This window comes from Biomphalaria glabrata, chromosome 9 (assembly GCF_947242115.1).
Source record: "Biomphalaria glabrata chromosome 9, xgBioGlab47.1, whole genome shotgun sequence".
Classification (NCBI taxonomy): Eukaryota; Metazoa; Mollusca; class Gastropoda; family Planorbidae; genus Biomphalaria; species Biomphalaria glabrata.
In genome coordinates, this window is record NC_074719.1 from 45,505,943 (window position 1) to 45,632,383 (window position 126,441).

Here is a 126,441-nt window from a genome sequence, read left to right on the forward strand (position 1 = left end):
GTGAACTACACACCACTCTGTGATGTGTGTGTAGACGTGTGTTTTTTTTTTCTTCTTAAATGCAATGGCCTGCTATAAATTTAGGTCGTTCACAGGAATGGAATATAGGACATGGGATTACTTAACTTGTATTATTACAAACTTATAATCCTGTTAAATTACAACCACGAGACTCTAAATGAAAAAGTTCCCCTTTCAGACCTTGCGTACTATATAGGTCAGATGATGTCATAGTCGTGTGTTTCTTTGGCCAACTGTTAACGAGGGTCTCATGTGGCCAGCACACTGAGCGACCGTTTTCATTATCCCCAGCTTAAGTCAGGCACCCATTAGAGTTGGATAGACTAAGGAGCGTTCTTCAAATCCAGACATTCAAAATTCTAGTCTTCATTGACATTCGAACCGGAAACCCTCAGCCACATAGATTAAATGTGTTTAAAATAGTTTCTGACATTATTATAATTAGAATTAGCTTCCTATGACATAAAAAATGGTTTGCTGAGCCACCTAGATTAAATGTGTTTAAAATAGTTTCTGACATTATTATAATTAGAATTAGCTTCCTATGACATAAAAAATGGTTTGCTGAGCTAAATTTTGGCGGATATCCGGCTCAAAAGGGGAAAAAAAGTCAGCGTTCAGACAAGTTTCATTATTTTAACACTAGGCCTCACTTTTTTTAAATAAAACTATTATATTTGTTTAAAGTTCTGTAATGTGCTTAAATCTGCCATAGACCATAGACCTCACGTCTCTGCTAACAATAGGGCCGCCCTTAGACTTAGGCAAACTAGACAACCCCGCCTAGGGCGTCCATTTGTTTGGGGCGTGAAACAGGACAAAAATTTTTTTTTAAGCTCCCCTCGAAAGGGGAAAAGACACAGGTTCATATCCAAATTCACGTTCACTTTCACCTATCCATTGGTCTGCTGGCACCACACAAGATCTGTCAACATTCTTTCTCCATTCTTCTCTGTCATTTGTCTTTGATAGAAATGCATTCTGATGTTCATTATGAAAATATTTTTTTCCTGCCTGGGTGGACCACTTCGGGGAACAATTTTGAGTTTGTATTTCATCACAAACTGTCTTTGTAACTTTTTTTTAAATTGCGATTCTTGGATCAGAGCACTATGACTCTATGTTTACTGGTCGAACTCGGTTTCTACTACGGGAATTGCGATATATGAATTTCAGTGATTTGTGGATTAACATATAGACCAGGGGTGGGCAACCTTTTTGTATCAAGGGCCGCATTGAAATAAATTTGGGAATGGGGGGCCGAATATATACAACTTTGAAAAATACGCTAGCTAACTGTGTATCTTTATCTTATATATATATATATATATATATATATATATATATATATATATATATATATATATATATAATATTCGGGGCCATCAAATCGAGACCATTAGTTATAGAAGGCCTGAACTCTGACCTATAACGTCATTAACTGTGGGCAGTTTAGACCAATAGCTTGTTACTACGTCACAGGTCTGTATTTTAGTGAACTATTTTTCTTTATCTAGAACCATTAATATTTTTTTTTTTTAGTGAAGCTAAATTGAACACGGAGGCGCGTTGGCTGGGCGGTAAATCGCTTGGCTTCTGAACTGGGGGCTGGGGGGTCCCGGGTTCGAATCCTGGTGAAGACTGGGATTTTTAATTTCGGGATCCTTGGATCCCCACCCAGATCTAATGCTGACATTAGTTAGGGAAAAGTAAAGGCGGCTGGTCGTTGTGCTGGCCACATGACACCCTCGTTAACCTTTTACATCATCTGCCCTATAGACCACAAGGTCTGAAAGGGGAACTTTACTTTTACTTTTTAAATTGATCCCAGTAAAAAAAATACAGTAAAGCATATATTTATTTTAAAGCAATTACGTAGTGTCGAAAGAATAAAATTTTTATGGTACACTTGACATCATTATGGTGGATAAAGATTTAAAAAAACCAGATGAATATTGTCATGAACTAAAATTGCCTAATATTAAAGTAAAATCTCCCCGTTCATTTATATAGATATATAGGGAGAGAGAGAGACAGACAGACAGACTGACACACACACACAAAGTGAAAGGACACACAAAGATAGATGCACACACAGAGAAAGAAAGAGATACACAAAGAGAGAGAGAGAGAGAGAGAGAGAGAAAGAGAGAGAGAGACAAAGAGAAAGAGATAGATCAGTTATTATACTAGAAGCATATTTCTTGAAAGGTAATTCAGCCAAACATGTTTTAAGTCAGCAAAGGGGAATTACTCGTTGAATGCTTATTTTCATGTGGGCGTTTGATTGGGGAGACCCAGACGGCATTATAGTGCATTCCTCTCTAACGTCATACAACGTAGCTGATCTTGTGTGTGTGTGTGTGTGTAAATGCGCATTTATGGAGGTGTTCCCCAAGGACCACAACTCTTTCATAGTCACTCTCCCCCGATTTGTAGTTATAGAGTTATGACACCTTTAGATTTCTGTTGTAGTTGAACTTTTGTTCCAATGTCTAGGTTTCCTACCATTATTGGCTACTATTATTCGCTAGACTCGCTAGAAATTTGTGCAGAGCAGTGGTCTGGGGGGCGCTTTCGTGACATTCGAAGGGCGCTCGGAGCTATAAGGGCGGTAGGGGGCGCTGGTACTATTGGGGGGTGGGGGGGGGAGTACGGGAAACTGGGCTAGAGGTGTACTGTAACAAAACAAAAAAATTTCTTCAAAATTAATTCTGGCAAACAAATTGTAGACAAATTATAGCTTACTTCAGAAACAACGTTAGAAATGTAGCTCGTGAATCGCCCTTTTCTATTTTTAAATTCTTACTCTTTTGCTGTAATCGAAGGTTATCTATTGTCTTTATTATATTTTATCTACATATGTTAATATATATTAATATTCAAATGTTAATTTAAAAAAAACGCGAGACAAACTCGCTGGTATGTAAATATAAAGCTCTCTTAGTTTTATTAAATTTCCGTCAGATAAAATCTTGAGACAAATTTTAGCCCACAATTTCGTTCCTATTTGAATTTAACTCTTTCTCTCCTAACTGACGATACCAGCGTTGATTCCACCAGAATGTGGTAAATAATTACGGAGAGAAAGAGTTAATTATATAAAAAAAATTGTAAATAAAATACAAACCCCTACTGAAAATAGGCTCATCTTTCAACATTTGTGTGAAACCAATGATGAGCGACATATTTAACATGTGTTGTAAACTAAGGTTTGCTGGATTTCGAAAAGAAGGGGTGGTGGTGGTGCTCGTTTTGTTACGCTCTTTCATCAATTTCAGAATTTGTTTTGAGAAACAGGTAGATTCATCGGTTGGCAAACGACTTCAAGCAGGCTAAATAAAGATTAGTTTTGCATGGTAACCATCTAAGGCAGTGGCGTAGCTAGGGTGGGGGAGGAGGGGGAGAATTTGAAAATCCCCCCCCCCGGGCCCCCACTTGAAGGGGGCCTCCAAATGAGTGTTTTTTGAAATTGAAAATTTAATATTAAGCAGGGACCCCCATAGAGGTCAAGCCCCCCGTGCCCCCAAACGATGGAAAATTCCTAGCTACGCCCCTGATCTAAGGCTAATGCATGAAACTAACCTCCGACTGCAAAGAAAGAAATTGACTTTAATTGATTAAATCATTTTCTCTTATATCGAGATATTAAATCATTTTCTCTTATATCGAGATATTAAATCATTTTCTCTTATATCGAGATATTAAATCATTTTCTCTTATATCGAGATATTAAATCATTTTCTCTTATATCGAGATATTAAATCATTTTCTCTTATATCGAGATATTAAATCATTTTCTCTTATATCGAGATATTAAATCATTTTCTCTTATATCGAGATATTAAATCATTTTCTCTTATATCGAGATATTAAATCATTTTCTCTTATATCGAGATATTAAATCATTTTCTCTTATATCGAGATATTAAATCATTTTCTCTTATATCGAGATATTAAATCATTTTCTCTTATATCGAGATATTAAATCATTTTCTCTTATATCGAGATATTAAATCATTTTCTCTTATATCGAGATATTAAATCATTTTCTCTTATATCGAGATATTAAATCATTTTCTCTTATATCGAGATATTAAATCATTTTCTCTTATATCGAGATATTAAATCATTTTCTCTTATATCGAGATATTAAATCATTTTCTCTTATATCGAGATATTAAATCATTTTCTCTTATATCGAGATATTAAATCATTTTCTCTTATATCGAGATATTAAATCATTTTCTCTTATATCGAGATATTAAATCATTTTCTCTTATATCGAGATATTAAATCATTTTCTCTTATATCGAGATATTAAATCATTTTCTCTTATATCGAGATATTAAATCATTTTCTCTTATATCGAGATATTAAATCATTTTCTCTTATATCGAGATATTAAATCATTTTCTCTTATATCGAGATATTAAATCATTTTCTCTTATATCGAGATATTAAATCATTTTCTCTTATATCGAGATATTAAATCATTTTCTCTTATATCGAGATATTAAATCTATTTTCAAGTGTTTTACAATCTCGCCTAACTTGTTTGTTGACAAATAGAATTTCTGCCTAAGATCTTCGATGACTATGGAATTCATCTAACAGTGCTCTATGTAGAAATGACGAATCGTTTCTAGGTTGTAGTCTAATACATTTTAAAAAATATTAAATATAAATGACAATCTTTAAACATCTGTTACTGATGTTCACATTGTGTTGCAGAAAAATAAATTTATAGAAATTTAACTGTAATGATATCCCTAGAAATGTGTCAATTTGTGTGTATCTTTGGGAATAAAATTACTAGATAATTGGCCACACAGTGAAAACTCTAGTTTGACCGTTATAATTTTTTAAAAATATAATCATCTTAAGGTTAAATTTTGCAAATGTGTACAGGCTTTCCGTGGGTATTGCCGCACTCAAATGTGTATTCAGTTAAAGCTTGACTAAAATAAATAGACATTTACGGACATGTTGCTCACCTTGTTAAACTTTCCTATTAAAATTCCTCTTTTTAGCTTGCACGCTTTTCATGGGTGGAAAAATATATAACTATATGTGTACACTGCACTGTACTCAATGTTGGCGAACACTCTTAACATAGTTTTGTGATCTAGAAATAATAAATAAGAATATTAACGAAGGGGAAGTATCCACAAAAATTAATCGCCCTTGGTAAATGGAAGGGGGGCAATTCTTGAGTTACTAACTATAGGGAGAAAAACTTTCTCTTAAGTGATAACGTGCAGAAATAATGTCCATTTTTTAAAGTACTAAAGACAGTTTCACGTTCCAAAAACAGTTCTACTTTGCGCAACGCATGTTCCGGAGAATTTCTTCTGCTTTTCAATGGTCCTATGTCAATAAATGCAAAAGACACAAAACCATATTTTGTATCGAAATTTTTTACATCGGGCCGACTACTCCCCCACATTGTTTTCACTCTGGCCTCTCTGCACAACGTTCAAATCCTTCGCCTTTTACTAGGGATTTCCGTGCAGAGGAGCATTATAATGAGTCTAAATCTCAAATTTTTCCAGCCCTACTCTGTGGGGTTATATACTTGTAAATTCATGAATGGCACCAAACTGAACTGAACTTGAAGTTACCTTGCAAGACTATGAGAGACAATAGAGTTAATAACTGAAAGAGACGGAGATAGTGCTGAAGCTGTTGAAAGTTTGTACCGACCACCGGTAGTTCATAATTTATGATATTCTTTCTGGAAAAATTTACACTTGCCTTTTTACCTACCTGAACGGATCATTTCAGGGGCCGATTTTGAGTTTGTGTTTAAACACAAGCTGTCGTTTTAGCCTTTTTGTGCGTGTGTGTGTGTGTCAATTCATATGATAGGCTACATAAGGAATTATATTTTTGCTTAGTTTTAATTTGAATTTCATTAATCCAGCTTAGAAATCAGAAGGGAAAAAACTTATGAAGTTATGAATTTTTAGAAATGTATAGTTAGCTAAATAGGGGGGGGGGTCTACCTAGAAATGTAAAACATGTGTTAGACACCTTATTTATAGTTTAGTTATTTAGCGACGCACCATAGAAGACGCATATTGAACGGGACTAGTGACGCTTGGGATATGTTGGGTTAGAGACTGGAAAATCAGTTAGCGATATAATCCTACAGGGTAACAACGTGTTTAGTTGACAGAGACTTTTACTGTGGCCTTTTCTTAGAATAAATATATGTGAAGTTGTTCATCAGCGTTGACTACATCTCTTTACTTGTTAAAACCGATGTCTTGTTTATTCTGTATTGTTGATCAACTACACTGAATACACCCGAACAATAAAACTCAAACGCTTGCAGAGTAAATAGGGGGGTCTACCTAGAAATGGAAAACATGGCTATAGGTCTACCTAGAAATGGAAAACATGGCAATAGGTCTACCTAGAAATGGAAAACATGGCAATAGGTCTACCGAGAAATGGAAAACATGGCAATAGGTCTACCGAGAAATGGAAAACATGGCAATAGGTCTACCTAGAAATGGAAAACATGGCAATACGTCTACCTAGAAATGGAAAACATGGCAATACGTCTACCGAGAAATGGAAAACATGACAATAGGTCTAGATAGAAATGGAAAACATGGCAATAGGTCTACCTAGAAATGGAAAACATGGCAATAGGTCTACCGAAAAATGGAAAACATGACAATAGGTCTAGATAGAAATGGAAAACATGGCAATAGGTCTACCGAGAAATGGAAAACATGACAATAGGTCTAGATAGAAATGGAAAACATGGCAATAGGTCTACCTAAAAATGGAAAACATGGCAATAGGTCTACCTAGAAATGGTAAACATGGCAATAGGTCTACCGAGAAATGGAAAACATGGCAATAGGTCTATCTAGAAATGGAAAACATGGCAATAGGTCTACCGAGAAATGGAAAACATGGCAATAGGTCTACCTAGAAATGGAAAACATGGCAATAGGTCTACCTAGAAATGGTAAACATGGCAATAGGTCTACCTAGAAATGGTAAACATGGCAATAGGTCTACCGAGAAATGGAAAACATGGCAATAGGTCTATCTAGAAATGGAAAACATGGCAATAGGTCTACCGAGAAATGGAAAACATGGCAATAGGTCTACCTAGAAATGGAAAACATGGCAATAGGTCTACCTAGAAATGGTAAACATGGCAATAGGTCTACCGAGAAATGGAAAACATGGCAATAGGTCTATCTAGAAATGGAAAACATGGCAATAGGTCTACCGAGAAATGGAAAACATGGCAATAGGTCTACCGAGAAATGGAAAACATGGCAATAGGTCTACCTAGAAATGGAAAACATGGCAATAGGTCTACCTAGAAATGGAAAACATGGCAATAGGTCTACCTAGAAATGGAAAACATGGCAATAGGTCTATCTAGAAATGGAAAACATGGCAATAGGTCTACCTAGAAATGGAAAACATGGCAATAGGTCTACCGAGAAATGGAAAACATGGCAATAGGTCTACCTAGAAATGGAAAACATGGCAATAGGTCTACCTAGAAATGGTAAACATGGCAATAGGTCTACCTAGAAATGGTAAACATGGCAATAGGTCTACCGAGAAATGGAAAACATGGCAATAGGTCTATCTAGAAATGGAAAACATGGCAATAGGTCTACCTAGAAATGGAAAACATGGCAATAGGTCTACCTAGAAATGGAAAACATGGCAATAGGTCTATCTAGAAATGGAAAACATGGCAATAGGTCTACCTAGAAATGGAAAACATGGCAATAGGTCTACCGAAAAATGGAAAACATGACAATAGGTCTAGATAGAAATGGAAAACATGGCAATAGGTCTACCTAGAAATGGTAAACATGGCAATAGGTCTACCAAGAAATGGAATACGTGGCATGAGGTCTACAAAACAAAAATGTTTGGGAACCTTTGTTGTCAACTATGAACGCGTAGCACTGCAGAAGTGATAAATAAGCCAAATTTTGAAAAAAACCTATTTCTGTGCATTATAACTCTATATTTAAGTCTGCCTGCGACTAATTATTACTGCAGTGGCTGTACATTTACATTTAAAATAACTTGAAACTCACCCTGATCTGTCAATTGGTAAACACTTCGATATAAACTAAAGACAGTGACTACTTAGTAAATCCCAAGTTCAAGGACGCCATGTGTGTGACGGATGAGAATGTCTGCTTGAACTATGAACTCTCTCTGAACAAACGTTTGACATTACTCTTTGAAAGACCATGAAACTGGTTTTTTGTTTGTCTTGTATGTATTTGGCAATGTCAACTTTTGGAAGTAATTTAATTATGAGAAAAGAATACTTTACGAAACAAGATTACAAAGAGAGTTTGTGTTATCACACAAAACTCAGAGGCGGCCCGCATCAAATTCTCGATCAAGAATCTAGACTAGGCCTAGAAAATGTTTGTAAAATGTTTTACATGTTTCGGATGTTCCTTCAGAGTTAAAGATAGTTTTACTTCCTAGTCCAAACATCCCGCAGGACGACGGGGGATGGGAGCGGGCAGGGTTTGAACCCGGGACCATCGATAAATCCAAACGACAGTCCAGCGCGCTAACCGCTCGAACATGCAGCCATCCTAGACTAGGTTTAGGTCTAGACTAAATAGACTCTAGATAAAGATCCAGAACTAAATCTATAGCCTAATCTAGACTAGATCTAGAAATTTATAAATAGAATCTAGATCTACTAGATGTAGGTCAATATTATGATCAGGATTAGTAGGCCTACTACTGAGTTATAGTGCACTTATGCTGTTCGCATCAGATTTACTTCTTGATGTGATACTACTGCTTACATAATAAATAAATCTGCACCCCTAAGCTGTTAGAAGATAAACTATTTTCCTAATGGATTATAAATGTAAGTTTTTTTTCAAATTGTTTAATAACAATACAATCAAATCTAAATCTAGAACTATGTCTGGCATCTATTTATTGTAATTTAGATTGTCGTCAAGTGTATAGCCTAATGACCAGTGGCGTAGAATCCATGGCGCGAAAGGGGTTCAATGAACCCGGGCCCACCACCATTAGGGGCCCACAGCCTGTGGAGTAGCAACAATGGCGCAAAGGGATTAATTGCACTTGGGCCCATGACTCTTGACTAGTGAGAACCTACGGATGACGCTAAAAGTCCTGCTGTTCACGAATTAACATTTCAACTCAGCTGCTAATTATTCAATTTTCCCAAAGCTCAATTTGTTTCTTTTTTTTTCTGTATTTAAAATGTGAGGTCTTAATTTTCGGTTGTTTATTCCAAATATTAACTGAGTAACAAAACTGTTACAACATTTGTGATTCTATAACTTTTGTATCCGAGCCAATCAAGTAGATACTATGAAAGTGTGATACACTCATGTAGGACGACAGCGTCCTCGGAAGTCTTCATCACATTGTGCTATTGTCTCTTTATAGTGTAAAAACAATGTTAATGTCATCATTACAACAGAATAAAAAAAAAAAAAGGAGATGAAATCTAAATTAAATAACATTAAATATTTAGCAAGGAAACCAAACACCAGAGTAAGTGACATAAGTAGGCCTACCGTTAAAATTGAAATGTTTGTTCTGAATGGCGAAACCAAATTGTGGGAGGAGCAGGTTTATAACAAAAATGTAGAAGATCGACAGATGACCAAATTATCTTATCTTATCTTATATAATACAGACGTTAGATGATTACGTCCTACGCGTCATGCATTTAGTCATGCATATTAACCATTGACTTAAATTCTACCAAGTCACTGGTTTTCCTGGCTAGCTCAGGCAACCCATTCCATGCTCTAATAGCACTAGGGAAGAAGGAGTATTTGTACAAATTTGTCCTAGCATATGGGACGAGGAATGTGCCTTAAATTAATCATGGAATAGTGTCTTTCTCTGACCAATGCTTAGTGTTTGGTTCATAGTTCTTAAAGAAAGTCAACACCATTATATTTTTATAAATACATGATCACGGAATAGTGTCTTTCGGAGATGAATACCTGTGTATTACCTGTGGTAGTAACGATGTCGCCCACACAGCAGTCCCCCCCCCCTCTCCACATAGATGACCTATCCAAAGGTATATACATATATGAATATGGGACTCTGACTAATGCTTAGTATTTGGTTCATAGTTCAGGGAACATGAAATGCACCAAGATGCCTGTGTGTAGTCGCTGAATGAACTCTCTATGTTCTGTCTGTTCTATTTATGTGTTATGTGTCTGTTGTGTTGTCTTTATATGAGAAAAGAGTCCTTGTAATGACAACAAATTTCCGTAAGGATCAATAAAGCAGTCTTAGTCTTAGCCTTAAAGAAAGCTATCACCATTATATTTATTCAAAAATCTCTAACCAGGTTTTATTTTAATTTGTTATGAATATTTGACAGGAAAACAAAGCCCCGCAAGTTTAGGAGAAGACAGCAGACCTGTTGGGCAACGCAGTTCTGCGAGGTCCAATCCGCACAATTTTTCTAAGAGCACTCAAGACATATTAAAAGTTGATCAAATTAGCATTATTTAAAAAAAAAACGGAATACCCCCCCCCTCCCCCCTTTTTTTTTTAAAAAAAAAAAAGCAATTAGAGAGTCATTTCTAGGTTTTCGTATAGACGTCTGCAGAAGTGGCTGAACAAATGCTTCAATAAACTGCGAGGCTAAAGCTATGATGGTACCCCAAATGAAAGTGGATAGTAAGACCACAATGGTCTTCGGGTAGTGCTTCATCAAAAGAAGCCGCTTGCGCATTATGTTCACTGTGCTAACCACAACTTAAACTTGGTGTTTAAATGATTCCGTCAGCTGTGTTCAAGACGTTGCAGATTTCTAGGACTTGGTGTTTTTGTTCACAGCATCTCAAGATGGGCGCGTCTTGAATCCAATAGGAAGAGCATAGCTTATAGTACACTCAAATACTTTTGTCCCACAAGGTGGTCATCAAGGAATGATTCGGATATTTTGATGTACTAAACCTGTTAACACAAATTACTTTGTGTTTCTCATAGGAAAAAAGAACGCCCGGAAGCTGCAGCACTTAGAAGAAAATTAGAAACATCCGATAACATTGACCTGCTAATTGTCGAATACTAAATTGTAAGCGCAGTCAGAGTTGCGTTTGAAATGTTGAGAAATGAGCAGCAAGCTCTACATAAAGCAGAAAGTAATGGAATGTCTTTTGGTGAATATACCCATACATTCAGATGACTCAATTGTTCTGTCGCACGATACATTCGTCTTACTTGGGGGAGGTGGCCCACAAAGATATTCTTGAACCCGGGCCCACGGATACCTTGCTACGCCACTGCTAATGACGATGTGTGAAAACTGAGCGGTATAAAAATAATTTTTTTTTTATTCCATAAACTTATAATTGAAACGAAGTCCGTATTAAAATTCTTTTTTTTAATAACAACATTTGAATCAGTATTCTATTCAATGAGTTAAATAAATAAATAAATGGAATATCTATTTTAAAATGATCTATTGTCCATTGATACTTTTTCAATTGTGACCTTAGATGCAAACTTTTTTTTTTGCGCGAATCTATAAATGAAGCTTGATTTATTAACGAAGAAGCTTGTGAACTTTTTAATAAAACGTACCTCCCCTGAAGTTTTTCATTGAAAAGTGTTGTAATTTTTTTTTAAAAATCTGCTTGCATATATAATTTAAAAAATTAGATGTCACAGGCCTATACGTGGCAACGAGCAATTGGTCTAAAGTGCCCACAGATTGTGACGTTGCTGGTCAGTGTTGAGGCCTTCTGTAACGAATGGTCTGGGGGAGAGGGGGGAGTTGCTGTCTTGTGTGTTCATTTATGCTCCTTTCTTGAAAATGATTTCCGACATATTGAGTTTGAGTTTTGGCACATCGGCACAATCTAGGCCATGTCGTGCCCGTAATCCTTTAAGGATCACTCTCCCTTTATGTCACAAGGGCTAAATTCTATACAGTTAAATCATTAAAAACAAGGTCTATTCACAGTTAAAATAGTAAAGGTAGTAAAAATTTAATAATTTGGTAAAAATCTTATGTAAATATTATAGGGTCACAATTCATAAATCAGATCTTCGAAGACGACCCCACCTCCCGGACAAATCCCAGTATTCCGACATATAAGCTCATTACAAGTAAACGTAATAAAAGTTGATAAAAACAAAAACAGTAAACACACTTCATGTTCAAATACCGTATCACAATTTTTATTTAATAAAATAAAACATCTTAAGTTTATAACATGATAAACAACAGATCCAGGCTTGAGTTGGGGGGTGGGGGTGGTAGTGAGGCTAAAACTGGACTAAGACATAAAAAAAAAAGTAAAGTAGACTTAGCGATTTATAGGGCCGATTTTAGTATCTGTTTATATGACCGTCGGTTTACGAGGGTGTTGTGTGAGAAGCACAACGACCACCGCCTTTATAATTCCTGAGTAAGGTCAGAGTTGAGTTTTAGTGTCCTAAAAAATATCGACATAAAAAATATCCCACAGTCTTCACCGAGATTCAAACACGAGACTCCTTGGTTTGAAAGCCAAGCGAGTTACCACCCAGCCACCAAGACCGCTTTGAAGTGTATGTAATAAAATTTGATTCTGGAGCAAGACCGAAGAAGAAAAAAAAGGGGGAGGTGGGGGTGAGTCAACCAGACGCTACGACCTATTTTGACTTCCAGTTCTCACAGTTGCCCATTAGAATTGGAGTGTGCTTACGTGGTCCTGAAAATCCCAATGTTCACAATCAAAAGGTGACCAAGCCACAGCAAACCATCCATCCATCCCAGTGGCGCTACAGCACGCGAAGGGTTCTGGCCTACCACATCGCATCCCTCTCCATTGGGATCTCTCCTGAGCCTTTCGTCTCTATGCCCGAACCCCAAGCTGTTGGAGATCTGCCTCCACATCATCAACAAACGAAGCACCAAAATCGTCTCTGTGGAGCTCGACTTTTCCTACAAAAGTGACATCTCTGGCCAGGGGGGAAAGTGGATTGAGAGAGATTTTTTAAGGCTCCACGCGAGCGCTGGCGAGAAAAACCACATCGACTGCCAGACTGGACTAACAATTAGATTCAACAAAGTCAACTCTTTCACACACACACTCGATTCACTTCAGTGACTCCCAGACTATGTTATAGTACTTCATTGAATTATATCAAAATCAATAAAACCCAGGAAACTTCCAGATTGCTGATTTTTAAAGTGTCCAGGACATCGCTCTATCCTTAACCCTTCAATTGACCTGTTCCCCGTTTTGCCACAAACGCCATATTTACAAATTAACATTGTAGATTTTTTTTTAAACTCTATAATACGGTAATAGATAAATACAGGATCCGCCCATTAGATCTACATAGGAAAAATAGGCCCCGCCCATTTGATCTACAAATGAAGGATTCGGGAGCTGAACATTTACTTAACAAACAAACAAGTGTATGAAAAGATTTCCAACAAATTAAAATAATATTTAAAGGGGCAACAAGCTGCCATTACAAGTAAACAGTTTTAAATATCAATATATAACATATTGTGACCGTCAGGCAACATAAATAGTTTATAATACTGTTATGTTTTTCTGTGCTGTATAAGGTTTTCATCAATGTGAAATGGAATACATACATTTCTTTCGATAGATTTTTTTAAAAAAATTCATGTTTTAAGAAAGGTATGCATAGGATTTAAATTATCAGATATCTAGCCTCATGCTTCAGCCCACTTCAGTTAGTGGTAACTCCGGCACCGACATAGTGCACGTAGCATTAACTCTTTCTCTCCTAACTGACGATACCAACGTTGATTCCCACCAGAATGTGGTAAATAATTACGGAGAGAAAGAGTTAAAATACGTTTAGACTGGCAGCTTGAGCGAGGTTAAACTTGGCTTCTGGTGTTGCTGGCGGGTCGATTAAGCGAGTCACCCGTCCTTCTGCTCTCACACAGCTGCGTGTGCTCCGGGAGGGGCATGATCGGTACCGGGTTCAGGTCCGGGTTCTCGGCGTTGAAGAAGAGCTGGGCGATCTGAAACTGCAGGAAGGATTGCGTCCTGGCGGGAAGCTTCTCCAGCCTTAGGGTGCAGCTGTCGAAGAAGATCTGGGTCGCGCTCCTGGCGCTGTAGCATTCCGAGACTGATGCCTCGCTGATGTAAGGGGCCCGGTCGTTCCCCCTCCACTGGTCCTCGTTTGAGTCGAAGGTCTCCAGGCGCGGCCTCTTCTTTGCACGTAACTTTGTTTCCGTTGCCAGGGGCAACTTGAGGGATAACTCTGTTGGTCTACATGGTGGAAAAAACATTAGTAATTAATAAATTTGATTAGAAAACATTAAGGATCTATATTTTGGTGAATCTATCATGATTACATTTAATTTGGTTAATTACACATTATCTATCAATTATGTGATTCACATTCATGCTTAATTTCAGCAGGGCATGTTGACATTGTGTTTATGCGTAAGTGTTTGTTGTTTGTATGTAGAATTATTCCTCTTGGCAAGAGAGTTCATATTGTATTTCTTGTGTGTTACGTGTGTACAGAGACTGTTACTAATGAGTCTGATGCATCCAGCTTCAAGTGATAGCGCTTATTGAGTTCAATGCTCTTTAGTCTAGTGTTAAGCTTGTACATTGTACCATTTTAAAGCTATCAGGGCACAGGGAAATTCTGGGAAGAATCTGTGTCTGGGCAGAGGGAAAGTCTGGACAAAGGGAGACATCTAGGCAGAATGAAAGTCGGGGCAGAGAAATGCATCTGGACAAGAAACATCTGGGCAGAATGAAAGTCGGGGCAGAGGAAGGCATCTGGACAAGAAACATCTGGGCAGAAGGAAAGTCTAGACAAAGGGAAACATCTGGGCAGAATGAAAGTCGGGGCAGAGGAATGCATCTGGACAGGAAACATCTGGGCAGAGGAAAAGTCTGGACAAAGGGAGACATCTGGGCAGAATGAAAGTCGGGGCAGAGGAAGGCATCTGGACAAGAAACATCTGGGCAGAATGAAAGTCGGGGCAGAGGAAGGCATCTGGGCAGAATGAAAGTCGGGGCAGAGGAAGGCATCTGGACAGGAAACATCTGGGCAGAAGGAAAGTCTGGACAAAGGGAGACATCTGGGCAGAATGAAAGTCGGGGCAGAGGAAGGCATCTGGACAGGAAACATCTGGGCAGAGGGAAAGTCTGGACAAAGGGAGACATCTGGGCAGAATGAAAGTCGGGGCAGAGGAAGGCACCTGGACAGAAAACATCTGGGCAGAAGGAAAGTCTGGACAAAGGGAGACATCTGGGCAGAATGAAAGTCTTGTACATGAACCATTTTAAAGCTATCAGGGCACAGGGAAATTGTGGGAAGAATCTGTGTCTGAGCAGAGGGAAAGTCTGGACAAAAGGAGACATCTAGGCAGAATGAAAGTCGGGGCAGAGGAATGCATCTGGACAAGAAACATCTGGGCAGAATGAAAGTCGGGGCAGAGGAGGGCATCTGGACAAGAAACATCTGGGCAGAAGGAAAGTCTAGACAAAGGGAAACATCTGGGCAGAATGAAAGTCGGGGCAGAGGAATGCATCTGGACAGGAAACATCTGGGCAGAGGGAAAGGATGGACAAAGGAAGACATCTGGGCAGAATGAAAGTCGGGGCAGAGGAATGCATCTGGACAGGAAACATCTGGGCAGAGGGAAAGGATGGACAAAGGAAGACATCTGGGCAGAATGAAAGTCGGGGCAGAGGAATGCATCTGGACAGGAAACATCTGGGCAGAGGAAAAGTCTGGACAAAGGGAGACATCTGGGCAGAATGAAAGTCGGGGCAGAGGAAGGCATCTGGACAGGAAACATCTGGGCAGAAGGAAAGTCTGGACAAAGGGAGACATCTGGGCAGAATGAAAGTCGGGGCAGAGGAAGGCATCTGGACAGGAAACATCTGGGCAGAAGGAAAGTCTGGACAAAGGGAGACATCTGGGCAGAATGAAAGTCGGGGCAGAGGAAGGCATCTGGACAGGAAACATCTGGGCAAAGTAAAGTCTGGACAAAGGGAGACATCTGGGCAGAATGAAAGTCGGGGCAGAGGAAGGCACCTGGACAGAAAACATCTGGGCAGAAGGAAAGTCTGGACAAAGGGAGACATCTGGGCAGAATGAAAGTCGGGGCAGAGGAAGGCATCTGGACAGGAAACATCTGGGCAGAGGGAAAGGATGGAGAAATCCAAAGCTTTATACTTGAGATTGGACTAATGATCTTCTTCTTCGTTCTCATTTTCCTGTTGGTGTGTTCAGGTGACTAGAGACCAATATATGAGATGAACTGTTGGAGCGTTCATATGATTAGACCAATATAGGAGATAAACTGTTGATGCGTTCAGATGACTAGACCAATATATGAGATGAACTGTTGGTGCGTTCAGATGACTAGACCAATATATGAGATGAACTGTTGGTGCGTTCAGATGACTAGACCAATATATGAGATGAACTGTTGGAGCGTTCAGATGACTAGACCATTACATGAGATGAACTGTTGGAGCGTTCAGACGACTAGACCATTACATGAGATGAACTGTTGGAGCGTTCAGACGACTAGACCATTACATGAGATGAACTGTTGGAGCGTTCAGACGACTAGACCATTACATGAGATGAACTGTTGGAGCGTTCAGACGACTAGACCATTACATGAGATGAACTGTTGGAGCGTTCAGAGAACTAGACCATTACATGAGATGAACTGTTGGAGCGTTCAGACGACTAGACCATTACATGAGATGAACTGTTGGAGCGTTCAGATGACTAGACCATTACATGAGATGAACTGCGCAGTGGTTTCCAAATCAGGGAGCTCTCCATATAGTTTTTATTCTATTGGGTTGTTCCGGGGCCAGTGTCTTGTTAGGGCCTCATAGTAAAGAGAACAGTTTTTGAGATTTCACTAGTTACCATTTTTTAGTTTTTGGAACATATATTGTCTCATTCTGTTGTGTCCAGTTCTGAGGTGAAAGATTAGAAGTTGATCTTGTCGGGATAGCTTATATTAGGCGTCGTTTTTTTTGCGATTCGGATGAGAGCTTGTCCATTTCATTGTATTCTATTAGTTCCTTCATTTCTTCTGGATAGATACTAATGATCTGATTATTGTTATATTTTTTTTATAGTTTAAAAAGTGGCGTGCAGACAAAAAAGAAAAGGGACACACTTAAGATATTGCTATTGCGCATTGTCAAAAGATTTAGCAGTGTTTAAAACCTTGTAGTGCACATTGTAAAGAAGCCGTCTTACCCTTCTGGGGGGCTGGCATCCTCCTCTTCTTTGATGGAGGCGGTGTCGCTAATTGTGTCTTCAGACACGAGGGCGTGGCTACTGGTCTCATCACGAAGACTGAGGAATAAACGAAAAAAAAATTGAAATGCATTGTCCTATAGTTCACACTCAATGAACACTCCCGACTCATCCAATGAACACTCCCGACTCATCCAATGAACACTCCCGACTCATCCAATGAACACTCCCGACTCATCCAATGAACACTCCCGACTCATCCAATGAACACTCCCGACTCATCCAATGAACACTCCCGACTCATCCAATGAACACTCCCGACTCATCCAATGAACACTCCCGAATCATCCAATGAACACTCCCGAAACATCCGACGACCAGTTCAGAATTAGAGTGAAAGGAATTAGCGTATCTTCCCATTCAGAAAATTCGTTGCTAGAACATGTTTTTATTAACTGTATCCTTCTTTAGTGGTCTCTGTATTTCTATCTTAAGAACAGCTGCTGACCAGGAAATGTGGAGGGATTACGTTGGGCCAACTGTCACAGCACCCGTACGACGAAAGTCAAATGGACAGATGATGATGATTATAAGATCACGTCAGTCGAGAAGCATGCCTAGGTATTAGCCATGTTCGGCAAGACTAGATATTAGCCATATTCGGCAAGCCTAGATATTAGCCATGTTCGGTAAGCCTAGGTATTAGCCATGTTCGGTAAGCCTAGGCATTAGCCATGTTCGGCAAGCCTAGGTATTAGCCATGTTCGGCAAGCCTAGGTATTAGCCATGTTCAGCAAGCCTAGACATTAGCCATGTTCGCAAGCCTAGACATTAGCCATGTTCGCAAGCCTAGGCATTAGCCATGTTCGCAAGCCTAGGCATTAGCCATGTTCGGCAAGCCTAGGCATTAGCCATGTTCGGCAAGCCTAGGTATTAGCCATGGTCGGCAAGCCTAGGTATTAGCCATGGTCGGCAAGCCTAGGTATTAGCCATGTTCGCAAGCCTAGGTATTAGCCATGTTCGGCAAGCCTAGGTATTAGCCATGTTCGGCAAGACTAGATATTAGCCATGTTCGGCAAGCCTAGGTATTAGCCATGTTTGGCAAGCCTAGGTATTAGCCATGTTTGGCAAGCCTAGGTATTAGCCATGTTTGGCAAGCCTAGGTATTAGCCATGTTTGGCAAGCCTAGGTATTAGCCATGTTCGGCAAGCCTAGACATTAGCCATGTTCGCAAGCCTAGACATTAGCCATGTTCGGCAAGCCTAGGCATTAACTATCATGAATATTAGGCCTATAATTAACAGACAAATATAATGAAGAAATTCAAACTTGTATAATCTGAATTTCTTCCTAAATTGAGGTCAGTTCTCTTATCTATGGGAAAGACATTTTCTTTCAATGCAGGAAGTCGCTTGGATGATGTTTATCCAACCAGAAACTGGAGAGCTTATAAGGCGTTATCTTATCTTATAAACTGGAGAGCTCATAAAGCGTTATCTTATCTTATAAACTGGAGAGCTCATAAGGCGTTATCTTATAAACTGGAGAGCTCAAAAGGCGTTATCTTATAAACTGGAGAGCTCATAAGGCGTTATCTTATAAACTGGAGAGCTCATAAGGCATTATCTTATCTTATAAATTTGAGAGCTCATAAGACGTTATCTTATAAACTGGAGAGCTCATAAGGGGTCTTCTTATATTATAAACTGGAGAGCTCATTATGCGTCTTCTTATCTTATAAACTGGAGAGCTCATAATGCGTTATCTTATCTTATAAACTATAGACGTTCTTTCAAAATAAAAGTAGATGATCACGTCTTTCGTTGTATACGTCTCTATCTTGGCGTGGGTTCGAATCCTATGGTTACTAGTACAATTGTTTTAAAAAACCAAACGAAACTGGACAGACGGAACGACAGGTGAAGTTCACTTAAAACAAGTGTGTAATAAAATAAGACGACGGACACAGCGCTAACACTTACACACCTCGGCGGCGAGTCTTGACACGGGAAGGACACCTCAGGCTCGTCATAGGAGTCCTCCTGAGATTCTCGACTGCATGCCAATAGACTGCTGACAATGTCTCCGTGGGGCGACGCCTTTGAACAGCTAATAGACAGAACCAAAGGCGAACTCTCAGGTATTGGTCACGGCGAGACGGTACTACTACTACAGCGAAGTTCTGAAAACGTGCCACTCTGTGACCGAGACCATTGGTTGTAGAAGGCCTCAACACTGACCTGCATCGTCACAACCTGTGGGCATTTCAGACCAATAGCTCGTTGCCACGTCACAGTGTTCAGGTCTTCTAACAAGATTGGTCTCGCTGTAACCCGGCATATAATCGGATAACTCGACCACACACTGGCAGGGTGAAAAAAAAATTTCTTTTTCTTTATGCAGTTAATTTTTTTACAAAGCTTATATCAACTCATTCTGTTTGACTGTCTGGTCAAAAGTTTGTACACTGGATTTCTCCAACACCCATTCTCAGATCAAGTTGAAACTTAACACAGTTCTTCATTGGCATAGACAAGGCATGAATCAATAAAAAAATGGAAGGGGCTGTTATTGAAAAAGATTATATTCAAGTCAAAATGCAGAAAGGAATGGAGAAAGACGGTCGACGGATCATGTGTGGTGCCCCGGCGGTACAACAGACTACGGTACGGAATGTAAAGGCAGGGGTGCTTAAAACCAATTCCGCTTCCAGAGATAACAACCTTGCAGAACAAGTGTTATGCGCTTCGAACTGACGCGCCCCTTCCCGCTTCTAATCGTAATTCTCCGCCTGCCCGTAGAATTAAAAAACAATTATGAAAACTGTGACGATTCGAAACGAGGATGCTGTGTGGTCAGTGCATCCTTAAACGCATTGAATTTAATGAAAAGAATTAATGAAAACAATTAGACTATTGTTGGCCCTACTTTAGTCGTAGAACGACCATGGTTAATCTCGAACATTTTTTCATGTGACTGTGGAGCCTTATTTTGGAGAGACACTCCGGTCAACATCTATCGCTGGTTAATGTGCCTTTCGATTTGGTGGTAGAGGAGCTAGCCATTATTTGCTTGGCACCCTTTTCTTCCAGAGCTGAGGCCCATACTTTAATATTCACAGATAGGGCTAAATATGTTGGGTTTAGTCTTCTAAATTAATTGTTAACGCTATTTCTCCCTCACGCATTCTCCGTTCAAATTGATACTTTAAACAAATATTTATTACACCTAACAATATATGAATCATTAAACAAAAATACTCAATTAGTCAAATGATTATTGATTATTAATTATTTTCTTTGAGATCGAATGAGGGGAAATAAGTTGCACATTATTGGTTGATATAGTTTTAAGGATGGAGTTCTTCCCCTTCAGATTAGCTTTGTTATTATTGACAGTTTAAAGACAACATAAAAGTTGTACAATTCCTCTTATCAGCTTGCAAACTCTTTATGGATTAAGGGTGAGCGGGCGGGCTCAAGAAAAGTTATGTGACTAAACAAGAACCGCCCCCCCCCACCCCAAAAAAAACAACCCCGCCCCCCTCCACGTGACAAGGAGACTTACATATTGTCTTCCAGGAACGGCTCCAGAAATGACATGTGCTCAAAGAAGCGCCAATTCTTCATGGCGGCCACATTGACGTTCTGACGTATCCCTCGTATCTTCTTCACGTATGTGTCCCGCAAGTTCCGCCATTTCTTCTTCCATTCCATACCTGCAGATATAGCAAGAATCAGTATAAGCAGTGGCGTCACTAGGGTCAATGTCACCCCGTGCGGTCTGCACCGCTCTACTTGCGCCGCTGAATATAAGCAGGAATCCCCCAATTTAAAACAAAACAAAAAATGATTGCATAGTACTTAAACTCGTGAATTTATTTCTAAACCCTTTGAAAAAAAATTACTCAAGCCGTGAGCCTCCTGACGTGGTGATTGGGTCGGGCCTTGTTCTGTTTGAGTTATGAATGAATTCAGCTCAAGAATGCGGGAAATAACTTGTCGGACTGGCGTACGCCGAGGAACCCTGGACCAGCTATCCCAAACCCCTAGCCACAACGGCGTGACTTTAACGAATGCTGTAAATAAAGACTTACACTTAGGCCTCTTTGGAGCAGGCGCCTGGTGGCTGAGTGGTGAAGCACATGGCCTCCGAACCGATCGGTGCCTGTTTAACATATAGATAAAGGCTTATGTAAGGGGAAATAGTCGCTAATTACTTGCCATTTATCTAAAAATTACACGGTTTAGCTCCATTTCTGTTATATAAAAAAAAATAATTAATCAGTACTTAAGAATTAACTAACTAGTTAATTTTTTACATTGATTTATGTATTGTTATCGACTATGAATAATTATGCAAAATTTCAACTTGATCCGATCAAGTGGAAGTGGGGAAAAAACGTGTCAAAACGTAATAAAGGGACTAAATCCATATATATCCACACCTCTCATTAAGTAGCATTTTTTCCCTTATTTCAAAATCAAACAAAATAATCAATCACCAACAATGAATAAACTGCTTTTTTTTTTTTTTATTAATGTCTTGTCAGTTTTAACTCTTTCTCTCCGTAATTATTTACCACATTCTGGTGGAATCAGCGTTGGTATCGTCAGTTAGGAGACAAAGAGTTAATGAATAATGGGCAAAGTTTTTAACTAATACTAGAATGAGAAATGGGATAAAAAGTCTGTTCAAACTTTTTACCAGACAGACAAAGTGAGTTGATAAAAGCTTTGTAAAAATATCATATCTCAAACATCAATAGCTTGGAATCGCGCAATAAAAACCAGGTGAAACTATGTTTCTATTTATGGCATGTTGATGCGTGGCAAAGAACAACGCCAGAACGCCATGGTTCCACTCGATGGTACGCTGCAACACCTGAAGCTGGTCAACATATTGACAAAATAATTGACCTCGTTTCACCGAACTGCGTTGACGTCACGAGGTCACGGCACCTAAAACTAGAGCGTCAACAGAGCCATGCCGGCATTGGCTAGCAGAAGTCAGGACACGCTGTAGAGTTACGTTTCTTTGAATCTATCTAGAATCTGGAGGCTTGCAGCTAGAAATAGATCACGAAAGATTAATAACAGCTCTGGACATTAGGCTGCTAAGCTGATAAAACTATGTTTAATAAGAAAACCAAACCCAAAACCATTTTTAAAACTACTTATGTAGATTTTTATTAACATTTTTATTTCCTCTTTAAATGTGGAAGTAATATAAAATTTAAAAAATTACATAGATATCTATATATATATTTATAAAAAAAAAAAAGGTCTGAGGTCATATTACAACATCTTCGTGGCTCGCAAAGACCTTCAGTCAGGGAACAGCACCAGGAAAAAAAAAGAAGAAGCAGACATAGAAAGCGATGGGAAGACAACATAAAAGAATGGACGGGCCTGCCATTGAAAGAGGTTCTGACTAAGGCAGAAGACAGAAAGGAATGGAGAAAGACGGTCGACGAATCTTGCATGGTGCCCCAACGGTCCAACAGCCTACTAAGGTATAGGTAAAGGGAAAAGCTCTGAGAAAAGGCAACATGAGTTGTTGAAAAAAAAAAAAAAGCTGTATTAGAGATTTGCATACCTGGCGGACCAAACTAACCACAGCCTGAGCATTCAATAACAAGACGACAGTTTATAATTTTAGCTCCATTTTGTTTTTATCTAGCTGGCAATGTTAAGGTTTATTGAGCGTCCTTGACATAATTTAATTTATCTTGAAAATCTCCAGTTTGTTGACCTTACGCATATAGACCCTGTCACGTTTGTGCTAAAAACACTTTGTTTTAAATTTTCATTAATCAGTTTTTATTTTATACAAGTCACGAGACTAGATTAAGAACTTTATTATCAAAGGAGCATTTTGTGTTCAGCCCTACTTCTTATGAATATTTATTTTTTTTAGTTACAGCACTTTTTTTTTTAGCGGCCCCCGAAAGGGGAATAGCCGCTATTAGTTTAGTGTGGCCTGTCTGTCCGTCCGTCTCGTTTAGATCACAGAAACTAAAAAAAAAAATATATTTAAATTCGACATCGTGATATTATAGAGCACTTAAAGTTCGGCTACTTTTTTTTCTTTAAATAAGCGAACAAATGAATTTTTTAAAGTAAACATCCATATATTTTTTTTCATAAAAATGTACCATTTTTACAATTCACTATTTAAAAAAAACAAAACAAAACAAAAAAAAAAAAACAATAACCAACAACACGGTAAACGGTATTACCAGGGGAGGCTATTTCCTTGTATACCTGTTAGACATTTATGCAAAGTTTTTTTTTTTTTTTTGTTATTTTCTAAAAATGGTTTTAAAATAATTGTATTACTAAAGTAAATGTGTTCTGTTACATAATTTATTTGCATTTGAAATCTTGTCTTTACTTTTGTTTTAAAAGTGGGAAAGAATCCATTTTGTATGTATATTAGTCTAACGTAATTTAAAACATTATTTAATAAGCAGTGTTTTATATTATGGAGAAGACAGAAACGGGTTAATGTAGTGCAAAGAAGGAGAGAGAGAGAGAGAGAGAGAGAGAGAAAAGAAACAGAAAGGAAGGAGAGAGAGAGAGAGAAAAAAGAAACAGAAAGGAAGGAGAGAGAGAGAAAAAAGAAACAAAAAGGAAAGAGAGAGAGAAAAGAAACAGAAAGGAAGGAGAGAGAGAAAAAAAAAGAAACAGAAAGGAAAGACAGAGAGAGAGAGAGAGAGAGAGAGAGAGAGAGAAAAGAAACAGAAAGGAAGGAGAGAGAGAGAGAGAGGGAGAAAAGAAACAGAAAGGAAGGAGAGAGAGAGAGAAAGAGAAGAAACAGAAAGGAAGGAGAGAGAGAGAAAAGAAACAGAAAGGAAGGAGAGAGAGAGAGAGAGAGAGAGAGAAAAGAAACAGAAAGGAAGGAGAGAGAGAGAGAAAAGAAACAGAAAGGAAGGAGAGAGAGAGAGAGAAAAGAAACAGAAAGGAAGAAGAGAGAGAGAGAAAAAAGAAACAGAAAGGAAGGAGAGAGACAAAAGAAACAGAAAGGAAAGAGAGAGAGAGAGAGAGAGAGAAAAGAAACAGAAAGGAAGGCGAGAGAGAAAAGAAACAAAAAGGAAGAAGAGAGAGAGAGAGAGAAAAGAAACAGAAAGGAAGGAGAGAGAGAGAGAGAGAGAGAGAAAAGAAACAGAAAGGAAGGAGAGAGAGAGAGAGAGAGAGAGAGAGAGAGAGAGAAAAGAAACAGAAAGGAAGGAGAGAGAGAGAGAGAGAGAGAGAGAGAGAAAAGAAACAGAAAGGAAGGAGAGAGAGAAAAGAAAAAAAAAGGAAGAAGAGAGAGAGAGAGAGAGAGAGAGAGAGAGAAAAGAAACAGAAAGGAAGGAGAGAGAGAGATAGAGAGAAAAGAAACAGAAAGGAAGGAGAGAGAGAGAGAGAGAGAGAGAAAAGAAACAGAAAGAAAGGAGAGAGAGGGAGGGAGAAAAGAAACAGAAAGGAAGGAGAGAAAGAGAGAGAGAAAAGAAACAGAAAAGAAGGAGAGAGAGAGAGAGAGAGAGAGAAAAGAAACAGAAAGGAAGGAGAGAGAGAGAGGAAAAAGAAACAGAAAGGAAGGAGAGAGAGAGAGAGAGACAGAGAGAAAAGAAACAGAAAGGAAGGAGAGAAAAAAAAAAGAAACAGAAAGGAAGGAGAGAGAGAGAGAGAAAAAAAAAAGAAACAGAAAGGAAGGAGAGAGAGAGAGAGAAAAAAAAGAAACAGAAAGGAAGGAGAGAGAGAGAGAGGGAGAAAAGAAACAGAAAGGAAGGAGAGAGAGAGAAAGAGAAGAAACAGAAAGGAAGGAGAGAGAGAGAAAAGAAACAGAAAGGAAGGAGAGAGAGAGAGAGAGAGAAAAGAAACAGAAAGGAAGGAGAGAGAGAGAGAAAAGAAACAGAAAGGAAGGAGAGAGAGAGAGAAAAGAAACAGAAAGGAAGAAGAGAGAGAGAGAAAAAAGAAACAGAAAGGAAGGAGAGAGACAAAAGAAACAGAAAGGAAAGAGAGAGAGAGAGAGAGAGAGAAAAGAAACAGAAAGGAAGGCGAGAGAGAAAAGAAACAAAAAGGAAGAAGAGAGAGAGAGAGAAAAGAAACAGAAAGGAAGGAGAGAGAGAGAGAGAGAGAAAAGAAACAGAAAGGAAGGAGAGAGAGAGAGAGAGAGAAAAGAAACAGAAAGGAAGGAGAGAGAGAGAGAGAGAGAGAAAAAAGAAACAGAAAGGAAGGAGAGAGAGAAAAGAAAAAAAAAGGAAGAAGAGAGAGAGAGAGAGAAAAGAAACAGAAAGGAAGGAGAGAGAGAGAGAGAGAGAAAAGAAACAGAAAGGAAGGAGAGAGAGAGAGAGAGAGAGAGAGAGAAAAGAAACAGAAAGAAAGGAGAGAGAGGGAGGGAGAAAAGAAACAGAAAGGAAGGAGAGAGAGAGAGAGAGAAAAGAAACAGAAAAGAAGGAGAGAGAGAGAGAGAGAAAAGAAACAGAAAGGAAGGAGAGAGAGAGAGGAAAAAGAAACAGAAAGGAAGGAGAGAGAGAGAGAGAGACAGAGAGAAAAGAAACAGAAAGGAAGGAGAGAAAAAAAAAAGAAACAGAAAGGAAGGAGAGAGAGAGAGAGAGAAAAAAAAAAGAAACAGAAAGGAAGGAGAGAGAAAGAGAGAGAAAAAAAGAAACAGAAAGGAAGGAGAGAGAGAAAAGAAAAAGAAAGGAAGGAGAGAGAGAGAGAGAGAAAAAAAAAGAAACAGAAAGGAAGGAGAGAGAGAGAAAAAAAAGAATCAGAAAGGAAAGACAGAGAGAGAAAAAAGAAACAGAAAGGAAGGAGAGAGAGAGAGAGAAAAGAAACACAAAGGAAGGAGAGAGGGAGAGAGAGAGAGAGAGAGAGAGAGAGAGAGAGAGAGAAAAGAAACAGAAAGGAAGGAGAGAGAGAGAGAAAAAAAGAAACAGAAAGGAACGAGAGAGAGAGAGAGAAAAGAAACAGAAAGGAAGGAGAGAGGGAGAGAGAGAGAGAGAGAGAGAGAAAAGAAACAGAAAGGAAGGAGAGAGAGAGAAAAAAGAAACAGAAAGGAAGGAGATAGAGAGAGAGAGAAAAGAAACAGAAAGGAAGGAGAGAGAGAGAGAGAGAGAAAAGAAACAGAAAGGAAGGAGAGAGGGAGAGAGAGAGAGAGAGAAAAAGAAACAGAAAGAAATCAGAGAGAGAGAAAAGAAACAGAAAGGAAGGAGAGAGGGAGAGAGAGAGAGAGAGAGAGAGAGAAAAGAAACAGAAAGGAAGGAGGGAGAGAGAGAAAAAAGAAACAGAAAGGAAGGAGACAGAGAGGGAGAAAAGAAACAGAAAGGAAGGAGATAGAGAGAGAGAGAAAAGAAACAGAAAGGAAGGAGAGAGAGAGAGAAAAAAAAGAAACAGAAAGAAAGGAGAGAGAGAGAGAGAGGAAAAAGAAACAGAAAGGAAAGAGAGAGAGAGAAAAAAAAAGAAACAGAAAGGAAGGAGAGAGAGAATTAAGAAACATAAAGGAAAGAGAGAGAGAGAGAAAAAAGAAACAGAAAGAAAGGAGAGAGAGAGAGAGAGTAAAGAAACAAAAAGGAAGGAGAGAGAGAGAGAGAGAGAGAGGAAAAAGAAACAGAAAGGAAGGAGAGAGAGAGAGAAAAAAAGAAACAGAAAGGAAGGAGAGAGAGAATTAAGAAACAGAAAGGAAAGAGAGAGAGAGAGAGAGAGAGAAAAGAAACAGAAAGGAAAGAGAGAGAGAGATTCGAATAGGGAAACCCTCGGTTCGGAAGCCAATCGCTTTACCAATCGGCCATCACGCCCACCAATCCTGAAAAAGCCTTATCAGTTAATTGGGACCTCCGTGGCCTAAATATATATGTCGAAGGTGTCGTACAGACCTGTGACGTGGCAACGAGCTATTGGTCTAAACTACCCACAGGTTGTGACGTTGCAGGTCAGGGCTTCTATATCGATTGGTCTCGTCTGGACTGAGGACTTATTTATTTTTATTTTTTTACTAAGAAGCGGTCCGTGACTAATATGACGCAAACTTAATGCGGCCCTGGGGTCGAGAACGGTTGTTTCAACTTATTTGTACGAGCCGATCCTAGAACTATGTACGACGGTGTGAATGTACATTTTGGTTTCTTATAGTTATAATGTTTTTTGTTTAGTATAATGCACAAATTGTAAGACAAATTTCCATACGGACAATAAAGATTATTATTATTATTATTATAAGACAACAGTGCACTCACCGTCCATTGCTGGCTTTCCCATGTCCATCGCCACAGTCAACCATATGTTGTGGAGGTGGTTGACATCCTTGTGGTCCTGAAAACTAGGGTCGTACAGGGCCCGATTCTGTCGCACCAGCTCTATCAGCTTCTCGTTTTCTTCGCGGCTTAGAGGGAACTTGCATCGGCCCGCCGAGCCATTGCTTCGCTTTGTCGACTTCATTTAGATCCAGATCTAGATTCTAGTTTTCACAAATAATTTGCGTTCAAAACGGATTCTCTACTAGATCCAACTCACTATTCTAGATCTAATTTACTTATTAAAGTTTTGAAATAAGATCTCCTCTACAGATTTCGGTGTAGGAAAAAGAAACAGACTGTTACTGTAACGCAAGCTGTGTAGTACAACACAAAAACGGATGTGGTTGAGACAACACACTTGAACCCTTACAGCAAGTTGCGGATCCGGCAGACGTAGCCGCGTCGTGTTCAACACCGCTTCAACGCGGCACACACACACACATTGAGAGCGCGAATGTTCCGCTAACGGGATTTGTCAAGCGTTCTCTCTTTTTTTTTTTTCTTCTTCTTCCCTCAAGGCTGTGCAATGTCTGTGCGTACGTGCGTTGAACGTGTGCGCTCCGTATCCGGACCCAGCGTCCGCGCCTGAGGTCAGTCCGGGAGGGGAGGATGAGTGTGAGGATTGTGTGTGTGTGTGTGTGTATTTCCTGCTGGAGCAAAACTGGAGCTAGGACAACCAGTGTGACCTCGTTTGGTCCAGTTAAATTTTGGAGGGAAATAGCGAGCACGTGCAGTTTGCACTGACAGGATGTGACGTTAGAGAATTAAAATGAAACCAAGACATGAAGTAAAAATAATAGTATGACATTGTTTTTGAAGTTTGAGGATGAGTCTACTTGACTACGAGGACCCAGACGCGGCCTGCATATTTTGCCACCATTCAATGCAGATAAAGGAGGCGCGGTGGCTAAGTGGTAAAGCGCTTGGCTTCCAAACCGGAAGTCCTGAGTTCGTATCCTGGGGAAGACTTTCGGGATTTTTAGGGCGCCTCTGAGTCCATCCAGTTCTAATGGGTACCTGACATTAGTTGGAGAAAAGTAAGGGCGGTCGGTCGTTGTGCTGGCCACGTGGCACCCTCGTTAACCCTGTGCCATAGAAACAGATCACCTTTGCATTATCTACAAGGGAACTATAATTTACTTAACTTTTAATGTAGATAAAGCCTCTGTCCGCCGAAATGTATTTGAATTTCCTTTTCGGTGTGAAGTTAAAAATAAAGGATATAAATTTACGCTCCTATTGTTATTGGTACCGCACTGGCTATAAATAAACTTACTTGCGTTAAGGATAAAATGCAATACCGTTATTTTTTTGGTTGGTTTATTTTGAATAATACACGCAGTGCTTCGTTATCTATTTTACAAAGCTTTTATGAATTCTCTCTGATACCTATTTTATACACGTTATTTCTCCTACTTCACATTCTCGGATCAAGTTTAAAGATTGAACACTCCACTGCCGTTCGAGAGGTAAATTAATTAAGAGGAAATAAATCTTATCGAGAGATACGCTTTTAAATATGCAGTTCTTTCCCGTTGTATAAGCTTTGTTTTATAAAAGTAATTTTTTTTTTAAATATCTGAGCACTAATAGGTGTCATGTTCGGGATTTTTAGGGCGCCCCTGTGTTTACCCAACTCTAATGAGTACCATTTGTAAGCCTCCATGCACTAAGGCGCCGTACTGGCATTAATCCCTAAAAGCACGTTCCATGTATCTGACATTAGCTTGGTAATGTAACTCTTTCTCACCTAACTGACGATACCAGCGTTGATTCCACCAGAATTTGGTAAATAATTACGGAGAGAAAGAGTTAAAGGCGGTTGGTCGTTGTGTTGGCCACACGACGAACTCTTAACCGTCTGCAATAGAAACAGATAACCTTTACACTTTACACCATCTGCCCTATAAGATCGCATGGCCTGAGAGGAAATTTTACTTATGTACTTATTGTATATAAAGAAATTTAAAACTACGAAACTCACCTTAAGTAGCCTCAATACGCAAAGAAAGTACAATGTCGCATCACTAGCATCCAAAAAGTAAACTTAACCAAACATCATTGACTAGATTAATCTTTGAAGAATTTGTATATTTTGGTTTCAAAATGACAATAATCTGCAATTTATATATATATATATATATATATATATATATTCTTTATTTATTTATTTATTTATTTATTTTTAGAATCTGTTTTACATTCTTTAAAAAAAAAAAAAAGCCATTTTGAGAAATGTGGGTGTGCCATGATGGTAGCCGACCTAACGGTTTTAAAAAAGCAAGCAAAGTAAAAAAAAAATGCTTTCCAAAAAAAAAGTTTATATTAAGTGTATCAATCAGCAAATATTTTGTAAGAGATCTAACCCAACAATAATAAATCTGTGCGATTAGAAATATTTTTTTACCAATTGTTTTTGTTCAGCACTGTTTCATGCTTTCAGTGTTCTCAATACCCTATAATCCTATCACTTATCTGGACCTTTTGAAAAGGGGTATGTGGAGAAAGAAGGGGAAATCTGGGTGATCACTTTTTTAATGTATTTAAAAAAAATAATGATAGGGAAAGACCTGAATTCGAACTTGTGGGCTGAAGCCTTCTCAGCCAACGCGGTAACCACTCTGCTAGTGGAGAGATTACGAAAAGTGAAGATTGTTTAGTTCTCTATTGTTTCTATTTCATGTTTGTATTGTTCCTATTTATTGTTTGCATTGTTTCTATTTATTGTTTGCATTGTTTCTATTTATTGTTTGCATTGTTTCTATTTATTGTTTGCATTATTTCTAATTCATGTTTGCATTGTTTCTATTTATTGTTTGCATTATTTCTATTTCATGTTTGCATTGTTTCTATTTATTGTTTGCATTGTTTCTATTTATTGTTTGCATTATTTCTAATTCATGTTTGCATTGTTTCTATTTATTGTTTGCATTATTTCTATTTCATGTTTGCATTGTTTCTATTTATTGTTTGCATTATTTCTATTTCATGTTTGCATTGTTTCTATTTATTGTTTGCATTGTTTCTATTTATTGTTTGCATTATTTCTAATTCATGTTTGCATTGTTTCTATTTATTGTTTGCATTATTTCTATTTCATGTTTGTATTGTTTCTATTTCATGTTTGCATTGTTTCTTTTTCATGCTTGTGTTCATTAAGCTTTAGACGGCAGCCTAATATAAAGGGGACTAATTCAGCTTATACCATCACTTCAGTCAAGTACTATTTTTTTCCTTCGAGAATAACGAATTTTGAGAATAAAAAAAAAAAGTAATTTATTACCGTTTGTCAATTAACTAATTGGTTAATTTCTTTTATTGATTCTTGCGTTGTCAGGTAAAACACATAACTGTGCAACATTTCAGCATGATCTGAGATCGGGTGTCGGAGAAATAGCGTGCACAAACTTTTGGCCCGACAGACAGACAGAGTTGATAAAAGCTTTGTAAAATACAAATAAAATGAAAGAGGTAGATTGTGAGTTTTAAAAATACACCAAAACAAGGTCAAGGAAACAATATTAGACGTTCGCTGTTTGCCAACTAAATTGTGTTTAAAAATTGTGCCACCAGTTCAGCCAGAAATTTGATTACGCTCTGCAAAAAACGTTAATAGCTATAGTTTGGCACATCGATCTAAAACGTCATCAATACATGCGTACACTAGGGAAAAAAACAACAACTATTCTTTGCTAACTATGTAAAGTGTGTGTGCGTGTGCGTAAATAGTACTAGATCTACTAGTGGAGTCTATTTTAAACAATGATTGTAAGGTTTTAAAAGCGCAGTACATTGTACCCGCGACCCTACGTCAAAGGCTCGGCTGGGAGTTGCTAAGTAGGCCAAAGCTATTTATATACCTTACCCACGCTATTTTTAGCCTCTTGTTTTCTGTACATTTGTAATACTTCCTGACCCACTTACACGTCACGTCGCGTAACGCAGGAGAAAACAAATATTTCAAATGTCAACTACGAGGAACACACACACACACACACACAAAAGGGGGACGCTCGAGATCAATGATCATTGGCTGACGTGTGAACATGTGTGTGCACATAAATCGCTGCCGTGGCACACCCACAAGTGGACACATTAACACATCTCTTGTGTCTAACGTGTCGGTCCCGAAATCAATGCATAAAATCGCATTTTTGTTTTGTCAACAGCGAAACATTGTTTAGGCACTTGGGTCGATACTAAATGCCAACCTTTTCTAGAATATTTCGATTCGATTGTAGTAATGATGATACCGTTACAAAGTTTTTTTTAAAGTACTTTGAGTATATTGGAGGCGCGGTGGCTGAGCGTTAAAGCGCTTGGCTTCCGTGCCGGAGGTCGAATCCAGGTGAAGACAGGGATTTTCAATTTCGGGATCTTTATGGCGCCTCTGAGTCCACCCAGCTCTAATGGGTACCTGATATTAGTTGGGGAAAAGTAAAGGCGGTTGGTCGTTGTGCTGGCCACATGACACCCTCATTAACCGTAGGTCACAGACACAGATAACCTTTACATTTGCCCTATAGATCACAAGGTCTGAAAGGGGAACTTTTTTACTTTGAATATATGCAAGGTGGATGTGAAGTGCGCTCTGGACTGTTATCTCGACGGTTCAGAGTTATAATACGCCAGCCCCCCCCCCCCCCCCCCCCAGAATGTAAAAGTTTTAAAATTTCATTTCTGAAGAAACATTCTGAAGAAACATTCCCAATTTAAAAAAAAAAAAAAAGCGTTATTCTCATTGTAGGAAAATCTTATATCAGCGGTTCTCAACCTTTTTTACAATTCCTCCCTTTGCCGCGACCCCCCCCCCCCCTCTTACACACACACAGCAATAGAAGAGCACACAATAACAATTCATATTTTCGATGGTCTTTTTTTTTTTTTTTTTTTTTTCTTTTTTTTTTTTTTTTCTTTTCTTTCTCTTTTTTTTTTTTTTTTTTTCTTTTTTTTTTAGGAAACCTCAGCTTTTTAGCTTATGACTTTAGTTGTCGAGCTGTTTACATCCTAGGAATCCTTGGGCCTTTGCCTCTTTTCTTTGCCTCTTTTTTGGGCATTGCCTCTTTTTTGGGCTATTGGCCTCTTTATTGGGCTTTTTTTTTTTTTTTAATTTTAATTTTTATTTTTTTTTTTATAAAAAAAAGGTGCATATTTGATTAGTAAGCGTACAAATTAAGAAGTTACATTTTAAAGTACAATGATTGCAAAACATAGCAATGCATATAGTTACATTTAGGTTGTCATAATATTTTAATGTTTTAAATTGCTTTGTATATGGCGTTATTTTTTTCCAATAGCATATAATGAATATTTTTGAAATTTAAGGTCTTAAAATATATGTGGTGAGAATGTCAACAATAGGTAATTAAATAGAAACAATCAAAGAGTGAAAGTAGAAACTTAAATGATATTAAAACATTTTAAACATCGTAGTCACATTTTTATTCCACTTTGTCTACATTGCTTATGGTTGTTTCCTTTGTGCTTTGCTACATTACCCTAGTTCTTTATATTAACTTCTATCAAACATGCATACACATCTATGTGTGTACACACTTATGCGAACATAGGCATTTAAACTTTTATATTGTTTCTTTTGTTGTCTCCCTTTTAAAGACAATTTTTGATTTCCTCCCTTGAGATTTGGAAAACTACTTCCTCATCATCAAGGTTGAAATCCTGTCTGCTAGAGTCAGTATAACGGGAGTTTCTGTTCAGAAACAATTTCTCTGTGGCTGGTCACAGGGACCAATTAGAGTCGTTCTGAAAGTTATTTTATATGTATCTTTTTATCTCTATATATATGTATATATATATATATACTTTATTTTTTTGAATATTTTCCCCCTTCTTCTTTTTTTTTTCCCCCTTTTTAAATTTTTCCTCTTCCCCTCTTTAATATATTATTTCTCTGTAGACTGCACAAGCATGCGCAATATTGACAATGGTAGTGGAGAATTTTTTATTTTTTTTTTACAACTTTTGACAATGAAACTAAATACTAATTTAGTAACAATTTGATCTAGAAGCTTGTTGAGATATGAAGTTATGTTGATGCTCAAAATTAGAAAAACAGAAGAAAAATAATATATGTACACACTGTAAACGTCTGCAAGGTAGTAAGAAATAATATATTTGTATGTAGACTGCACAGGTATGCACAATACGGATAGTGGTGGTATTTTTTCAATATTCGTAAAGAAGTCACTATGGACATAATTGTTAAAAAGTACAAATTTATACAAAGAATTGTTTGTTTAGATATCATGTGGTCATGCCTGATTCTCAATACAGTAACAACAGAAAAAAAAAAACAAAAAACAATGTTTACATAAAATGTAAAGGTCTGCCCTTGTTCTTGATTTCTTGGAGTTACTCTTTTCTTTCCCTTTTCTTGGGTTTTCACGTGTTCGCTCCTGGTTCCTCATTGTTTTTTCCGTTCCTTGACTTGACGGCCTAATGTTCCATTTCGATATGATTCTCTGTTTTAATCGAATGAGATCTCTCGTTTTCTCCTGCCTAACTAGCTCGTCATTGTAGATCAAAACTTTGGTTAAAGTCTTTACAGTCACAAGGTCAAGGCGTGGCCTTCGTGATTGTGTACTGTCTTGAATTGTCTTAACTCTTGTCAATTTTAAGGGGCGATCACTGTTTTTTTTTTTTATTTGGAGTACTAGCTTTTTTAATGATATGGTTACAGGGTCTTTAAACATATAAAAAGGATCATTTAGGATATATATCTATACACACGCATACACACTCGCATACACATATTCATATATATATTCCCTTTTCTTTAAGTTAATGGACAATCTTGGTATTTTTATGTAGCGCTATATTGTTTCACTTTGCGTTCAATAATTTTCTTAAAAATGTGATCTAATAATACTTTGGCATATTGTTTATTATGGTAGACAATTTGTAAGTAGGTATTCCAGATAAGGTTTCTATATTCTGATAAAATAATTACATTGATGTCTCTTAGTTTTTTATTTATGGCTTTAGGTACTTTGTTAAAGAAAATAGCAGTATTTACATTTGCACAGGTTTGACTGTTTGCGTCAATAATATCTTCTAAAGTTTTTTTTGCTTCCTCAACCAGCTCACATTCACTAAATAAGTGTTTCTCTGGGTTTTGGTTTTCTTTTTTACAAATTGTACAGGTATATTTGGACCCTTTTGTAGTTGAGAGTCTTCCTTTTATTGGGGTCATCCCGAAGAGTAATCTGTAGGCTACTTCTCGTGCTTTGGGTGTTATGTATTTGTTGTGTAAATGCGTGAATGTGTCTGTCCAGTTGGTTGGTTTAACCCCTAACTCCCTGACCCACTTTATTCTAACTTCTAGGTTTTCTTTCAACTTGTCTCTGAGTATAGTGTATATTGTTTTTGAGTCGTGGTGTGTTATGTTTTCATTGCTGGGTAGGTGTCTTGTGAGTGATCTATAGAATGGATGTGTATGGTTACCAAAATGATGGGGTGTGTTGTTTTGAATGGGGAGGAGTTTGTTTAGTCTAAGTCCAAAATAATATAATACTAAGGGGAAGTTATTGGGAGACCTTACTACTTTCCCTACAAATTTTATTCTAAGCGTTTTGATTTTTGTGTGAATGTCTTGTAAGCCTATCCCTCCTTCTTTTTTGTCTTGTATGAGTGTTGTGTGTTTTATGTTCCTTATTGTGTTTTTGAAAATGAAATTTCTGATAGTGGTATTGATGTTGTTTATGAAATTAGGAGGAGGTTCTACTATATTTGCTAAGTAGATTATCTTCGGGATGACCAAGTTGTTTATTAATATAGCTCTCCCAAATATGGTTGTCGCCATGTACTGAAACATTCTAATCACGTTCTTTGTGTGGGCCAGAATCTCCGCCCACTGTTCACGGCAATAGTGTGCTGGGTTGCTAGTCCACACGATGCCACATACTTTTATTTCTTTCTGTATTTTAAGGTTAAAGGGAATGTTGGGGGGGATTTCCCACCTACCTAGTCCCATAATTGAGGATTTGTTAATGTTTATTTTGGACCCGCTCGCCCTCCCAAATAATGTAAATTTCTCTATAATTTTAGCTATGTCTTTTTCTGAGGTGGGGAAAAGGGTGGTATCGTCGGCATAAGCCTTAATTTTGACTACGGGGGTTGTACCGGGGATTTTTATTCCTAAAATTTCTTTGTCTAACCTAATATTCTCTAACAGGGGTTCTAGGCAAAGGGTGTATAAAAAGGGGGATAGGGGACAACCTTGCCTAACAGATCTTCTAATAGAAATCTTGGTGCTTAGTGTTTGATTTATTATTAGTTGACTTGTGGCATCGGTGTAGACTAGCTTTATGTATGTTATCAAAGTCTTGTCTATGTCAGTCTTGTCTAGTATTTTGAATAAGTAGTCATGGTCAATTCTGTCGAAAGCTTTTTCTTGATCAATGGACATGAGGGCTGCTTTGAAGTCTTTGTCTTTACAGTAATATATGATGTCTCGTAGAAAGTGGTTCAGTTCGTCTATATTTTTTTCCGGGTTGCTACAGTACTGGTCTTGTCCTAGTAGGTGGGGTATAAGGGGCCTAACTCTTAAAAAAATCATTTTGGTCAGCAGTTTATAGTCAGCATTTAAAAGGGAAATGGGTCTAAAGTCACTAGGTGTTGTGTTGTTTTCAGGTTTTTTTGGTAATAGTGTGATGTATGCAAGATTAAAGTCTGCAGGCGTCTGTCCTGTTTCTAACATATCATTGTATAGTCTTAGTAGTAGGGGTCCTATTTGGGAGAAAAAGGTTTTATAGAATTCATATGTCAAACCGTCTGGGCCAGGGGATTTGTTATTTTGTGTTGTGTCTAAAGCAGCCCTCAGCTCCTCTAATGTAAAGGGTCTATTTGTCTTTTGTTTTTCTGATGGAGGTAATGTTTTACAGTGTTTTAGAAATATGTTTTGTGCGTCTGTATCTGTTTGTTCTTCATTATACATGTTGACGAAGTGTTTTGTAAAAATTTCTATAATTTTGTCACTCTCCTGTATTTTGTTTCCTTCTTTGTCTGTTATGTTGTTTATTATTCTATTTTGTTGTGTATTTTGTTCTAGCGCCAAGTATAATTTATTAGGCCCTTCCGACATTTGGGTGTTTTTGCATCTGATTTCGGCTCCTCTATATTTGTGTTTGTATAACTCTTCAAGTTGTGTGGTTAGGTCTGTTTTTTCAATTTCATCCTGCGTTTGAGTAAGCAGATTTTTTATTCTGTTTTCTTCATTTACCCTCTTTGTTTGTTTGATTCTTGCTAAAATTTTGAATTGTTGTTTGATGGAATTTTTAATTATTGTCCACGTCTTGGTTAATTTGTATTCGTTTTCTATGTCTTGTGTTGTTGCTAGCAGGAGTTTGTTAATTACTCTTTGGATTAGTGGGTCTTCCAAAAGGTTGTTGTTTAATTTCCAATGGGATTCTTTTGTTTTTTTTCTTTTTATTATTTTTTTTCCAAGTTCCAAAAGTACACCTTTATGGTCGGAGTAATGTAGGGTTTCTCCTAAATGTGTCACACTAAGTATGTTGGTGTCCGTGGGTGCGTAAAAACGGTCAATTCTGGTTTCAACCTGGTAGGATCTGTGTCTTAATGTAGTTTCCTTGCCATTCGGTTCTAATTTCCTATAAGCATCTACCAAGTGGAAATAGTTTACTATTTCTCCCATGTAGTTGTGTGTTTCTGCTACCGGCTGAGAGGGTGGATATTGTGTGTGTGTGTATTGTTTGTCTAACTGTGCCTCTATAAAGTTAAAATCCCCTCCTATTATTAGTTGTTCTCCTATGTTTATGGTTTGTAGTGTGTCATTGAGGTTTTGGAAAAACTCACGTTTTTCTCTCCCTCTCTGAGCGGGTGCGTAGATATTGACTAGTGTGTATTTCTGTTCTTGTGAAACTACTCTAAGTATTACTACCCTCCCATTGTTGTCGTTGTGAGTGTGTGTGATTTTGTATCTATCGGATGTTTGTAAGATGGCTACCCCCTTATAGTCTCTGCCTAAGCTAAAATAACCTCCCATGAATCCCAAGTGTGTTGTAGTTTGTTTTGCTTGATATGTGGTAGAAGTATTTGTTTCTTGAAGGAAAATAAAATCCGGTTTATATTTTCTAGCGAGATGTACTATGTATTTATGTTTATTATTTAAGCTACGGATGTTATGAGTTAAGATTTTAATGTCTGCCATGAATACGTGATGATGGGTTGTGTGTATATGAGTGTGGGTGTGTATGAATGTTTGTGATCATTTTATAAAATGTTTTTCATTAACCTGTTTTGTTGTTTATTTACTGTATGGATGTGGGGCTTCCCCCCTCGTCTATTACTAATTTAGTCGAGGAGTCGGAAGAATTCTCCTCGATCTCCCCCTCTTCTTCCCCTCTCTCTTCCTCCAACCGAGGATCTTCATTCGTCCTCTCTAGCTGTGTGTCCCCGTTAGGGTCGTCTGAGGAGGAGGATAGCGTTCTTTTTCTTGTCAATTTGGTTGGGGAAGTTGGTGTTGAACTGTCCCCCATCGTTTTCATTTTTTTGTGGGTTTTTTTCTTATCGATAGGATTTGTAGGGGAGAGATCCCCACCTCTTGTATCTGTGTCTACTGTGTTGGCCACGGCCCCATCCCTTTTGTGGTTACCCACCAAAATAAAACCATCTCTCTCCAGCCATGTGTCATTTTGTGTTTCATTTTGTTTAGTACTTTTTTCTACTGTTTCCTCCCCCCTCAGGACCGAGGCATAGGTACCTTTAGCATTGTGCTCCTGTTTTTTATCGGGGATTTTTCCCTTCCCTTTCAGGGTGGTCCTATTTGGACACTGATTTGACCAGTGTTGGTCTTGTCCACAGTGCCAACATTGCTGTCTTCTCCCCGGAATGGTGATAAGCACTTTATATACTCTGGGATCATCAACATATTTCAGGTGGATGTAATGAGGGACTTCTGTCCCTTTCTTGATTTTCAACCAAGCGACCCACTTGTCCGAATTGCCTAACTTGACAGGCTCTACTTTGGAACCTTCTTCACTGAAAGATTGGAAAATCTCAATGATTTTGTTTTTTACAATAGTGGGTGCCACCCAATGCAGTGTAATTTTTACTTTTTCATCCTCAATGGTTGAAACTTCAACTTTGAGGGTGCTTTCAGTCCCAAAAGTCTTTCCTAGAATACGGGCTCTCACCCTTGGACTATTGGGAACTAAGAACCAGACGAAAGGGTTCTCGAATCTATAGAGAGAACCCACTTCGTCAGGAGACAGACTTAAAACAGTCATGAGGCTAGCCATTGAAGCCTTAATAGACTCTTGCCCTATCAATTTGAGCAGCAGAGTACCAGAAGGGTGAACCAAACCACCTTCCAAGTCTTTCTTCTCAATTAAGAAAGTTTTTATTGACATGACTGTGTAAATAAATGTAAACTCAAATGAATTAATCAAATAGTAAATCAAATAGAAGTAAAGATGAACGAGTGAACAAAAAAAATTGAAATATCTAGAATAGAGTGTGTAGAGTGAATACACCAGTGAACAAAAAAATAAAATATTTAGAATATAAACACTATGGAGTGTGTAAAGTGAATACCAAAATAAAAGGGCCTCTCACGTCACAATAATAATCCATAGAATAACACAATAATCCAATAATGAATACACAAAAAAATAAACAAAATACTTTTAAGAATTCATAGACAAAGACCGTCAAGATCAACTCAACTCGACAACCAAGATTTCAGTGTCGGGAGCCAAACGGTTGACTGGTTACTCTTTATGTAGTATTGTTCATTTATTTCATCTCATTTCATTTCAAGTTCAATTTATCTATGTATTTTCGATGGTCTTAGGCGACCCCTGGCAAATCGTCCCAAAATTAGAACTATGGGGGCTGATATCCACGTTTTGTTTTTTCTCTCCCACTTTCCACTTCCCATTCTCAGATGAGGTTTTGAAACTTTGCATAATTATTCACTGCCGTAAACAACACATGAATCAATAACAAAATTAATCAATTAGCTAATCAATAAGTGGTAATTAATTAATTTTTTTTTAATATAGAAAGGGGAGTTAAACCGTGCATCATTGAGCGTTTTTTGTGGTTTATCAGCCTTGTTTTAACAAAAAGTGTTTTTAATATCTTTCTTGTAAAATATTATTCTTCATTAGTAAGACCGATTTTTGTCCACCGCCCCTCCCCGTCCAGATAAGCCTATCGCCATCTGGTCAATTACTATCAGTATGTTAAACAACAGCTCAACTAAACCCATTTTCTTCTTCTTCTTCAACTGTCAGTTAGAGTTGAGCCTTCGGCTCGTTGAACCCCACGCCAGCAAAAGTGAACAAGAGCTCCCTCTCACCGGCCTGAATGAGAACAGTGTACACTGTTCTGTCTGACGGGTGGGTCAGACTCGCGGCAAGAGACCGCATACACTAAGACCCCCGCCACTTTCCTTTTTTATACCAGGCTAATTGTGTGGAACACGCCATTTATGTAACGGCCCCTGAAGGAACAGCGCCTGGATTGTGACAAGGTTGTGGGAGCTTTTTTACAACTCCTCACAGTGCATTGAGGATGCTCTCGCACCCCCTTAGGCACCCCCACGGGAGTCTTGTTTTGCTACCCTTTAGCCTAATCGTTTCCTCTTACGATCGTTTCCACCCGGGCGCCACTATGAGGCAGGGGTAGCATGCCGGGCAACTAAACCCATAAAAGAAAAAACTTTCGATATCGTTTAATTAACCCTTATTTCTACATCTTCGCGTTAATGTTACTATAGGTATATATCTAGATCTACCGATATACCCTCACCCATTGAAGATTGCGATTGAGGATTGTGACTCCGAAGTTGAGTCGTGTTAACCTATTAACTTTGACCTACTTTCAATTTCAGGTCAATTTATACATTCTTTTTACTTTTGCTTATAACTTAGGCTACTATCCCGGTTCGTATTACTGAGTATAAAAATACTTTTTTTTTCCGCTAGGCGTTAAGAAACGAAAGGTTTGGTTATAAGAATTCATATTAACGTTAGGTTCGGTTTCATAATCTACATTAACCGTAACACAGCGGAATTAAATCTGAAGGCATTTTTACGCACAAAAAGCCTCTGATTGACTGATTGATTAATTTACCAATCTCTTTAACTATAGAATGGATTATTAAGGCTTAACCATATAAGAAACATAAGTTAAACCGCGTTAAAAGTACTAATTTGACAATTATTTGCAAAACGTTTATTTACCATTAGTAACGGATACCAGTGGGTTTTATGCAAAGGGAGGTAATAACTTGAATATTTTATTTATGTATAAAAAAAGCATTTAAGCTTAAAATAAGAATATTTTTTTTTATGTAAATCAAATTTTAAAAAATTCACTTAAAACAAATTCATTTGCTTTTGTTTTCTTTTTTCAAAACTTAAAAACGCTTTAAGTAAAAACAAGTATTTACTACAGCATTTAAATACATTTGACCGAGAAAGAACTTAATTTTTGCGTATACAGAAGCAATGTAACTTTTACACTCTTAGTAACCAAAAAAAATCGAAAACCGGAAAAAATTTTTAACCGCTTTTTATAAGCGTTCAATAAAATATACTGTTAAATTAGGCTGTTACTTATTATTTTTGTGTAAATCTGTATTGTCAAATCATATTTTTTGTTTTTTTACATAGTCAAATTATTATCCTAAATTGTATAGATTTTTACCCCCAATAGAAGTATTTAAATGTTAAAAGTAATGGAGTAGCTGTGACTGTCCTCAAAATACAGACAATTTTCCATACAGTTGTTTCCTTTGTTTTTGTTTGTTTCTTTATATAATTTGTTCTTTCTCTTTCTTCTGACAAAGCTCTGGATGTTAAGTCATATACATTGAGGAACATATTGAATAAATAAAATTGTTATTGTTAAGATATTTATTAGAGTACTGGTACTTAGGTCAACATTTCATTTTTTTAAAAACTTTTACAGTAAAAATCATATCTTGTATGTAAAGCTGACTTCTATATATATTTCTAAATAACCGATTGATATTTCTAATAAAGTGACATGTCAGAAAGTTGAAAAAAAAAATAAAGAAAAAAAAATATACTGTTAAATTAAAGTGTTATCGTGAGAAAAATTGTTTCTTGTAAAGAAAAATAGGAAATGAGATATTTTATATGTCCCGAGGATGACCTTCCTCATAGTCCTGCCGCCGGACATCCAATAATCGAATGCTGGATAACACAACCACTTGGGAGGACATTTATTTTTGAGGAATCTTGAACTCTTGAGTGAACATTTTGTATGTATTTAATTAATTATGAAAAAGAAAAAAAAAAGGGGGGGGGGGGGTTAACTCAATTATGAAAAGCTTTTAAAAAAATCTTCTTTATATTTTCTAGATTTAAAATAATTATTTTCAAGGCAAAACATACTTAAAATAATGTAATATATATTATCAATTTTTAAGTATACAAGAAACATAAGTTAAACTGCTTTAAAAGTATTCATTTGACAATTACATGCGAATCGTTCATCTACCATGAGTAACGATAACGGCTGGATTATAGAAAGGGAGGTAATAGTTTAAATATTTATTTATGTATTTTAAAAAAAAAGCATTTTAACTTAAAGAAGAAACATTTTCCTTTTAAAAAATACAAAATAAAAAACATATTTTAAAAAGTTTATTTTGCTTTTGTTTTTTTTTTATATAAAGAAATTAAATTGTTTTCACTAAAAACGGAAACATCATATAGCATTTAAATATATTTAACCGAGAAAGAGCTTAATTTTTGGATATACAAAAACATTGAAAATCGAGTTTCCTAATTTTTCAACAAAATCCATTTGGCAGATTTTTTGCGAGCTACATTTAGTGCTCAAATTATGCACTTAATTTCAAAAATATTCATTATATGCAATTGGAAAAAATTAACGCCATAAACAAAGCAATTTAAAACGTCAAAATATTATGACAACCTTAATGTAACTATATGCATTGCTATGTTTTACAATCGTTGTACTTTAAAATGTAACTACTTAATTTGTACGCTTACTAATAAAATATGCATCTTTTTGTTTAAAAAAAACCCAATATAGAGGCCAATAGCCCAAAAAAGAGGCAATGCCCAAAAAAAAGGCAAAGAAAAGAGGCAAAGGCCCAAGGATTCCTAGGATGTAAACAGCTCGACAACTGAAGTCAAAAGCTAAAAAGCTGAGGTATCCTAAAAAATTAATTGTTATGTATAGTAAACTTCTGTAAATATCCAACAATCACCTTTTTAATTTTTTTTTAAATTTTGTATTGCAATATTTTAAATGTATGTCTTGTAATATCTTGTATCATATTTCATTTACCTTTACTGTACCTGTGAATAAATAAATATGAACGTGGTGAGACCTTGTATAGGTCTCGCGCATAAGCCCGCCTTAAAATCCACCCTCCGACAGAATCCTAAACAATTAGACGCACTGTAGTTTCCATTCACCTGTGCACATTAGACGAGTGTATCATTGTTTCGCTAGCCCTTCACTTTTTAATACATAAAAACACGGTTATCCGTTACTCAAGGGAGACGAACGTTTCGCAAATAATTGTCAAATTAGTACTTTTAACGCAGTTTAACGCAAATTTATTTATACTTGAGCCGGACATCTTGAGGCCTTAGTGAGCATTTTTGTATGAATTGTTACAAATGAACAGTGACAGGTAGAGGTCAACGCGTGACCCTAGCGAGATGACAAAGCAGTCAGTGTTCTCTGGAAACATAGAAGGGTGTGACGTGTCCTCACGTGTTGGTCCAGAAGATACTAGAAGTGTTTGTGTAACTTTGGAAGAGCGATTAGGGGCTCTATATAAGCCAGATTTTTAATGTGAAAAGTCAGTCGTAGGAAGTCGTTGGTACAGTCGTCGTTACTGTTGTCTACTGTGCGAGACAGTAGAAGAGAGATGTGTACGACTCGATGCAAGTTAACTAGGGTAGAGTTAACTGGAGTGAACCACAGTGGTTAAAGTCTATAGAGCGAACTACAGTGTACTTGAGCCGTTACAGTCGATACAGTCTATGTAAGACGTGTACGGCTCTGATTTGGTAGAGTTGAGTACGACTACAGTGGACTTGAGCCGTTACAGTCGATACAATCTATGTAAGACGTGTACGGCTCTGATTTGGTAGAGTTGAGTACGACTACAGTGGACTTGAGCCGTTACAGTCGATACAATCTATGTAAGACGTGTACGGCTCTGATTTGGTAGAGTTGAGTACGACTACAGTGGACTTGAGCCGTTACAGTCGATACAGTCTATGTAAGACGTGTACGGCTCTGATTTGGTAGAGTTGAGTACGACTACAGTGGACTTGAGCCGTTACAGTCGATACAGTCTATGTAAGACGTGTACGGCTCTGATTTGGTGGAGTTGAGTACGACTACAGTGGACTTGAGCCGTTACAGTCGATACAGTCTATGTAAGACGTGTACGGCTCTGATTTGGTGGAGTTGAGTACGACTACAGTGGACTTGAGCCGTTACAGTCGATACAGTCTATGTAAGACGTGTACGGCTCTGGTTTGGTTGAGTTGAGTACGACTACAGTGGACTTGAGCCGTTACAGTCGATACAGTCTATGTAAGACGTGTACGGCTCTGATTTGGTAGAGTTGAGTACGACTACAGTGGACTTGAGCCGTTACAGTCGATACAGTCTATGTAAGACGTGTACGGCTCTGATTTGGTAGAGTTGAGTACGACTACAGTGGACTTGAGCCGTTACAGTCGATACAGTCTATGTAAGACGTGTACGGCTCTGGTTTGGTTGAGTTGAGTACGACTACAGTGGACTTGAGCCGTTACAGTCGATACAGTCTATGTAAGACGTGTACGGCTCTGATTTGGTAGAGTTGAGTACGACTACAGTGGACTTGAGCCGTTACAGTCGATACAGTCTATGTAAGACGTGTACGGCTCTGGTTTGGTTGAGTTGAGTACGACTACAGTGGACTTGAGCCGTTACAGTCGATACAGTCTATGTAAGACGTGTACGGCTCTGATTTGGTAGAGTTGACGTGCCCGGCTCTGATTTGGTAGAGTTGAGTACGACTACAGTGGACTTGAGCCGTTACAGTCGATACAGTCTATGTAAGACGTGTACGGCTCTGATTTGGTAGAGTTGAGTACGACTCGGAACAGCTGAGTTGAGCGGAATACGGCTCGATGCAAGTTGAGACAGATTGAAGTCCAGTACGAAGTATAGCACTTGTAACCCAACCAGATTTGTACAGTCTTCTACCCTACTTGTTACAGTGAGTTTTCGTCAACAAAGTGATATGAAGCCGGGAATTGAGTCGTCAAATTCTTTGCAGTGTTTGTATGTGTGTGTCTACCAGTACATGTAGCCAGAGGATTCAGAGATACGTCACAGTATTTAAATAATTATGCTTTGGAGTGGAAAAAGAGGGTGAGGAGACTAGCTCAATTAAGCAAAGCTTTAATAACAAAATCTTCTTTATATCTTCTAGATTTAAAATAATTATTTTCAAGGCAAAACATACTTAAAATAATGTAATATATATTATCAAGGTTTTAAGCATACAAAATTTAAGTCTAACTACGTTAAAAGTACTAATTTGACAATTATTTGTAAATCGTTCATCTACCTACCATGAGTAATGGATAACGGCGGGTTTGTACGAAGGGAGGTAATAACTTAAATATTTTATTTTTGTATTAAAAAAAAACAAAACATTTAGGCTTAAAAAATAAAAATTTTCCTCTTAAAAATACAAAATAAAAAAACACATTAAAAAATATTTTGATTTTGTTTTCTTTTATAAAAAAATGAAAAATACTTTATTTAAAAACAAATATTTACTATTGTATAATAGTAAATATATAATACTATAATAGTAGGCTAAAAGAGATTTCAAACACTTTCTATGCTGCTAACTTCATGTTAAGTAACATATCTTCTTATATCAAAATGAGATTCAAAAAAAGCCAGACCAGTACCGAATGATCCCCATCCCCATCTGTTAATTAGCACATTCTTTCGACACGTAACCAATGTGGGTTACTGGGTTACAATAACATTTACCATCACAACTATAGCATTTAAATATATTTTACCTAGAGAGAGCTTAATTCTTGAATTTACAGAAACATTGATAATTCTAGATTTTTAAGGATCTACAATCTATATAATGATAAACATTTTGCCCGCTTGTTTAGGGGTTCATTTATATATAATAATAAGGCTTATCATCGTGTCCGAAGATTAATGAGGAATACAGTATTTCCCGTGGATGCGCAGCCCCAACTGTGACCTGCATATTTTGCCGGTATCTGGAAATTTAGGCACCGGATATTTAGGCACCGGATAATTAGGCACCCGGAAATTTAGGCACCCGGATATTTAGGCACCCGGAAATTTAGGCACCCGGATAATTAGGCACCCGGAAATTTAGGCACCGGATAATTAGGCACTTTTTGACAAGGCGGAAAATTAGGCACCGGATAATTAGGTACTCTTTAATTAGCGACCTTAATTTTGAAAGTAGTTTTAAAATGTTAACGTATATGTTATCCTTAGGCTATGGGCTATCGGTGACGTTATAAAAAAAATTAACGATTCTTACTGAATTTTCATGATAAGTTTACATCTACCTGCGAGAAATCCTCTCATTTCAGTGAGAGTGTGTGCGCCACCCGCCCCGCCCATCCCATTTTAAGAGTACGACCCTTCCCTTTCCCACAAGCAGAGGGCGATTGCGATTATATTTATCACCAACACTCCCCGACATAATAAAAATATTTTATAATACTTTTTAATCCTAAGTATTTACATTAGTAACTAAATATTTACACGATTTGCATAATCATCAATTAAAAAAACTCACCAGTCAACCTTAGGGGTTGGTGATGGACAGAAGCAATGAGCGGAGAATCATCTCTACCTCCCCTCCCCTGAATGCTATGATGTCTATATTATATAATGACTCGTGAGTCATTTTTTTCCACACATTCTCATGATTGTCATTTTCCCCATTTTGTCAGCTTTTCTTTAGCTAGAATCGTTATAGTTGCTATTTTTTTATAACGTCACCGATAGCCCATAGCCTAAGGATAACATATACGTTAACATTTTAAAACTACTTTCAAAATTAAGGTCGCTAATTAAAGAGTGCCTAATTATCCGGTGCCTAATTTTCCGCCTTGTCAAAAAGTGCCTAATTATCCGGTGCCTAAATTTCCGGGTGCCTAATTATCCGGGTGCCTAAATTTCCGGGTGCCTAAACATCCGGGTGCCTAAATTTCCGGGTGCCTAAATATCCGGTGCCTAAATATCCGTAAATACGCGGTGCCTAAATATCCGGTGCCTAAATTTCCTAAATTCTATTTTGCCACATCCAGGGCAAGCATTACCATTGTCCGCAGGTGGTCGATTTAGATTTTCATTTCGTCGTCTGCGTTTGTCCTCGGCAGCAGATTTTCTTTTAGTCTCAAATGTGTATCCCGCGGCCTTCGCGAGTGACCTCCAGCTGTCTCGTTCCGACGCCGCATGCAATCAGGTGCTCTCTTCTATGTCAGCCAAGGAAAGTTGACGCCTAAGCTGGTCTTTGAAGCGTTTCCGTGGGGCGCCTCTGTTACGTCGAACACCTTTTAGCTCACCAAAAAAAGACTGCCTTTGGTATACGTTCGTCTCCCATAATAATCAATTAAATAATCAACGCTGTACAATCTATATTTCTTTTTGTAAAACATCAGTTACACGTAAGCAAATTTATACCATTTAAACAAGTATGCAAATTAAATACAATTTTTCGTTTGATTAACAGAATAAATATTTAAAGGATTAACTAAGGTGCAAATACCTATTTTATTAGTGTATGAAAGAATTACATTAATGGGATGTGAAAATTAAAGTCACGACTTGCTTAATTGAAATCCGTTATTGTAGACCCCTGTGGGTATCTCATAGACCCCAATTTATTCTTTCACTTTCGTAGACCCCTTGGAAGTCTTCGTAGACCCCTGGGGGTCTATACTATATAGACCACTTTAGGAATCACTGATCTACCATGAATAACGGATAACGGTGGGTTTATACAAAGGGAGGTAATAACTTAAATATTTTATTTATGTATTTATAAAAAAGCATGAACACGGACGCACCGACTCGCGGACTAGAGACGCAGCCGAAGGCCACACCAGCCGGGGCCCCCGTCATTTTTCTCTACCAGTGAATAAAATAATATGAATGTGGTGAGACCTTGTATAGCTTAACTATTAGACGTACTCTGGTTTCCATTCACCTTGTGCACTTTAGACTAAGAATTATTGTTTTGCTAAAAGCATTATTTTCATAAGTTAATTTATGTTCGGTCCAGCAAATTGCCATTCAAACCAATACAATTTTTAAAATACTTGTTGATGTGACAAAGTAATCAATCTCTCGTAAACAGCCTCGACATAAGTCCCTGTCATTATAAACAATCGGGCCGAAAAAGAAAAAAGGAGCGCCCCCCCCCCCCCATTTAGAGGAAGGTTGTCATTGTGGACGGATCTTCGGCAGGTGGCTTTTTTGTGACGCAAGACGCGAGACCTAACTTACACATTCAAGGACCCCTCTCCGGACAATGATCTCAAGGTCAAGACAGACCCAATAACTGCTGAGGAGGTTACCATGGCCATGGCAGTGCTAAAGAATAACAAAGGACCAGGGCTATTCACTTTTAGCTTTTTCATCATAGGAATACTTGGGCCCTAGATTGATTCGTTAATTGTCTTTGACTTTTAGTTTTCCTGCATTACCCATTTCAGCTTTCTCCGAGAATGGGAAGTGGTGAGCGAGAAACGTGTATCAGAATCGCTCCCAGACAAAGTGAATAAATATAAGCTTTGTACAAACAAAAAGCGAGCGACACTACGCCATTAATGGCTTTATGGTAAAAAAGAAGAACAAAAAATTTAAAGCAATTTTCACATTTTCACCTGAAACTGACTCGCTCCCTTCACACCTCCCCCCATCTCGATGTAGACTAAAAGCCAGGCCTAGATCTACTAGGTTATTGTTAAGTACTGGAAGTACTGATTGTTAAGTACTGGAAGCACTGATTGTTAAGTACTGAATGTTAAGTACTGGAAGCACTGAATGTTAAGTACTGGAAATACTCAATGTAAAGTACTGGAAGCACTGATTGTTAAGTACTGGAAGCACTGATTGTTAAGTACTGAATGTTAAGTACTGGAAGCACTGATTGTTAAGTACTGAATGTTAAGTACTGGAAGCACTGAATGTTAAGTACTGAATGTTAAGTACTGGAAGCACTGAATGTTAAGTACTGAATGTTAAGTACTGGAAGCACTGAATGTTAAGTACTGGAAGTACTCAATGTAAAGTACTGGAAGCACTGATTGTTAAGTACTGGAAGCACTGATTGTTAAGTACTGAATGTTAAGTACTGGAAATACTCAATGTAAAGTACTGGAAGCACTGATTGTTAAGTACTGGAAGCACTGAATGTTAAGTACTGGAAGCACTGATTGTTAAGTACTGAATGTTAAGTACTGGAAGCACTGAATGTTAAGTACTGAATGTTAAGTACTGGAAGCACTGAATGTTAAGTACTAGAAATACTCAATGTAAAGTACTGGAAGCACTGATTGTTAAGTACTGGAAGCACTGATTGTTAAGTACTGAATGTTAAGTACTGGAAGCACTGAATGTTAAGTACTGGAAATACTCAATGTAAAGTACTGGAAGCACTGATTGTTAAGTACTGGAAGCACTGAATGTTAAGTACTGAATGTTAAGTACTGGAAGCACTGATTGTTAAGTACTGAATGTTAAGTACTGGAAGCACTGATTGTTAAGTACTGGAAGCACTGATTGTTAAGTACTGGAAGCACTGATTGTTAAGTACTGAATGTTAAGTACTGGAAGCACTGAATGTTAAGTACTGGAAATACTCAATGTAAAGTACTGGAAGCACTGATTGTTAAGTACTGGAAGCACTGAATGTTAAGTACTGAATGTTAAGTACTGGAAGCACTGAATGTTAAGTACTGGAAATACTCAATGTAAAGTACTGGAAGCACTGAATGTTAAGTACTGAATGTTAAGTACTGGAAGCACTGAATGTTAAGTACTGGAAGCACTGAATGTTAAGTACTGGAAATACTCAATGTAAAGTACTGGAAGCACTGATTGTTAAGTACTGGAAGCACTGAATGTTAAGTACTGGAAATACTCAATGTAAAGTACTGGAAGCACTGAATGTTAAGGACTGGAAATACTCAATGGAAGTATTGATTATTAAGTAGCCTACTGGTCACAACAAAACACATAAAACTACAGATTGCGGCATGCTGGGCACGACGGGAGATTCTAGGTCACAATTTACGTAAGTTTAGTGAATGGTAGGTCACTCTAGGTCACTCTGTTAGTAGCCCAGTCTGATTGGCCAGGTTAACTGAGCAATGTGATGTTGGGGTACCGAACTAAAAAAAAAAAAAGATCAATTTAGGTTGCTGACGCTTGCTGTGGTGTAACAGATCTAGTCGCTTAGGTCAAGGACGTGTTGAGTTAAATCAGGTCCTTGTTTCCCAAGATCTGCTAGGAGTACATTTATTAAATAGACAAAGGATGAGCTGGTTACATCGGATCACACAGCATGATTTAAAGAAGACTGGAGGAAGAAAGAGAGAGAGAGAGAGAGAGAGAAAGGGAGAGAATGACACAGAGAAAAAAAGATAGAGAGAATGAAAGAAAAAGAGAGAGAGAGGAATTAAGGAAAGAGAGAGAGAGAAAGAGAGAGAGAGAGGAAATAAAGAAAGAGAGAGAGAGAGAAAGAGAGAGAGAGGAAATAAGGAAGAGAGAGAGAATGAGAGAGAAAGAGAGAGAGAAGAAATAAGGAAAGAGAGAGAGAGAAAGAGAGAGAGAAGAAATACGGAAAGAGAGAGAGAAGGTGAGAGAATGAGAGAGAGAGAAAAAGAGAGAGAATGAGAAAGAATAAGAGAAAAAGAGAGAGAAAGAAAATGAGAGAGTAAGGACAGAGAGAGAGAAAGAGAGAGAGAGAGAAAGAATAAGAGAAAAAGAGAGAGAAAGAAAATGAGAGAGTAAGGACAGAGAGAGAGAAAGAGAGAGAGAGAGGGGAAATAAGGAAAGAGAGAGAGAAAGTGAGAGAATGAGAGAGAGAGAATGAGAGAGAGAGAATGAGTAAGAATGAGAGAGAAAGAGAGATCAAGAGAATGAGAGAGAAAGAGAGAGAGGAAATAAGGACAGAGAGAGAGAGAGAGAGGAAATAAGGACAGAGAGAGAGAGAGAGAGTAAGACAAGAAAGAAAGAAAAGATGCCAGAGAATGAATGAAAGAGACAGAGCTCAACCATTTGGTCAACTAGCTCTCAGGTGTTGACTGTTGACGTAAATGTTCCAGGTATCATCTTCCCACACTCCCCCCCCCACCCCCTTTACCTGTAAGTTTATCCCCCCCCCCCTTCCCTGTCAGCGAAGCCAGTTCATTGACGAACGCGCGTGACGTCAACGCTGACCTGATTTCGCAAGTGTGACAGTTCCAGAGACAGCACGAGCTCTGTGAGTTCTGGTTTTGGTGATCTATCCCTCCCCCCTCCTCCCTTTTCCATTCATGTCTCTCTCTTTTCTCTCTCGGTCTCACGTCTCTTTCTCTCTCTCTCCTCAATCTCTCCTCCCCCTTCTCTCTTCTATTACTTTTATCTTTCTCTTCTCTTTCCATCTACTCTCACTTCTACCTCTCTCTTCTTTTTCTCCCTCTCTTTTTTTCTCCCTCTCTTTTGTTTTCCCTCTCTTTTTTTCTCTCCCTCTCTTTTGTTCTCCCTCTCTTTTTTTCTCCCTCTCTTTTTTTTCTCCCTCTCTTTTTTTCTCCCTCTCTTTTGTTCTCCCTCTCTTTTTTTCTCTCCCTCTCTTTTGTTCTCCCTCTCTTTTTTCTCCCTCTCTTTTTTTCTCCCTCTCTTTTTTCTCCCTCTCTTTTGTTCTCCCTCTCTCTTTTCTCCCTCTCTTCTCTTTATTTTATCTTATCTTGCACCTCTCTTATCCTCATTTCTTCCTCTCTTTCTTCACTCTCTGTCTCTCTCTTTTATTTTTCTTCTGTCTCTGTCAAACTTTAAAAAGATAATTACATTTAAAAATTAAGTTGATTGAAAAAAAAGTAGTAAAAAGAGTTTCAGTGTTTGCGTTTTTTGCAAAGCTTCTATCCAACTCACTCTGTTTGGTACAAAGTTTGAACACGTCATTTCTCCCCATTCTCAGTGTATGATTAAGCTGAAACTTTGCACAATTATTCATTTATTTTTGACAAAACATGAATCAAAAAAAAATTGACAATTTAGTTAATTAAAATTACTTCTTCTTCATTCTCTGTTAATTAAAATAAAGTCTGGTACCGTAATTAATTAATTTTCTTTCATACAGAAAAAGTATCGATATATATATATATACATATGTATTTCAATGTGGAGTTCTTTCCCTTGGATAACCTTTAGTTTATTTCCCCCCTTTTTTTTCGGTATTGTTTTGTAAGCTTAAAAAATGGCGGATGAATGGATCAGACGTTTCAATAAGTTGATCAAAGACTTTGTCCTAATCACATTTCTCCGTTACTTCTTCCATGCAAACACCAATTTTAACGTCCCCGTGACGGCTTAGAACTGTTGCGCTCTTTGCAGCTAAATCGTACCAACAGTAATAGTCCACTAAGTCTTCTTAATAGTCCGTTTGGTCGTCTCCATGGCCCTGGGGTTTGAACCTCCGTCGCTGGTGTCATTTAGGAAGTTTGGGAAAAGAATCGTGTGAATGGAAAAAAAACAGAACGAAACGACGGTATTTGGCGCCTTACTCAGATGCCTTGATTACAGTCACATGCGTTATTGGGCTATGCCAACCGCTAAGGTTTATTAACTGACCCCCCCCCCCCCTGAATAGTCAATCGTTTGACCTTGACATTCATCCCCCCCCCCCCGCCCTCTATCATTATGACGCATTTGTTGTTTTTCAAAGCTCTGGTCTGTTGTGTTACTCTCTCTTTCAATAGGAGGGAAGGTTTGAGATCTATCAAACAAAACAAAGGGTCAATCTCCGCCCAGTGGGCAGTGTCTACACCCACAACCCACACACACACACACACAACCCTTAATCTGCGCTCCCCTTCTTTCGTCTCTCTCTCTCTCTCTCTCTCTTTCCTTTCCCTTTACCCCCCCCCCCCCCGAACAAATCCGTGCGCCTCCCAGCTATCCGCAGCACGCGCAGCGAGAGAACTGTGTGCGACAGAATATAACAATGACATTTGGGGGTGGTGGTGGGGGGAAGGAGGAGAAAAGAAGATAATTGGCGGGGGGGGGGGGGTGCGTTTAAAAAAAAAGTGTACGAGTGAGATCACGACACCCTGGTAGTATGGTGTGTGGGGGCGCGGTGTCAGTGACCTGGGCGCCAGATGGCGACATACTGTGTGACCCTAAGCAGGACACCAAGTCACAGTTCGAATTTCCGAAAACCTATCCACCAGCTATGAGGTTAGGGGTGGGGCTTGCTGGGTGAACCACAGGTGGACGTATCGACACAGGTGAGTGGCCGAAATCAATCTCTATCCCTCAATGGACCTCATTCACCAATCGTAAATAAACACATTTAGCCACGTCATAATATTGATAAAACAATGAAAAAATACGTATCACGTGACAGCCACTATGGATTACATAATTTGTATAGAAGATATACAGGGGCGTAGCTAGGAATTTTAAAACATTTGAGGGCGCGGGGGGGCTCGACCTCTTAGGGGGGCCCTGTATTTTACATAATATTTAATGTAAAAAGCACTCATTTGGGGCTCCACTCTAGTGGGGGCCCGGAGGGATTTTCAAATTCTCCCCCCCCTAGATACGCCACTGAAGATATATAGAATCACGTGGCTAAATGTTGTTTGTTTACGATTGGTGAATGAGGTCCATTAAATGTTACTTTGGTTTAAAAAAAAGACAGGGTGGTGATGTAGCGGATGTTCAAACATCCTCCCTCGGTCATAGCTTAAGAAAACTAGAGTTGGCACTTTTTTTTCAACAGAACTTTTAAAGTCATTGTTTAGACCTGTTGGTCACTGGTCTTTACCACTTGGCAACGAGCTGTTGGTCTAAACTGGCTACAGGTTGTGACGCTGCAAGTCAGTGTTGAAGCCTTCTGTGACGATTGGTCTAGCTGCGAACCCAGTTCGTCGGGCGTTGCAGCCATGCTCTCTAACTTAAAAGCTACCACACCTAAGTCTGAACGATTAGAAAAACTCGAACCAATTAAATCTTTTGGAATTGGTCACGTGGGTGTCCTTCCGGCTACATTGGGAAATTCTTAAAATATGACGCGAACAAAATGGCATCATTTGATTGGATGTTATAAATAAACGAACACAAAACTCACAACACTTTGGCATGACGTCATCGCACTTCACCGTCATGAGTAAGAGAGAGAGAGAGAGAGAGAGAGAGAGAAAATCTGCTCGCTGTGGGGCTAAATATAGACTTAAATTATCAGAAGATTTGCTTCTATATACAATGTGAAAGCAAGAATTATTTTTTTTTAGCTGCACGAGCTTTTTGTGATATAAAAAGAGTTTTCAGTGAGCGAGTTTATTTTTAGAATGTCATAGCTCACGAAAGTGGGCGTTGTGTCTAAGTGGTGAAGCCCTTCGCTTCCGAACCAATTGGTTCGGGGTTCGAATCTTGTGTAAGACTGGAATTTTGAATTTCGGGATTCTAAGAACGCCCCAACTCTAATGGGTATCTGACTTTAGTTGGAGAAAGTAAAGGCGGTTGATTTGTGCTGGCCACATGACACCCACGCTAACCGTCGGCCATAGAATCAAATGATATTTACATCATCTGCCCTATAGATAGCAAGGTCTGGAAGGGAGACTTTTATAGCCTACGTTAGAGTAATAAAGGTGAATTTATTCTCTGAGACCTAAACCAAATGTACTAAGCGAAAATGTTAGATCTAATGGACTCAGAAAAGTATAAGAATCACAACATGAAGAGTGTATTATTAGCGAGAATTCAATAGCTCCAACAAAACATGTATACTTCTTGGAATCTTTGGGCTTCCATAGGAAATAATGACAGATCCTTCCGAAAGAATCCCAATAACTACGTTCGTCTACAATAGATGACAATGGACAACCCAGTGATCGTCAAGTTTGGACAGTTTATGAACAATTTTAACGTGAACTGTTGTGTAAACCGTAAACTTAGGTTAGTGTCTTATGTGTTGTTGGCAATGTCATCTCTTCAGTACTGAATAAAAAAAATAAAATAATTGCAGCCCTCCTGGATAGACACGAACGCGCTTTATCAATCCGCCAATATATTTTTTTTCTTCTTTTTCTAATTAACATTTTTTTAACAAGGAAATAAAAAAGGGATTGATTAAAAACCTACTGTTTTTTTTTTGTAAAAAAAAAATTATATATGTAAAAAATTAAAACTTATATGGAAGGTATATAAATAAATTAGTTGTAGGTAATAATGTATATTGTATAAGACAATCACCGTTACCAGTCGCGCCTCAACAATCTATAAATCTAGACTAATCTAGGATAGGCCTATAGCCCAACTATAGGACATATAAAGCATATCACATGTTGAGACGCAGCGATAATCAGGAGTTCTAGAATTCACGGGCTAGTTCTCTGATATCGCTTCACTTTCGTCATGAGGGGACTTAATTCTGAATCGTAAAATGATTGCGTATGGATTTTTCAGACAAAAGTATTTTGTGATTAATATCCGGGCGTAGCCGGTGGGTAATATAAGTATGAAATAAATATATAAATATAGATACGACTTTTATACATTTTTATTTTAAATCAATCCCATAATTTTTTGTTTGTTTGGTTACCAGTACTTCAGTGACTCTCAACATTTAGTCCAGCACTTGTTTTCCATCAATATACGAGGCTGGTCAATAATGGCCAACTAACGGAGTTAGGTCCGCGGACTCCATATCTGAGAGACATCTGCTGCAGATTTTTCTCCCCCTTGTTTTCCCACACACTAATTAGAACGAAGGACATGTTGTCAACCCGCGCGTGCCAGCTTACTCACCACTAGCGCCGACGCGCATGCGCCCAGTACGATTTTTTGTTTTCTTTCATTGAACGCCATCTGTCTCCTGATTGGTCGCGGAGGCGGATGGATTTTAAGGTGGGAACGAAGAAGAAGAAGAGAGAGGCTAGTGAATGAGGGGTGTGTGTGTGTGTGTGTGTTCGTCCGCTGTCCAAAATGTCCAACTTAACAAGATTTATAGGGAGACAAAACTGAAGCAATGCGTGGGTGGTGGACGAAGACTTTAGCGTCCATGCAGGAAGATGGCCATTACGTGATGTTGTGGAGGTGATATTTGCTAACGGTGTTCAATACGCCATGATTGTGTAGGCGTCCCTTCATGGTCAGGTTTTCTAAAATGGGAATGGTCAATGAGGAACACATAATTTAGCCGCCTTCGACACCCTAATAATGCATTTACAAGTTGTTGTTTTTTAACAAAGCTTATGTCAACTCACTCTGTCTGTCTGTCTGGTAAAAAATTTGTACACGTTATTTCTCCTACATCCAATCTCGGATCAAGCTGAATTTTCGCACAATTATTTCTTTTACCTGACAACACAAGAATCAATTTAAAAACAAGGTTACAAAGGCAGTTTGTGTGGAAACACAAATTCAAAATCGTTTCACATCTAATTTCACATTCACTTTCACCTACCCCTTGGTCTGCTGGACCTTTGGGGCACCACACATGATCTGTCAGCCTTCTTTCTCCATTCTTCTCTATCATTTGCCTTTGATAGAATTTCATTATGATATTCTTTTTGAAAATATTGAAACCTGCCTTTGTTCCTGCCTGGGTGGACCACTTCGGGGGCCGATTTTGAGTTTGTGTTTCCACACAAACATTCTTTGTAACCTTGTTTTTTAAATAAATGCTTTTAAAAACTGAATATTGTAAAATTCACCTAGATATCCCCCCCCCCCAAACTGTTCCCGATAACGGATAGGATTATAGCGTATTGAGGACGCTAAAATCATGAAATAGCGCTAAACACAAACAATTTGGAAACAAATAGTTTCAATCGCACAGATTTATTATTGTTAGTCTAGATCTATTACACATTTAATGACATGATTGATCCAAACTAATGGATACAAGTAGCCTGTACTTAACAAAAAGCTTTTTTTTTTTTTTTTTTTTTTTTTTTTTTAATGTTATCATTTATAAATAATCGCTCTACTTCGATTCTCTTCTCTTGAGTGTGAATTCATCTCGCACTGTGCTAGCTAGCTATGGCCTCCTTCAGTCTCGAAGCGACTATGGAGCATCTCATGGAAATGAAATGAATGCCTGGGCATTAGCTGTGGTCGCCCACACATCAGTTCCATCACTCTCCACGCAGCTGATGTATCCAAAGGAACGACAGTGCCGATACAGTTTGGGGTCAGAGGCGTCGCAAGTTCTGCCAGGGTGTAGCACTGGGTGCTGCAAACTGCTAATGGGTCGCCAGCTCCTGATTTTTCCTCAGGGTTGACTCCCGAAGCCTTTCCCGTGATTTAGTATAGCTGCAAGGCAACAGAGGTTGGAATTCAGAGTTTTCCTTCTCCTAGGTGGGTAGCCAGCCATGGCTAACGAGGCCCTCCTGCCCGAATCTTACTTGTTAAGGCACCAGTGACTCGCCTTTGCCCCTTCTCCTGTTAGTGAGAACAGTTCAGCCGGACTCAATATCTGAGCCACACGTGAAGGCCAGGAGTTGGACTGGTTGTCAGAGGCTATTTGAGACGCATGCCATTAGGAAGCAGTGTATAGGTAGTGGAGTGCTAACATCCATTACCACTTCCAGCAATGACAACCTCGCGGAACTACAGCCTGTGCACATAGTGGCTATACCCTGCGCATATGCCCGTTCGCATTAAACAAAAGAGTTGCCCCTTCAAGCTATGGTATGAGAAAGGGGCTACTTTGGCCGTTACAAAAAAAAAAAAAAAAAGGGAAACCAAAGCAAGACTTTGCCTTTGTGCCTCTAACACGTTATGGGGCGACCTCCATTTTTTGGCAGTCTATCAATATACGAGGCTGGTCACTACTGGCCAACTAACGGAATTTGGTCCGCGGACTCAAAGTTCACAACAAATTAAAAAAAAAATGTAAAAAAAAAAAATTGTTGTATACGCCTCTGCATCTACCATTATCACAGAGGCGGCCATAAGAGTATGCGGGGACATCATTGAGTTGACATCATATCAGGGCTACAAATCTTCATACGATGGGCTGAAGGTGACAAAAAGATTCTATTTATCGCGGCCTCCCCCCCTAAGGTGCAGGGGCCTAGGCGTCCACCTCTGATTATCACATGATATACGTTCCAACATTCACCTCCCTCATACAGCCAAAAAGAAAAGCCGTAGACGCCTCTGCCTTGACCTACATCACAGCCAAAAGACATGTTGTTTAAGTCTCAGCGTTCTCCTCTCTCGATGTCACCGTGACCGGAACACCAGGAAAAGAAGCAAAATAAAAAAAATAAAAAATGCTTATCTAAAACTATATCTACCAATAATGTAGAAGTTATTTCCCTTATTCGATATCAAACAAATCAATTAATTACCAATGATTGGTTGACTGAGTATTTGTGTCTTGATTCATGTTTTGTTAGGTACAATAAATAATTGTTTAAAGTATCAACTTGATTGGAGAATTCGTGAGGGAGAAATAGCGTTAACAATTATATAAGGGGACTAAACCCAACAAATTTAGCCATGTCTGTGAACACTGAAGAATTACTTTCCCTTGTAGCTATTTAACAAAAGAATTAATTACCAGTATTTAATTGTCTCATTGGTTACTTTTTACAAATTGATTCATGTCTTGTTTATGTCAATGAATAATAGGGCGAAGTGTCTGTCAACTTGATCAGAGAATGGGTCTGGGAAGAAAAAAAGTGTACACACCTTTTACCAGACTGACAGACAGACAGACAGACATAGTTGATGTATAAGTAAACAATGAAATACATATATCAATTTAAATATAAATTTAAATTTTTATATCTAAATTTTCTTCTACTATCTTGCTACCCTAAAAACTTGACGATTTTTTTGTTTCGAATAGATCAATGTAAGACAGAGAAGATGTTCCAGCGTTTAAAAAGTATTACGTCAATAAAATATTGTTTTGATAGTTCCATTCTTTGTTTTCTTTCTGCCCCCGCCGTCTCGATAATCAATGGACTGTATTTAGGAGCCGCTTCGTCCCAGGCCCAAAAGCATTTCAAGTTTAAAGTACAGGACACAGACGAGGTCACCTGCACTCTAGCAGACGGCAACAGAATGGCAGGTTTTTCTGTGAATGGCTCCGTGATGATGCTGTAGAGAAGTAGAGTGACTTGCCCCTGGTACTTAATTAGAGTACATCAGATGACCTAGTTGCCATGGAGACGAAAACATTAACTCATTGTAACCTATTTTACAGGGCATGTGCCTCTCACACGAAACAAAACAATCTTCAATATTGGCATAAGCAAATGTAAATCATGTTTTGAGTGTATGTTAATACGCATGGACTATGTGTGTATGATAATGTGTATGTGTGTGTGTAAGGTTAAAAGTGCAAGAGTTCAAGATAGACATTTGTTTAGACGGAAGGGAACACGTCACAGCAGGAATGTACTTGTCTAAAAATAGATGCAGTCTTCTAGCTCCGCCCAAAACAATGACAGTTGGATTGTTTAAAAATAGAAAGGCTTTTTTATTTCATCGTCTGCTTCAGTAGACAACAGGAAACAGAAACACAACAAAACAACAACATCTGGGTTCAAACTACGATCTTCTTAGTTCTAGAGACACGCTCAAACAAGTATTGTAAGTAAGGAAATACATGTTTTTCAACTAGAGTTTAAGACTAGAGAGTTAAAGGCTGAAGAGTTAAAGACAAGAGAGTTAAAGACAAGAAAGTTAAAGACAAGAGAGTTAAAGAGACCACAGATTTAACAGCTATAGATTCAAAGACTTCATTCTTCTTCGTTCTCATTTTACATGTCGGAGGGTTCAGATCGGTAATCCTATATCTGAGATGAACCGCGCAGTGGTTTCCAGATCAGGCTGTTCTCTGGATAGTTTTTGTTCTATAGGAGGGTTTTGGGGCCAGAGACTTGTTCGGGTCTCTTAATGTAGTACTAAATATGACAGAGTTTGAAGATTATAGACCAGAGAGTTTAGGACTTAAGAATTAAAGTCTAGAAAGTCTAAACCAGCAAGCTTCGGTTAGGAGGGGCTCGTTAGCCTAGGCTGACTACCCACTTAGGAGAAGGAAAACTTTGAATTCAAATATCTGCTTCCTTGCAGCTAAACCCAAACACTGAAAAGGCTTCGGAAAAAATCAGGAGCCGGCGACCCTTAGGCAGTTTGCAGCACTCTGCGCTATGCCCTGGCAGAGTCTGCGATGCCACTGATTCTTGCCGTTCCTTTGAATACATCATCTGTAGAGGGGGGACAACTGCTGTGTGGGCGACATCGTTCCGACGATAGCTAATGTCCAGTCATTGATGTTGCTTCTGGACTGAAATAGGCCATATAACATCCATCCCAGTAACCATAGAGGACTCTGGCCTGCTTCAACACATCCCTCCATTCGGATCTATCCTGGGCCTTTCGTCTCCACGCCCTAACCCCAAGCTGTTGGAGATCTGCCTCCACATCATCAATCCATCGCATTCGGGGTCTGCTTTTGGGTTGCCTGTTTAGAATTTTCGCTCCACTGTTCTCTGACATTCTTTCAAGGTGACCTGCCCAACGTAGTCTGTTCTTTTTTTATTTCGGTCACTATCGGTGGGTCTTCATACAATTGATATATCTCATGGTTAGTGCGTGTCCTCCACCCTGTTTCATCCTGTATGGCACCGTAGATTTTCTAAGAATTTTTCGTTCCAAAGTATTTTGCACAGTTTCGGTTGTCTTTGTTGATGCCAAAGTCTCATTTGCATACATAGCTGCTGGTCTTATGCTTTTGTATATTGTTTTGCTCTTACGTATGCGATTGCATTATTTCATATAAAACATTTAGATAAATAATGGACAGATACAAGATATTATTTTGGTTTATGTCATTACGAATATAAGTTGTTTTCAAATGTAAACAAATCTTTTAATTGAACGTAAATGCAAAATTCCAATTTAAAAAAAATAATTCTTCAGAATCTGGCATATATTATGTATCTTGTATGAGGTGAGAAACTCATCTCCCACGGTCCAATTTAAGTAGGTCAAGGTCATATAGGCGCCCACCTCTTGTTTTGTTGTTTGGTTTAGTAGTCAAATGTTTCTCTTCAGGGGCTTCCGGCCACTCAGCCCACCGTGTCCACAAAGCTGGTCAAGAAATGTTCCGCGGTCCACTTTCTCCTGGCATTAGACAAGAGATTGTTGACCCCTGTGACGTCTGTTGCAAGGTCACAGATAGTGTCGGAAAAACAATTTAAACCACGGCGATCCAATGCTGGACCAAAAAATTGTTCCTTGATTTTTGTTTTTCTTTTTAAACTTCGTTGTATAAATTGGTCTATAACCCTCGTTGTATAAATTGGTCTATAACCCTCGTTGTATAAATTGGTCTATAACCCTCGTTGTATAAATTGGTCTATAACCCTCGTTGTATAATTTGGTCTATAACCCTCGTTGTATAAATTGGTCTATAATCCTCGTTGTTTAAATTGGTCTATAACCCTCGTTGTTTAAATTGGTCTATAACCCTCGTTGTATAAATTGGTCTATAACCATCGTTGTATAAATTGGTCTATAACCCTCGTTGTATAACTTGGTCTATAACCCTCGTTGTATAAATTGGTCTATAACCCTCGTTGTATAAATTGGTCTATAACCCTCGTTGCATAAATTGGTCTATAACCCTCGTTGCATAAATTGGTCTATAACCCTCGTTGTATAAATTGGTCTATAAGCCTCGTTGTATAAATTGGTCTATAACCCTCGTTGTATAAATAGGCTCCAAACGATCATATTATAAATAGCCCTCGACCCAAATGAGGTAGTTCCGAATCTCTGACCTACTTGATAAAAAGTCACGTGACTGGCAATATCTTCCTATGATAAGATGCAGATCTAGATTTAGTGCTAGCCTAGATCTAGTAGACTTACCAAATAATCATACAAATTAGTGAATTATTGTAACATACTTTTTATTACTTACAGATGTATAGATCTAGACTATTTTCATGTTTAAATTACAATGAAATCAATGAGGTCATTAATGTAAACAAGACACCCACGTGACTGAGAAGAGATCCGGAACTACCCCATCGAATAAACTGGTCTCTGACCTTCGTCGTATGAAACAGTCATTGACTAGAACTATACTATATAGTTCGTCCATCGTGGGTTCAATGATGACCACTTTATCATCCAGGGGGGCTGAGGGCTTTGCACTGGGGGTTTTATGCCTCCTCATGTGGCTGGTGAGACCTATGTGAGCCCGGAATGTTCGGCCTCACACTGGGCAGGTTATTCCATCTGGAGCTAGTGTCGTTTGCCTTGCTTTTCTTCTCTGGCGTTTTTCATCTGCCAGCGTTGTTCTTTTTTCCTCAGCAACCTGTGCGCCAGTTTTTTTTGATTCATCAGATATAAATAAATGAACATATGTTGCGGACGGTCGTTGACTTGTAGCACCAAACTGCTGGTAGACAACTAAACCCTTGTTAGTGTATTATATATATCTTTACTAATAAAACTTGAAATGACTTTTATTATAAGATAGACAAACTCAATGTAATATGAGATAAAATAAATGTACTAGACTTAAGTAATAATATTTCCTCACAAAATCTAACTCACTACAATAACACAACACTCCGGTCTCACCTTCTGGAGTCGTCTCCCCTAACTAATACCTAATGATGGCAATGCCACCTATGTTGCATCATTCACAACCAATCGCTAACATTTTTTCACACCGTTACCATAGAAACACACACACACACAAGCATATATGGATCGGTCAATTCCAGTGGAACAGCCAGGCCTGCTGTCTGAATCTACAAGTTGTCGATCGCTTAAACCACAATGCTATGACAGAGGACGTGAAGATCTCCTTTGGAGAGGCCTTATGAGATAGACAATTTATTAATCAGCATCAGATAAAACTTTACGATCATAAGGTTGTCTGTCTACTGTCCTCTGTTGAAGACACGTGTTGGAACATGACTGGGGTCTTAATTTTATATTATTTTTTTTAAGGGGTCTTAATTTCGTACGAATAGTGTACTTACAACAGTCATCCCTGACTAAACAACGAAATTTAGTTTGCAGTTTCTTTATAGACAGCAAATTAAGTAAAAAAAATGGTGTATATACAAAAAAATATTGGGTGTGAAAGACTTTAAAAAATATAACGTGGAAAAAAAAAACATCAGCAACACAGTTCAGCGTCCATACATTTACTTCTGGCAGTGACGTAGTCCTGTTTAGTCATATACTGGGCCTAACTCAGATTTCATTAAGACAATAACAGAATCTAAGCATTATATTCAAAGGGAAACAATACAGCAATAATTTACAAACGCTGTATACTGTAAGGTTATGTCCCTTAAATTAAAAACCATAGATTGGGAAATATCTGATGTCAGAACTCCACACTAGTTATATGTGTATGTAGGGTCGGCTTTTGGGTAATTGGAGGCCCTTGGCGAGGCGAATAGGGAGGCCCTAGGCGTGGTGAATAAAGTGGCCCCAAATGAAATAGAAAAACTATAATTAGGGCCGAAAAATACGCAATGAATTATCAACCGTCCTGAGGCGTCTTGTATCTATATAAAAAAATCAACAAACAAGTTAAATTTATATAGATCTTATAGCTTTGATCACCCTAATGTGCTTCATGTGAGATTTATGATCACCAGGCTAGAAATAACGGTTGGAAATGTCACAAAAAGTAAGAAACAATGATCCTCTAACATCTGTAGTCTAACAGGTTCTTTATGCAGTGGGTGCCCTCGCACTGCGTCGTGAGGGGCAATGCCGTGGCTGATGCTCTAGCACGAGAAGGAGAGCTGGCCGTGCCCACTTTCGAAACACCAACATTCCGATGGTCTAGAGGTGGTAATTTGCATACGGGCGAAATGACTCTGGATCAGAAGAATGTTTTTTTTTGGACATTCCGATGGTCTAGAGCAGTGATTCCCAAAGTGGTCTATATAGACCCCCAGGGGTCTACGAAGACTTCCAAGGGGTCTTCGAAAGCGAAAAAACAAATTGAGATGTCCACGGGGGTCTACGATAATAAATTTCATTTAAGCACGTGCGTGACTTTAATCTTTACATCACATTCATGGAAATCTTTCATACACTAATATATGAATAGTATCTTAGTTAATTCTTAAAATATTTATACTGCTATTCAAATGAAAAATTATTGTATTTAATTTCAATAATTATTTAAATAACTTAATTTTGTAAGTAATGTTTTTCAAAAATTATTACAGGGGTCATTTATTACATTATTACATCCATAGCAACGGATCATAAATCTGCAAAATGACATTTCTAGTGTGGTTGGTGATTCCAGCAATACATATTAATTTTTATTTTAATTGGTTTCAATTTGAATTTTATCAATAAAAAAAGATAGATCTCTAGAACTTAGTAGGTAGTTTTAAATTACTATTTCACTTTTTTAACTCACTACGGATAGAAATTAGTTTTAAAAATATATTGTTACGTATTTCTGAATCTTCTGGCTAGATGTACTAGTAGGCACACAAATAAAAACACTGTAAAGAACTTGACGACTAAACTTTCAGTTTCATATAACTTTATTGACTATTAAATCTAACAATTCGTTACTGTAACATGTAGCGTAGAAGACTGTACAATATCTGTCAGTTTACAGTTAGCTATACTTCGTTACAATTCATCTTTCACTTCGTTGCAATTCCTCTCTTCTCAACTTGCATCGAGCCGTATTCCACAGAACAGACCAACGACACACTTCCCAGTGTCGCTCCAGGTCTCCCAAAGCTGAACCAAGTCGTACTCAAGTCTACCGAATCAGAGCCGCACACGTCTTACATCGACTGTATCGACTGTAACGGCTCAAGTCCACTGTAGTTCGCTGTATAGACTTTAACGACAGTAGTCCACTCCAGTTAACTCTACCCTAGTTAACTTGCATCGAGTCGTACACATCTCTCTTCTACTGTCTCGCACAGTAGACAACAGTACCGACGACTCATTCACGACTGACTTTCACATTAACTCTCTGGCTTATATAGAGTCCCTAATCGCTTGTCCAAAGTTGCACAAACACGGCTAGTATCCTCTGGAATAACACGTGAGGAAACGTCACATCCTGTCTTTGTTTATACATGTAGATTCTAGAAAACATTGGCTGCAGTGTCATCTTGCCGGGGTCACAAGTTGTGACCTCTATCTGTCACTGGACATTGCTAGTACCTTCTGGAATAAGACGTAAGGACACGTCACATCCTGTCTTTGTTGATACATGTACATTCCAGAGAACACCCGCTGCTGTGCTATCTCGCCGGGGTCATACGTTGACCTCTACCTATCACTGTCATTTGTAACAATATTGATGAATTTGAAAAATTTGCAAGTTAAACTTGGGGTTTACCGAAAACCAGAAAAACATGGTAAGAGGTCTACGAGACATAAAAGTTTGGGAACCACTGGTCTAGAGGTTAGTTTCGATTGGTGCGTTATCGCTAGGCGGTGGTGTAGAATCCAGAATCACAGGTTCGAGCCTCGGTCGGCGCATGCCCTTATTTTCGTAGCATTTTAATTCACTCCTTTCTCTCTTAAAAACTTGGTCCCTGGTGCTGTTATTCATTTATGTTTAATATATTTATGTATCACATTTGTTTCAGCACCTAGCTTCAACTCTTTATGTTTACGTTGACAGCATTATTGCTCGTACCCACTGAAGCTTCTATATGTAATGTGTTTATGTTGTCCACTTGTCTTTGTGAGAGATATACAATTAGATAGAGCCATTGTTTGTCTAATACATGCCTAACGGCTGTCTGTGTCGGCTCTATCGAAGTTGTTGGTGAATGGATGCTGCGAGGGTAAGGGAGGGGCTAGTTGGGGATTGTGACCTTTGACCACTGGGGGTGGTAATTTGCATACGGGCGAAATGACACTTTTTTTTTGACATTCCGATGGTCTAGACTAGTCTAGAGGTTAGTTCCGCTTGGTGCGTTATCGCTAGGCGCTGGTGTCGAATCCAGAGTCACAGGTTCGAGCCTCGGTGTGTGTGTTTGTCACTACGTGTGTGTGTGTGTGACTACTGCGTTTTTTTTTTTTAATTGTTCATGTGTTTGGCGGTGTGTCAGGGTCGTCCCCATCGTCAATGACTAGAGGTGTAGGAGAGCTAGAGAACTCCTCTAAATCCTCCAACTCCTCCCTTTCCTCTCCCTGTCTTCCCTTTTCCTCTTCCCACCTCAGAACCCTCCCCCCTGGTCGTCAGAGGCGGAGGACAGAGTAAGAGTCCTTTTTCGGCTTGCTTTATTTGGAGAGCTAAGCTCCGATCCAACATGTACGATGGTTTTTAGTTTTTTATGCGTATTGCGTCTCGTGTTACTTTTCTTTTTGCCTGATTTGTTTGGGGGGGAAGGGGATGGTTCTCACACTGTCTTCGCGTGTCTCGGGTGTTGTGTCTTTTTTGTTGCTTTTTACGAGTTCAAACCCGTCTTCATCTACCCCCAGGTAGAGCTTTGATCTGGCCCTTTCCACTATCCCTATTCAGGGCCATCGCATATGTGTTTTTGTTGGCCTCCAGGGGTTTCTCAACGTTTTTTTTTGGGCCCCTTGGGGTGGCCTATTGCAGGGGTCGGCAACCCTTTGAGTCGGAAGAGCCAAAAATTACAATTTACAAATTTCAAAGTTTTTAAAGAGCCACATTTTTTTTTCTTTAAAACATAAATAGTACTCGATGGCGTTGCATGTTTTAGAAAGTTTGGATACATTTGGCTCATAACTTGTTTTTAGTTTCAAACACGGCTCTAAATTTTCATTTTATATTTGGCTTCTTACTTTACTTTTAATTATATTAATGCAAGATAACACTTGCTCGCACGAATATGTCAATCTGATGATAGACAGCTTTCCAAATGCAAACTTCTTTAACTCGCTTTTGCAATATGGAGGACTGTTCCATGCTTCGAATATAAGTGCCTCAACTCGCGGCATTTATTTAAAAGCTGTCCATTTTTTGTTGCGTTACGCACACACATCTCTGGAGTTCTAACTCTTCCAACTTTCAACTCTGTAATTTAACCACTCCACAAACTTTTACTTTTTAAATCAATCAATTGCATGTTTAAAGATCCAGTATCAATTTCAAATGGATCAATGTGGACTTCGTTACTATTTGTGTTGAGAGGATTTACTCTAATGTGTGAATGGTTTCGTCGTTTTTGAATAGTTCAAACTGTCAACAAATTCATCTTTAATTTTATCCAAAACATCGGCTGGGTTTCCCTTTCCTTACAGTTTTAGACTCAACTCATTTAACTTCTCTGTTATATCAACCAAAAAGTAAAATTTTTGCTACCATTTGTCGTTCTCTAATTCAGGGAGATTAATGCCTTTGTCATTTAGAAATGTACTTATTTCATTCAAGCACAAAGCAAAACGTTTCAACACCTTACTTTGGAAAGTCATCGCATTTTATTGTAAATTACAAGGTCGGAATACTGAGTCTCCATTTCGTTAAAGAACTCTTTAAACTGTCGATGGTAAAGTGCTTTTGGCAAGATACTGTTAATTAATCTTGATCATCAAATTCATGACCTCAACTATTTTGGCCGGAAATGTTTGGGCACAAAGCGCTTCTTGGTGCATTTTGCATTGAAACGTAAGAATTTCAAGATTTATTTTGCTTCGATGAATCGTTGTTGCACTTATATTTTATCAGTCATACTTCTGGCTCCATCAGTTGCTAATGAAAAGATTTTATTTAAATCGATCTTATTGTCTTCAAGGTATTTTTGCAAGGCATTCACTCTATTTTCCTCTCTAGTTTGTGACGAGAGCGGTAGCAATCCTAGAAGCTCTTCTTTTAGACCTTGGGAAGACATATATTTGACAAAAAAAAAAGGGCAACTTGTGACTCATTTATAGCCAGTGATAAGACAGAAAAAAAAAACTGAATATCTTTCACCTGCAAATATGTTACATTTCAAGACATGGGGGAGGGATGAGCTGAAAAGCGAGTACGATTGGCTGAGAGATAAAATCGGTGCCTAATCCTCGTTAATCGATTCAGAACGATTTAATTTTTTTAAAGTTTAAAATAAATCCTATTTGCGTATGGAACTAAAGAGCCGCAGCTTAACATCCAAAGAGCCGCATGTGGCTCGCGAGCCGCAGGTTGCCGACCCCTGGCCTATTGGGGCACTGGTTTGACCAATGGTCTTTTTGACAAAACCAGCATTGTTGTCTTCTCCCCGGCGTTGTAGTTAGGACTTTGTAGGTCATGGGGTCCTCTTCATATTTTAGTTGTATGTAGTGGGGTAGCTTGGTGCCTTTGCGGGGCTTAATCCAAGCCACCCACTTGTCACTAGCCCCCAGCCTCAAAGCCTAAATTTTGGAGCCTTCTTCCGCGAGAGTTCCAAAGACCTCAATTTTGTTTTTAGATATGGTGGGTGACACCCAGTGGAGCGTCACCTTGATCTTCACATCCTCCAGGGTGGCAACTTCCACCCTGAAGGTGTCTTCACTTCCGAATGCCCTTCCTATGATCCTGTTCCTCACCACCGGTAAGGAAACACCCAGGAAGCATAGGAAGGGATTCTCAAACCGGTACAGGAAACCCACCTCCTCCGGCCTGAGCCTCAAGGCGGCGAAGATGGACACCATCGAAGCTCTGGCTGCTCCCTGTCAGAACAATGGACCTCATTCACCAATCGTAAACAAACAACATTTTGCCACGTGGTTCTCTATATCTTGTATACAAATTACGCAATCCATAAAGGCTGTCACGTGATACGTAATTTTCATTGTTTTATCAATATTATCATACACAACACTTAAAAAGCTGTTACATGAAAGCCTAGTGAATAGGATTAAGTGGGGGAGAGTTCTTGGGGTGACAGAATTCAAGGACACATTCATAAACCTACACAGCAAACATATCCCACCAAAAGCTAGAGAGATAAGTTATAGACTTATCTTTGGGATGACCCCTATGGTTAGAAGACGAGCAAATGACCGTGAATGTATATTAGGCCATCTTGAAAATGCTGATAATGAGAAACATATGTATTTGGAATGTCCATTATTCCTTCAAGTTAGAAGTACTGTAAGGGACTTATTGGAAGCAAACTGTGGCAATTTTGTAAATGTTAACTTGTCTATTATTTTAAACAAGCTGCCAAAACTAAAAAATAAAATGATACATAACTTTAACTTGATTATTGTTTCCGAATACAGGAATCTTGTTTGGGCTAGTTGGCTCAAATGTCTACATAATAATAAGGTGTTTGATCCTAATCACTTAGAATTGACATTTAGAAAAATAATGGACTTAAGGGTAGAGAATTATCTAGTTTTGATTTTCATATACCTGTACAATGCTCAGGTAGTTTTCCAGAAATTGGGTGTTGAGGGTCAGGGATATCTGATATTGTGTTGATTGTTCTGGAGTAGATGATACTTGTATCATTTTTCAGTCTTTAGGGGGTTCATTGGTTAGGTAGTATGTCTTTGATATTAAATAATATTTCTATTACTATTATTATATTTTTAGGTTAATCACTTTTCAATTGTTTATGATTTAATACTTGTGAATTATGATAACTTACAAATAAAAACATTAAAAAAAAGCCCACAAAAGAGGCAAGATGGCCTATAAAAGAGGCACATAAAGCCCAAAAAAGAGGCAATGAAAAGAGGCCCAAGGATTCCTATGATGATAAAGCTAAAACTAAATAGCGCAAATTCTGAGGTTTCCTTTTTTTTTAAAAAAAAAAAAGCATTCGAAAAAGAGATTGATCCTTTTCAAAACAATTACATCTATTATAAGACTTCGGTTAGGCCAGTAGAGGCGCGGTAGCTGATCGTAAAGCACTTGGCTTCCGAACCGGGGGCCCCGGGTTCGAATCCTGGTGAAGACTGGGATTTTCAACTTCGGAATCATTAGGCGCCTCTGAGTCCACCCAGCTCCAATGGGTACCTGATATTAGTTGGGGAAAAGTAAAGGCGGTTGGTCGTTGTACTGGCCACATGACACCCTCGTTAACCGTAGGCCACAGAAACAGATGACCTTTACATCATCTGCCCTATAGACCACAAGGTCTGAAAGGGGAACTTTTTTTTTGTTTGCTATCAGAAAATGTTGTATTTGATACTAAATTGTAGGAGAAAGTATGCTCTTTTTACACAACACAAATTAAAGGTTATTAATCCAAAAATCAATTTAGTTTAATGGGGGTCAAATCAAGGTTGGCATCGTCAATTAGGAGAGAAAGCGTTAATAACTAAAAAAAAACTATTTCTCTCCCCTAGTAAAATATACATTTTTGTAACAACAGTTCTTTTTATCATTCTTACTGTTGAATGGACATCAGGCAGGTTGGCTGCCTGGTCGTGCGGTTTGCACGCTGGACTGTCGTTCAGATTTATCGATGGTCCCGGGTTCAAACCCTGCCCGCTCCCATCCCCCGTCGTCCTGCGGGAGGTTTGGACTAGGAAGTAATTATCTTCAACTCTGAAGGAACATCCGAAACATGTAAAACAAAACAAACAAACATTCACCAATCGTAAACAAACAATAGCCACGTGATTCTATATATCTTCTATACAAATTATGTAATCCATAGTGGCTGTCACATGAGACGTATTTTTCATTGTCTTATCAATATTATGACGTGGCTAAATGAGCTTATTTACGATTGGTGAATGAGGTCCATTGACGTTTCTAATACTCTTCATTGAGATAACCGTTAACTCTGTAAATATTCAGACGGTGAAAGAAATAATAGTTAGCGCCCCTTAGTTTAGTTTTATTTGACACTTGTAGGATAAGACACTTCTGGAGAATATTCCTTTTTTTTTCTTATCGATTCAACAGAAAGATGTTGATTATAGCTTTGTTATCAGCCGTTACCTGAATATCAGTTTATCAATCAATATAGAGATTTTCAACAATGGCGTAAAAAAAGTATTAAAAGCTAGCCTTTTTTTTTAAAAGATCTATCCTGTGTACAAAATAAAGAATGTGTCGAAATGTGATATATATATTTAAAATGTGTATCCCGCGGCTTTAGGAAGTGACCTCCAGCTGTCTCGTTCTGAGGCCGCATGCAACCAGCTGCTCTCTTCTATGTCAGCTAAGGCAAGGCCTACGCTTATCTTTGAAACGTTTCCGTGGGGCGCCTCTGTTACGTCGACCACCTTTTAGCTCACCAAAAAAGACTGCCTTTGGCATACGTTCTTCTCCCATAAATGATTCGTGCTCTGCCCAGAGTAGCTGTCATACCAGAAGAAGTCCCTCTATACTGTTTATACCGGCGTTCTCAAGAACATCATTGTTTGTAGTGCGGTCTTGCCACCGTATGTCCTTGATGGAGCGCAAGCGGGATACACATTTGAGACCAAAAGAAAATCCGCTGCCTAGGACAGACGCAAACGGCGAAAAGAAAATCTAAATCGACCAACTGCGGACAATGGTTAAGCTTGCCATGGATGTGGCAAAATATGTAGGTCACAGCTGGGGGCTGCGTAGCCACGGGAAATAGTGCATTCCTCACTAATCTTCGGACTCGAAGACAAGCCTAATTATTATAATTATTTTTAAAAAGTTATAAGATAATTTTTGTAACTGTACGTTTTAGCACTGCAGAATCACATTTTCTAGGATCTTCCGTTTTTAGCAGGGGCGGACTGGCCCAGTGGGCATTCGGGCCAATGCCCGGTGGGCCGGTACCCAAATGGGCCGGTAGGACCACAATTGTCATCTTCTTTTTTTAAATGACGTATTGTATAAGATAAGGGGCCGCATGGATGCCGCTATGGCACCCTCTGACGTAGTTAAAAAACAAAATAATCTGTTACAGACTCTACTAGGGCCGACTAGTTTAATTTAACACATTTTCCGAAACAATGTAATAGCCTATATCCGTAGACCAGGGGTTCTCAACCTGTGGGTCGCGACCCCCTATGAGGTCGATTGACGATTTGCCAGGGGTCGCCTAAGACCATCGAAAATATGGATTGTTATTGTCTATTCCTATATTGCAATATGTGTGTGTGTGTGGGGGGGGGGGTCACGGCAGCGTGGGGGATTGTAAAAAGGGGTCGCCGAGCATAAAAGGTTGAGAACCGCTGCCGTAGACAGAGCTTCATCCTTTTAGGGCCTACATACTAAGTGATCGAAACGCAACACAAGCCATATGTTTCTTATACAAAAAAATATAGACTTCACTGTATGAATGCATATCGATACATTATCAAAACCTAGAATAATCATTTTGACGACAGGGAGACAGAATTTGTGGGCCGGATTGTATAGAAATGCCAAGGCCGAGTTTGACACCCAGTCCGCCCCTGGTTTGTAACTTGGTTTTTGTTTTTTAAGGAAGTTGGCAAAACGGAAGTTCCATTTCGCGACCTTGACATTGTCTAGTCCATCGTGACATTACCCAATACTTTAATATCAAGCAGTGTTTCTTAAACTTTTTTTGTCTGCCGGCACAGTAAACAAACTACAAAAATGTCGCGGCACACTACGAAGGGCAACAGTTTTTTTTTATAATAAAAAGAAAAAAAAAGATTTTACCAGTTTTTAAATATTACATTTAATGTGAAGGGTGTGCCTGTTTTTTGAGAGCAAATGCGATCTAATCGAGGCTCCAGAGTCGACAAACAAACTTGCATTTCATCGTCTATTGTAAGAAGTCTCTCTCTTTTCTTAGATTTGATTTCAGTCAGTGCTGAAAATCCAAACTCACAAAGCCACGAAGATGAAAATGGAAGAATTTTTTTGATTGCTTTTAAACTGATTGCAGCATATATCTTGTTGACTGAAATCCAAAACATATCCAGGCTTTTCTCTGCAAAACTTGACTTAAGAACTGCCTCATTTTTTAAATCAATATGCTGCTCTGCTTCTTCAGTAGTCAGATTTGTAGCTTCATTGTTTCCAAATGAAGAGCTGACCCATCCATACTCATTACTTCTAACTGTTGCTGCAATGCTGACTGCAGGTGTGTCAAAGTGTCCAGAATTTCGGGGGTGATTTCTTTAGTTGAAGCATATTCATTGTAAGTAGGAAAGCAGTCGAAGACTCCTTTCGAGATCTTACTTTGCCACAATTTTTCACCAAATGACTTCAGTTTGGAGGATGCAGTGATGATGGTTTCTGATGGTCCTTGAAGACTTAAATTCAATTAATTTAATTTGTCAAATAAATCAGAGAGAAATGTCACCTTAACCCACCAGATCTTGTCATGAATAGAAAATCCAAAGTCTTTTTTTTCAGCCTCCAAGAATGAAATCAGCTTAACCTTGAGTTGGACGACACGCTTTAACACTTTTCCCCTGGAGAGCCAACGAACGTTGGTGTGATACAGAAGACATTTGTAGTCTGAATCCATTACTTCACAGAGCTGAGAGAAAAGTTGGGATGCAAGTGGTCGAGATTTGATAAAGAATACAACTTCAATCACTTGATCCAGAGCAGACATCAAATCTTTCGGTAAAGATTTGAAGGCAAAAGCTTCTCTGTGGATCATGCAGTGAACAACTAATACATTTGGATTTTCTTGACGCACAAGAGTGACGAATCCCTTTCTATTTCCCTGCAACGAAGGACAGCCATCGGTGCAAACGCAGACACAGTTTTTGCCACTGTAGCTTGAAGAGCAAAATGTTTTCGGTCACCACTTTGAAAATATCTTCGCCTTTGGTCGTAGTTGGTAAGTCTTTGCAAAATAAGAATTCGTTGACACATTTTTCATCCTTTATGAACCGAATAAAAGCTAGCAGCTGGGATTTGCCGCTAACGTCAGTGGACTCATCAACTTGAAGAGACCAAAGCAGAGACACTTTTTGAGGCATCTGGTCCAAGGATGGTTTCAACAACTATTAGAAAGCGGCGCAATGACTGATACAGCCTCTGTGTGTGCTTTCTTGTGTTTTGCTAATAACTGAGCAACCTTATAACTTGCAATCAATCCCTTTTCTGGCAGCGTTAGGTACTTCGTAAGTTTCTTAGCTTGTTTATTTTGTTGAGCGTTGATGTTTTCAAAGTATTTCTTTTCGGTTGTGATTTTACCGCTGGATATTTTGTTTCCAAGTGTCTCTTCAATTTGCTTGGAACAAGCGCCTAATTCGACAGAGTTGCATTGCAGATTAGACAGAATGACCATGGAGCATCTTCAGGTCCCGAAGATATGAAACCATATTCGATGTCATCTTCTTTGTATCTTCGTTTGGTTCCTTGCTTTTCATTTAACGCTTTCGCAGTTTCATTCTTGCTAACGTATTTCTCCATGGATAATAATGAATAAGGCTTAGTGATAACTTGTTATTATTAGCATACACATAAACAATTTACATGAAACGCATCGCTTATTATTATCGCTACCAATTCAAGAACTGCTGTGCGTCTGCTAAGGCGGCCAACTTTTATTCATTATAATAATATATGTATGGTGGACAATTTTATAACTGGTCGTTGCAAGTGGGGATGTCATCGCAACGTAAATTAAAAATTTAATAGTAGGCAGACCTGCGTAACGCTGCACGTGTGGCGTTCTGAAAAGTCCCGCGGCACACCTGAAAATCTTCGGCGGCACACTAGTGTGCCGCGGCACACAGTTTGAGAAACACTGAGCTAGGGCAATGGACCTATTTCTTTTTTTTTATGCAGATCAGGCTCACTTTCAAGGTCACCGTGACGTTTATGTCCGTCTTTATAAGTACTGTGAACCTTTCACCCCCCTTTTTTCCATCTATGACTGCGGTTCTCAACCTTTTATGCTCGGCGACCCCTTTTTACAATCCCCCACCCTTCTGCTCCCCCCCCCCCGCTCACACATACAACAATAGAAGAATAGACAATAACAATTCATTTTTTCGATGGTCTTTGGCGACCCCTGGCAAATCGTCAATCAACCCCCCCCCCCCCCCCAAAAGGGGTCTCGACCCACAGGTTGAGAGCCCCTGATCTATGACATTGTGTCACTATGACTCTTTGAACCGGGAATTCCTAAATGGTTCGAATGCATCAATTAATCCCAGTAGAGGACGGTATCTTCGATTGTAAGATTGATAAGGGTTAGGTCCCGTGCACTTTGATAAAGACTTAAAGATGCGGCATGCTTGGGTTAATTATTAATTACATTTCTCTGTGAGCCTTCTGCTGTGACTGACCTAACAGGGTTATCCTTCTTGTTACTGTGGCCAACACAATAGACGTCACACGTGACGTAACCTCTTACGTGGACACGCCCTTAATTTTCTATTGGGCCTATTGCAGGAGTTCTCAACCTGTGGGTCGCGACCCCCCTTGGGGGTCGATAGACGATTTGCCAGGGGTCGCCTAAGACCATCGAAAATATAGATTGTTATTGTCTACTCTTCTATTTCTGTATGTGTGTGTTGGGGGGGGGAGGTCGCGGCAGAGAGGGGGATTGTAAAAAGGGGTCGCCGAGCTTAAAAGGTTGAGAACCGCTGGCCTATTGGATTCTTTTCAATTACGACGTTATAGACAATGTATAATGCTTCCTCTGTTTACATTGTTCTTTCCAATTGCTTAATTGGTTTCTAATTTTAACCTCGTATCTGGCATACTGGGCACAATAGTTTAAATTCGTGCCCCGAGCTCGCGTCTGCATTGCCAGGTAGGCTTCAAGGAGATTGTGGCAACATTCGGAAGACAATTTTGGGTCCGAAACAAATGCTCCGGATGGAAACGGTGGCTTTCGGTAAGTTTACGATCACTCAGCAACAGCGACATCATCAACAACAACAATAACAACATCAATAACAACACCAATAACAAAAGTTCTAACAACTACAACATCAAAGACATCAATAAAAACTACAACTATAAAAAATAGCAATAACAAAACAACTTCTGTTATAACAACAGCAATGACAACTACAGCTATAAAAATGCAATAACTAAAGCTATAAAATAACACACAAAAGAAACTACAGCTATAACAAGAGCGATAGCAACTACAGCTATAAAAAAAATAGCAATAAAAATACAGCTATAACAAAAGCAATAACAACAACAGCGACAGTAACAACTATAACAACTATTAACAACAACAGAAAAAAGTTTGTTTTATAATAGTACGATATTGCCAATTAAACTAAAGCGCACGCGGTTTAAGTCATTTTATTCCTGATTATTCAATAAGACGTAGACCTAGATTAAACTACCATTCGTTTTTTTACTTGAGAACATTTTGATTTCAAAAACACACGCGGGAGCAATACTCACACATATTAATGTCTTAAGCAATCAATTAGATACTAAAATTTTGCCAAGTCATTGGTTTTCCTGTCTGATTCAGGAAACCCATTCCATGCTCAAATAACACTAGGGCAGAAGGAGCACTTGCACGAACCTTTCCTGGCATACGGAATAAGACATGTGCCTTTGAGTCTTTAGAAGTATTCTATTAAGTTGTGTTTTTGTATTATGTTTTTTTTTTGTGGTTTAGTTTTCATACCAGCGATGGATCATGGATGTGGCAAAGTATGTAGGTCGCAGCTGGGGCTGCGTAGCCAAGGAAAATACTGCATTTCTCATTAATCTTCGGACTCGAAAGAAAAGCCTTATTATTATTATTATTATTATTATTATTATTTATGTATTAGTTGCCTTATGGATTATGAATTGGCAGTATTATGGATTATGTGTCAGGTAGTGTGTTCCAACTGATCTATGTTTATTTTTCTTTTATTCATAATTTAGAAAAGCAAGTTTAAATCACAAATTAATTTTACCATTCATTTTTATTTGAATCCAGTAGCTATACTGCATTCCTACAAGAAAATAAAGTAGAAGCTTAATATAATGTAACTTAAAATAAACCCTTTATTTATTATATTAGCATCATCGCTTGGCCTGTTAATAGTCGCAGTGGTGTCTCACTATAGCTCAACCAAGTTCGTTAAAAGGACACTCTTCCATTGCGGCCCAGTTCGTCTTCATACCGGATGGTTCTCTACTTCTAGTGTGACATGCGCAATGGAGTGCAGATACAGGTAATTGAAAAATATCACAAGTTTTTAATACCTTTGGGGATAGGGGGGTGCGCGTGTTTGGCATGTGTGTGTGCAAGATCATTTAAAGCCGTTTCTGACTTTCCAAATGTTGTGGTCCGTGGAAGGGGCGGCTGCGGACTGGGTGCTAAAGTAGGCCCTAAAAAAAATCAGGACCCACAAATTGCATGCCATATGTAAATAATAGCCACCCAGTCGTAATTGTTCTCGTTAATATGTAAAGTTTGACAATGCATTCAAAACGTATTTATACATGAGTTAACTTCCCTTGTTTCTACTTTAAATGGTAGACCGGATGTAGAATAAATGTGTAGAGAGATGTTGTTGATAGTCTTTGACCTGTAGCACCAAACTGCTGGCAGACAACAAAACCGTATTTAACTTGTAAAAACGTGAAATAACCTATTTGTTAACAAAACAAAATAATTTTAATTACAATCTAGACAATCGAACTACCGATGAAATGGAATAAATGTAGTATGTTTAAGTAATAATATAAAATGTATTTTAACTAAGTAGGTCGCAGTTGGGGCTGCGTAGCCACGGAAAATACTACATTCCCCATTAATCTTCGGACTCGAAGAGCCATTAGTGAATGGAATGGGTTGCCTGAATCAGCCAGGAAAACCAACGACTTGGCAGGGTTATAGTCACATAACCAGATTGATACATGAAATGACGTAATTATCTAATAGTTATCTATAATAATAAGAAGAAAATAAGACTATTACATTATTATCTTATATCGATATATTATGTGCTCTTAGTGGAAAAAACGCGAACATTTTAAACAAATGCGAATACAAAAGTCAAGGCACAGTTGAAGCAGTATATGCCGATTTAAAGTTCCCTGGATGGAATAAGAATTAGCTAAGGAACAAAGCAGCAGCCAGTTGAAGTAGATCTCCTTCAGAGAAGCAAGAGATGGATAGGTCACACTCCTATTAGACTTGCATCCGACATAACAAGGCAAGTTCTAGCCTGGAACCCACACACACACACACAAGAAGAGGGGACGGCCCAGGAACACATGGCGCCACTATTTGGAAGCAGACGCCAAGCAGTTGGACAAGACGTGAGAACAGTTGGGAGAGACTCGCCCAGAACCGAGATGCCTGGAGGAAGCTGGTTGGTGGCCTATGCACCAGAAGGGACCACAGGCAGAGATGAGATGAGATAGCTGGTGGTTGTAATAAGTCGCCAATACAGATTAGGTTTTTATAGCCATATTAAAAAAGTAGAATGAATGGGTGAAAGTGCAACAGGCCTGATGATTACAAATGCCCAAGCCTGTGACTGCAGCCGTGTATCAAGGATTGACTTCTTTAGTCACATGAGAAGATGCAAAAGGAAAAGGCTCCATATCTAAAATGCCACAGTTATATATTTATATATATAGGTTAGAGTCAAGAATAGCGCTATTATAGTAGCCTAATTTTTTAAATTATTTTTTTTTAATGCAATATATTTTTAATTGGTCTTTATTATTTTAGATTTGGCTCCAAGTGTTATGGAATGCTCTATAATATGGAAACGCAATATTGTATACCCACTGGAGGAATTAGTGCTCACCAGGCTATTCCTAATAGCACTGAAGGGGATTTTTATTTCTCAGAAAGTTCTTGTCAATCCTATATGGACTTCAAGTTAGTTTTTTTTTATTCAAATAGCTCTACACCTTTTTAGATTTACTAAGCTATTTCACAAACTCAAATAAAATTACTACTTCAAGGTTCCACAACATCAGACGGTCAAATAAATTAACCAATCACTCTATCACTCTATCTATCTATCTGTCTTATTTCTCTCTCTCTCTCTCAATCTATCTATCTATAGAACTAATGGGTACCTGACATGGGTTGGGAAAAGTAAAGGCAGTTGTGCTGGCCTTATGTCGCCCTCGTTAACCGTGGGCCACAGAAACAGATGACCTTTACATCATCTGTCCTATAAATCGCAAAGTCTGAAAGGGGAACTTTAAATCTATTAGTGTCAAGTTTGCCATTTCTGTAGCAATTGTGGTTTTACAGGGTGGGGTCGCTAGCGCCACGCCAAACCCTCCTCCTTTCTCACCCGGGCTTAAGACCGGCAGATGACGGCCTCAACAGTTAGTAGATGAGAGGCTCAGAGAAGAACAAACAGGCTTCCGAAAAGGCAGATCGTGTGCAGAGCATATCTTCGTTCTACGAAATATCATGGAACAAAGTCTCGAGCACCAACAAAGGCTAACGATCAGTTTCGTAGACTTTAAGAAAGCGTTTAATAGTGTCCACCGAGAATCACTATGGAAAATAGCTAGAGAATACGGTATCCCAGGAAAGTTCGTCAAGATCCTATGACACCTATACAGTCAGTCTAGTTGCTGCATTAAAACAGAAGAGGGAACAACAGAGATTTTTTTTAGCATCGAGACAGGTGTGAGACAGGGGTGTATCTTATCTCCCTTCCTTTTCCTCCTCCTTTGCCCTTGGTATTCCATAGCGTAAACAAAACCGATTGACGGACTTGTACTTTGCCGATGACGTTGCACTACTCGGGGGCTTCAAATAAATGCATTCAAGAAATGACGAAGATCCTAGACAGAGAGGCACCCAAAATTGGCCTCCGCATAAACTTGGATACGACCCAAAATTTTGCAAAATGTGCCCCCCGTCAGATTTGGCGAGTCAATGATTGAAGAGTTGGACAAGTTCACGTACCTTGGCAGCATCATAACCATGATGTAGCGTGCCGAATAGGAAAGGCAGGGAGCATTTTCCAAAGGCTGCAGCCTATTTGGACTAGCCAAGCCATTGGACTCGAGACAAAAATACATCTTCTCAATACAATCATCATTCCAACTGCAACATATGCATGTGAGACATGGAAGTCATCTGTCAAAATTGAGAAAAGACTAAATGTGGCTCAACAAAAATGGCTGAGACGGATTTTGGGAGTCAGTTACACAGATCGGGTCTCAAACAAGGAAACCCTATGCCGAACTGGGAGTCAAACACTTAGTGAGGTTGTGACAGAGCGTCGAGTGAGGTTTGCGGGACATGTTCTACGACAAAATGAACTACGCATACCAAGAGTTGCGATGACATGGGAGGCCAATACGGGAAAGGGCAAACATGGAATTCCTCGTATAACTTGGCGCCACACCTTCATGAAGGACATCAGAACAGTGAACACCAGGTGGGAGGAGGCTTCAGACATTGCTAGATCTTGACAGATCTTTATGGAGACAGCTTGCCGCCCAATGCGTCGAATGGCGCGAGAGGACCTAAGTCTATCTATCTATCTATCTATCTATCTATCTATCTATCTATCTATCTATCTATCTATCTATCTATCTATCTGTCTGTCTGTCTGTCTGTCTTGGTGGTACATAAAGTATATCTATCTATCTATCTATCTATCTATCTATCTATCTATCTATCTATCTATCTATCTATCTATCTATCTATCTATCTATCTATCTGTCTGTCTGTCTGTCTGTCTGTCTGTCTGTCTGTCTGTCTTGGTGGTACATAAAGTATAAAGAATTTTATTTCTGTATTTCAGGATGTACTATAGCGTACGTTACGCCGAGTACACGACCAAACAGGACTACGCCACTGCCAGCAGTGTATGTGAATGTATGGACGCTCGCCTGATGATCGCCGACACTGACCTGCGATGGTCCTCACACTGTGCCCTAGCCACTACCTTGAACGAGTACTGGCTTGGGCTGGACGACAGAATCTCCGAGGACAACTTTGTGTGGGCCAATGGTCAGCCCATCACACCATTGAGGAGACAGATTATATTTTATTATCAGAAACCGAACCAAGATGGTGACTGTGTTTTCCGGATTCCCGGAACCTGTTACATGGACGACACTGACTGCAGCCGGAATTTATCATTTTTATGTGAGCAGCCTCAGTATGAGATATGCCTATAACTTCAAGATATTGATAAATTGTTATTGATTTCCACAATATTTTAATAGATATTCACCAGTTGAGATACATAAATTAATATTATAAAATGACAGTAAAAATAAATGCGTTATTTTTTAAAACTTATTGCATTTTAGCATTAAGAGCATTTAAAAAAAAAAAAAAATAGAAAAGAATAATTTCTGAACAAAGCATTTACATTTGTCAAAGAAGTTTATGTTTCTTGGAAACTTCGAGCTTCCATAGAACCAAAAGACAGTTCCTTTCGAAAGAATCCCAATATCAAGGACTTCGACTGTGTCTACAATAAAAGACGAAAGTCAACCTAATGATCGTCAGGTTTGCACAATTTCTGAACATATTATAATGAACAGTGTAAATGATCATGAACTATATATTCAGTTTCTCAATAAAAAAAAAAAAATTAAATTGTGTTCGAATCTCGGTGAATGCTGGGATTTTGAACATCGGGATGTTTAGAGCATCCCTGAGCCAGGCTCAGTCTACCCATCTCTAATAGGTACCTGGCTTTAATTGGGGAAAGTAAAGGCGGTTGGTCGTTGTGCTGTCCACACTACACCCTGCTCTTTAACTGCTGGTCATAGAAACAGATGACCTTAACATCATCTGCCCCATAGATCGTAAGGTCTGAAAGGGAAACTTTACATTTTTACTTTACTTTTTACACATTAGTAGCAGCCTGTATGTACAGGGAACAAAATATTGGATTACAAAACAAACACTAAAATCTATAAGAAAGATATGTTTAACAGGATGGCCAGTTGAAAGGCGATTCATAGTTAAAATTGTACTCTCCATATATATTGTAACATTTTTTGGTTAATGACAAAAGGACTTACATACACTTGTCACGATTAGCTTCATCTAAGTTTAACCTTATTATAAATACACTTATAGAAAAAAAGTCATAGAAGTGTGGCAAAAATGCATTCTTTCCTAGTTAGTGGCGTAGAAAGATGCTTATAGTTTGACAATTACGCCAGGCAGAGCACTGGCCTATATCCTCCATTAAGAACGACCTTGAGCAAGGGAAATTACTTTGGCAAGCTAAAAAATGGCAGGCGTAACAAAGGCGCCATCTTGCTTGGACTTACATAGAAGAGAGAAGTATAGATGCAGGCAGGGCCGGTCCTACAGTTTGCGGGGCCCTATGCGAAACGGATTGCGCGGGGCCTATTTTGGGTTGTGATAAGGATAATAAGTGAAAATTAAGATTTTGTATTAGAAAATAAATTCGTCTTTGCATTTTATTCATACTTTACTAAGTACAAAATCACTGTCAAATTAACCGTACAAGCCATCTACAGTAGATAGAAGTTATCCAGCAAAATAATACACATCGTGCGGGGGCTATGAAAGTGCGGGGCCCACTGCGGCCGCATAGGTTGCAGTGGCGTAAGACCGGCCCTGGATGCAGGCAGCTTACGAACAAGGTAGTTGGAGATTTTCTAAAAATTAACCTCGCCCTATTAAATAGTAGAAGCGTCCATCCTGACATCTTGTAAGCATATCACACATACACATTTTGAATTAAATCCTAGAAATCTGTGACTTGTAGAAATACTTCGCAAGCGCAGTGGCGGCGCAACGCGTAGGCGACGTGAAAAAAACCCACCCACGGCCACGCAGTTTGTGGGGCCTCGCGCAGAGACATGGAGAGTACCCAATAGCAATGGAGACAAGCTTCAGGTATTCACCAACAAATGCTTACGACTTATAATGAGTGCTAAATGGCACACAAAAAAAACAACAATAATTGTCAAACTACAAATCTGTTGGAAATAGACCAACAAACACCAATAGGGCAGGAAATCAAATGATGCCAACGGAACTGGATTGGGCAGACCATGTTGGAGGATAAGGGAAAATGTTGCAAAGCAGGCGCTGAACTGGAACCCACCTGGAAAGATAAAGGTCTTGAGATAAAAGTAAACATGGCAGAGAGTAACATAAAAAAAAAGCAAAAAAACAAAAAAACAAAACAAAACAAGTTGGACATTGACCCGAGAAACACTGCCAGTGAACAGTGTACGGTGGCGAGGTACTGGAGCGGCCCTATGTTTCACTTGGACTCTAAAGGGCTAAAGCAAGTAAATCAAGTCAATCAAGTGATTAGATTACATATGACATATACCTTTTTTTTTTTTAAAAAAGCATAATTTATCAATTCTATCTTTACTTTTATTGGTTTGTTTTTTTTAAATTTTATTAATAGTATTTCAGCTATATTTCTCCAATCCAAATAAAAAAAATTAAATATTTAAAGCTTTTGTTAAAAGCTAGCACTGTCAGAGTCATGTTTTTAATTTAATTTTTTTCTATTAACACACATTTACATGGAATCATAACAAAAGTTGTTGATAACATTGATAGTTTTACGAGTCTTGGAATGGTTCTTCTGCAGACGACCCACATCTCAGTGGGCCCTGCACTTTCATAGGCCCCGCGTTACTTCTAATTGTAAATTATTAAATTAAACCATTATAACTTATATATAATAACAGGGTTTCCATGGCCATCTCATTTTCAAGGACCTCCTGGAAATATCCTGAAATTGCACAATATACGAAAAACTCTTGGAAATCTCTTGAAAACTAAAAAAAATCTGCTGAAAAATGGACAAAATTGTCATTTTGAGGTGCCAATGCCGCACGCGATTAAAAAAACCCAGCATTGTCATCTCTCCTTTAATAAACATTTATTGCAAAGACGAATGTATTTTCTATTTAAAAAAAAAAGTCTTAATTTTGACATTATGCTTATCCCCGCTCAGACTGTGATAGTAAGTGTATGAGTTTTGAGTTGCTGGTAGTGCAGTGTGTGTGCCTGTGTAGGAAATGACCAGTGGACCTTGAGCGTACATGGTTGAGTGAACAGCAGTGTGTCAGGACTGTGTGTAAAAGGAAGGCAGTTTAGAGAACAAGTGGCTGGAGTAAAGAACATACATAGAGACTAATAAAATCATTGGGTTTATTGAAGCTCGTGTAGTTTTAGTCTATTACACAGACTGGGCCCCGCGCAATCCGTTTCGCATAGAGTCCCGCAATAATTAGGACCGGCTCGGGATGGATGGATTTACTAATTTATTTGTATTTTTTCTTTAAAGAGCGTCTGCAAATTATAAGATAAGACGTGAAGTCATATTTGGACTGAGACGCATGGCATCGGGTTGTAGACAAGTCAGCAGTGATACATAAACTACTCCCAGCCCCCCCCCCCCCCCCTCCGGGTCTATTCTATCACCTTGCAAGAGTACATTCTAGCACTTAAAGACGACCAGTCTACTGCGCTAAAAGTACTCTTACCATCAAGTACCTATCTAGCTTTACAATAGCAAGAAGGATTATTAATTAACAAGTCTATTCACCACACCTTACTACGCTTCACTACACCTCACTAGACCTCACTAAAAGCTACACTCGACAAACAGGTGTCACACTTTTGTTTTATAATCTCATTCAAATTTTAAACATCTTTTTTTTTTCTCTCTCCTTGTGGACTCGAGCAGGGGAGATAATCAAACAGCGTAGAGATGAAATAACTAAACGAAATAGTTTCCCTTTGAAAAAAAGTCATGCTATCATTGAGCGGAAATATCGTCAATAGTTTCTTATTGTCTCTTTGAATTACAGTTTCTAAATTCAACTCTCACTAGTATTTGGTTGGTTTAAACATTTAATCCACCAAGACAAAGCTGTTCTGTTTTGCTGGGTTTACTGTTTTGTTTGGTCTGTGTTTAATGTTTGACAGCTTAGGTGGGTTTCATGTCTGAAGTTGCACTACAGCTTGGGGAGGCTTTATTGTTATATTCAACCTCTTAGTTTGACATACCTGCTAGCTTGTCTACCAGCTTATCTACCAGAAGAGCGTTAAAGGATATTCGACTTCTTAAAAATAGTTTTTTCCCCTGTGTGTTGCGATTTCAAATGGACACATTTTCCATAGTAACAGGTAAATAAAATTGTGTGTGTGTGTGTGTAACACTTGAAAACATGTATTATTCTATATGTCTTATGGCTGTTATCTATGTCAAACTTTTTTTTTTTTTTTTAAGACACCAAAGTCTAGCTTATTTAAGCTTTTCTAAAAATGAATACATCTAAACGGTAAATGATAATGGCCCAACATGAAAGGCACACGAGCAATAAAGCTTATTCTATATATAGGTGAACTTCAATTCGGGGAGATAATTTCTCTATTGGCTTAACCTCTGCTGCAAAGAAGTAGCTCCTTTCTGGATCAACACTAAACAAAATTAAAAAGACAAACTTTTAAAAATGAACAAGAAATAGCACTGAGCAAATTCTTTTTAATGAAGCTTTAATTAGCTTACTCCGATAAATTAGAGGTATTTAATTAAATTTTGTCTTACACAGCAAAAGGGGAAATAAATCTTGAAGTATTGAGAGAAATTGCAGTCATTGAGCGTGTTTTTTTTTTCAAATAAATATTTTGCATGTTTTATTTTTCTGCGACTATGTGGCCAAATAAATATGTTTTGCTAATTTATATAGTACTCATGCCAAAAAAAAAGGTTGAGGACCACTGTTTAAGATCCACGAAAACTTTGACCAATGAAAAGGTACCTAGAAAAAACTGACTCGAGTTTTGTTTATTTATTTATATTTAAGAAGCTGTGGTCGCCCTGTTAGTAGTCACCGGAGTTACCCACTCAGCCACTTTAAAGTACGCGAAAAGGTCATTGCCCACGTTTTGCGGTCCAGTACGGTTAAGCAGTGGATGGTCCAGTAGTTCTTTTGTTGGATGTGCTATGGATTGCAGATACAGGTAAGCAACATTAAAGCACACTAACTATCCATCCTTCCAGCTACCTATCTATCCACTTATCCACAAATCAATCAATCAATCAATCAATCAATCAATCAATCAATCTATATATCTATCTATCTATCTGTCTGTCTGTCTGTCTGTCTGTCTGTCTGTCTTCATGTCTGTCTATCTATCTAATAACCATAAATATATCGAATACAATTATTAATGTACAAACATGTCTCAAAATTATCAAACAATTTTAAAGGAATTCGTGTTACAATAACTTGTAAGCGGCCGCTGCGGATCAGCCTTACTTTACACAGTTCTTAAACGGAACCGACCATATGCTGATCATTCAGAACTGTGTATTATCTCCCCTGCCTTAGAAATGATGTTCTAGAAATAGTTCATACACGTGTGAATATGAACTGTAAACCTTGTGATTAAAGAAAAAAGCATGAACTCCTTTAGAAGGTAATATTTAGCTGATAAAACATAGGAACTATTTAACATTTTAAAATTATATTTATTTGCAAAAAAGCCCCCCCCCCCTTTTTTTTTCAAAAAAATCTATTTAAAGACAAAAAAGTAAAAAAAAACAAAACAAATAACAATGTTAGTTATTTTCGTTTCGATTCTATCACTGAGATCATTACGCGTGGTAATGAAACCTTGATTTCAAATTATGTTTTTAGGTTATGTATATAAAAAAAAACAACTAATTAAAATAAAACTAAGGTTTCTCTTTAAGCAAACCCAATGCATCCGTTAAACTTTTTAAACAACGATACAGACGTAGGTGAAATCGATTTGTCAATAGCACTTTTTTAAGATTCTAAAGGTGACAGACAGACAGACAGACAGACTGACAACAAAGACTCAATAGCGCTAAGAATAAATTTCTGATTATTAAAAATAATGTATTTTTTTAATACTTTAATGCTTTTAAGATTTAGTAGCAAGTGCTACGGCTTCATGTATAACAGTGAAAACAAGTTTTGTATACCCTGCGGTGGGATAAGTGCATACAAGTCTACTCCTGATGAAAGTGAAGGATACTTCTATTTCATTGACAATGATTGTGAGTCTTATGTAGACTTCAAGTAAGTGAACTCATTGTATCCGTGTTAGATGTGTTCTGTGTGTGATAAACAGACAGATAGACATACATATATATATACACAGATAGATAGAGATATATCGAGATGGATAAGATTAATACAGATAGATAGATAAAGATATATAAAAAGAAAAGTTAGAGAAGACACGTAAGAATAGATAAGATAAATAGATAGATAGATGGGTAGATAGATAGATAGATAAATAGATAGATATATAGATAGATATATAGATAAATGAATCGATAGATAAAGATAGATAAAATAGGTAAGAGAGAAGACAAAAGAATAGATAAGATAAATAGATAGATAGATGGGTAGATAGATAGATAGATAAATAGATAGATATATAGATAGATATATAGATAAATGAATCGATAGATAAAGATAGATAAAATAGGTAAGAGAGAAGACAAAAGAATAGATAAGATAAATAGATAGATAAGATAGATAAATGGATAGATAAATAGATAGATAGATAGGACGTAATCATATTCTTTTTTGAAGTAACGTCTGTATTATATAAGATAAGATAAGATAGGTAAAGATAGACAGATAATAGATAGATAATGGATAGATAGATAGATATATAGATCGGATAAGATAAGATAAGCTATGTGTTATCAGACTATCTTTGACCGTGTGTTTTACAGACAATACAACTACATCCGGTACTCCGAGTATCAAGTACAACAAGACTACGATACTGCCAGGAAGACTTGTCGTTGCGTGGATTCTCAACTCATGGTCGCCGACACCTACGAGAGATGGGCGTCCTACAAGTTTTTTCAGAAGACCAACAATGAGTACTGGCTGGGCATGGACGATATAGCCACCGAGGGCACCTACGTTTGGTCAGATGGCCGGATTGTGGCCACCGAGTGGATGAACCTTGCCTTCAGCAAGACCAAGCCTTTCGGCGATGGAGACTGCATCTACAGAGTGCCCAACACAGACTCGGCGGACGACACGGACTGCAGTAGAAACCTGTCTTACATATGCGAACAGCCTCAGTATGTCAAGTGTGGTCTTTTTCTCATTACACCTTAAGGGCAGGTTCGCACTGTGCAGTTGGGTGGTGTGTGAGCAAAGTTAATTATTTTGTAAGGTGTTTCCACGGCTCACCGACAGACTTGACAGAGTACAGACAAAGGGTAGGAATAGTGTGACTCTTAGATGTCTAGCTTGTAGGGCGACTCAATACCCGTAGGATGGGACAGACACGGACGATTTAGTAGCGTTAGTTTAGCCGTGGGTTAGGGTCTCCCCTATATACAGAGAGTGTTTAGGTCAGTCGGGACACAGCGCCATCTTGTGTTAGCAGGGACGTGTGTCGTGTGCTAGGCGTTTTCTGGTGATCAAAACACATACAAACATTGGGAGCAAGTCGCCGAGGCTGGCTCGCGATCTTGGCTCCAATAGGTGTGAGTTGTTTGCCAGAGACAACATGTAGGAATTAATTCTAAGGGACCAGGAGTGACAGTCGTAGTGACAGTCAAGAGTGGCAGTTAGAGTCAATGTCAGTCAGGGTCAGAGACGGTAGATTTATACAAGTACATATCACATCAAGACTATACGGACTGTGACGTGGGATCCAGGATCAGTGCTAAGACAAGAGAGAGAGAGAGAAACTGTCCAGTGTGGCTTGCTGTTTGTACCACCGGTACGTGACGTTTTGGCGCCGCCGTTTTGGCCCCGCCGTATTGGCGACGGGACGTTTTGGCGCGAGCCGTTTTGGCGACGGGACGTTTTGGCGCGAGATATCATTTGACGATAATTTAATAAGCACGTAGCTTTTTTTAATGAACCCTTGAATTCCAGCGACTTAGGCAAATAACCATGGTGTCTATGTATACTTAACTTAGTATTTTGAGAAACATGGTACATGTATTATATTTTTACTTATTATTAGCAAGTGTTTGGTATGTATAGCTGGAGATACCATACAGTCATTAAATAAACCAATGTTAATGTAAACAAATAAATGCATCAATTTTTAGTCTATCATCGTTTCATTTTGTTTTTAATTTTAAAGTAGGCCTAATATCTTAAAAAACTTTTTTGAAAATAAAAGTGTGCCTCTTAATAAACACACATACACAAGCCAAAATGTTTATTAAAGATGAAATGGTGTGAAAAACAAACACACATTTACATTTAGTACGTGAAAAATATGTCTTAATACAAACACTCAAGCAAAACATAGATATGAATAATTCTTTTACAAGAAATAATACAATAAACGTACATAACGTATTTCGCGCCAAAACGGCTCGCGCCAAAACGACCTTCGCGCCAAAACGGCGGGGCCAAAACGGCGTCGCCAAAACGGCGTCGCCAAAACGTCCTGCTTCGTTGTACCACACATCAATCTATATTTGACTAGCAACAGCGAGAATCATCCTAGACATCTTGCCATCAAGAGCTGATATGCAGTTTCTTGACAGTGGGCGCCTGAGTTGTATTGTCTCTACATCGGTATATTTACGAGATGTTTCCATGCAAGTGTGACATTTGGCTATTAACTTTTTCACTTCGTAGTTTTTTTCCACGTTCCAATGGAATTCTTCATTTTGCTCATTTGTGTGTTCACTCCCCTGTTATGAATAAACTTCAATAACTTTTTTTTGGATGTTATCAGGGAATATTTAAATTAGGTATATAATTATAAAAGAATGCATGCTCTTTTAATAAAACAAAAATTAAAATTTATAAAACCAAAAATTAAATTAATTTAATGGGGTCAAATCAACATTGGTATCGTCAGTTAGGTTTGGGAAAGTTAATAGTCTCGGTAGGCCTACATCTGTTTACAACCATACAAGTATTAGTGTAATTTGACCCAATTTAGCCTCGGCTTACTCTAAGGTAATAGTGTCAGTACATTTAGTTCAGAAACGAGGACTTACAAATTGTGACTTAATAATAATAATTCAATTAAGACTTCTTTCAAGTAATAGTGTCAACAGGGCCGGCCTTAGATAATTGAAGGCCTAGGGCGAAGTGAATTTGGTGGCTCCCCAAATGAAATAGAGAAATAGAAAAAAAAAAGCGAACAAATTGAAAAGACACAATTGATTTAATGCCGAGTGTACTTCAACGATAACATTGGGGACACAAGTTTCGATATTTCTTCACTAAAGAAATTGTTTTGATTCCTTTGCCAGGCCCACATCAATCGGAGACCTTAGGCTGCTGCCTATTTTTTCTTCCTAAGGCGGGCCCTGGTGTCATAACACTCAATTACGTCACGACTTCTTTCAAGGAATAGTGCCAACTGTCTTGACACTGAATTAAGTTAAGACTTCTTTCAAGGAATAGTGCCAAAACTGTCCTGACACTCAATTCAGTTACGACAACTTTCAAAGAATAGTGTCATGACACTGAGTCCCCCAGCTCTAATGGGTACCTGACATTAATTAGGGAAAAGTAAAGGCGGTTGGTCGTTGTGCTGGCCACATGACACCCTTGTTAACCGTAGGCCACAGAAACAGATGAACTTTACATCATCTGCCCTATAGACCACAAGGTCTGAAAGGGGAACTTTACTTTTTACTTTTACTTTTTGAGTCGTCTGCTCTGAATTCGTCTGCTCTGAAGTCGTCTGCTCTGAAGTGATTTAATGATGTCAAATGTGTACATTCGTTTTGTAATAAATCTAATGGCTCTACTTTACACCCCTTCTAGTTTCTCTCTGTTTCCTTGAGAAGCCGCCATATTTTAATATTTCTTTTAATAATCAAAGTTAAATAGCATCTTCGTTTGATCTTTATGCAGCGCATCGAGACAGACTGTGCCTGCTGGTACGAACTTCTCCGAGTGCAAAAGAAACGAAGTTGGATCAGTCAAGAGAAAGAAGAAGAAAGCTACCCTCTCAGCTAGCTAGGACAGATGCATGCACGAACTGTGTTAAACTCTGCCGCTTCAGAAATGGCTTGATCAGTCACTCCAGATTCTGCCCCGTCTCAAGACGAAGCCAAAGCCAGTGACTCACCTGGGCGCATCCATCGTCTTCCGAGACAGAAGGAGCCATTTCCATTGTCTTCCGATACATGAAAAGCCATTTCCATTTTCTTCCGATACACGAGGAGCCATATCCATTGTATTCCGATACATGAGGAGCCATATCCATTGTCTTCCGATACAAGAGGAGCCATATCCATTGTCTTCCGATACACGAGGAGCCATATCCAATGTCTTCCGATACACGAGGAGCAATATCCATTGTCTTCCGATACATGAGGAGCCATATCCATTGTCTTCCGATACATGATGAGCCATATCCATTGTCTTCCGATACATGAGGATCTATATCCATTGTCTCCCGATAAATGATGAGCCATATCCATTGTCTTCCGATAAATGATGAGCCATATCCATTGTCTCCCGATAAATGATGAGCCATATCTATATATATTATTGAACGTTTAGAACGTAAGTGAAAGTGACAACTAGTTTGAAGTATTTAAAGGCTAACTTCAATGAAACCAACAGAGAAAGGATTGAGACGACCAACATTTAATTTCCATCCAAATTAAATCTCTGATACAGATTTGAACTCTAGACCTCCGCGTACTTATCAGTCTAGCTATCTGGCTTCTTGCACTGCAGACCGAGACAAGGGACACACATATCCCCCCGACACGGATCTGAGCCGACCATTTCGCCCTGTAGGAAACCATTCTCCTGGCTGTAGGATATTGTCGCGTTCTTGTCTTCTAGGTGACCTGTTGCAGCCAAATGAGAAATAATAATAATAATTAATAATGAATTTATTTATAAAGCGCTGTTAACAAACAAAATGTAGGCTCAGTGCGCTGTAATAACATTACAAACACAAACACGAGAGCTAAAATGACAAACTGATCTTAAAAAGTTTTAAACAGACAAGTCTTAATGTTCTTCTTAAGAGTGGTGTAGCATATTGTCTGTCTGAGATCAATGGGGAGCGAGTTCCATACTTTTGGTCTGTGCACTGAAAAAGCCCGCAGACCGTAGCTTTTGAGGGAGAAACGTGGCACCACTTAAAGCGTTGAGTCCATTGAGCGCAGGGCTCTCTGTGGGACATATGGAGTAATCAGTTCGCTAAGGTACCAGGGCATCTCATTGTTATATATACACTGATGACAAAGTGTGGCGACCTTGTAATCGATTCTCGCTTTCACGGGAAGCCAATGGAGCATGCACAAGAGCGTAGTAGCAGAATCTTGTCTTGTTTTATCTAAGTACTATTCGTGCGGCGTTGTTCTGTATACGTTGCAGTTTAGCTATTTCGTCATCAGGTATACCTGCTAGAACGGCGTTACAGTAGTCAAGGCGGGAGAGTATGAATGCCACAGCTAGCGTTTTTGTTGACTCCGTTGTTAAATATGGTCGGATCTGGCCTAATTTACGCAGCTGCAGATAAAGACCCATGCAGAGCTGACTTATGTGTGGGTCGAAAGATAGTGTTGAGTCGAAGAAAACATATATATATATACATGTATTATCAGCATGTGAAATAAACAAAGTAATAGCCAACTACTAATTAATCACACAGCTTATCAACGTATTAAATTATCGACTAACTAATCAGCCGGGGCGCGCTGGCTGAGTGGTTAAACTCATGGTCTTCTAAATCTAGATAGATCTAAAGTCCCTTCATTGAAATAGTGAAGCAGATCTATACATTCGTTAAACGATGATTCTTTCTCGGAGGAAAAAAGAAGGGGAGGGGTGGTACAAAATATTCCATTGTTTTTTAAAGTTACATTCATTAGTAATTGATTGGAAAAAAGGTAGTCTTTTTAAAAAGTATGTTTTTCTTGTTTCTAAGATCTTATTCGTTCATTTCTGTATCGACTGATAGCTACATTAGAATAAAAGGCAGTACATATTGACTATGACCAGATGCACATCATTATAATATAGGGGTTTGTTCTAGTTCGGCATTAATAAATTAATGCGCCTATAGCAAATAGTTCGGCATTAAGAAATTATTGCGCCTACAACAAATAGTTCAGGTAGAATGGCTGCTTAGAACTTGTTGGACACCTCTTGGCCGTGTCTTGGGTAGTGTTGTTACCGGTTGTTGACCTGTAGCACCAAACTGCTGGTAGACAACTAAACCGTTGTAGGCGTTAAATATCTTAACTAATAAAACATCAAATAACTTGAATAACTTCCTTTTGTGAACATAACTAAATATAACTATATTTATAATAAAGACAAAATCAACTTATGATAATTGAAATTAGCAGACTTGAGTAATACCTTTAATAAAATCTAACACACTACAATAACACAACCTTTCAGTCTCACGTTCTGGAGTCGTCTCCCCTAACTAAGACCAAATGACGACAATGCCACCTATGTTGCATCATTCACAACCAACCGCTAACCTCTTCCCACCGTCACCATAGAAACACACACACACCCTAACAAGTAGAGTGTTGACTCTGTTTAAGCGGAGATAACAGCTAATTCCACCTAAACAAATGAGAACAGGTGAAAGGTCATCAATGAAATAAGATAATTAAGAGTGCTGGCGATTCAAACAGTTAATCTGGGAATCCGCCGAGGTCGTCTCTGACAAGACAACTAAGTCCAAAGCCTTCTCGGTTAACGGCTACAACCAAACGGCCGTTCATTATCAGTTATGGAGCAACTTTCAAAACAATAGCAGATACACACAGTGAAATCAAACCAATATTAGAAACCCAGATTTATGTTGAGCTATATTACCTAATAAAAGGCCAAGGGTCATCACGGTGTCAAGGATTGCTGATGATGCCATTAGTGTTGATGCCAACGTTACGTAGTTCAGGTCTTGACTTCTGCGAACTTAATTTAACTTTTCTGTTTAGTTTTGATATGATGTCGTTCACAATGAAGTACTTATATTCCAATTCTACATTACATATAAATATGTGTAATATATTTAGGTTTTAAATATTAGCATAATTGTGATTATTTTCTTTGAACTTATGCTGTGTGTTTGAAATAAATGAGATAAATGAACATCTGTACATTAAAAGAAATATTTACGATTTGAAACTCCAACATCAGACAAGTAGTTAGTTTAACAACTGCGTGTTCACGTTGTGTATACAACTGTATGCTCTTATTTGGGTAGAGTTATTCTCCTTGGTAAGGGATATTGTAAAAGTGATGCCCAAAATACGACCCATGGGCCAGATCCGGCCTGCTACACGGTGATATCCGGTCCTCAGAAACATCGGAAAAAATGGAGAAAATCACACACACACACAAAGTTGAAAGATGTAGTCTGTAGTTAGAGCTCTCACTCTTTCTTCTATGGATTTTATTCTTTGCTATTTTAATATACATATTATGTTGGTTTTTTAATTCTTGAACTAGCTTTGTATGTGACATCTTGTGTGTGCAAACCCAGGCGTTACCCAGGGCATCATTTTGGTATCAACGCAAGCGATACTTAAACATTTAGTATACAGTCGAAACAAATGAGTGAAACTTACATAACAGGGTTTGAACCTGGGACCTTGGAAACGACAACACCGCCTAGCAGTAACACATTCTTTTTTGTCCAGAGTCATACGCCCGTATGCAGATTACCAGGCCAGTGGTCAGTGGTCACATGCCCCAACTAGCCCAGCCCCACCCCCACCACCACCTCGCCACACCCGTGGTCACCAACAATTTCAACAGAGCCGACACACACAGCCGTGTATTAGACAAAACAATGGCTCGAACTGCGTTCATGATGAGGAGGGGACAACATAAATACATAAATATAAAAAAAATACAAAAATAAAAGAAAAAGAAAAAAAAATATAAAAAAAATTAAAAAAAAATAATAAAAAAAAAAATAAAAAAAATAAATAAAAAATAAAAAATAATAAAAATAAAAAAAAAATGTTAAAAAATTAAAAAAAAAATTAAAAAAAAAATTTTTAAATTAAAAAAAAAAATAATAAAAAAAAAATAAATAATAATAATAATAAAAAAAAAATTTAAAAAAAATAAAAAAATATATAAATAAAAAAAAAATAAAATAAAAAAAAGTAAAAATAAAAATAAATAAAAAAAATAAATAAATAACAATACATATAGACGCTTCAGTAAGGATGCACAATTAAGCTGTGAATGTAACTATAGATGTGAAGCCAGGTGCTGAAACAGTTACTTGCCAAGAATTTTGTTCAGATTTGCTGAAAGCGTCGTCAAAATATAGAACTGGTTTTGTATTCTCTTAGTTAAGTTGTCCAAAGAGACTGAAATTAATATTTTACATTAGTTACATATATAGTCAATAGATAATATATAACAAATTAATTGTAACTTTGAATAACTTTATTTTTTAACTTGAATTTCCACATACAATTTTTGTCTGTCTGTTTCTTTCTTTCTCTCTCTCACTCACTCTCGGACACTTATCCCGTAGGACTACAGCATATCAAATCAAAGGAGATCGAGCTTTAGGTGAGATGGCGTAACAGGAGCGCCTCCCGGAAGCGCCACGAAGATCAAATCAGGCGCCATTTTGATCTCACGAACATAGAGCAAAATTGCTGGTAGCGGATAAGCTCTGAACTATTGAGACGGAGAGCTCTCACGAAAGTCGTGACACTCAACGAGAAGACAACTAGTGATATTGGGGTAGACCAAATTAAATTCCCTGCAGACAACAATATATATGTTGGATTCATAGTTTTTCTTGTGGTAGCTTACCAAGGCTAATGGACCCCCTCCTGTTCTTCCTGGTTTATAAGCCTGTTTCTCTCCCTTGTCTTTTTTTCAGCTATTTGTCAAAGCCTGTCTTGAAGGCCATGAGGTTGACAGTTTTTCAGAGTTTGAGACCCATTCCATTGGAAGCATTGTATAGGTAATGACGTGCCTACATCTAGTACCACTTCCGGCAATAACAACCATACGGTAGCTTGATCAGTAAACTAACATCAGTATATTTTATTTTGATAACCACTACCAAATGACAGACCTAGACAGCGAAAAAAGAACCAGAATCGACCACCACCGCACAACGGTTATGCCTGCACAGGGTGTGGGGAAAATATGTAAGTCTCAGCTGGGACTGCGTAGCCACATGAAATACTGTACTAGGTACTTCCTAAGTACTTTTCAAATTCAAAGCTTAACATCTCTTACAGTTATTTTTATTTTTTCGTTTATTTTTTAAAAAACTTTTTATTTAACTTACCTTCTATTTCGTTTCGTTCTAAAATTTCGTCAACTAGAAAGTAAAGCAGAAAAAAAAAGTGTGTCATTAAATTATCTAGAGATATATTTTTTTTTAGTTGGTGGGATATATAGTACGTTAACAGAAAACCTTAGAACACACTGTAAGGAGGAGCGATGGCTATTCTACTGTATTGAATACAGATCTATGTCTAACTTGCTAGTTGTTTTTTTTTGTTGTTTTTTTTTTTTAGACCGCGTCCATAGACATAAATAAATAAAGACTAGCCGATAAAAAAGTTTTACGAAACGAAAATTTGTGACTTGCAATTTCGTGTACTTTATTATACAGCATTTATGAGCAGTATAAAAGTTAAGTATTCATATCTATACACACCTATATTATATATTGTGAATAAGGAGGCAGTGTAGTTTTGTTTAATCTCTAAGAATGAAGATCATGCAATTTTTCATAGTTCGGAAATCCGACAACAATAGATATACATGTTTTCAAGTTACATGAAGTTACTTCCTTCGGCCAGTCTATATTTATTTATGTATATGACTTTATTATACAGCAGTGTAGTTTTGTTTAATCTCTAAGACTGATGATCATGCAACTTTTCAGAATTCGGAAATCCGACAACAATCGATATATCTATATGTTTTCAAGTTACATGAAGTTATTTCCTTTTTCCAGTCTATATTTATGTGTGTCTATGTCCGCGTCTTAAAGGAAGCGGAAATGTTGTAAAATGTTTTACATGTTTCGGATGTTCCTTCAGAGTTGAAGATAGTTTACTTCCTAATCCAAACCTCCCGCAGGACGACGGGGGATGGGAGCGGGCAGGATTTGAACCCTCGACCATCGATAAATCCGAACGACAGTCCAGCGCGCAAACCTCACGACCAGGCAGACATCCAGACGTAAAGTATATTAAAAAAAGTAGACTTTGGAAAAAAGAAAGAGTTTACTTTAAAGAAATTGTCTTGCTATCTTTTTCATGCTTTCTAACTAGACTGCGGCCTTTTGGGGAAAATAAAATACAAAGGTTTGATTTAAAGCTTGCGGTTTTTTTCGCTAACAGTGGTCGACAGGTTGCAAATCTATCAAAAACCGTTCTTGGTGAGCGTCTAGGACAGGGGTTCTCAACCTGTGGTTCGCGACCCCCTTGGGGGTCGATTAACGATTTGCCAGGGGTCGCCTAAGACCATCGAAAATATGGATTGTTATTGTCTACTCTTCTATTGCTGTGTGTGTGTAAGGGGGGGGGGTCGCGGCAAAGTGAGGAATTGTAAAAAGGGGTCGCCGAGCTTAAAAGATTGAGAACCGCTGGTCTAGGAGGTAAAAGGAACCTGTGTACGAAATTTCATGTGGATCTGTACGATGGTTAAAGACATTTCTTGATCCCTGAATCAGTGGTAACTTGCAGATACTCTAATTTTAAACACACTTAACTACAGATTAAACGGCATATTAAACTACATACGTAACTACAAATTAAACACTAAACTTTATATTAAAACATTCATTATATATTTAACTACAGACTAAACTACATATAAGATACTAAGCTACGCACCTAACTACACACTTTTCTTAATAAGGTAACACAAATAAACTACAAACAAAACTAATTATTACACATTACATTACAGAAAAACTACACATTACACGCTAAGTTAAACATTACACACACTTAACTACACACCGAGCATAATGTTACACACATAGACTTAAACTTACTGTACACCTGACTGTATTTATTAAAAGATGAAAAATCCATAAAGATGTAGGAAGCTTTGACCATCACATCAGGGACACGAGTTTCTGAAATGTGTTTAGATAGAGAGAGAAATTGTTTCTACATATAATGAAACTAAAACACTACTGCAGGAACTAGAAGTAAAACAAACACCTTTCTTAAGTGTAGTCACAAAGTGTTCCAGTCTTATTGCCTTGTAATAGAGGTCTATATGGGAATCATCCTGAGCCTGAAATAATAATCATATTAATATTATATGCGCGCATGGCCTCTCTGGGCATGTTATTTTAACATCGCTTATCTTACATATTTTTGGGGTAAATTTTTTGGTGTACAACTTAGCCCATATTACATGGAATATAACTATAGTTGCATCTGTGGCATTTTACGTCTCGAGAGACGATCTTTTCCCTTTGCAACTTCTTGTGTGACTAAAGAGGCCAATCCTTGATACACAGCTGCGATCGCAGGTTGGGCATATGTGATCACCAGGCGCCGTTGCATTATCACCCTTCTTTCTGCTTCTGTTGTGCATGACATCTGCAATCCGTGACCCTTCCTTTATGCTCTCTCTCCACGTGGATCTATCCAGTGCCACCTCTTCCCAGTTGCCAGTGTCGATTTTGAAGAGCTTCATGTCGCGTTTGCATACATCCGTATAACGTAAAAGTGGGCGGCCAGCGGCTCTCCTGCCTTCTATTAGATCGCCACACAGGATGTCCTGTGGAAGTCGACCTACTGGCATTCTACTATATCTGTATCACACTCTAGGATAGTATATAACAATGACCTATCCAATAAAACATGTACGTTATAAAGATAATAAAGCTTTGTCTTCAAGTCCGAAGATGAAAGAGGAATACAGACAGTATTACTCAAATTAAATTAATGCTTTAATTAAAAGGGAATATTTTAGTTCGTTTGTCTAATAAATGAAGCAATTATAAGAACTCCGTGTTTTCTCTCTTTTTTTAATCACTGTATACCTGCGTCCACCCCCTCCCTTTTCGGGTATAAGGAAATGTCTTCAATTCCTAAGATTAAGGAGGAGTGCAGTACTTCACTTGATCAAGCAAACCTTGTTGCGATCTGGACATTTTGTCGTTGTCCGCCTTGGGTCTAATTTATTTGTCTTTCGTAGTCAACACCTGGCTTCGGCAAGGTCCCTCTCGTTGGGGTCTCAGATGTGTGTGTGCGCCCCACAACCTTCGTGGGGAATCTCTCTAGCTGTTTCCTTCAGACGCCTCCTGCTGACGGCTGCTTTCCTCTTTGATGGTGAGGAGAAATGGCTCCTGCTTTGATCTTCATAGCGCTTTCAGGGAGGGAGGAGCCTCTTTGATGCCGTCCTCATTTAACTCGCTAAGACAGCGGTTCTCAACCTTTTATGTTCGGCGACCCCTTTTTACGACCCCCCACTCTTCCGCGACCCCCCCCCCCACACACACATATAGCAATAGATGCATAGACAATAACAGTCCATATTTTCGATGGTCTCAGGCGACCCCTGGCAAATCATCAATCGCGACCCACAGGTTGAGAACCCCTGCGCTAAGAGAATCGACTCGCAATCATTCCCTACATGGGACAGGCGTCCGAGCAGCTGTAGAATGGTAAAGTGCTGCTTCTAAACTGTCCACACCAGCGTCTAGTAGAACAGGGTTATCTGTTCTTGTCTGGCAGTCCTACCAGCGTATTCCTATTACGGAGCGAGTCTGCAGCGCTGGAATAGTTTGGATTGTGTCAGAGAGAACGATGTATATGAGGTGTACGCCGTTCATTCATGCCAGTAGAAGGGAGCTCTTGTTTGCTTTTGCTGGCCTTAGGGCTCTAAGTGCGACTGCACAACTCTACATGACAATTTCTAGTATGTAGCTGCAGGCACAACGCCTAACAGCAGAGTTTCTCGCCAAGGCTCTACGGGAGGACTGATCCTTCCAGCCTTGCCACCAATTGGAGTTCATCTCAGTATGTAGCTGCAACCAAGGTCTCAGAGCCTTACCAAAAGGTTTGTGAGAAACTTCATGTCTTAATAGAAGTGTTTCTCACTTTGAATGCACAGCAATCAATAATGTCAATAGGAATACGCTTTGAATCTTTCATGAACTAGAAATTTAACAACTGTGAAACTAAGATTCTACATCTTATTCCTAAGTCACTACACTAGGTCTGATCTTTCACAAATAACACGTCATCTCTTTGATAAATGATCCCGGGTTCATACCCTGCCCGATGCCCCACCCCGGTCCTCCTGCGGAAGTTTTGGACTAGGAAGTGGATTATCTTCAACTCTGAAGGGACATGTAAAACATTTTACAAACATTTTTACCTGAAGAAAAGGCGTCAATGTGATCAAGGCCAGTAACAATTGAATATTGAACATGATTCCTGAAGATGTTGGAGTTGTCTGCGCCTGCATAAGTATACGTTGGGTTCAAAATACATTTAGATGTGTCGAATGTAAACCATTAAAGAACTTGATAAAAAGCTTATATCAACCCAGTCTGTCTGTCTGTCTGTCTGTCATGGGCAACTTTTGTACACGAAATTTCTAGCACTTCCCATTCTTGGATGAAGTTCAAACTTTGTTCATTTATTTATGGTTCCTAACCAAAAAAATAAATCAATAAAAAATTAACCAATTAGTTTATTATTTGATGGTAATTAATTAATAAATTTCAATGTTGTTTAGAGGAAATAAATCTCGCTTGACATGGCCATAAGCTTTGAGCTTTGAATTTTTTTTTTACATTTTATTTTGCGTGTTTAAAATTCGAGAGTCAGAATTTTTTTTTTCTTTCCTTAATGTTTAATTCGACCACAAACGTCTAAGTAACAGTATATTATATATATATATAAAGACGAATTCCTCCTTTATAAAGCTAGTCGACTGCTGTAAGAGCGATTATTTTGCTTTTTAAATAGTTTTTAAGAGAAAATGAATGGGTGGCGCGGTGTCTGAGCGGTAAAGCGCTTGGCTTCCGAACCGTGGGTCCCGAGTTCGTATCCTGATGAGTCTTAGTCCACCCAGCTCTAATGGGTACCTGGCATTAGTTGGGGAAAAGTAAAAGCGGTTGGTCGTTGTGCTGGCCACGTAACACCCTTGTTGACCGTAGACCACAGAAACAGTTGACCTTAACATCATCAAGGTCTGAAAGGGAACTTTACTTGTTAAAAACTTAATAAATAATAGATCTAAGAAAAAAATAACTTCCTTTACCCCCCCCCCCCCCCCCCTGAATCAATCGAATGTATAAATCTTGTAAATGTATATATAAAAACCTAACGAGAGTGATACAGACCTGGACCTAGAAGACGGTGCGCTAATTGAACTGTGTTTTTAACTCTTTAATCACGCATCCATGCGGGAATACCCGCAGACACGTGTGCTCAAGGTAAAGCCTGTCTTGACGAACTGCAGACCCAATTGTATTTTTAAGATTATTATGTACAAAAAAAACAACAACAACCTATAACGTTCAAACCAAAGTTTTCTCTATGTGGCCAATTAGCAAGTATCCCCTCCCCCCTCCCTCAGATACACATAAACTCTCAAAGTTCTAGGAAAATCGTTCGAGATCCGAGTCCAGGTTCCATGTTTTGCCGATGAAGTTCGCAAGCTGAATAGAGGAATTGTCTTATCGAAAAAAGGCAAAACAATGTCAAAGTGAACAAGAGAAAATTTACAACACTCTGTGTGTGTGTGTGTGTGTGTCTCTATAGGTCAGTGTCACTTTGCGTGTACACTTAGTGTCAGGGTGAGTCGATAAGTCAATAGTCTACACACCTGCTGTAATTAACAGTGGTAGTGTGTAGAGTCAGATTTCGTAAAAAAAAAGAATAAACTTTCAAGCCTATATCTGATTTGTTTATCTGTGCACAAGTTAAATGCATACAAAAACACATCCCATAATTTATCACCAGTTAGCAAGTCAGTTGGGAAAAAACACAACACTATTTAATATATTAATTAACAAATAATCAAAAGGCTCATTTAGTAAACTATTGAATCAAACATTTAGTAAGCCATTGAACCAATCATTTTGTAAACCATTGAATCAATCATTTAGTAAACCATTAAATCAATCATTAAGTAAACCATTGAATCAATCATGTAGTAAAACATGAAATCAATCATTTAGCAATCTATTGAATCAATCATATGAAGGGAGAGTAATTCTTGAAGGACTACGGGCACGACTTGGCCTAAATTGTGCCGACGTGCCAAAAACTCAAACATTTAGAAAAACCACTGAATAAACAACTTAACCATTAACCATTAAAAAAACATATAGATAAATCATGTAGGGCACACATTGAATGAATAACTTAGAAAACTCTTGAACATACCTTCAAGGAATCTTTTGTAAAGACCATTTATGTAACCTTTTAACAAATACAAGTAGGAGATCGTTTAATAAAAAATTAATTATACATAAAACACTGAACCATAATCTTCAAATACAAAAACAAAATTGTAATAAAATACTCTGCAAGACACAAAGATAAAGGTACATTCCTCGTCCCATATGCTAGGACAAATGTGTACACACGCTCCTTCTTCCCTAGTGCTATTAGTGCATGGAATGGGTTGCCTGAGCTAGCCAGGAAAACCAGTGACTTAGCAGAATTTAAGTCATTGGTTAACATGTATGACTAAATGCATGACGTGTAGGACGTAATCCTCTTCTTTTTTGAAGTAACGTCTGTATTATATAAGATAAGATAAAACCATTAACACAGACTAGTTAGAAACCCTTGAACGTACTATTGATTCACTCATTTAAAAGATTCCTTTGTAAATATTTACTTACATTCGGTACTAAATGTTTCAACATCAAAGCCTTTACCTGAATAGTATGGAGCACACACACACACACACACACACACGATCAATGCAAAGTTAACTAAATTAACGGTTAGTGTCAACAAAGTGTAAACATTTCTAGCTTGGGTAAAGTTGCCCGTCTTCACACCATGAGCAATCAGCTGCTTGTTGAAGATTAAGACTTTGACCATTATGAGATTAAAAATAATTTAAAAAAAAAGCTTATATCACTATTTGGGCGGCAAGATGGTTGAGTGGTAAGAAGCTTGGCTTCCGAGCCAAGGGGTCCCGAGTTCGAATCCTGGTGAAGATTTTTTTTTTTTGGGGGGGATCTTAAGGGCGTCTCTGAATCTCTAATGGGTACCTGGGAAACGTACAAGAAAAAGTAAAAAGCGGTTGGTCGTTGTGCTGGCCACATGACACCTTCGTTAACCGTGGGCCACAGACACATGTGATCTTTACATCATCTGACGCACTTTCTGAAAGAGCATCTTTACTTTACTCTTCATATCAACTCTGTCTGTCCGCCTGTCTGTTAAAACGTTTGTTCAAGATATTTCTCCCACACCCATTCTCAGATCATGTTAAAACTTTGCACAATTATTCCTTGACGTTGACACTACGTGAATTGATAAAGCGAATTAACAAATACGTCAATTAATTGCTGATCATTAATTATTTTGTTTAATTCCAAAAGGGAAATTAATCCTATTTACATATACATATAAATACACTGGTATAAAAAAGTAGAAAACACCAAACTGTGGGAGATGAGTGGACAGAAAAATATAGAAGTGCAGATCTTAGAGAGGAAGTGGAGATGGATTGGTCACCCCTTAGAAAAGATACCAGCAACAGAGCTAGGCAGGCCTAAGAGTGGAACCCCCCAGGGAACAAGACGCAGAGGAAGACCAAAAAGAACATGGCGACGCAGTGTACTAGATGAAGCCGAGAGATCCGTGAGGAGCTGGGAAACCATAAAAAAACTAGCAAGAGACCGTGGAGAGTGGCGTGTTTTTGTCAAGGCCCTATGTTCCATGAGGAACTGAAAGGAATGATGATGATGATGATGATGATGATGAAATATATGGCTAAATCTGTAAGGGTTTTGTCCCATTAGATAATTATAGACGTTATTTCTCCCACACATTCTGGGATCAAGTTGAAACTTTACACAATTATTTATTGTACCTAGCAAAACATGAACCAGTTTTTTTTAAAAATCAATTAGTCAATTAATTATTGATAATTGTTTATTTTGTTTGATATCGAATAAGGGAAATAACTTCTACATTATAGAGAGATATAGTTGTAAGTGCATTGTTTATCTCCTTAGACAAGCTTTTTTTAAAAAAAGGATTTTAAAAATGTATTTTGCTTGTTGTAATTGGCCGCATTTGAGGCAAATGCACAAATAGAATGTCCTTTGGTATATCCTGTGTACAGAATACGGAAGTATGGACAAGCGAAGTTTGCTGGTAAATCATTTAGTGATTTTTAGTCATTTGCGTGGACTTCTCAGCAATATAGAATCCAATGGCTCCGCTGTTTCATGTGTAGCATAAAGTAGTTGTTTTTTTGAGTTGGCAACTGTGAAATTTTGGGATGGCGTCCTTGACATTTAAAAAAAAAATGGATCACTTAATGGAATTTAACTAGAACCAGGCACAATCGATATGCAATCGCCCTTGGAGGAGAGCTATTTAGCGCCCCATTTCAGAATAGCAGTTCTCTATCACATTAGTCATCTACCCCTTCCCACCCCCACCTCCACGGACACTCTAGTGACGATTGACCTGTTCTAAAAATAGATTATTGTCACATGTATTTGATCACATGCCTGTTTTTTATTGGTCACATGAGAAAGTGAAATCATTCACCTGTATCGTGCATGTTTACCTAATGCCTGTGATGCCAGACATTGAAAACAGGAAACTCAAAATAGATTTGGCTGTATGGCTTAATGTATATTGCGCTAAAAGTGAAACTAGTCTTGACCGATATAGTAACACAATGAATATTTTATTGATTGAAATACGCTCGTTGTATAATGTATCTACCTGCCACTGTATTTTTTTTGTTATTTAGTATAACCCCATTTGAACAGCTATCACTGACAGCTTTTAAGATACCCTTGTAAATAACAAGGCTTGTCTTTGAGTCCGAAGATTAATGAGTATTTTCCGTAGATAGGCAGCATCAGCTGCGACCTACATGTTTTGCCACATCTAGCGCAGGCATAACCATTTGTCCGCCGCTGGTCGATTTAGATTTTCTTTTCTCCGTCTACGTTTGTACTCGGCAGCGGATTTTCTGGTCACTTCATTCCCGGTCACTTCATTCCCGGTCACTTCTTTCCCGGTCACTTCATTCCCGGTCACTTCATTCCATAAGGAAAGCTGTCTTACAAATTGTGCATTACACCGAAACAAAACATTATAACCATAGAACACAAAAATATACATTCACACCAGACTCACTCATAATGTACATGCGAAAGTTTATATCAGATAGATCTAGTTTGTATTTAATGATTTATTTGCCAGTGGAACAAAAGTGTTTTTGTGTCTGTTTGTCTTTGCTATCGGTGTATCTCTTTAGTGATGGTAAAATCACATAATCCTCACCCAAAGGGTGATATTTAGCGGCCCCCGAAAGGGGGAAAAGACGCTATTAGTTTTGTGTGGTATGTCTGTCCGTCCGTCCGTCCGTCCCGTTTAGATCTCGTAAACTAGAAAAGATAATGAAAATCCGACATCATAATATTTTGGACCGTTCAAAGTTCTAAAGCAACGGCTACTTTTTTCTTTTCTGAAAGCGAAAAATCTAATTTTTTAAATCACTTATGCAAGCAGTTTTTCTTTTCATAAAAATACTCCATTTTTACAACTATTCACTATTAATAGTAACAAACAAGATAAGCTCATTAGTAGTGGAGATGCTTATTTAGCATATTTTTAACACATTTATGCAAATGTTTTTAGTTTTTTTTGTCAAAAAAATATTTTTTTACATTTGTATTGCTAAGTTTAGTAAGTTCTGTTATACTAACAACTACATTACACACATACACACACACACACACACACAAATTTTACTTTTTTTTACAAAGACAACATCTATTTAGTATGAATATAAGTTGGACATATTTAAATAAAAAAAAAAAATTAATAAGTAGTTTTTCATATTATCGGGTGAACTGCAACGCCGCACTATAGCTACAGGACACTTAACTAAATGACATTTTTGTTTTTGAGGAATAAGAGATTGATCCTTTACAAAATAATTAGATATTCATTATAAGACATCAGTTAGGCCAGGTTCACATCTAACTTCACATTCACTTATCCTTTGGTCTGCTGGACCGCTGGGGCACCACACAAGATCTGTCAATCTTCTTTCTCCATTCTTCTCTGTTATTTGTCTTTGTTAGAATTTTATTCTGATGTTCTTCCCGAAAATATTGAAACCTGCCTTTTTACCTGCCTGGGTGGACCACTTCGGGGGCCGATTTTTAGTTTGTGTTTCTACACAAACTGTCTTTGTAACCTTGTTTTTTTCTAGAATCTTTTTAGTTTTTTTTTATAAATGTTTCTCTCAAACAGCTGCTCGAACTCTGAATTCAAACATCTGCTGAGTTGCAGCTATGGCCAATCATGGGAAAGGCTTTGAGAGTCAAGCCCAAGGAAAAATCAGCTGGCGAACCAAAGGCACTTTGCAGCACCCAGGACTACACCCTGGCAGAACCCAAACTGTTCCTTTGGATACATCAGTTGCGTGGAGAGGGGGGGGGGGTAAATGATGTGTAGGCGACATCGTTCCGACAACAGCTAACGCCTAGGCATTCATCTCATTATAATGAGATAATCCATGGTCTGTGTGTGACTGAAGGAGACCATAGATAGGTATGTTTGCATGGTGTGTATAACATTAGGTCATCATTAATTATTGCACATTGTTACATTCAAAATGGTAAGAAATGTTTTGGCTACATCCAACGAAATGTTTATCTGTTGGAATGTAAACTTTAAAGTTTTTTTGTATTTTTTTTAAAGACTGCGAAATAATTGTAATTGATTTTCTGTTTAAAAAAAATTGATAACTGAAAGCATTATACTGATTATCTCCCTTATATATCTGATTAAAAAAAAAAACATTATGTTTTGTCTGCAGCTGTGTTAATACACATTAACTTCAGTTTGTGTACAAATCAATTGAGCACAATTATTAGAAGTAGTAACTGTACAAGCGGCGTATCTAGGGTGTTTGATGCCTGGTGCGGCAGTTCTTTTTTGATGCTTTCTAACGAAATAAAACACTGATCATGTATATATAGGCCTACATACATACAAACATGTGTGTGTGTGTGTGTGTGTGTGTGATGCCCAAATAGTGTCAACATTTTTTATTACGAGTATCTATAGTAGGGTGCTCAAGACGCATACATTTGGCTTACTGGACATGTTTTTTTTTCCACACAGACCTTTAAGTCGGGATCTCGGGTTTCAAAGGTGAATACATAATGGGTGTGTGTGGGGGGGGGGAATATGATGTCCATGCGAAAAGCACATTGCTGGTTACGCCTCTGAACTGAACACACCAGTAACGCAGATGATGCGTGTTTCTAATTGTTTAGAAGATTCTGTTTACTGAACACAACACACAAAACACGATGTACATGGGTGTTAATGGTCAGCCGTTTGATTGTAGCTCCATGCAGCTGGTACAACTGAACTGATGTTGTCGAATTATATTTTTAGTGAGACAAACTTTAAATAACTTGAACAAACTTCTTTTGTAAACAAAAACTCAATGCAAAATTTATTAACAATATACAAAGATTCAACCAGAGATAAATATAAATCTAATATAATAATATGAAAGGATATTTGGGCACTGTCCCATAGGCGTGTACAATGGACGGTGGAAGGAGAACCACGTAAACGTAAACAATATATTATTTCCCCGCACATTTGATTCTAGATGCTCCGTGTTTCTACTTGCAATAGTGTGTTTCAAGGGAAGTAATAAAAAAAAAACCATTTAAAGTAACCTCTGTTTTATTTTAATTTTATTTTTTGATAAATTATAAATAGGGGAAAATGTCGGTTTGAGAGTCAGCTTGTCGCTGTGATATTGAACTAATTTCTAGGATTTCTGTTGGTTCCTCGCCAATTTAAATATCCGCGGCTACTCTTAGATGTTGAGTTATTAAACTAAAGTACACATACTCTCAATGATCACATCACTCCAGCGTCACAGATTTGTCCCACAAAATCACACTCAGCCCTGGATGCAGTACCATAGTCACGTGATAGATGAGACCAGTATCTCAATGATGAGTTAGTCCAGAGTATCGAAATAAAGCAATAACAAAATAATTAATTTACCAACACATAGACCATTGGATGGCTGCCTGGTCGTGCGGTTTGAGCGCTGGATTGTCGTTTGGATTTATCGATGGTCAGGGTTCAAACCCTGCCCGCTCCCATCCCCCGTCGTTCTGCGGGAGGTTTGGACTAGGAAGTAAACTATCTTCAACTCTGAAGGAACATCCGAAATATGTAAAACAAACATTTTAGAGATGGCACAATATCCAAGTTCCAGTCAGTAGAAACCACGGTTGTTTCCCCTGGCATGTATAACAGTTGTTGTTTGTGTTCTGCTGTAGTCAAAGCTAGAGTGCGTAAAAGCTAAACAGTCTTTCTACTTTCAAGTCATGTATTTGGGTTTGTTTTCCACACGAAGATGGCTGTGGAGTTCTATCTTGAGCTGCAAAGCCGATTAGATTCTAGGCTTAAGTAGACTTGGACAGATTTAGCTTGGTTTGTTAACCTAAATCTGGGTGGTTTTGTCCATCTTGAGATCTATCTGCTTGTCTTTTGTTGTTGTTTCACAGCAAGAAACTACCACAATGTTTTTTGCTAGTTCCAACGTTACATGAAAGTTTTATCAATAAGATGATTCAATGTCGCGCTTTCTATGAGTCGTCACAAGAAGAGATTTATCTCTACAAGAGAAACAAGAGACCAACTGACCAAACAGTTGCCTGTAGCTGTTTCGAAAGTTCTGGTTCAGACCTACGTAAAACAGAAAGTTGCAGGCGCTGTTGAGGACCAGCACAAATCTGCGCGATGTTTCCAGAAGAATGGATTTCTTGGTGGACATGCCGGAGTCGGAAAAGGACAAAACGAGAAAGTTGATTGTGTTGGCAGCGCAATACACGCCACACACTGACAACAGAGTTCGTGTGGTTTTATTCTTTCGTCGCTTTACAAGATGATTTTGTTTGGGGTTTCGGTTCGAATCTTTCCCCAGTCTTTGTGAGAGCTCTTTGGATGAGCTGCGTGTTCCAACGGAAAGTTCTGCAGGTGAGCCGTCTGTTCCAAGTGAGAGTTCCATGACTGAGTTATGTGCTCTGAGGGAAAAATCTGTGGGTGAGCTTTGAGTTCCAAGTGAGGGTTCTGTGGGTGTGCCGTGCGATCTAAACGAAAGCTCTGAAGGTGGGCTATGCGTTCCAAGTGAAAGTTCTGTGGGTGAGCTTTGAGCTGTAATATCATTGCATGCAGAAATATATTCTGATTCACTGTTGTAGTGTGATAGTATAGAGATTTCAGAATGTAAAAGTCTTTGATTATCTGTTGTTTCGTTCATACATGTGGTTTTATCAAGACTTCTGCCTGTTGCTATGGCAACTGCTAATGTTGCCGAAATGAGTGCCACCTCTATGTCCTTATGTTGCATTCTATTGGCTACTTTTTCCGGTGAAGAGTTCGTTGAGGTCTTGAAGTAGACCGTCGTTGGTTGGATTTTAGCGAAACTCGCTTGGAGAAACACGCGCCTCTTTTCTTGTTGCTTTATCCTGACTCCAACGCTGACACAGGCTGCAACGGTCAGACAGAGGTGCAGGGGTCCGTAAAGGAAGATGACTGTCTTTACAAGTGTATTGTAGAAAGTCCCATACGTGAGGTAAAGCGAAGACTTTGCTATCCTTCCAACAAGCGTGATGTTGGTCACTGTGTTCTCCTGTTGATACGTTGATACAGTGTTGATGTAGGTTACATTGTCTTCTTTTTGATACGCTACGCCTTGGATGCCGGTCACAGTCTCCTCACGTTGATGCGTTGATACGTTGTGGATGTACGCCACAGCTGCGTATTGGAACGTGAATTTGAGGCTGTAAAACGTGTAGATCATAACGGAAATGACGAAGAAGAGGACAATGGTCAAGCGCGCACGTCGGAGAGTTACGATCCTGGGGTACTGAAATGGCGCGAAGATAGCCACAAGTCTGTCCAGCGATATCAAACAAGGCAACATCATGGAGTTGACTTTACCAGTTAACTCAATACAGTTTTGCGCCAAAAACAAATAGTACATTAATCTAGCCTTCGTCTCGGAATACTTGAAACCTGCTGGCTCTTCTTGGACGTAAAGTTGTATGCAGACGTTGTTTGCGCCTAGCAAGTAAACAGTGTCGCTCACAGCTAAAGCTAAAATTAGCCAGTTGGAGCACTTATTTAGTTGTCCTTTTACAAGAATGATTATGTTAATGACATTACCCACAATCCCAAAGAAAGATATAGCTGGAATAACGATCCATGACATCGTCTTCTCGAAACGTCTCCAGAAAATATCTTCCTCCCCATTACCGGAAGGAGGAAAATAGCTGACGTCTGGCCAGACGAAATACGTCACTTCCTGTTCAGAACTGTTGAACATTCTCGACGTGTGAAAATGAACATAAATACAACTGAATTAATGTTGGAATATGCAAATTGTAGAAACCAAATTTAACAAAGAACTCAAACCATTGTTCTTAACATGCAGACATTTATAATTGAACCCATTTTGATATATCAAAAAGCGAGAATATGTTTACTTATTTTCCGTTAGCAGAAACTCAAACTGAATTCTGGCACACTCAATGCTGAATGTCCCATATATACATCGATTTTTTTTATCATCAACCTTTTACGGAGGCAAATACAATCATCCAATCAGCTAGTAGCTGGTTAATGGCACATTGGACTGCATCAGGCGTTTAAATTTATTTTTTTTTAAATTGGTCACTATAGACACTTGTGTATACACTGATGGGAGGTCAATCAACTTTTAAAAATAGAAGTTAATTGCTCATGTGAGTCTCCAAGAATAGTTTCAAGGGAGGTAATGAGATGGAACGTTCACGAAATTAAGTCAAGGGAAAAAACAAAGAATGATGGATGTGTTAAGAATGTTTGTAAAGCAATTATCAGACATTTGCGTCATTTCAGGTTTAGATGGCTCTGACAAGAACTCTGCAGCTGCATGTAATATTTTTAATTTATTAAAAGTACAAAGTTTTGAGTATATGACTTTTTATGTAATTATCCCATAAACTATTTGTGTTTAAATAACAATATATTTAAAACGAAACGGAGACACACATTATAATTCTAAACAACAGTTTGAAAATGCTAGGGCGCTTGGAGATAACATATGTCCAAGCTATGTATCAAGGCTCGGCCTAATGTGTCGCACAATAAATTGCAAAGGGAGACTATGACTACACAAGACACAAATACCATAGACATTATAACTATAGAAAACAAAATATACATTTACACCAGATTCACTCAAAAGTAACATATGAAATGTTTATTTAAGGAATTGATTGCTATTGGAAGGAGTACAAATCATAAAAATCATTAAATATCAAGCAATGATTAAAATCAATAATGAAATCTAATAATTAATGTATAAAAGTGGATTAGTCAAGAAACATGAAACTCATTTACTGGTTTGCAGACCCCCGAAAGAAACTCATCTCCACATTATATTAAGCTTTTGTTTTTGTAGCAGAATAGGTTGTTATCACGAAGGGCAATGTGCATGCCGTTCGGACCCTGCCCGCTGCCACCACCGTCGTCCCGCGAGAGGCTTGGACTAGGAAGTAGATTATCTTCAACTCTGAAGGAACATTCAAAACATGCAAAACATATTTACAAACAAATAACTTAAATTTCATGTCTAATTAACTCCCTTTACATGTAAAGCCGATATATAAGTACACTTCCTGTTTTCACCCCTTACGTATTACAAACGTTTACTCAAAAAAAGAAGGTCATTACGCCCTGCTTCTTTTGGGACCTTGACGCGTACATGACTTGACAGTTCAGAATGTTTTCAAAATACAATTATTATTATTATAGCTTTTATATAGCGCTACTTTCATGCTTATAGCATGCTCAGAGTGCTTTTGGTCCAATCTCATTTGTAGACCAGTTGGGGGGGGGGGGGGAGGGGGTATCTAGGAGTTGGTTTTCCGTGCTGCCTTTAAGCGCTCAGTAAACACAACTCTGCCCGAGTCGGGTGTCGAACCTCGAGCCCCCTTTCTAGGTAGCCAATCCAAGCCAAGTTCAAGCGCACTTGGCCTCTCGACCACACTTCCCACAATGGTACTCAGATGCGGTCCTACGTGCGGGAATTTGGTGCAGGGCCCTAACCCTTACTCTTAAAGAAAGAAAAGTATCATTGCATGTTAATTGGTAGTGGCTGATACAATATTTGTTAAGAAGAGCCGTTTTCCAATAAATCCAGTATACTCCATTTCAGTCTATAGCGCATTGGCAAGGTACATTACAATACGTGGAGGGGCAGTGGCCGGGCGGTAAAGCGCTTCGCTTCCGACCCGGGGTCCCGGATTCGAATCTTGGTGTAGACTGGGATTTCAAATTTTGTTTTGGGCGCCTCTGAGTACAACTAGCTCTAATTGGTACCTGACATTAGTTGGGGAAAAATAAAGGCGGTTGGCCGTTGTGCTGGCAACATGAAACTCTCATAAACCGTAGGCCACAGAAACTGATGACCGTTACATCATCTGCCCTAGAGATCACAAGATCTTAATGGGGAGCTTTTTTTTTTTTTTTTTTTTGCAAAGTTGAGATAATTATGTACATATTTAAACAATTTAAAATTCATGTGATTATTTCCCTTTGAACTCGTACTTATTTATAGAGTGTGTTTTGACTTCTGTCTTTTACCTTAAATCAGTGTTTTCCACATTTTTTTACTTATGTGTCCCCCATTTATAATTTTTGTAACGCCGAGTACTTTCCCCTCCTCCAACTTTCTGGCATAGATGTTGTGTTAATATTAAGTGTTATTCATTCAATATTTTCTGTTTACATCACGCAAATGTTTTCATTGCATTAAAGATATATTCTCCTAATAAAGGTTGGCAAGTTAACATCTTCTTCGTTCTCATTTTATATGTCAGAAGGTTCAGATCAGTAATCTTATATCTGAGATGAACCGCGCAGTGGTTTCCAGATCAGGCGGTTCTCCGAATAGTTTTTTCTTCTATAGCAGTGTTGTGGGACCAGAGTTCGGGCCTCTTGATGTAGCAAGCAGCTTTGAAGAACATGGTCAGCGTTCTCTGGTGATGCTCCACAAGGGCAGGTTTCGCTCGCCCCGACTTTAGGCTTCCGGAACATATGTTGTCTCATTCTGTTGTGTCCGGTTCTGAGTCCGGTTCTGTGTCCGGTTCTGAGTCTGGTTCTGTGTCCGGTTCTGAGTCCGTTCTGAGTCTGGTTCTGTGTCCGGTTCTGAGTCTGGTTCTATGTCCGGTTCTGAGTCCGTTCTGAGTCTGGTTCTGTGTCCGGTTCTGAGTCCGGTTCTGTGTCCGGTTCTGAGTCAGTTTCTGTGTCCGGTTCTGAGTCCGTTCTGAGTCTGGTTCTGTGTCCGGTTCTGTGTCCGGTTCTATGTCCGGTTCTGAGTCCGTCCTGAGTCTGGTTCTGTGTCCGGTTCTATGTCCGGTCCTAGGTATGAAACGGAGTCGAAAAGTAAACATTCGTCGTGCATTTCTTCTTCTTTTTTTTGTTTTCTTTTTGGTAACTAACAAACGTCATAGATTTGCGACATTCGCAATAGCAACCCAGGATAATTGAGCTCCACGACAATGCTCTACAATGCTAGAGAATAACAATATGTGGCCGTCCTGACCTATTTAAAACATACATATTGTTGTAACTCTCTAAGGCAGGCACTCAACGAAAGACAGGTTGACAAGAGTAAATGATGTATTTATTTAGTATAACTAGTATAAGCATCAACAAATAGTAATAGTTACTAGTTAGACTTGGACTTCTGCTATAAAGTCACAGGGAGTAATATGTCTTAAGTTCTAAGAGTCCTACTTCATACCAGAACACAGAACAGACCACCGACACACTTCCCAGTGTCGCTCCAGGTCTCCCACACAGTTTCCTAGTATCACACAGGACAGCACTCAGCACCAGACTGTTCAGACTCTCATGACTTTTAGCCGGCTCACAACAGTCCTTCTTCCTGTCTCTATATGTCTTTCACTAGTCGTGTTCAGTAGTGCTCAGATGCGCACCATTAGTGTAGCGCGGGAGCGGGGTTACAACATTATGGAAATGAAACGTTTTAGAACATATAATAAAAGACATTCCACTTCACATGGCGAAGCTTTCACATAACATAGTGGTACACCAAAAAAAAAACTCTGTAAATCTCTTACAAATAAGTGTTCATTTATTGTGATTAAGGTGTAAATCTCAGAGAATCGCGTATCCCTAACAAAAAAAAAAAAAAAATAAAATAAAACCTTTTCATTTTTCTCATGTTTGTAGAATTTCTTTTTAAGATAAAAAATAACACCGGTTATGAGTTTTTACAAAGTATAAAACTACAAGTATTAAAGAATGTGAATTTAATAAGAATAATTGTTATTGCCTTTGTTTTATCAACTAAATATAAAAAAAAGGTATTTTAAAAAATCTGTTTATTTAATACGGTGCAACGCGTACCCATTCCAATGTGTTCCCGTACCCCTGGGGGTACGCGTACCACACTTTGGGAACCTCTAGTTTAAATTATCACTTGCCTTCTCTTCACTCTCTCACCTATTCTTGTACACTTTCTCCTCTCCACTCCCACCCACACACCATTTTTTTTTTAAATATACTTCCAGGGGCAGTTAACTACATTTGTCTTAGAAATTTTCTCAATTTTGCGGTTACCTTTCTTTAAATATGGTTAGTATGACTTCTTGTCTGCCCATCTTTATGATATATCATTATTATTATTATTATTTTTTTATGGATCTTGATCTATTAGATTTTCGTTTGTATGAATAAGTTTTTTTGAAGCGTCCAGAATCTTTAAATATCTCAAAGTTATTGTTTTCAGACGAAAGAATTATTCAACAGAATTGGAAAAATCCACAGCAGAACTTGCATAGCTCAAAACAAACTAAAGTCCTAACACACAAAGGCATAGCCCTCAAAACTAAAACCAGACTGATCCGCTACCTGGTCATGGCCAGATTCTTGTTCGCTTGAAAATCTTACAAAAAGAGGATCCTAGCCATGAAATTGAGATGCTTTAGGAAGATACTAGAGAGGAGGATCCTAGCCATGAAATTGAGATGCTTTAGGAAGATACTAGAGAGGAGGATCCTAGCCATGAAATTGAGATGCTTTAGGAAAATACTAGAGAGGAGGATCCTAGCCATGAAATTGAGATGCTTTAGGAAGATACTAGAGAGGAGGATCCTAGCCATGAAATTGAGATGCTTTAGGAAGATACTAGAGAGGAGAATACTAGCCATGAAATTGAGATGCTTTAGGAAGATACTAGAGAGGAGGATCCTAGCTATGAAATTGAGATGCTGTAGGAAGATACTAGAGAGGAGGATACTAGCCATGAAATTGAGATGCTTTAGGAAGATACTAGAGAGGAGGATACTAGCCATGAAATTGAGATGCTTTAGGAAGATAGTAGAGAGGAGGATCCTAGCCATGAAATTGAGATGCTTTAGGAAGATACTAGAGAGGAGAATACTAGCCATGAAATTGAGATGCTTTAGGAAGATACTAGAGAGGAGGATCCTAGCCATGAAATTGAGATGCTTTAGGAAGATACTAGAGAGGAGGATCCTAGCCATGAAATTGAGATGCTGTAGGAAGATACTAGAGAGGAGGATCCTAGCCATGAAATTGAGATGCTTTAGGAAGATACTAGAGAGGATCCTAGCTATGAAATTGAGATGTTGTAGGAAGATACTAGAGAGGAGGATACAAGCCATGAAATTGAGATGCTTTAGGAAGATACTAGAGAGGATCCTAGCCATGAAATTGAGATGCTTTAGGAAGATACTAGAGAGGAGGATACTAGCCATGAAATTGAGAAGCTCTAGGAAGATACTAGAGAGGTGGATCCTAGCCATGAAATTGAGATGCTTTAGGAAGATACTAGAGAGGAGGATACTAGCCATGAAATTGAGATGCTTTAGGAAGATACTAGAGAGGAGGATCCTAGCCATGAAATTGAGATGCTTTAGGAAGATAGTAGAGAGGAGGATCCTAGCCATGAAATTGAGATGCTCTAGGAAGATACTAAAGAGGAGGATCCTAGCCATGAAATTGAGATGCTTTAGGAAGATACTAGAGAGGAGGATCCTAGCTATGAAATTGAGATGCTTTAGGAAGATACTAGATATCTCTTACAAAGATCGCATCATAAAGTTTAGAGATTTGAAAAAGGATCACAATAGCTATTGGAATTGGGACCCTCGATGACCTGGCTACTTTGAATCACTGCGACAGGAAGAGGAAACAGTGTCTCCTATTGTTTTAGACTGCCCCAGACTTGCTGATCTCCATCTCAACAGGTCTGGGGGAAACCAAAAATTCTCGACCTGTGTGGTAATATACATGCACTACGTACAAATCTAGGGTTTCTGTCCAGGGCTTTTGCAAGAGAGGATTTGAACCTCTCAAGCGACGTCCTGATAAAGAAGAATAAAAGAGGAAGGTAGCTAGCACGAAGCCGTTCAAATTACTTTTGCGGGGTTTAAAAATGTCGCTTCTTCATTGGAGATATAAATCCATGTTTGGATATTAATCAAGCAAAATTACACAATTATTATCGATACGAGACTTTTACAATGTTTTTTCGTATTCTGTATGAAGTGACTGCTGCAATATCGACTTTTAACGTTTCAAGAAAGACATTTCAAAATGCGACTCGACTTTCTTGTGTCCAGAACGGTAGAATTTCACATATCTTCCTTACATCACTCTGCTGACGTTTTGGCGCAAGTTAAAACCGACACGACTTTATTAACACGAAAATAATCATACGACAATCAGGCGCCTATTACAGACGCCCGTGCAGGGCCTGCCCTAAAGATTACGGGTCCTTAAGCAAAAACGGATTGTGTGGGATCCAGTCTGGGTAGGGAATATGGGTAGTTATTAAAAAAAAAATTAAGAATTTGTAATTGGAAATAAATTTGTCTTTACATTTGATTCCTTCTTTATTAAGTGCAAAATTACCATCTAATTTACTTTACGAGCCTTTAGCGAAGTAATACAGTATATAATCAGAATTCAGTTTCTTACATAGATCACGCTCAAATAGCAAGAATTGACGAATGGTTCAGTCTATTTGTGTGCATTGTCGACCTCAAGTCATTCTTGATTAGTTTTGAGGCGAGAAGAGCTTCTTTCACCAGATGCAACAGTTACGGGTAGTGTTCAATTGTTATGAGTGCAACAAAGTAGTTTGGGACAGCAGTGTATCTTTCATTAGGGAACAGATAAGCTAAACTTTTTACCGGAGATTTGGCGGTATTTTGTAGATTATGCCTTAATGATGAGAATTTTGTCAATTTTTTTTAGAAGATTTCTATGAGTTTTCAAAAGATTTTTAATAATTTCAGGAGATTTCTAGGAGCTCTTGAAAAAAGCAGGAGGCCGCTGGAACCCCGTTATAAGTTATAATGGTTTAATTGACTAATTTACACCTAGAAATAGAGCGGGGCCAGTGGCCTAGCATCCATGGCGCGAAGGGGCTCAATGAACCCGGGCCCAACACTGCGTTTGGGCCCATGACTCTTGACTTCTTGAGAGTCATGGGGGTAACATCAAAGTGAAAAAAAAATTCACTTTTGCAAAAAAACGATAAAAAACAGAATTTAAAAATTTCCCTCGAAATTTCCTGAACGTTGTATCAACATTACTATCAACTTTAAAACCAGTGTTTGAAGCTTTAAAGTAAGGATTTTCTTTCCATCAGGTTTTGTAAATTGTAATGGTGGCTAGCCCTAACCGTGGTTTTAGGGTGACAATCGTTTCCATATCGTCCCAATCTTTTTTTTTCTTGTCTGTTCATAAAACCATTGTAGGAATAGGGGAGTGGAGGGGGGATGGGGAGACTTTGGTTAAGAAACAGGAATAGTCCTGATTGTCACTAATTATAATTTCGATACAGCTGCCGATTATTCAATTTTCTCAAAGCTCAATATGTTTTTATTTTGTATTGTATTTAAAATGTGTAATATCGGCACTTCTTTGATCATCAGAGACCAGTATCAATTTTCTATCTTAGCGTTCAGGCTGATCTGTCAGCTGGTCAACGCACCAACAAAATCATTAACTATGAACAAATTTGGATCTTCGCTCTTTGTAAGGAGCATGAAAATCTGATCTTGTTTTTGACCACTCGCTAATGCTCCTATATCTGCAACTATGACTTAATAATTGATGAACTCCATCGGGTATATTACAATGAACATTATATTTGATCATGAACTATATACAACTTCTCAAAAACTTTAACTGCTCAATGGTGTTATATACTCGGTAATCTGCAACTATGAATTTATAATTGATGAACTGCAGCGGGTATAGTACAATGAACAGTGTATTTGATCATAAACTATATACAACTTCTCAATAACCTTAACTGCTCAATGGTGTTATATACTCGGTAATCTGCAACTATGAACTTATAATTGAGGAACTGCAGCGGGTATATTAGTTTGAACAGTGTAAATGATCAGGGACAGGAACTATACACAACTTCTCAATAACCTTGACTGCTCAACGTGGATGCGTTAACCTGTTTGTCTTGCGTGTTATTGTAAGTGAAAGCATAATCTGGTAGTCTGACATATAGAAAATTAGTCTGACATTAAAAAAAAAATTAGTCTGACATAAAAAATTTAGTCTGTGATAAAAAAATTAGTCTGACATAAAAAAACAACTATTGAATCCGAAGAAGTTTCCATTGTGAAATAGTGTAAGACTGTAAGACATTCAATCAAGACGGATGTGTCCTCGAAAGTCTTCATCGCATTGTTTTGTTGTCTTCTGTAGTGTATACAAAATGTGAATGTAATCATTATATCAGAATAAAAAAGGAGAGAAATCTAAACCAAATAAAAATAACATTCAATAGAAACATCAGAGTGGTAACAGAGGAATCGTTCAATTTGAATAGGTTTGTGCTATTGCAATGAATGAGGAAACTTGGTGAGCAGGATTATAACAAGATCTAGAAGATAGATAACTAAAAGGATCATAGAATAGTGTCTTTCTCTGACCAAAGTGTAGTATTTGTTTGAAACTTGGTTCATGGCTCTTAAAGAAATTTAACGCCATATATTTATACAAAATCAGAAAATTTCTATGAATATTCAAATTTGACAGGAAATCAAAGCCCAACAGATTCACAACGAGATACTAAACCTGTTGGACAATGCAGTTCTGGAAAAAATACCGGTGCTATAGGATATCAATTCTGTACCATTTGTCTCTTTCATTGGTGGCAGCTCTCAAGACAAATAAAATGTTGATATCTAAATTCGTATTTTTTTGTATACTGTTTAGTGGTCTCCGTTGATGGAACATCCAAAAGAAATAGAAATTAGATAGTCATTTCTAGGTTTTCATATATGTGAGTATCAAACGTCAGCAGATTGTGCTGAACAAATGCTCCAAGTAATTAAAAAAAATGTCCTTAAATAAACTACTAGGCTAAAGCTATGAAGGTGCTTCCAAAATGATTGGATACTAGAATGGCCTTTGGGCATTGTTTCATTAGAACAGGGGTTCTCAACCTGTGGGTCGCGACCCCCTTGGGGGTTGATTGACGATTTGCCAGGGGTCGCCTAAGACCATTGAAAATATGGATTGTTTTTGTCTATTCTTCTATTGCTGTATGGGTGTGTGCGAGGGGGGAGGGTCGCGGCAGAGTGGGTGGGGGGCTGTAAAAAGGGGTCGTCAAGCTTAAAAGGTTGAGAACCGCTGCATAAGAAGAAGCCGCTCGCGCATTAAGAAATAGATGCACTGGTTTCTTACGTTGCTACTTAGAAGGCCAGAGAAATGTCCAGTAAATAAATATTCGACCACATCGCAGGTCAGTAGTCAGATCTTCTATAAATATTGGTCACCTCTCATCCCCCCACCCCCCACCTAATTTTTGGCGTGACCCCATTGTGGTGAGCATACAGTGCTTCCCTAGACCCCATCTAAAAAAAAGGGGGGGGGGCGAACACATCTTTTCTTTCGGCTGGGGTTGGGGGGTGGCCAGTGGTAACAATTTTCGAAAATTTAGTGCACTATTATATGTGTCCAAGTAATTGTATTATTTTTCAACATAAGTCTACATCTGTCACACATTAGTAGATAAGTCTCATGTGTGTGTGTGTGTGTGTGCGTGTTAAACCACGCGACGAATGATCACAAAAACACTCCACTAGTAAACGCTTGAGTGAAGAAAGTCAATCTGTGGAAGTAGATCTTAAACATAGACACTGACGCGCCGAATTCGACTAATATTTTTGTGTTGAACTGATACGTGCAGTCAAGCGACTCGGGGGCCCTGGTAAGATTGACTGATTTACCTGTATATCTCCGAGAGTAACATGATTTTGACGCAATTCAGATAGACATCTGACCTAGATATGTTTAATCATTGAGTGAAACAAATATGCTTCAAAGGATGGATCGGGGGGGGGGGGGGGGGAGGGGGGGAGTGGTGATACCGATTTAACTGTAATAAGTTCACATTGAACTAGTAGAAATAGTAACTGGAGCAGAGCCGAGCTCAATCGTGTGTAAGTCTTTCCTTTATTCAGTGGCGCAGTAATACACCCGTGTGGGTCTGGGTGTAAGAATATGTTGACCCCCCCCCCTTTTTCCCCTTCTTAAGCTAGAAGGTGACACATATCAAATCATCCTGTAGATGTCATCACATCCACATGACATCCCGATGTATGCGCCGCCTTTCACAAGCAACTGTGTCCTGACACTCAATGATAATGTAATAAAAAGTTAATCTGCGAATCGCTATTTATCATGGGACCGGAAGTAATGAAACCCCCGTCTCGCCGTGTTTGCTATGTGACAGCCTTTAAAAAAAAAATTAACAAAAAACAAGAATTACGTAACAAAATATATTTTAAAAAAGCAACAACAACAAAGCTTATACGAAGTCATGTAATTAATTATATGCTCAATTGACCTTGGCTAAACAAACCTGTGCGATTAGAAATATTTGGACCTATTGTTTTTGTCTAGCTTTTACCTGTCTCAATGCGCTTTGATCCTATCACGTGTCTGGACCAGTTGGGAAAGGGGAGGACGGGGTATCTTGGTGAATGTTTACTTGATTGTTTTTATTTAAAATGCACAGGGGCTCAAGATTCCTCAAGGCGACTAATTCAAATTATATCGCCACAAGTACAATTTCTTTCCCTTGTTCGAGATAATAAAGAATTAATTACCAATAGTTAATTAACTTATTGATTTTTTTTTTTAAATTGATTCTTTTGTTGTCAGGTAAAAGAAATAGTTGTGCGAAATTTCAGCTTGATCCGAGATTGTGTGTGGGAGAAATCACGTGTACAAACTTTTTACCAGACAGACAGACAGACAGAGTGAGTTGATGTCAACTTTGTAGAAAAATAACAACAAAAAAGTACTTTTTTTTTAACGTTTTGCTAGCCGCTAAATTCTAAATTCTCATTCTAACCAAAATTCAATCAATTTGGTATCAAAATCGTTTTACTTTCAAACAGTACAGCACTCGATGATTGTCTGAGAGGCTTGAGATTGAATCCAGGTGGAGATTTCGTTTTTTTATTTTAAAGGGTGTTTTCTCAAAACTTGAACCAGTTCCACGCAACAAAGTTACAAGACTAATACTTGTATCATGAGTATGTACATTGAATGGACTACATTCGAAATGTGGCTTATGTAGTGTTGAATATCTGGAGAACAGAACTAACTAATAGAGTAAAGAGTTACAGAAAAATGTGACTTTTGTAGTGTTGAATATCTGGAGAACAGAACTAACTAACAGAGTAAAGAGTTACAGAAAAATGAGACTTTTGTAGTGTTGAATATCTGGAGAACAGAACTAACTAACAGAGTAAAGAGTTACAGAAAAATGAGACTTTTGTAGTGTTGAATATCTGGAGAACAGAACTAACTAACAGAGTAAAGAGTTACAGAAAAATTAAACTGGAAATCTTTGTAGCAATCGATTGTAACGATTTTACAATTTCATTACGACAAAATTTGTTTCAGGAATCTATAGAACAATTCAGTCTAAAATTATTTTTTTTAAAGTAAAAAATTTATTGAATTAAGAGTTCAGAGACTTTTTCACATACACACACACTGCTATTGCTACAGGCACGGTGGATGAGCGATGGAGCGCTTGGCTTCCGAACCAAGGTCCCGGGCTCGAATCCTGGTGATGATTAAGGTTTTAATTTCGGGATCTTCGGGCGCCTCTGAGCCCAACCCAGCTCTTATGGGTTTATGAAATTAGTTGTGAAAAAGGTAAAAGGCGGTTGGTCGTTGTGCTGGCCACATGACACCCTCGGTAACCATAGGCCACAGAAACAGATGACTTTTACATCGTCTGCCCTATAGACCACAAGGTCTGAAAGGGGAACTTTACTTTACTGCTGTTGCCGGTTGATGTCTTGTAACACCAAACTGCTGGTAGACAACTTCCCCAGGATCCGGGAGCCTTCGTTTCAAAAGCAAAGCACTTTCCACTCAGCCACCGCGCATCCCTAGAACATTGTCCTTTTCATATCATATCTAGACAGGACCTGCCATTCATTATCACTACATAAAATGTGGTGACTGTATTGTAGGGTTAAATCTCTGTAATCTATATAATTTGTTTCGTTAAAGATCGGGGCAGGCGTAAACTCAAATGCCTGGACAAGTTTTTAACTTTAAAAAAAAAATGTTTAGCTTTTTTAGTTAAAGACAGGGAGGTAACAGAGCGTACAAAGGATTCGTGTACTCAAATCGTTGCTTCCCCTGTCGATCGTATCTATGTCAACATTTAACTTGGCGTCCGTGGATACAGGTCACGCCTTGTCACACGGGGGTTATACAAAAAGTAGACAATTAGTACAAAGGCTATTCGTGTAGACTACTCTCTCAGTTTAAGTGAGCGATGTGTGCATTAATTGTGTGTGTGTGTGTGTGACTGTGTGCGCGTCTTTAATGATTCTTTTATATGCAAGTGGGGGTAGAGCTTTCAAAAGGTCATGCGAGCGACGTGTGTAGCTAAGTTTGGATTTCCAATTCAAACACGCAACTTACAATTTCAAAAGTTGGACTTTTGTCACATGATCAGTCCCCCGAGAAGAGGACGAGCAGTTAACTTAGGCTTATGTATATTAACTTAGGCCTATGTATATATGTACCTAGCATTAAGAGGAGCTGGGTCTATAGTGGTAAGAACAAATACACAGTCTAGTCCACTATTGGTTAACGATTGATTTACTTGACTTAATCCTGGTCATTTCGGGGCGGGGGGGGGGGGCATAGAGTCGCAACCACACCTTTCCACCGAACTCTGTTCTAAGCAGCTTTCTTCATCTGCTCCCATGTCATTCCAGTATCCTCAGCTTCGATGATGACAGACCTCTTCCAGTAACACAGACTAAAAACGCAAAATACCCAGGTGTTATAATAAATGAAAAAACTGCCATGGAATCCCCCACATTGATGAAACTATCAAAAAATTAAACAAAGCATTAGGGTTTATTAACAGAAATTTCTATAAATCAATTAAACTTGGTTAGGCCAATAATAGAATATGCATCCTCTGTTTGGGACCCCTCAACTGAAGAAAACATTAAGAAGCAGACACAAAATAGAGCATTAAGATTCATAACAAATGAATATTCACATTTGACTAGTGTAACACCTTTAGTTAAATCCCTAAATTTAGAAAGCTTCAGGATAGAAGACTTAAAATTAAAGTAGCAACTATACATAAAACACCGAACCATAAGCATAATTTAATAAAATACTCAGAAAGACACAAAGATAAAGGCGCATTCCTCGTTCCATACGCAAAGACAAATGTATACAAATACTCCTTCTTCGCTAGTGCTATTAGAGCATGGAATGGGTTGCCTGAGCTAGCCAGGAAAACCAGTGACTTGGCAGAATTCAGGTCATTAGTTAATATGAATGACTAAATGCATGACGCGTAGGACGTAATCATCTTCTTTTTTGAAGTAACGTCTGTATCATATAAGATGTGAAGAAGATACGATGTTTGCTAGGGTCTGCCCACTTTCCTCATCTCTTGAAGATTATAATCAAGTCGGTAACGGTTAGTATTTTAAAATTATGAGATTTTTTTCCACCTAAAATATTTTTAGATCACTCGTTTTATTTAAAGGTAACTTTTAGGTTGTAACCAGACACAAAAAAAAAAAGTGCGCTTCGCAACAAATGAAAATGCACGCCATCTTAAATTAATTAAACTGCTTTAGACTGTCTTTTATGTTTAAGCAGTTAATTAAGATTTGCGTGAGGATGGAGCACATTGAGAGTGATTACATCCCTTGTTTTGTTCTTTTTCATTCTGACCTGCAACATTTAAGGAATCAATGAGCTAGTCCTAGATCTGAGATGATCTGTCTAATTGAAGGACTCAATTAACTAATCCTTTTTTTTTTGGTGAGCTGAAGGGTGGTCGATGCAACAGAGGTGCCCTACGGAAACGCTTTAATGACCAGTTTAGGCGCCAACTTGCTTTAACTGACATAGAAGAGAGCACCTGGCTGAAGGTGGCTTCAGAACGAGACAGCTGGAGGTCACTTGCACAGGCCCCGAAATACATATTTTAGACCAAAAAAAAAATCCACTGCCGCGGACAGACGCAGACGGCGAAAAGAAAATCTAAATCAACCACCGATGGAAAATGGTTATGTCTGCGCTCGCCGGGTGTGGCAAAATATCTAGGTCACGGCTGGGGCTGAGTGGCCACGTGATATACTGTTCTCTTCGTTAACCTTCGGACTGGAAGACTCTCTCTGTCTCTGTGGCATTTTACGTCTCGAGAGACGATCTTTTCCCTTTGCAACTTCTTGTGTGACTAAAGAGGCCAATCCTTGATACACAGCTGCAGTTGCAGGTTGGGCATATGTGATCACCAGGCGCCTTTGCATTATCATTATGATTACCACCCTTCTTTCTGCTTCTGTATGGCATCTGCAATCCTTCCTTTATGCTGTCTCTCCATATAGATCTGTCCAGTGCCACCTCTTCCCAGCTGCTAGTGTCGATTTTGAAGAGCTTCATGTCACGTTTGCATACATCCGTATAACATAAAATGGGGCGACCAGCGGCTCTCCTGCCTTCTATTAGATCGCCATACAGCAGCAGACGCATTGGCTGGCTTGGCCACGTTCGTAGAATGCCAGTAGGTCGACTTCCACAAGACTCGAACACAAGCCTTACATAAACTATGACCTGTAATATTGGAGGGGTATACTAACTGGACCTACGTTGAGACAGGGTCGTTGGGTTGTAGCCCCAAAACAGCTAGTCCAACTAAACCGTTGTAGTTGTATGACTGTCTGAATGTCAAACGTGAATCAAACTCTGGTAGAAAAGTTCTCTTTGTTCGGTTCTGGACAATGGTAATATTTCTAACGGAATGAACCTGTTTAAAAAAACAACAACATATATAGTATGTGTGTGTAAGTGTGTGTATGTGTATGTGTGTGTGTATGTGTGTGAGATCCCAAAGTTTAAGTTGAGTCAAGTCTGAATGCATTGCTGCTGTATATAAAAGAAACTGCAGTGACCTATCGTCTCCTAGTCTGTGTTCACCACTGTACATTTTTCTTGGGGGAAAGGGGGTGAAATAAATACACTTTTTTTTTTAATTTTGCCATTTATAATATGGTCTTTAATCTTGTCGAAGAGAGAGAGAGAGAGAGAGAGAGAGAGAGATCGAAGGTGTGTAAAAGAGAGAAAGCATATGAAAAAGATATGAGAGAAAGAGAATAAATGAAAAGGAGAAAGGAAGAAAAAAGACAAGGGAGAAAGGAAGAAAAAAGACAAGGGAGAAAGGAAGAAAAAAGACAAGGGAGAAAGGAAGAAAAAAGACAAGGGAGAAAGGAAGGAAGAAAAAAGACAAGTGAGAAAGGAAGGAAAAAGACAAGGGAGAAAGGAAGAAAAAAGACAAGGGAGAAAGGAAGAAAAAAAGACAAGGGAGAAAGGAAGAAAAAAGACAAGGGAGAAAGGAAGGAAGAAAAAAGACAAGGGAGAAAGGAAGGGAAAAGACAAGGGAGAAAGGAAGAAAAAAGACAAGGGAGAAAGGAAGAAAAAAAGACAAGGGAGAAAGGAAGAAAAAAGACAAGGGAGAAAGGAAGAAAAAAGACAAGTGAGAAAGGAAGGAAAAAGACAAGGGAGAAAGGAAGAAAAAAGACAAGGGAGAAAGGAAGAAAAAAGACAAGGGAGAAAGGAAGAAAAAGACAAGGGAGAAAGGAAGAAAAAAGACAAGGGAGAAAGGAAGAAAAAAGACAAAGGAGAAAAGAAGAAAAAAGACAAGGGAGAAAGGAAGAAAAAAAGACAAGGGAGAATGGGAAGAAAAAAGACAAGGGAGAAAGGAAGAAAAAAAGACAAGGGAGAAAGGAAGAAAAAAGACAAGGGAGAAAGGAAGAAAAAAGACAAGGGAGAAAGGAAGGGAAAAGACTAGGGAGAAAGGAAGAAAAAAGACAAGGGAGAAAGGAAGAAAAAAGACAAGTGAGAAAGGAAGGAAAAAGACAAGGGAGAAAGGAAGAAAAAAGACAAGGGAGAAAGGAAGAAAAAACGAGGGTAAAAGAGAGAGAATGAGAGAAAAA

General features: G+C 38.4%; 4 protein-coding genes and 1 non-coding gene across 7 annotated transcripts; 3 read left to right on the forward strand and 2 right to left on the reverse strand.

Annotated features, from left to right (window-relative positions):
• The first annotated feature begins 5,475 nt into the window (after positions 1-5,475).
• On the forward strand, positions 5,476-5,592 carry LOC129928460 (U5 spliceosomal RNA). Its single transcript, XR_008780002.1, has one exon. It is a non-coding gene; the product is annotated as a U5 spliceosomal RNA (small nuclear RNA).
• A 6,629-nt stretch (positions 5,593-12,221) lies between these two features.
• LOC106068451 (uncharacterized) lies at positions 12,222-28,012 on the reverse strand. 2 transcript variants are annotated; one of them, XM_013227813.2, is made up of 5 exons: positions 27,518-28,012; positions 20,860-21,010; positions 19,279-19,401; positions 17,293-17,391; positions 12,222-14,306 (listed from the first exon to the last, which is right to left on the reverse strand). In XM_013227813.2, the coding sequence occupies exons 1-5, from the start codon at positions 27,717-27,719 to the stop codon at positions 13,910-13,912; spliced, it is 972 nt and encodes a 323-aa protein (XP_013083267.2). In that variant the 5' UTR covers positions 27,720-28,012; the 3' UTR covers positions 12,222-13,909. The 2 variants fall into 2 exon arrangements, with proteins under 2 accessions (XP_013083267.2, XP_013083268.2); XM_013227814.2 differs by lacking the exon at positions 19,279-19,401 and having other exon boundaries at positions 27,518-28,008.
• A 25,057-nt stretch (positions 28,013-53,069) lies between these two features.
• Positions 53,070-80,866, forward strand: LOC106059925 (lectin BRA-3-like). Its single transcript, XM_056039986.1, has 4 exons — positions 53,070-53,145; positions 76,711-76,864; positions 78,376-78,528; positions 80,429-80,866. The coding sequence occupies exons 2-4, from the start codon at positions 76,848-76,850 to the stop codon at positions 80,805-80,807; spliced, it is 549 nt and encodes a 182-aa protein (XP_055895961.1). The 5' UTR covers positions 53,070-53,145; positions 76,711-76,847; the 3' UTR covers positions 80,808-80,866.
• A 4,731-nt stretch (positions 80,867-85,597) lies between these two features.
• LOC129928411 (lectin BRA-3-like) lies at positions 85,598-88,005 on the forward strand. The gene is made up of 3 exons (XM_056042658.1): positions 85,598-85,614; positions 86,550-86,702; positions 87,371-88,005. The coding sequence occupies exons 1-3, from the start codon at positions 85,598-85,600 to the stop codon at positions 87,765-87,767; spliced, it is 567 nt and encodes a 188-aa protein (XP_055898633.1). The 3' UTR covers positions 87,768-88,005.
• A 3,212-nt stretch (positions 88,006-91,217) lies between these two features.
• LOC129928035 (uncharacterized) lies at positions 91,218-102,514 on the reverse strand. 2 transcript variants are annotated; one of them, XM_056039983.1, is made up of 8 exons: positions 102,451-102,514; positions 99,966-100,049; positions 97,793-97,868; positions 97,621-97,704; positions 95,896-95,928; positions 94,868-94,951; positions 93,441-93,539; positions 91,218-91,444 (listed from the first exon to the last, which is right to left on the reverse strand). In XM_056039983.1, the coding sequence occupies exons 1-8, from the start codon at positions 102,472-102,474 to the stop codon at positions 91,302-91,304; spliced, it is 627 nt and encodes a 208-aa protein (XP_055895958.1). In that variant the 5' UTR covers positions 102,475-102,514; the 3' UTR covers positions 91,218-91,301. The 2 variants fall into 2 exon arrangements, with proteins under 2 accessions (XP_055895958.1, XP_055895959.1); XM_056039984.1 differs by lacking the exon at positions 102,451-102,514 and adding an exon at positions 100,939-101,026.
• Between the last annotated feature and the right edge of the window lie 23,927 nt (positions 102,515-126,441).

What these genes read in the sequence shown, in the direction of transcription:
- LOC106068451 (XM_013227813.2), bottom strand. Translation starts at nt 27,719, where the DNA reads ATGAAGTCGACAAAGCGAAGCAATGGCTCGGCGGGCCGATGCAAGTTC. An exon ending in TGTCAAGACTCGCCGCCGAG is followed by an intron (nt 17,392 to 19,278) that starts GTGTGTAAGTGT and finishes TTTATTCCTCAG; the next exon opens with TCTTCGTGATGAGACCAGTA. An exon ending in GATGCCAGCCCCCCAGAAGG is followed by an intron (nt 14,307 to 17,292) that starts GTAAGACGGCTT and finishes TCCACCATGTAG; the next exon opens with ACCAACAGAGTTATCCCTCA.
- LOC106059925 (XM_056039986.1), top strand. An exon ending in CAATCCTATATGGACTTCAA is followed by an intron (nt 78,529 to 80,428) that starts GTTAGTTTTTTT and finishes TCTGTATTTCAG; the next exon opens with GATGTACTATAGCGTACGTT.
- LOC129928411 (XM_056042658.1), top strand. An exon ending in GAGTCTTATGTAGACTTCAA is followed by an intron (nt 86,703 to 87,370) that starts GTAAGTGAACTC and finishes TGTGTTTTACAG; the next exon opens with ACAATACAACTACATCCGGT.
- LOC129928035 (XM_056039983.1), bottom strand. Translation starts at nt 102,474, where the DNA reads ATGTTGAAACATTTAGTACCGAAT. An exon ending in TGTGACTACACTTAAGAAAG is followed by an intron (nt 97,705 to 97,792) that starts GTGTTTGTTTTA and finishes AACACATTTCAG; the next exon opens with AAACTCGTGTCCCTGATGTG. An exon ending in AGAACGAAACGAAATAGAAG is followed by an intron (nt 94,952 to 95,895) that starts GTAAGTTAAATA and finishes TATTAATTTCAG; the next exon opens with TCTCTTTGGACAACTTAACT.